Source organism: Zingiber officinale, chromosome 5A (assembly GCF_018446385.1).
Source record: "Zingiber officinale cultivar Zhangliang chromosome 5A, Zo_v1.1, whole genome shotgun sequence".
Taxonomy (NCBI): domain Eukaryota; kingdom Viridiplantae; phylum Streptophyta; class Magnoliopsida; order Zingiberales; family Zingiberaceae; genus Zingiber; species Zingiber officinale.
In genome coordinates, this window is record NC_055994.1 from 107,458,133 (window position 1) to 107,575,157 (window position 117,025).

At 37.7% G+C, this 117,025-nt stretch overlaps 4 protein-coding genes and 2 long non-coding RNA genes across 7 annotated transcripts; 3 read left to right on the forward strand and 3 right to left on the reverse strand.

Annotated features, from left to right (window-relative positions):
• Positions 1-20,859: 20,859 nt before the first annotated feature.
• LOC121981344 (NDR1/HIN1-like protein 6) lies at positions 20,860-21,950 on the forward strand. Its single transcript, XM_042533810.1, has one exon. It carries the CDS (start codon positions 21,015-21,017, stop codon positions 21,765-21,767), a length of 753 nt encoding a protein of 250 aa, XP_042389744.1. The 5' UTR covers positions 20,860-21,014; the 3' UTR covers positions 21,768-21,950.
• Positions 21,951-25,490: 3,540 nt separating this feature from the next.
• On the reverse strand, positions 25,491-42,397 carry LOC121981346 (serine/threonine protein phosphatase 2A 55 kDa regulatory subunit B beta isoform-like). The gene is made up of 14 exons (XM_042533811.1): positions 42,096-42,397; positions 37,641-37,744; positions 37,460-37,555; positions 37,267-37,386; positions 34,872-35,072; positions 34,420-34,511; positions 33,769-33,887; positions 29,521-29,644; positions 29,268-29,391; positions 27,409-27,477; positions 27,216-27,307; positions 27,012-27,089; positions 26,134-26,201; positions 25,491-26,037 (listed from the first exon to the last, which is right to left on the reverse strand). The coding sequence occupies exons 1-14, from the start codon at positions 42,223-42,225 to the stop codon at positions 25,901-25,903; spliced, it is 1,554 nt and encodes a 517-aa protein (XP_042389745.1). The 5' UTR covers positions 42,226-42,397; the 3' UTR covers positions 25,491-25,900.
• Positions 42,398-43,414: 1,017 nt separating this feature from the next.
• Positions 43,415-44,543, forward strand: LOC121983113. Of its 2 annotated transcripts, none has more exons than XR_006112388.1 (3): positions 43,415-43,663; positions 43,830-43,963; positions 44,183-44,543. It is a non-coding gene; the product is annotated as an uncharacterized LOC121983113 (long non-coding RNA). The 2 variants fall into 2 exon arrangements; XR_006112389.1 differs by having other exon boundaries at positions 43,844-43,963; positions 44,183-44,542.
• A 10,318-nt stretch (positions 44,544-54,861) lies between these two features.
• On the reverse strand, positions 54,862-66,499 carry LOC121981347 (T-complex protein 1 subunit alpha-like). Its single transcript, XM_042533812.1, has 17 exons — positions 66,330-66,499; positions 66,154-66,218; positions 65,593-65,682; positions 65,413-65,499; positions 65,267-65,326; positions 65,057-65,107; positions 64,856-64,951; positions 62,784-62,849; positions 62,230-62,447; positions 60,304-60,400; positions 59,051-59,137; positions 57,568-57,702; positions 57,380-57,484; positions 55,985-56,113; positions 55,799-55,902; positions 55,337-55,427; positions 54,862-55,149 (listed from the first exon to the last, which is right to left on the reverse strand). The coding sequence occupies exons 1-17, from the start codon at positions 66,400-66,402 to the stop codon at positions 55,063-55,065; spliced, it is 1,641 nt and encodes a 546-aa protein (XP_042389746.1). The 5' UTR covers positions 66,403-66,499; the 3' UTR covers positions 54,862-55,062.
• Positions 66,500-97,231: 30,732 nt separating this feature from the next.
• Positions 97,232-98,737, reverse strand: LOC121981348 (inorganic pyrophosphatase 2-like). The gene is made up of 4 exons (XM_042533813.1): positions 98,410-98,737; positions 98,203-98,324; positions 97,922-98,123; positions 97,232-97,823 (listed from the first exon to the last, which is right to left on the reverse strand). The coding sequence occupies exons 1-4, from the start codon at positions 98,548-98,550 to the stop codon at positions 97,467-97,469; spliced, it is 822 nt and encodes a 273-aa protein (XP_042389747.1). The 5' UTR covers positions 98,551-98,737; the 3' UTR covers positions 97,232-97,466.
• On the forward strand, positions 97,615-98,366 carry LOC121981349. Its single transcript, XR_006111803.1, has 2 exons — positions 97,615-97,757; positions 97,858-98,366. It is a non-coding gene; the product is annotated as an uncharacterized LOC121981349 (long non-coding RNA).
• Positions 98,738-117,025: the final 18,288 nt, after the last annotated feature.

Genomic DNA, 117,025 nt, shown 5'->3' on the forward strand with positions numbered 1-117,025 from the left:
TCTCCTCGCTCCAACACGTTCTTCTCGCGGAGGGGAACGTTCTGGTGTTGGAATCGCTGCCGGAAGATGCTCTTAGGGCCCTAGGGAGGGAACCCTAGGGTTGGCTTTGGCTTGTTTGGGCGCCGAGAGAAGGAAGAGGAGAAGGAGAGGGTGTTCGGCGGTGAGGGTTTTTGAGAAAGAGATGTTGCCGAACCAAACTAAAAATAACCCAAACAAACTTAAGTTTTTAATTTATATTAAGTGGGTAACTAGGCCCAACTCAAATATAAATATAAATGTTTCCCTTCTCTTTCAGCACGGCCCTGCTGGGTTCACCGGTTACTAAGGCTAACTAAAGGTTTAGCGGACCCGAGAGGTCCCGGGTTCGATTCCCGCTTAAACCATTTTACTTTTCTATTTACTTTTGCTACTTCCGATACTCCAAAAATTCCAGAAAAATATCTAATAATTCCAGAAAAATCATAGAATATTCCTAAAATAGTTTTGAGAATTTTTGGGAGTTACACCAGGTGTCTTTTATGAGGATTTGGGGTTGTGAGGCTTACGTTCGACGTCAAGTCTCGGACAAACTGGGACCCAAATTCGATAAGTGCTATTTTATAGGATATCTCAAGGAAACGAAGGGATGTTATTTCTACATTCCCAGTCGACACAAAGTAGTTGTGGCTAAGACTGGAGTATTTCTAGAAAAGGACTTTGTTTCTAGAAAAACTAGTGGGAGTACGTTCAATCTTGAAGAAGTTCAAGATTTGGACCATAGCACTGAAGTTTTGATGGAAGTTGAACTGGAATCACAAAGTGTTGTGGATGATGAGATTGTTCCACAAGGAGTTGAGGAACAACAACCAATTTAAGTAGACCTACCTCTTCACAGGTCTGATAGGGTATGTCGTCAGCCTAAGAGATACTCATTTCTCTCGTCTGACAATGATGACATTATGTTCGTTGAGAATGAGCCTACCTCCTATCAAGAAGCTGTGATGAGACCAGATTCTGAGAAGTAGCTAGAGGCCATGTGTAGCGCCCAGAAAATTCTCAAAATACTTTTATAAATATCCTAGTATTTTTCCGTAATTTTAGGATATTTTAATGGAATTTTTAGAGTAGCGGAAGTAGCAAAAATAAATAGAAACGTAAAATAGCTTAAGCGGGAATTGAACCCGAGACCTAGCAAACTCTACGACTTATGGTGAACTCTAGTAACCAAGTGAACCCAGCAGAGTCGTGTTGAAAGGAAAGAGAATCAATTATATTTATATTTAAGTTGGGTGAATTACCCACTTAATATAAATAGGAAAATTATTAAGTGGAGAATTGTTTTAACGACAATTCTTCTCCCTCAAACCCTCACGCCGCCCCCTCCTCTTCTCCTCTCGGCGCACTAAGCCCCAAGGGCTAGGGTTCCGTCCCAAAGGATCCAAGAACACCTTCCGGCGACGACTCCGGCACGAGGACGCTCCTCTCCGCGAAAAGAGCACGTAGACGCAAGAGGATCGTCGAGGGAATCGTCTCCACCAGAAAACTAGCGACTAGAATCATAAGAAATCTAGTGCAGGAGGTAAGAAACCCCTCACCTGCAGTATAAGTAGTTCTCGTGTGATTTCATACTTTAGTTTAGTACCATATGAATTTGTGACACATAGGTTGCGCAATAGCGCACACCAAGTGTTCGTGAATATGTTCAGCGCAGGAAAAAGGGCAACTTAGACGCTTTAATAGCTTAGCTAAATGCAATAGAGGCATTTATTTAGTGTATACAGTTTATTACAGCTTATATGGGACTACTGTCCAATGGGTGGGCTCCCACAGTCGCCTCTAGGTTCAGACAACCTAGCTCTAGGTTCAGATAACCTAGAAATAGCAAGATAAAAAAATTCAGTTATAACCAGTATTTTATTTTCAGCAGTGGCACTGTACTGGACTAGATGTCCATTGGGTTGGACTCCCATAGTCGTCCCTAGGTTTAGATAACCTAATAACTCTACTAAATTCGGGACTTGCAACCCCGGGTCTAGTTAGATATGCGCGCATAGCAAGTACAGTTGTCGGACCCATCAACAACATAATTATGTATTTTAATCTATACGATAAATAGCTTTCAAAAACTCACAAATCAGTTGTGTGTACAATTTAATTTCAGTTCTAGCTTAGTTTTAGTGTAGCTCCGTTCATGCTTTAGCTTAGCTCTTTCTTATTGATACATGTGATAGTTCTATGATCAGTTTTGATTCTATGTTTTGTATGATAGTATGCAATGCCATGTTTTAGCATGTTCAGCACACGTTTCAAAGATCATGTTTTTTTTCAAAGCATAAATTGCATCGTATGCATGTTTTGTGAGGTAGATGGTTTCTTACTAAGCGTAAGCTTACAGATACTTCTTTTCCTTATACTGCAGATAAAGGTAAAGGAAGGATGGACTAGCGGAGGCTGGAGGACAATGCGATGAAGATGTGTGTGGACAGGAACTTGAAATAAAGATCCTTGGAGAAACTAACAACCTTTAGAACTTAGTACTTTCTTATAGTATTACTTTTCTGCATTTCTAGATATTTAAGTGTCTGAATTATGCAAGATATGCTTAGATGGTTAGTGGACATGCTTAGAACACTATTTGTTGCTATTAGAATGTTTTCCAGTTATTTTAGAACTTATGTATGTGATCTTGGCACGAAACAGTGCTGAAATCATAGCTTAACTGCGAAATCAGAAACCCCAATCGATCCACCGATCGATTGGAGGCCCTCAATCGATCAGTTGATTGATTAGGGAGTTTTCCTCGCGAACAGTAAGCTCCTGGATCGATCTGGTCGCGTTCTGTCGCGAACAGAGAGCCTTGGAATCGATCACTGGATCGATCAACAAACTTCTGTCGTGAACAGAGAGTTCTGGAATCGATCCTTGGATCGATCAACAAGTCGGGATCGATCAGTCGATCGATCCAGAATATTACCCCGTGCACAGTAGCGCGCTGAATCGATCAAGGGATCGATTAGTCAGGATGGATCGATCAGCCGATCGATCCAAAATCTCGTCCGTGCACAGTAGCACTCTGAATCGATCAGTGGATCCATCAAACGACTCCAATTGATCCACCGATCGATTGGAAGGCTTGATAACAGCTGGAAACCCCTCATCTCAGCCCTTGATCATATGAGAAGCCTAGATTATCTCCCTTAGCATAGGAACAGTATTCAAGATGTAGTTTAAACATGAATTCCAGATCGAATAGCAATTAACAGGAAAAAAATTGTATTAGTTAGCAAAATTCTTAAATCAGATCAGTTTTCCGCATATTAAGAATAGTTAGCAATAGTATAATGTGACGATCCGGCCTTACAGCTTAGCCAGTAGAAGGTGGGTCGTTACAGAGTGGTATCAGAGCAAAAGTTCCATACTTCCTACACACACATCAGCATTGAACCTGTAGCTTCCAAGTAAGAAACGTCTCTCACTTTATTATGTTCTTTCTTTCATGTTTATAGATACTGTAGCATGTTAATTGATGATAGTACCTAACATGATAGTAGTAGTGGTTATATAAACATGATTGCCTTAGTCATGTATGTAAAATACCGAAAATATACGAATATTAATAAGGGAATTTTCCAGAATTTTTGGAAATTTTTCGGGAATTTTTCGGAGCTCGTATGGACGAGTTAACGGGGACAAGAACGGGGCCAGGAAAAAACCTGTTTAGGCTACCCCATTTAAGCGAGGAAAAGATTATATTTATATATCCTTTTCCTTTTATTTTCTTTATTTCTTTTCATTTTCTTTTGTCGCTGTTTCTTCCTTGCCAAGCCACCCCGCGCGCCCCTCTTCTCTGCCCGTCGCAACCTGTGCCCTAACTGCCGCCCTCTCCGCCGCGATTAAAGCCTCTCCTCTCCCTCTACTGATCTCTTTCTTCTCCTCCTCCTTCTTTTCCCCCTTCCTCCGCCGGTTTTTATTTTCCTCATCTTGAGCCCCTCTTCTGCGATTTCTCCTCTTGTGTTGCTGTTGATCACCGCCGTTGTTTTCTCGTCGTCGGCACTTGAGCGCCGACATCCGAGCCCTAACCGGCCGACCCATGACTCTATCTCCTCTTCCGAGCGCCGACAGCCGACCAAGTTCCTTTGCCCTAAATCTGCCGACCCAGCACCGCCATTTCTTGACCTAGCCGGTTATCAGAAAACTTGCTGCCATTGTCGACGAAGCCTCAGCCTTAGCACTGGTTATCGTGAGCTCTAGTGGAGGTCACAGAATTCTGTCGAGCCGAGGTTCTCCCTTTTCTTCTTTTCGCCAGCGCTGACCTAGGGCTTCTGTGTGGTTTGAGACTTCAGTGTTGCTGTTCGTTGGTACAGGCTGCCGGAATTTTGTGTTTTGCTGAGAGTCAATAGTAGCCACTTACGGGTAAGCATAGATTCGATCTCTTGTCTGATCACTTTTAGCTCCACCAGAATCTTTATGCTTGTTAGAATGTTTGCAGGTGTTGGTGATACGGATTGAACCAAGAGATCAGTGAAAGGTAAGGTTTTTGGGTTTAATGTTTATGGATTTAGGTCTTGATGTTGATAAGTTAATCGATGATTAGTTAAGGTTGATCAATAATTAGGGTTTTCCTAATTGAATTAGGAGTTTGATTTAGTTATTTGATACATGTTGAGTAACTAAATTATACGTGTTTAATTAGGTAGGTTAATGATTATGACTTAGGGTTTTGCCCTAAATTATGTTGGGAATTTTATTTAGCAATTCATTTGAATTTTTAGCTAAATAAAATATCTGTGTATTGGTATTACAGTAATTTGACGCGAGACGAGTATCTCGACGTCCGAGTTGGACCGGACCGATCTTATTTTCCTATTGGAGGCGGGTACTTTGACTTATGTCTTTGATATGCATAATAATATGTTTAACATATAGCAGTGATCGTGTAATCATTTTGTTCGGTTGGTCACTACATGATAGTTACATGGTTGCTTGTTTATTTATTCTGCACTGCATATTATTTACCTGATCATATATGCTTTAGGTAGTGACCCAACCACATGCTATGTTATCTTCTGGATCTAGGGTTTATTTGATGCCCTATCTGATTTGTGTACCTTCTATCTGATACATCTTCCAGTGGTACACACTTTGTATTATTTATATGGTCATTACTATGTTATTCATGAGATTGTCATGCTTAGTGTCATGCATCATGATTGCATGCTGTGCGATTGTCGGCTCCACTATGGTTGAGCCCATCGCCAGTTACATGTACTGCACACACCACCACCACCCATGGGTTAGTGGTATATCAGGCAGGTGTGTGGCGGTTCTGCTGTTTGGTAGCCGGCAGTCAGTTCCGCTCTGTTTGGCTCCGTTGGCATTTAGTGTAGCAGCGTGGTAGCCGGCAGATGGTGGACTCTGTTTGGCTCCGTTGGTCAGATGATTCAGCGTGGTAGCCGGCAGAGATATCCTCCCCGTCATCGTGTACCGGGAGATGAGAGCATTGAGCTCCCCCATTTATGATTTGGGGTCAGAGGACAAGAGTACTCCAACCGGCTCGTTCATAGCCCTAGTGAGCAGGTGATGTCAGTGGCATCATATGCATTATGCATTTATTGTTTGTGATTGCTGCATTTACTTGCTGCATTTTATGGATGCATATGATTGACATGCATACAGGATTATGATTTCCTCGGTCTGATGACCATGCTTTTCCTTATATTCAGGTCCTGGTTACTACAGGTTTCAGTTGCATTTATCCTTCTCGTATTCAGGAGACTGTACGCATGATTAGTGTTGTCTGTTATTTGTTTTATTATGCATATCAGTTGTACCTGCTGAGTGTTGGACTCACCCCGCTTCCATTGTTGATATATTTTTCAGGTTGAGGCTGTCAGGAGCAGTTCCAGTCGCTGGTTCCCACAGCACGTAGTGCTAGTCCTCTGCTAGCTTTGAGTTGTTATTTTATTTTAGCTTTTCTCTATCAGACTTTGTTTTAGTCTTGTTTTGGATTTTACATATGGATATTGTATGGAATCCTTCCGTTTAATGGACTTTTGGTATGATTTGGATTTTATTCTACTACATGCCTGCCTGGACGGCAAAAGAGGTGAGTTCGTCGGATTTGAGCTTTACGAGTGTAGTTGAGTAGGGTGGATTTCGAGTCAGAGTACTATTGTTTGTAATTACTATTATTAACTGCGTGGTTGTGACAGCCAGAGGCTGAATATCTATATAAACTGCGTGGTGATTGTTTTTATTTATTGTTATAATTCCAGCCGCCTGTGGCTGAGGTATATGTGTTATGTAGAAGTTTCAGATTGTCCGCCGTACAGGGGAGATGCTGCCGAAATTTCTTTGGACAGGGACTCCTCTGGGGCGTGACAATGTATGTCCTCTACCTCTTTAGAAAATGGTACGAGGACGTCCAGCTAGAAAGATACCAGCTACTGAGCCCCAGCATGAGGCAGGCAGCTCAGTGCCTCCCCTAGACCTTACCGCAGTAGTGGCTCAGTTACAGAAGCAGCTAGCTGAACAACAGCAGGAGATAGCCACCTTAAGGGCTAGTCAGCAGAACACTCCCACTGTCACTCCGGAACCTAACCTGGCAACCCCAGCAGTAATAACGGTTCCACCAGTCTAACCTACAGCACCAGTAGCCCCAGCAGCAGGGGCAAGGAGGGAAGCTTATCTGATCCAGTGGCAGAAAATTAAGCCAGAAAATTTCTCAGGCACTAGTGAACCATGGGATGCTCAAGCCTGGTTCAAAACACTGGAAAGTATGATGGAGCTTCTGGACTAGCCAGAGCATGAGAAAGTGAAATGTGCCTCTTTCTGCCTGTCAGGGGACGCACGTATGTGGTGGGAGAGAATTAAAGCGAAGCGCCCAGTGAACCAGATGACATGGGCTGACTTCGAGAGAGAATTCTTTGAAGAGTTCTTTCACATGCAGGTTACAAACCGCCACTACGACGAGTTCACTGAATTTCGCCAGGCAACCTTTCAGTGGAGGAAGTCGTGAAGAAATTCAACAGATTGGCTCGTCTATGCCCTGAGTTAGTCAGCACTGAAAAAGAACGAGTCCAGTTGATGCTCAAGATGCTAAGACCTGAAATAGCAATGAACGTGACCAGCGGCGTCCATAGGCCGCAAACCACTGAAGAACTAGTAAGCAGTGCTTTGACCACCGAGCACTACCAGAACAATATCAAACAGCAAAAGCAAGTCCTCTCAGAGTCCAAAGGTCAGGGAGGCTCAGGTACTCAGAAACACCAGGGCCACAGCTCCCATGGCTCTAACTGGAAAGGGAACTCCAGCAACAAGCGCAAACTAGGGAATTACCCAAAAGGAGGACCAGCTAATAAGCAGCCCAGCTATCCCAAGTGTTCTACTTGTGGAAAATTTCACCCAGGAGTTTGTCGCAAGGGCACACGAGGATGCTTTGAATGTGGCCAGGAAGGGCATATGGCTAAACAATGCCCAAACAAGACCAGCTTTCCTCCACCACAGCCGATCCAGTACGAGGTCAAGCCAGCACAGTTGCACCAGATGCAGGCTGCTTTAGATGGTCCACACATCAGCCAAGGCAGACTAGAAGCCCCCTCAGTCGCGACAAATGTAAGGATCTACTCACTGACCAAAGAAGATGTAGTGAATGCCTCGACAGTTGTTACAGGTCAGATCAATATTTTTCAGCAAAGTACAACTGTCTTATTCGATACTGGGGAAACCCATTCATATATATCCAGGGCATTCACCGAAAAGTTGGCAATACCTCCAGAGGTACTCAGTAGCCAATTTTTGACGACGCTACCTTCGGGAGAGATTATGGCGTCCACGCACTGGCTCCGAGCAGTGTCGATCATCATAGCAGACAGAGAGCTTTTTGGTGATCTGATAATATTAGATATGGTCGACTACGACGTTATCTTGGGAATGGACTTTCTGACGAAGTACGGCGCCTCCATAGAGTGCCGTAAACAGAAAGTTATATTCCAATCTGAAGCAGGAGTACAATTTGAGTACAGCGGAGAATCAAAGAGAAGAGCTAAGAAATTTCTCTCAGCTCTGAAAGCACAAAAATTGCTAGATTCAGGATGTACGGGATTTTTAGCGCATGTAGTCAATACCAGTCAGGATAAGGACCAAAAGCTAGAAGGGGTCCGAGTTGTATGTGACTACCCAACAGTCTTCCCTGAAGAGTTACCAGGCTTAGCACTAGACAGGGAGATAGAATTTGAGATATAACTCATTCCCAGTACAAATCCCATCTCCAAAGCACCCTATCGCATGGCTCCGGCCGAACTGAAAGAACTTCATGAGCAATTGCAGGAGCTGCTTGACAAGGGCTTCATACGTCCTAGTCACTCACCCTGGGGAGCGCCTGTATTGTTCGTGAAGAAGAAGGACGGGAGCATGCGCTTGTGTATAGATTACAGAGCACTAAACCAAGTCACGATTAAGAACAGATATCCTCTTCCCATAATAGATGACCTGTTTGATCAGCTAAAGGGAGCAGCAGTGTTCTCTAAGATAGATCTCAGATCGGGATATCACCAGGTTAAAGTCAAAGAAGGTGATATGCCTAAGACGGCTTTCAGGACCAGATACGGACACTATGAGTTCGTAGTCATGCCCTTTGGTGTGACGAATGCTCCAGCTACTTTCATGGACCTCATGAACAGGGTATTCAGAGAATACTTAGATATGTTTGTTATCGTGTTCATCGATGATATTCTTATCTATTCCAGAACTCAGGAAGAACACGCAGAGCACCTTAAGATAGTATTGCAGACTCTTCAGCAGAATCAGTTGTATGCCAAGTTTACAAAGTGTGAATTCTGGCTAGATCAGGTAGCCTTTTTGGGTCACATCATCTCCAAGGATGGTGTTATGGTAGACCCCAGTAAGATAAAAGCTGTGAGTAACTGGAAAAGACCCAAGAACGCTAGTGAAATCAGAAGCTTTCTGGGATTAGCAGGTTATTACCGAAAATTTGTAGAGGACTTCTCCAGGATAGCCTCCCCACTGACAGCTCTTACCAGAAAGAATAGAAAATTTCAATGGACAGAGGACTGTGAGAACAGCTTCAGCGAGTTAAAGAGGAGATTGACCAGTGCACCCATTTTGACTCTGTCGGAAAACACAGATAACTTTGATATTTATAGTGACGCCTCTAAATTGGGACTAGGAGCAGTACTGATGCAGGGAGGTAAGGTAATCGCCTACGCCTCTAGACAACTCAAAGACTATGAGAGGAACTATCCTACTCATGATCTTGAGCTTGCAGCAGTCGTGTTCGCCCTCAAAATTTGGAGACATTACTTGTATGGAGCTCAGTGTAGAGTGTATACAGATCATCAGAGTCTGAAGTACTTCTTCACTCAGAAGGATCTGAATATGCGACAGCGCAGGTGGCTCGAACTGGTCAAGGACTACGATATAGATATCCTCTACCATCCAGGAAAAGCCAATAAGGTGGCAGATGCACTTAGCAGGAAGTCCAGCGCCACCTTACTATCCCTAGCAGCCATATCACCGCCCCTACAAAAAGAGATCACGGATTTCAGTCTCGAACTTATAGTGGGATAGCTCTCTACTATGACGTTAGAATGCACCTTGTTTGGTGACATCCAGACAGCTCAGGAGCAGGACCCTGAAATTCAGAAAATCAAGCAAGGGTTAACAGAATCAGAAAGTGGAGGGTTTAGAGTGTCTGAAAGTGGGGTACTACATTTTGGAGACAGACTTTGTGTTCCAGATCAGGAGGAACTACGAAGGAAGATCCTAGACGAGGCTCACAGGACTCCTTACGCGATGCATCCTGGCTCCACCAAGATGTACCAAGACCTAAAGAAACATTTTTGGTGGCCGGGGATGAAAAGAGACATCGCTAGATATGTCAGTACCTGTCTGACCTGCCAGAGGGTCAAGGCAGAACACCAGAGACCAGGAGGAGTTCTGCAGCCTATTCAGATCCCAGAATGGAAGTGGGAGGATATTTCTATGGATTTCATAGTGGGACTACCCAGAACCACGAATGGTTTTGATGTCATCTGGGTAATAGTTGACAGATTGACTAAATCAGCCCACTTCTTAGCTATCAGGATATCCTACTCCATGGAACAGCTAGCTCAGTTGTATCTCAAGGAGATTGTTAAATTACATGGAGTCCCACGGACCATCATTTCAGACAGAGACAGCAGATTCACATCACACTTCTGGGAGTGTGTACAGTCAGCATTGGGCACCAAGTTAAAGTTTAGCACAGCCTTCCATCCTCAGACAGATGGTCAGACGGAGCGGGTGAATCAGATACTCGAAGATATGCTCCGAGTGTGTGCCCTAGACTTCAAAGGAAGTTTGTGCAAATATCTGAGTTTAGCAGAATTTGCATACAACAACAGTTATCAGGCCACTATCGGTATGGCACCTTACGAGGCTCTTTACGGGCGGAGGTGTAGATCTCCAATCTGCTGGTATGAGAGTGGTGAACAGAAAGAACTAGAGCTTCAGGTAGATCTAGTAGCAGATACCATAACAGCTATACAGCAGATCCGCCAGAGGATAGAGATAGCTCAGAGCCGCCAGAAAAGCTATGCTGATACACGGCGCAGACCCTTAGAGTTTTCAGTTGGGGATACGGTATTCCTCAGAGTGGCTCCCATGAAGAGAGTAATGCGTTTTGGGAAGAAGGGTAAGTTAAGTCCCAGATATGTGGGACCATACCTTATCACTAGGAGAGTTGGCAAAGTAGCATATGAACTAGAGTTACCCCAGGAGATGTCAGCTATCCATAATGTATTTCATGTCTCTATGCTGAAGAAGCATATCCCAGATGCCACCCAGGTGATTGAGCCCCAGTCGGTACAAGTCCGCGAAGACCTCAGCTATGATAATCGGCCTATTCAGATAATAGACCGAGCAGTTAAGAAATTGCAGAACAAGGAAGTACCATTAGTAAAAGTCCTTTGGCAAAATCACACAGCAGAAGAGGCAACTTGGGAGACGGAAGCTAGTATGAGATAGAAGTACCCAGAGTTATTCTAAGTTCGAGGATGAACTTTTTATAAGGTATGGGGGATTGTAGCGCCCAAAAAATTCTCAAAATACTTTTATAAATATCCTAGTATTTTTTCGAAATTTTAGGATATTTTTATGAAATTTTTAGAGTAGCGGAAGTAGTAAAAATAAATAGAAACGTAAAATAGCTTAAGCGAGAATTGAACCCGAGACCTAGCAAACTCTATGACTTATGGTGAACTCTAGTAACCAAGTGAACCCAGCAAGGCCGTGCTGAAAGTAAAGAGAATCAATTATATTTATATTTAAGTTGGGTGAATTACCCACTTAATATAAATAGGAAAATTATTAAGTGGAGAATTGTTTTAACGACAATTCTTCTCCCTCAAACCCTCACGCCGCCCCCTCCTCTTCTCCTCTCGGCGCACCAAGCCCCAAGGGCTAGGGTTCCGTCCCAAAGGCTCCAAGAACACCTTCCGGCAACGACTCCGGCACGAGGACGCTCCTCTCCGCGAAAAGAGCACGTAGACGCAAGAGGATCGTCGAGGGAATCGTCTCCACCAGAAAACTAGCGACTAGAATCGTAAGAAATCTAGTGCAGGAGGTAAGAAACCCCTCACCTGCAGTATAAGTAGTTCTCGTGTGATTTCATACTTTAGTTTAGTAGCATATGAATTTGTGACATATAGGTTGCGCAATAGCGCACACCAAGTGTTCATGAATATGTTCAGCGCAGGAAAAAGGGCAACTTAGACGCTTTAATAGCTTAGCTAAATGCAATAGAGGCATTTATTTAGTGTATACAATTTATTACAGCTTATATGGGACTACGGTCCAATGGGTGGGCTCTTACAGTCGCCTCTAGGTTCAGACAACCTAGCTCTAGATTCAGATAACCTAGAAATAGCAAGATAAGAAAATTCAATTATAACCAGTATTTTATTTTCAGCAGTGGCACTGTACTAGACTAGATGTCCATTTGGTTGGGCTCTCATAGTCGTCCCTAGGTTTAGATAACCTAATAACTCTACTAAATTCGGGACTTGCAACCCCGGGTCTAGTTAGAGATGCGCGCATAGCAAGTACAGTTGTCGGGCCCATCAACAGCATGATTATGTATTTTAATCTATACGATAAATAGCTTTCAAAAACTCACAAATCAGTTGTGTGTACAGTTTAATTTCAGTTCTAGCTTAGTTTTAGTGTAGCTCCGTTCATGCTTTAGCTTAGCTCTTTCTTATTGATACATGTGATAGTTCTATGATCAGTTTTGATTCTATGTTTTGTATGATAGTATGCAATGCCATGTTTTAGCATGATCAGCACACGTTTCAAAGATCATGTTTTTTTTCAAAGCATAAATTACATCGTATGCATGTTTTGTGAGGTAGATGGTTTCTTACTAAGCGTAAGCTTACAGATATTTCTTTTCCTTATACTGCAGATAAAGGTAAAGGAAGGATGGACTAGCGGAGGCTGGAGGACAATGCGATGAAGATGTGTGTGGATAGGAACTTGGAATAAAGATCCTTGGAGAAACTAACAACCTTTAGAACTTAGTACTTTCTTATAGTATTACTTTTCTGCATTTCTAGATATTTAAGTGTCCGAATTATGCAAGATATGCTTAGATGGTTAGTGGACATGCTTAGAACACTAGTTGTTGCTATTAGAATGTTTTCCAGTTATTTTAGAACTTATGTATGTGATCTTGGCACGAAACAGTGCTGAAATCATAGCTTAACTGCGAAATCAGAAACCCCAATCGATCCACCGATCGATTGGAGGCCCTCAATCGATCAGCTGATCGATTGGGGAGTTTTCCTCGCGAACAGTGAGCTCCTGGATCGATCAGCTGATCGATCTGGTCACGTTCTGTCGCGAACAGAGAGCCTTGGAATCGATCACTGGATCGATCAACAAACTTCTGTCGCGAACAGAGAGCTCTGGAATCGATCCTTGGATCGATCAACAAGTCGGGATCGATCAGTCGATCGATCCAGAATATTACCCCGCGCACAGTAGCGCGCTGAATCGATCAAGGGATCGATTAGTCAGGATGGATCGATCAGCCGACCAATCCAGAATCTCATCCGTGCACAGTAGCACGCTGAATCGATCAATGGATCGATCAAACGACTCCAATCGATCCACCGATCGATTGGAAGGCCTAATAACAACTGGAAACCCCTCATCTCAACCCTTGATCATATGGGAAGCCTAGATTATCTCCCTTAGCATAGGAACAGTATTCAAGATGTAGTTTAAACATGAATTCCTTATCGAATAGCAATTAACAGGAAAAAAATTGTATTAGTTAGCAAAATTCTTAAATCAGATTAGTTTTTCGCACATTAAGAATAGTTAGCAATAGTATAATGTGACGATCCGTCCTTACAGCTTAGCCAGTAGAAGGTGGGTCATTACACCATGAGATCCGAGATGGAATCCATGTACACCAACCAAGTATGGACTTTGGTTGATCCACCTGAAGGCGTCAAACTCATTGGGTGTAAGTGGGTCTTTAAGAGAAAGACTGACATGGATGGACTTATATATAAGGGTCGTCTGGTAGCTAAAGGTTTCAAGCAAATTCATGATATTGACTATGATGAAACTTTTTCTCCAGTAGCGATGTTTAAGTCCATTCGGATCATGCTTGCTATTTCAGCATACCATGATTATGAGATCTGACAGATGGATGCCAAAACCGTGTTTCTGAATGGAAACTTGTTCGAGGATGTGTACATGACACAAGCTGAGGGTTTTGTAGATCTACAGCATACTGGCAGAGTATGCAAGTTGCATAAGTACATTTATGGACTAAAGCAAGCTTCTCGGAGCTGGAATCTTCGATTCGATGATGCAATCAAACAGTTTGATTTCATCAAGAATGAAGATGAACCCTGTGTCTATAAGAAGGTTGTTGGGAATACAGTTACCTTCCTTGTATTGTATGTAGATGACATACTACTCATTAGGAATGACATCCCTTTGTTGTAGTCTGTAAAGACTTGGCTGGGGAATTGTTTCTCGATGAAGGATTTAGGTGAAGCAGCCTGTATTCTAGGCATAAAGATCTATAGAGATAGATCTAAGAGATTGTTTGACCTAAGTCAGAGTACATACATTGATAAGGTATTACTACGGTTTGCCATGTAGAATTCCAAGAAAGGTTTTCTGCCAATGTCACATGGTGTGAGTCTTTCGAAGACTCAAAGTCCCTCTTCTAGAGTGGAGAGAGACCGCATGGATAAGATCCCTTATGCTTCAGCCATAGGATCTATCATGTACGACATGCTATTTACTCATCTTGATATTTCGTATGCTTTGAGCATGACGAGCAGATACCAGTCAGATCCAGATGAGTGTCATTGGATAGCGGTCAAGAATATTCTTAAGTACTTGAGAAGGACTAAAGAATATTTCTTGATATATGGAGGTGATGATGAGCTAGCTGTAAAGGGTTACATTGATGTCAGCTTCCAAACTGACCAGGATGACTATAGATTGCAGTCTGGGTTCGTGTTTTGTTTGAATGGTGGTATTGTGAGCTGGAAGAGTTCGAAGTAGGACACAGTTGCTGATTCTACAACAGAGGCCGAGTATATTGCTGCATCAGAAGCAGCAAAGGAGGCAGTTTGGATCCGCAAGTTCATTACTGAGCTTGGGGTGGTTCCTAGCATAGCAGATCCTATAAAGCTCTATTGTGACAACCATGGAGCAATTGCGCGGGCTAAAGAACCTCGCTCACACCAGCAGACCAAACACATACTACGGTGCTTCCATCTTATTCGAGAGATCATCGATAGAGGAGATGTGAAGATTTGCAGAATACCCACAGAGGCTAACGTCGCTAATCCCTTGACCAAGGCTTTGGCACAGAGAAAGCATGATGATCACACTAGGTCATTGGGGCTTAGAGCCTACACTGATTGGCACTGGTGCTAGTGGGAGATTGTTAGTTAGAGCCCTAGAGTCAATCATGTGATGATTGTTGTATGTGTTGGGATCGATGGACACGGCTAGAGAGGGGGGTGTGAATAGCCGCCCCAAATTCTCGCGTTTCTTTCTACAAACTAAGGTTAGCACAGCGGAAATAACTAAATAGAAACGCAAAAGAAGAAGCAAACCTCAACACGAAGATGTAACGAGGTTCGGAGATGATACTCCTACTCCTCGGCGTGTCCGTAAGGTGGACGAAGCCTATCAATCCGTCGGTGGATGAGTCCCCGGATAACCGGCTAATAAATACTCCTTGTGGGTGAAGAAACCTCGCCACAAACTTTGCAACAGCAATACAGGAGTAGAAAGCAGCAAGAAGCAAAGTACAATACAAATATATGAAACACCTTCGCTTACTTGCCTTCTCTTCGACTGGATGAAGCAACAGCTTCAAGCGACGCTTACAACAGCAGGAACCCAGCAAGACGGGAAGCTCAGGTCAGCCCTAATCCGGTTAGCCGAAATCACCCAAGCATACTGAACCAGAGCAAGAACCGGAAGTTGACTTGACAAGTGTTCGGTCGACCGAACGCCATGATCAGTCGACCGAACCCCTATATTCAGTAGCCAGCCATTGCAGCCACGTCAGCAACCAGCCGTTGGCTGATCGATCGATCAGAACCTCTGATCGGTCGATCAAACTGGAGATAAATCCAAGACTCAGTCAAGCATTTTGATCGGGCCAACTCAGGGAAGGACCGTTGGCTGATCGGTCGATCAAACAATGGGATTGGTCAACCGAACGCAGGCTCATCAGACCGATCAGGGCAACCGCAGTATCACTGGATCGGTCACCAGACCGATCCAAACTTCTCAGCCCTAAACCTAAGGCTTCCACACCAACATCCAGTCAACCTTGACCTATTGGTACATCATCCCTAGCATCTGGTCACTCCCTTGACCTGCTAGCACTCCCCGCTAAGTGTCCGGTCAATCCTTTTGACCCACTTAGACTTTTCCCTTGCCCGGCTTCACTCACCAGGACTTGCACCTAGCTTCACTCACTAGGGTTTTCACCTGCCTTCACTCACCAGGACTTGCACCTAGCTTCACTCACTAGGGTTTTCACCTGGCTTCACTCACCAGGACTTGCACCTAGCTTCACTCACTAGGGTTTTCACCTGGCTTCACTCACCAGGATTTCCCGACTACCTAACATCCCAGTTAGGACTTTCTCACTGCCTGGCTTCACTCACCAGGACTTTCCAACTGCCTAACATCCCAGTTAGGACTTTCCCACTGCCTGGCTTCACTCACCAGGACTTTCCACGTGCCAAGCTACCTACTTGGACTTTTCCCCGTGCCAAGTCTCCGTACTTGGACTTTTCCAGTGCCAAGTCTCCATACTTGGACTTTTCGCGTGCCAAGCTCTCTGCTTGGACTTTTCCCGAATCAGGTCAACCAGGTTGCACCTACAATCTCCCAAACACCTATTCTTGTCAAACATCAAGAATACAACTCTCTTCTCGTCAAACATCGTCAAACATCAAAACATAACTCGAGTCAAGTCAACTCGAGTCAGGTCAACCAGGTCAACCTTGACCTAAAGTTGCACCAACAGTATGGACTTGATGTATCATATTCCTATATGTTCATAAAGACATTTCTTTATGGTTATTATACTTACTTGTATTGATGTCAAATAACTAAGTATAATATCGTCTTTGAGTAGAAGGTTCTTATCTATGTCAATCGATTGGTTGAATCGATAGTGAGATGATATAGAGAACACTACTCTTAATCATTTCTAGTCAAGTATTAACATTCAGGGACAATGTTAATGCGCTGAGACTAGCATGTAGGTCAACTCGATGACTTGATCTCACAAGTCATGGATATAGAGATATCAAGTTGACACATGGCTATGTATTGGAGAATGTATATTGAATGACCCGCCATGAGAAAGTATCATGGATCGTTATATGAGTGTCATATACTTTTTCATGTGACTATTAGTATGACTAACAGTTCTTGGACCTGAAGTCACCATGGTTCCCTACATAAGGAGTTACATACTTTGGCTTCGTCAAACGTCACCCGTAACTTGGTAGACTATAAAGGCGATTACTGGGTATGTAACAAATTATGCGAAGGGATGTGAGTGATATAGATGGGATCTATCCCTCCTATATAATAGGAGTGACATCATCATTCTTGATAGAGTGAGACCACTAAGTGCAAGGTCATGCCCAAATGAGCCAATATGAGATATTAAGCTCATTTGATTAGAGTGAGTCTATTTGGAGTTCAAGATATAGATTGATTAGAGGATGACACGGTCTATGCCTCATTTGATCAATCTAGATGTCAAGGATAGAAGGACATTGTCATATATTGTGAGAGTCACAATTAGTAGTCACAAGATGATGTTGGATCTCAACATTCTTGTAACTTGGATAGTAATGATGTGTTGCTAGATACCGCTCATTACTTATGTTTCTAAATGGGTTTAGGAACATTGCCAACGTTACAAGAACCTATAGGGTCACACACAAAGGGTAATTAGATGGAGATTAGGTTCATTTGATGAACCTAGAAGATTAGGTTCATTTGATGAACCTAGAAGATTAGGTTCATATGATGAACCAAGAAGATTAGGTTCATGTGATGAACCAAATTGGATCAAGAGTAATCCAAATTAAACTAATTGAGTTAGACTTAATTTGATTCATGTGTCCAATGAGTTTAATTTAGATTATGACTTATTAAATCAATTTAGTTTAATGAATAGAGATTGATTAAATCAAATTGGCTTGAATCAATGGTTAGATTTGATCAACCATGGGAGAATTTAAGTTAAGTTCAACTTGACTTGAGAGGGAAGATGAAGAGTCAAGTTTGACTTGACCTTGACTTGACCAAATGCCATGTCATTGTGACTTGGCATAGGGCCGGCCAATGATGATGTGTCACATCATCAAGGTTACTTCATGGTATGCCACCTCATGAGGAATACGAAGAGCCTTGACTCTTGGTATTACATGGAGATAAAACCCCCTTCATTAAGTGGTCGGCCACTTTTAGTGCATTGTGTGTGCTTGGTGTAACTCCATCTTCTTCCTCCTTTCTTCTTCTCTACTCTCCCTCTCCTCCTTGGCCGAAACACCTTAAGAGTGCTAGCACACTCTTAAGTATTTTTCTCTCCGCCCTTTTTGTCCGTGTGGATACTTCTAGAGGTGTGTACGCTTGAACACACTTGAGATCCGAAGAACCTTGGACGAGCGGGATTTGCGAAGGTCTTCACTTCAAAGGTATACTTACTTTCTTGTAGATCTAGTGTAGATCTAGGATAGGAAACATGTACATGTAAATTTTTATATCTTCGCACGGATCCGTGGCAATACTTCGGGGTTTCCGCAACGCAAAAAGCGGTTTTTGCGGCCCGAAAGTCCCAACACTGGATTTTAGCCTAGTGTCAGGTCCTTCAGACCAATCAACTCTTGCACACTCGGTAGAAAGGTTTGACAAATAACACATCTAACTTTAACCTATTTGTCATACACCAAAACTAGATTATTAGTGCAACCTGCACCAACAGTACTTACACATAGTGTTTCACCATGGTGGCCTTCAATGACTAGTAAAATTGTCTTATGTTTTTTATTTTTAGCTGGCACCATGTATCCAACTTAAGTCGACTAATCCTGGGGATGATCGGCTCAATCACACTAAAGTTTTTCATTAACCACATGGGTAAATCGAGAAGCGCCTATAGCAGACAACCCATTAGTCCAGCACTCTTAGGTTAACTGTCCATCAAGGGAAATTCATCTATTAATTTTTTGAAGATAGGATTCGATCCTTAGATACCTAGGAAACTGATCAGATACCCTGCCACTCTGCCACTATGTCATTGCCTTAGGGGCATCAAAATTATCTTCAACCACGATCAAAGTTGATATTAGAGTAACAATACAACTCTCTTATGTTTCTAGTTGCTTTTTTTTTAGGCAACCTTCATCACATTAGCTATCATCTATACCTCTCCACCACCTTCATCACCCCCATATACCACTATCAGCTTCAGCATTATCATGATCACCACCACCATCTCTATCACCTCCATCATCCCCACAATCACTAAAAAAAAGATCAAGCAGTTTTAACACTACTCTTAAAAATTGAACAATAGAATTAGTGTAAACTAAATTATTTTTATTGTCTTATTTTTTCATAGTGCTTTTGTAACGACTCTTATGGAATAGCTTTAGTATCAATTTAAATAAACTGCTATTGTAAATCATTCTTAATGATTCAACCATTAAAAATAATCTTGAAATTACTTATATTAAATACTTTTAGTAGTGGTTCTGTGTAAAACGCTGCTACTAATTATTTCTATTACTCTAACTTCTAAAAACAGTTATCAAACTACTTTTAACATTGTTTCCTATAAAATACTGCTATAAATCATTTTTATTGCTCTAATATTTTAGAATTGATTTTCAAACTATATCTATTTATAGTTTTAGCACCGATTTGATTAAAGTACTATTGTAAATATCTGTTAATGATAAAATTATTAGAAGCAAACTAGAAAATGTTGATATTGGGTATTTTTTACAATAGTTCTATGTCAAATATTGCTACTAATAGTTTTTATTGCTCTCATATTCTCATTGTAATGATAATAAGTTTTGGAAATGTTAATGATAATAAGTTTTATCGTTGGACTTATTAATAATAAATATATATGTAAAAGAAAACTATTAATTAGTTATTAAATAATTAACTAACATATGAAATTATTTATCGGCCAATGATTATGAATTAATAAATAAATAAATAAATATCTCTTTTACTCTTTTCCCAACTTTAATAGTTATAGTCTAGTTGGTTAGAATATTAAATTCTAATTTAGAAGACCTGGGTTCGAGTCCCGGTACTAACAAATTAGCCTGGGGTCAGTCGTTCGTGAATAATGTTTACGGACAAAGTTTGTAAATAATGTTCATGAACCACGAACGAAATTCATAGAATATGTTCATCAATAAAATTCACATCAGCATCATAAATAAAAAAACCAAAATGAACGAACAATTTTATATTATCAAGCTTAATAATCAATTAAATAAGTTTAAAATTGTAAAATTTTTAAACAATAAAATAAGTTTGAATTGAGAATTCGATAACTTCTAAACGTGATGAAATAAGTTTGAATTGAGAATTCGATAGTATCTAAACGAACCAAACTCAAGCTCGTAAAAAAAATTCAAGTCAAGTTTAAATAATTATTTCAACATATTGATTCATTTTAGACTTAACTTACCTCAATTACCTTATTAAATAAACTTAAATACTATAAAACTTAACTCCACTTCACTCGTTACCGTCCTAATCTTTCCCTAAATCTCCTCCTTTTGGCCTAAGTTATCCCCACCATGTGCATCCTCTCCCCTTTTTTGTTCCAATGCACGGTCAGTAAAATTTACTAAAAAACAAAAACTTAAAATATAATTAAAATGACCCTGATAATAAGAAGAATTCCAGAGATATCTCTCTAGCGAAAGCCTTTTTCTTTTTCTCCTTCTTTTAACGAATCAGATTCGGTCCCAATTTGGGTCACCAAGTGGCCAATCATTTCCAACTAGGCATGATTTTGATATCTTAAAAACAAAACAAGTGAGGTAGTACACATCTTTCATATACATACATCATTTCCCACTTTATACTGTGCCTTCCTCTATTTTATTATAAATACAATTTATTATTTTAATTTCTATCTTTTTTCTAATTACTTTTGCACCGTTCAATGGCGATTGGACGGCTACTGATTTTTGAAAAAGGCAAAAAAAAAGAAAATTATTTTAGCCAAAATTAGGTGAGTTGGCGCCATCTGCCGTGGCCGGGCGGTGGAGTGTTCTTTTCTTCTCCTCTCACTCCTCTCTTCTTCCTCTTCCTCTTCCTCTTCTTCCTGTCTCTTTATTGGCTTGTAGATCTCCCTCCTTGCTAGCTCTCGCTCGCGGGCAGAGAAGGCGGTGCCGTTGAGGAATTCAGGAGAAGCGGCGGCGATGTCAGACGGCGTCTACCTTCCTCCGTCCAAGCCCACCGCCCGGCCCGGAGGCCCCCCGGCCTTCCCGCCCACCAAGGCCCAGTCGACCGGCGCCACCCGCCTCGCCTACCGCCCCTATCCCGCCAAGGCAGCCCCTCGTCGGCGCCGAGGGCTCTGCTGCTCGTGCTGCCTCTGCTTCGTCATGCTCCTGGCCGTGCTCGTCATCCTCGCCGCTCTCGCCGGCGGCATTTTCTACGCCATTTACCGCCCGCGCCGCCCGGCTTTCTCCGTCTCCACGCTCCGCGTGGTTTCCTTCAATGTCTCCTCCTCCGGCCACCTCGCATCCCGGCTCGACATCAACGTCACCTCCCGCAACCCCAACAAGAAGCTCGCCTACCTCTACGACCCCATCACCTTCTCCATCCTCTCCGGCGGCGCCGACATCGGCGACGGATCCTTCAGCGCGTTCGTCCAGGACGCGGGGAGCGTGACCCCGCTCTCCGCTCCGGCTTCCATCTCCGGCCAATCGCTGGACGCCGCGACGGCATCGGGCCTGCGGAGGAACCGCGGCGGGGTGCCGGCGGAGGTGGAGATGGAGACGAAGGCCGGCGTGAAGATTGGCGGGCTGAAGACGAAGCGGATCGGCATGAAGGTGCGGTGCGAGGGGCTCAGCGTGGCGCTGCCCGCGGGGAAGAAGGCGGCCGCCGCCTCGCCGGGCGGCGACTGCACCGTCAAGCTCCGCCTCAAGATCTGGAAGTGGAGCATCCAGTGACCACAAAAAGAAAAAGAAAAAACAGAGCAGAGCAGAGCAGAGCGAGCGGATAATCCGACGATGGTTTCTAAAATTAGGAATGGATTTTTCTTCTACGATTGCAAGTATTATCGTGATGTTGCATTTTCTTATCGATTGTAAAATGATCGGATTGGTTCTTCTTCAATTATTATTATTTATTTATTTTGGCGTGATATTGTTCGAGGGAGAAATTAAAAATCCGTTGAATGTGGTTGAAATTTCAGCGTGGCTGATTGACGAGTGGATTCGAGGAGTGTCGGTGGGAGAAGGTTGGCACGTGCTCGCATCCCCCCGATGATGGAGGGCATCGCCTGCAGACACATGTCGACACGGACGGCTCACCGCCACCGTGAGGGAGTGGTGGGGCCATGTCACAGCCATTTTTTTACAGCACACTTCTATTCTGCCAAAGAGTTAATGTGTAAATTAATTTATACATTATTAACGGACATTTCATCTTTTATTAAAAACAAAGTTAAAGTGTAAATTAATTTATGCATTATAAATTTTAATAATAATAATTTTTAAATTATAATTTGTGTTAAAGCCAAGAACTTAGAAAATTCGTTGCGTTTTAATTTTAATTTTTAAGGTCGGCTGATTTATAAATTAACTCGAGAGCTGTTCAAGTTTAGGGTATAAGATATTTTACAAAGCAATTTTATCCTATCAATTAAGATTAAAGACATATAACTTATATTAAGTGCATTTTTGACTTTCTAGCTTTTAACTCGAACTATGAAACTAAAAATAGCAAATCAAAACCAAGAAGGGTAAAACGGTAATTCAAAATTTAGGAGTATTTTTTTAAAAAAAAATGATAGACTATGGGTGCAAAATGGACATTTTCAATTATTTTGTTAATTCAAGATTTTCAAATCATCTCAGCTGGTGACTAAAAATTTATGGACAATTTATCAAACAGCACATCTAAATTTTTAAATTTACTAAAAGATACATGCTACTTTAATATTTATCAAAAGATGTACTTTTTCAAATGTACTTCCCATTTTACCCTTCTGACAATTTGACTTTTTATATCAATTTTCTTTTCTCTACCATTTTTCTTTCTCTCTTCTCTTTCTTCTTATTTTTTTAAGACATACATAACATATGAATAACATTATATAAGATTTAATTAATTTTTTAATAACATTTTAATACATTTGAAAAAGTCAAAATAATCAATGGATAGTATATTCGAACTCATTGTAACCTCAGAAATCCACTATAACTAAAATGAGTGTAATCAGAGCTCTCTAGGTCCATTAGTAAATTTTAGTCAAAATTCACTAATGAACTTAGAGAGCTCTGATTGCATCCATTTCAGTTCTTATAGATTTATGGGGTTGCAAGAAATTTAAATATGATATTCATTATTTATTTTGGCTTTTCAGAAATATTAACATGTAAAAAGGAAGAATAATCAAAATCAGGCCCAACGTGGAGATTTCTTATGATTCTTCCTTTTTATATGTTAACATCTTGAAAAGTTAAAATAAATAATGGATATCATATTTAAACTCCTTGCAACCCCATAAATTTATAGGAACTGAAATGAGTGTAATCAGAGCTTTATAAGTCCATCAATGGAGACCTAGAGAGTTCTGATTACATCTATTTTAGTTCTTATGGATTTCTAAGGTTGCACGGAGTTCAAATACACTATCCATTATCTATGTCAACTTTTTGAAAGTTTTAAAATGTAATAAAAATCGTTAAAAATATCCATATTAGACCCATATTAGACCTGATATCATTCCATATCAGGCTCACATTGGGCAATATAATTTTCTATTGTCATGCATGAAAAAAAAATAAAGATAAATAGACCGGACTTGCTTGCTAACAATTGCTCCAAGTTCACTTCCTCGAGGACGACTATGGAAATATTGCTCAAACTCCTCTCTAGAAACCTTTAATTTTCAACCGTTCTTTCAACTCTAACCTGCAAATATGATAAACAACTTGTGAAATGAATCCAACCAAATGACTCCTTTTCAATAAAAAAAAGTTTTTTTCTTGCAAAACATCATATTTTCAAATTACATATAGATAATATTTGAATTTATAATTGACTATGTCTATGTTCTAATTATGTAGTAACTAAATGTCAAGTTTAAAAAGCAAGAATCACATCAGCAAAAAATAATGACTAAAAAAATCCCTTCTCCAGAGCAATATATAGGAGTCTACCTTATGTAATTACAGTTTAGAGTCACATGGGCTTGATATATCAGGCCCACGTTGGACCTGATATGGAATATATCAGGCCCAATGTGGGCCTGATATTAAATCATATCAGACCCAACGTGGGCTTGACATGAATTAGTTTATATTTTAACTGGGTTTTCCGATAACATTTTAACACATTTGTAGATGTCGAAATATGTAATGAACAGCATCGTTGGACTCCTTGCAAGTTCAGAAATCCATAGGAACTGAAATGGGTGCAATCGAAACTCTCTAGATCCATCAGTGGGTTTCAGTCAAAATTCGCTGATGGACTTAAAGAGCTCCGATTGCATCTATTTTTGACGAGTCTTCCTTTTTACATGTTAACTTCTCTGAAAAACCAAAATAAATAATGGATATCATATTTAAACTTCTTACAATCTCATATATCTATAGGAACTGAAATAGATGCAATCGGAGCTCTTTAAGTCCATCAGTGGATTTTGACCGAACCCCACTAATAGGAAGTTTAAATATGATATCCATTATTTATTTTGGTTTTTCAGAGAAGTTAACATGTAAAAAGGAAGAATCGTCAAAAATAGATGCAATCGGAGCTCTTTAAGTTCATCAGTGGATTTTGACCGAACCCCACTAATAGATCTAGAGAACTTTGATTACACTCATTTCAGTTCCAGTAGATTTCTGAGGTTACAAGGAGTTCGAATATACTATTCATTGATTATTTTGACTTCTTCAAATGTATTAAAATGTTATTAAAAATTAACTAAATCGTATATAATATTATTCATATATTATGCATGTCTGTAAAAAAAAGAAAAGAAAGAAAAAAGAGTGAGAAAAATGATTGAGAAAAAAACCGGTTCGAAAAGTCAGATTATCAATAGAGTAAAATGAGAAATATATTTTTTAATAAATATCAAAGTAACATACGTCTTTTAATAAATTTAAAAATTTAGATGCGTTGTTTGATAAATTACCGAAAAAATTAAGACATAGTAACAAAAAAAACCATAATCATAAACTAATTTAGAAATCAAATTCACAATTAGACTTTAAGGTAAAAGATATTGTTAAAATGCAAACTGATTTTTTAATCTTACAATCAGATTGAGTTGAAAAATTTTAAGTAATGAAATGTCATTATGTCAATATGTAAATTATTAGACTAAAAGAGATTTTCAGACCAATAAAAAGTTGACGTATACGAATCCAAAATTTGTAAGGTATTAAGTGATTTTTTTAATTAAAAAATAATGGCACTTGCAAAACAACGAAATATTAAAGGCACGTTTTGTGAAAATGGCCAATTTCTAAGTTTACCTGCTACAACGCACAATCAAACACAAAACCATCCATGGCGCTAGATCCGACACTGGAATCTTCTAGATTTGGAGCGAACCAGAGCAGTTGGCAATTCTCCAATACAAAGTTCACATGAAGTAGTATGTTTGACTAGAAAGACGCATGAATAATGGTAACTTGTCAGAAGGTGGACAACAATCATAATAGGAACTATTGCAAGATTATGAGCTATGCCTTTTACAGACAAACTGTAGAATTAAGTGAAGAACAGTCCCTCCAGAGACACTATCCACACCCATCAAACTGCCCCCTAGATTAGTTGTAAGAGAGCTAAAGTTAACTGGGATCCTGATGCTCAACAAAGTAAAACAGATGTGCGATCTCTCCCCGAAATAAAAGAATATGAATACAGATTCCCCATATTCAGAGGCTGACAAAGTAAACAACAATTTAGTTGTCTTGTGGGTTTCATAGTCTCTTGGGGGCTCCGAAGTCGATATCATGTGAGATTAATCCACTGTCCCTTGTTGGTTGCAGCTGAAAGACCACGTAGCCTTCACAAATAGCAACCCAAATTAAAGGTGCTGCCTTAAGGTACTTCAAGAAAATCTTCATGCGTAGTACATGTACAAGCTGTTTGCAGCAGCACAAGCTATCAAGTTTTCAGTTGGATGCCAGGCTAGATGAAGTAATTTGATTGTGGAGTCAAATGAGTTTCCATTGGCATCGACATTTGGATTTTCTGCTCCTATCAATCCACAATGAGATATTATAAATCAAAGGTTCTTTTTAAATGGCATTAGTTAATGCTTGGATGCCGAGCAACAATGGCTAACTAACTGACCTCGTCTCACGCCATGTGTGAAGCTGCCAAGAGATCTGGAAGTTCTTGTAGGATCTTGCACTTGTTGCCTATATATATATATATATATGCAAATGCAAAGGAAGATTAACAATCAGCAGGAAGAGAAGACCAGGATAGAAGCAAGTCTTAAGAGGTATGCATCTGTTTTGACAGTACAGTTAAGATGATAGATGACTTGATGAACCCCCTAAACACTAGCCTCTTTTTTTAAAAAAAAAAAAAAAAGGAACATAAAAAAGGCTTCTGATGCTTAGGCCAAGGCATAAGTTAGAGGGGCAGTAATGTCACAAGCCTAGTTATCTGCTTAGCAGAAATTTAGACAGAAGTTTCTTAGGTTCAGGAGCTATAATACCAACATGTCAAAGGATATTATTAGTTGAAAATTCTAACCGTAACTCGTTATGCACCTCTTATTATACGAGTTAAATTGTCTATAGCATGACGGTTTAAACATCAAGCTCAAAGAACATTTCACAGATTATGTATCATTTGTTACAAGCGTTTGACACCAAAGTTTCTAGAATTTTTTTAAACCTGATGCAGCCCTTGATATGGAACAGCTAAGAGGCTCATTAGGCTAGAGGTTCAACCAAAGTAGAAACTTGATGGACCAATTTTTCCTCTCCATCAATCAGTCTGGTCAGACTAACATTTTGACTTGTAGACATCATTTTAAGCAACCTTTCTATGGGTAAAGGGATAACTTCGTGCATGAAATACTCCCATTCTCAATTCTTTTTAGCTGAAGCATGTAATCTTTTTCTCTCGCATCTAAAAACTAGCGTTTGTATCAGAACCTTAATCTTGTAGACACTTGAAAAAGATAATAAATCTAATGAGAAGCACTGAGACCATACCTCATTGGATTTTTACTAGCTTCCAAAATTGTCGCTTCATCACTCCCAGGATCACAGCCAAATACACGAAAAAGATTACTGCAGATGAAAGCTGAAACATTATTAGCATATCCTAGTCTGGTCAATCATCAGGCATCGGAAGGATCAAATAAGAGCAACAATACCTGGCATAAAAAAAATTAATAATAAAATAAAATAAATAACCTGTATGAACCAGTTGCCACACGGAACCCGTCTCCACTAAGACAACACTCAAATTTGTCAAAAATTGAGTCATTCTCATACAAATCACATAACTGCATATCAATAAAAGTATTTGAAGAAAAATTTCATCCGCAAGTATTACAATGTACATGATGCAATTTAACTTCTAATTTACTTAAAAGAGACAATTCACCTTAGGCCTCAAGTACTCATGAACCTGAAAGGTTGCAACTGGAGCTGAATCCATATTTATATCCCAAAGCTGTAAAAAGCAAATTCGAGGAAAGAGTAAAAGGTTTGGGAAAAAACAAATATTTTATTTCCAACTATGGCATTTCAGTTAAAAGAAACATTAGCGATGGATAATTCACAATCTGTGACAATCTAATAGGTGGAATACTGAACAGATGACAAACAACTAAGTCAAGAAAAATGACAGAAAATGCACAAATCTCTGGACATATTACCATTGCTAGAAATATCCGACACTACCACAATAAAATAAGTTGCCTTACTATCTTTAACATTTTTTCCTATCTTCTACTTATCATACTAGGGAGAAGGAACTGACACGATAGTTACCTTTTTCAGTTGAGGAATTTCCAAATTCCATGAAAGGTCGTATATTTGGCAATGTATAAATTCTTTTTTACTTAGGAAAAATCAAATCTACATTACCAAATAATACAAAGCACAAATAACAATCATTCAATTGAAAGAAAATGCATGTGAAAGTTGACTAAAAAAGATTACCATACTGAAGATAAGGAACAATAAAACTACATTTTAGTTCACAAAGTCAGAAGATTGGCATTTTATTGAGCACAAGAAAGCAAGCAAATAAATATCTTCAGACACCCAACTATAGTACAAGAAAAAAATCCAAGAGATTAAGGAACCTGTAGCTCTAGGATTCCAGAGCATGAGTGTCAGCAAACTTGGAAAAAAAAACTATAGGCACATTGATGACTAAGTTAATTCATGCTTGATCTGATCATTCTGAAATTGGAATGTTAAGCTTACGCTAATACAGATCAATTTATATGAATCCACATGATGCCTTCTGCATGCTCCTCAAATGAATCATAGATCCATAACAACCTTATCAAATAGCAACCCCATCATAAATTTGTTATTTCCATTCCTTTTTGGCATTATACTGTTTGATTTATAACAATTCTTGAAATGCATTATATTGAAGACAATATGAAACTTTAATTCATATTGGTATATATTTAGAGAATGGCCATTAGCCAAACTAGAAGATGGATGATGAAAATACAAGATTTTGAATATCTCATATGAACATGATTTTGTATATTCTTGAATCTCTAACAAAGTTCATTCTAGGACAAAGTAGCCACATAGAAGTGTTATCGTAAAGGACTAGGTAATCATCCAGATGCGCTGCCATATCAGCAGATAAATATTACCCAAACAATAAGGTAAAAGAATTATAGAGTTGACCCAAATAACTGCAGATCTGATTGTTTGACTGTAAAAAAACTCAATCTATGTTTATCTTAATATCTTGACTTCACAGGAAGGAGAGTTTCTCTTCATCTTTTAGAAAGATTTGTAGGCATGAACTCTGCTCTAGTGTTGTGTCAAATTAGTTAGGATGGCATCTTAAATGGCCACTTGCCTCATATAATATATAGAAAATGTGTTTAATTTATACTTTATATTATTAGTAAACACCTTATAACTCATGATTGCCATTGTTTATGTTTCTAAAAACTATCACATTGCACCAGAAGGTATAGATCAGTGCTGCTGGTATGAGCACTGCATTGATAAAGAAATTGTTCTGATGTCTTCCAGTAAAAATAGCCTCATGCTAACACGTTTAACATCAGCTACAGAAAAATATCTAATATGAAGATTATGTACTTCGTTTCCAAACAGATGCCCCTCTCATGTATGATTTATCAGTGTATTATGCTAATACAACAACTGGACTACCCTAAGGTGACGAAATACATTTCTTGCAGTAGCAAATTTCCAGTAAAAAAATGAAAAGTGAAGAAACAAGAATCAGCAGAGATCAACCTTGAGAGTCATATAATCCCGACTTAAGATGTGTCTTCCATCCTTAGCAAATTTGACATCTGAAATTGAGGCAATGATCTCAGTGAAAAAAGACCTTGAAGCTGGTGCTTCATGATTCTCAAACCTGTGGAGGAGAATGTCTCATCAACTATAACTAAAATGAATGGAACTTGAGAATATATCTAGACTCGTGCTATATCTTAGCTTCCTTAAAGGCACATTAAACTTGAAAGAAGAGGTCACATTGGCTTACAACTTAGAATGATTATCACATAGTGCTGATTGGCGCAAGTCTATAAGACGAATTGAACCCTTTGAGCTACTATATACCAGCATATTACACTGGATTGGATGAAATTCAGCAGAAGTTATAACCTCTGAAATATATGAAGGTAGCCATTTAGCATTGCAAACACAATGGGGGCATTTAACAAATAGAAATGGTACACAGAATAATGCAAGAAATGCTATCAGAACCTATAAATGTGAGAGCTGTCCAAAGACCATAAGTTCATTAAAGCATCACCACAACAAAAACCAGAAACTAGATCGACAAAGGTTGATAATATTGGAAAATTGGTGTAGAGTTATTTGACAAATTTTTAAACTACAATGACAATCAACCTGAATACATCAAAAATTCAGTAACTAAAGAATTTTCAGAACTTTATATAACCATCTTTATACTATTCAAGACATGCAAACATCTATCAGACACATTTTCAAAAGTGAATCTTCTATGCAAGTAAGGATTATTAAAATCTCAGTAGGGAAAAGCTACTCTCGTTCAATCTGATGACCAGATAGATGAAGTGAAATTGGGTTAACTTCCAGCTGAAGTCCAACAATGATGCATAAAATGTCCATAGAGGTGAATTTCAAATCTTCAAATATGATGTCCAAATGTGATAAGAGGACTAGTTTATGTTAAACAATCTTTTGCTGGGATACAGCTTCAACAGCTCAGCTGATCAACTACCAATTCAACCAACCATAGCCTCAACATACGCTTAGCAATTCCAGATGACCCTATAACAAATTGATGTCACAGATGTTTGCTAATCCAATTACATAGACAAAATGCTTAATAAAAGTTTGAAGCCCTTATTAGTGATCCCATGCTGACATCATCATCATTGTCATCCTCATTGCTATCATCCTCGTTCACCCATGTTAGCCCAACTATTTGTGAAGCCTCAATGATGGCAATGCTAAAAAGAGGAAGAGGAAGAAACTTTTCCCTTAAATCCTACATTGCTGAGTGAGGCACTATTGGGCATGCTCACATATCAAAGGGATCTTCACTTCCGTCCACATTTTGGATTGAATTGAGCTTCCTTTTAGGCTTTCACAAGGTATCAAAATGCCAGCTCCCCACCTCTAGTCCTACACCCTAAAAATGTTAGTACTAAAAGAGCATACTTAAAAGAGGAAGAGCAAGGAGCTCCTTTACTCACATGCTAAGTGAGTCCCTCTTGGGCATGCTCCAGTATCAAAAGGACTTTCACTAACTGCCTTGGTATATTGGGTTGAATTGAGGTTCTGAGCGCGATGCAGATCACAATCATATAAATACAAAGTTAATAACAAAAATGCATACCATGAAAGGTATTTTCTGATAGGTGTTCTGTCAGGAATGTATATATATATAAATGAGTGAGTTCTCTCTTTTAATCAATAAAAAGCTTTACTTACTTTAACTTGGTCTTCAGGGTGACTTTTCCCTCAACTTTGTATTAGAATTAGGACTTTAATCTTCCACCCCCAAAAGTAAGAAGTAGGTTTGATGAAGCAGCATAACCTCCCCTCACCTTCACATCTTCCCCTTCTTTCCTTGACTTTCATTTTTCATGCTTATTTTTCCTCCCTCTCATTTGACTCTGTAACTCCACCATTGCACAAGATGTGTGCTACTTACCATCTCTAACAGCTGCAAAAGTTTCCATGTTAATTGTTATGATGATATCCTCCTCCTGCGATGTATGTAGCAATATTATCAAATATCTCTTAATAAAGTCTATTCATTTAGTGTGATTCTTTCGGATTGCCCGCAACTAATAGATAATGCGGCCTTCTCATTGATAAAAACTCATTTCCCTTAAATATGAAAACCTCTGTATCCCAATATCACCTAATATCTCTGAAAAAAGTTTATTCATTTAGTGTAATTCTTTCGCACAGCCGACACCTAAAAGATAGTGGCCTTCTCATTGATAAAGACTCATCTCCTTTAAAGATGAAAAATTTGCATCCCCTCCATTATGTCGCTGCTTCTTCAGCCTAATCAACTTGCTCATTGTCGACAGTTTGTCCAACTCACTATCAAAGCCACCATTTAGATGAGAAAGATACATTATGATGCCAACCTGCAACTACCCATCAAGGTTCTTCTCAGTCAAGTGTGCACTAATCCACACCTGCATGCTCCTTTTTGTTGTCTTGGTTCCATACAATTTCCTTGTGGTTACCAGGGAAACATGGGTAGGCATGAATTTGAAGTTGAAAAATGAGATCCAGTGGGATGGCTAAAGTCTTCCTAGCTTCTGTGTAAGGAAAAAAAAAAGGTGCTGAAGATAAATAAAAGGGTGACTGACACATTAAAAGGCATCTATGAGACTTATGATGAGCAAAAGCATCTTAGACAGAGGTGGAGAAGGTGATCAAGAACATCCCTACAGCTGTCTCGAGGTACAATTACAAGGAATACCCGCAGGGAAAGGTGAAAAAGCATCCTGAAGTCAACTTTTCCATTAGAATTTCGTAAGGAACAAAACCGAAAGATCTTTTCAATATGGGCTCTACTAAGTAGAGTACATATCCCCAGAGCATCTCCATGCATCTAGATCCTAAATGTCTCTATACGGGACCTCAAATGCAATGATGTCTCAAATCTCAATGACTCTGTCGGAAGTGGCACATAAATGATTTGCTCGATTACCACTCAGAGAGAGTGCCAATTTTAATGCATTTGTTAAAGTTTTGATGCATATTTTGTGGGTAGTAATTGAAGTATTCAAAGTGCAGATAGCCGGAATTCAAGCAAAATTGAGACATAACACTCAAAGTTTATGAAGATATCCATTGAAGGGCGAGATAACTGAATGACTCTTATAGTAAATGGTTTGCTAACATCTTTCAAATATGCACTGAAATCATCCAAGTTTCTACACAGTATATGAGAATCACCCTCATGACTATGCTGAGATCTTGGAGAGATAAAATGATTGTGCAACTGTGGATGATGCGTGAAGATTAGAGAATTGAACCGAAGAAGGGTTAAAGAGAAAAGGAGAATTCGAGCAGAAGAGGAAAGAACCCAAGCGAGTTTAATTGGCAGTTCCAGTCATGAGGACAGAAGCTTGGAATAGGATGGCATTGAATCTCACATAATACAAGGTGTTTATGAAACTCAAGGAACAAATTTGTCACCTGAACCTCAGATCATCCAGTCTGGGAAGCACAAAAGAGCTAACACTAAGAATATTATGTATCAAAATAGGTTGGCCACTAAACCTCTTCAAGGATTAATGTTCACCTCTCTTGAATAGATATCAAAACATTGTGCAATCTACTCTGTGATATCATCTCCTAATCACTAAATGAAATATCAGACAGTCCCTATCAAATAGATGTTAACACATTATGTAATCCCCATTCAGATACGGTCTCCAAGTTTATTGATAAAATGTTAGACTTTACTCAAATCTGTCTAGATATTAATTCTTGATCACAGAGGAAGATACTAGATCCTAATCTATCTTTTTCTCTCAATCGCCACTGATAATTTGTCACTTGATCTTTCAAACTTCAGTATCCCATGATATCTTCAATATTCATGAGAGTAAAGTGAAAAAAATAATATCAACTCTTTTGAAGATGAACATCTAGTTCATAGATTTGTATCTTTGACGTTTCTCAACCTCTGCACTAATATTATTTCTTCATCATCTTCATAGTGTCTTATAAGATTTATTTTTCTATTTATGGGAATCTTTTTCTACGTGACAAGCTGAATGGTCAACAACACCAGATATCTATAATCCATCCTGACAAAGAGTGTTTATATATATATCTCGGACAGGGCTAAGCAATCACTAATAATAACTAAAAACATTAATCAATTCCCCAATAAATAATGTATTGTGGATTTGTGGTCACTAAATCCTCTTTCATTACTTAAAGCGTTGCAAACTTCATGCCATAAGTGGTTCCAAGGGGTCAGAATTGTTTTGATTTACAATCCTACAGACTTAATTTTCCTTAGCAAGATCTTTCTAAATGACAAACTACAGAATCAGGATACCTATATTTGGATAATACAACGCCAACTTTACAGGATAAGCAATGTTGAGGATGCTAAACTGATAATAGAGTTCTCTAAGAGGAACATAGTTCAGTTTGTCACCTAGGTAAGCAAACCTGTATTTCAACATGTTAAAGCATGGGGAACTTTGAAGCTCCAACTATACTGTAAAAACAACTACATAAATAGAGAAAATACCAGTCAAGTCCTCCATATTTGTGGGTTTCACATCAACAATATTAAAGCTCTGGCTGCTAATTTCCAAATTCCATAGATTGATTCGAAGATCATCTGCTGATATAAATGTCTCACCATCACTGTGGAGCAAAATAGCCAATAAGTTCAGAAAAAGAAATAATATCTAAACTAACATAGGCAATAGATAATAATAATAATGCTAATATGACCAAGAGGCTCAAACATCAGGGTATGCATGTGGTATCATTGTAAATGGCAGAACACTAGGATCACAGGAAGAGAACAATGACGAGGTCAAATCTTTGGTCCAAGCTTTGGGATGGGCGATGTGGATTTTATCCTACCCTTGAGTCTAGAGTTAAGTTGTAAGTTTAACATGATTGGTCTCTTTTGTTTATTTATGTTTTTTTGTTACCCAATTACTACTTACACTTCTTTGATCCAATTCATTCAATTTATCTAACTATAAATTCTATAAGTGGAGCTTATGCCAGTATATCAATCTTGATAAGACAAATGAAATGAAATATATAAAATACTAAAGACAAATTAGATTGTAAAATATATTGAAATTGCAACAGAAATTGCAATATAAAGCAAAAAGGAAATAGCTTAAGCAACTGGCACACTAAGAACAGTATATAAATAAACCTGTTATTTGAAATGGAGTTTATGTGGTAATCATGAGCATGAGCATATACCCTTCTACATCTCGCAACAAGGCTCTTCTCTTGGCTAGTTACCTATACATAAGAAATAAGCATTCGTAGAGAATAAGCCATCTCCATCAAATACAGCAGCTCATTCAAATTCCATGACTTCAAAATTATACTGATGAAAAAAGATCCTGTTGAAACAGGTCATGATAAATAAAACAACTGGAAAGAAATCAAAGTGCAAAATGTACGCACATATGTACCTACATGCAGGCCCACATGCATACATACAGTTATGTACATACATATATACATATGTAACGTCTATGGCTATATACATATATGTACATAAGACTGAGTACAGAAAGATATTTATTGAGGGCATGTCTATTATATTATGATTTTGATCCATGTGAAAAGATATAATCAATGTCTGAGTGCAACTACCACTGGCAAGCGTAGTGATGGAAATCCTCCCGGTGGGAAAGACAAATCAGTGTTCAGATAGTTGAAAGTGCTTCTGGAACATCCATTAGGAAATCTCGGTCTAACATTACTTGTGGTTGAGGTATCAGAGCAACCATTTCCCACAACCATGGTAGCATCCAAATTCATCTCAGAAACTTGTTTGACCTTCTTTTCTTGTACCTGTTGGAATTGAACTCAAGAAATGACATAATGTAGCAGCCAGAGGTGAAGGTTCTGAATTGGTAATAATTGAAATAAAAAGCACCCATGACATAATTAAGAATTTTGAAGAGTGGGAATGAGAAATTAAGGTAACGTCACTAGCAAGAGATTATCAGTAAGCATTTGAATGATTTGTTTTATCTATCTGCTATGCGAGTAACCCTACAAGCTATATAGAAGGACAAAAATTCTGATCAAAATAATAGCAAAATGTTTAACATTGCAAAAAAATCAAAGTTATGACACATGAAAACTTATCATATGTATGTAACAAAAGTCTCACACAGATTCCTAATGATCAACAGGCATAATAAAATTGCACCAACAGTTCACAAAAATATCATTATTGATTAAATTATGGTAGAAGACTAGGCAAATATCATTACTAAGGGTCGTGTAAGTACCATAATATAAATTGAATCATAATTTCTTTGTGAACTCATAAAAGTTTGGAAAGCTTGGTCATCTATTCCAGAATAAAATAAAGTGTGCCATGTATGACTACACAATATACCAACAGGTTAAGTAAACTTACTAAGTTGCTCTTCATAAGTTACAAAAGTTCTATAGCATGGAATCGTTTTCCACTCAGAACTAATGGTCAGTGACAGTGTGATATGTGCAATGAAGGAACACAAAAAATTAATTAATCAATATCAATAATGTGGAAAATATTCCAATGTGGCGATAATTTTATGATCCATGGTTCACAAAAGAGAAACTTGTTGATGATTCAAGAATTTAGAATGCAGTCGACTATGGGGAGACCATTTAGATGGTACATGAGGAACATCCAACAGGTGTAAAAATATGCATATAGAGGAGCATCAATGGAAATTTTCTCACCTATCAAAATATTGAATAACTCACTTGGAACGGGTAAAAGCGGTGTTCTAAAAATCAACCTAGGTGGCCGCCTAGGTGCTAGGCGCCCATCAGCCGCACCAAAACATGCTAGTCTGCCCGCCTAGGCGACCTTAGCACCTAAGCGGGATTAGGCGGCCCTATGCATCGACTAATCGGTTGAATTGTCTAGACGCCGCAGAAATAGTGCAGGGTTTTCATGATTTTTTTTATTTTGGGTTTTTAAATTTAAAGCTCAATTTAAAAAAAAAAACTAAAATGTAACCCTTTTGTGTTGGGCTTACGTTTTATAAGCCCTAAACTTTGGTCCAATAAGAAAATCGATTTGTTGACTTACCCTAGTAGCTAGCACCAAACTTCATCTTCATCGTATTGAGTAACCAGAATTGGAGAAATCAGAGCAAATGAAGAAGTCCACATTTTGGAGAAATCAGAGAGTTAAAAGGCTAGAGAAATTGATTTGAAGAAAAATTTGTTGTCTGATCTTTCCTAGACTGAGCGACTAGGAAGCGATTGAATTGAAGGTTGGCTAAAGCCTCATTCTTTGGAAACATCATTTCATTAAGCACTCGCAATATTCAGTGAAGTTGAAAGATAATTTGTTTTAATTTTGATACTTGCAAATTAAAAAATAATTTGTTTTAATTTTATTTTCCCTTCTCTCGATTTCTACATGAGTTTGCCATTTCTGTTTTTTTTTCTTAATGAAAAGAAAATATGTTTCTACGTAAGCATCTTATTCTATTATTTTTTTTGGCAGATAATATTGGAGCTTGAGACAAAAACACATTACAAAGTGACTTATAAATTCAATTAATATCGGAGCTTGAGACAAAAACACATTTCAAAGTGATTTATGAATTCAATTGAAGTTTGAGCAGTGATCTTTTACTTGTTAAATATCAAAGGTTCAATAAAATTGTGAGAAAAATGATAGATAAGATGAATCAGATGATTAAATCACATAGCTTCCAAAGTTATGATTTTATTCTTAAATCTCATTTTGGGTTATTACAATTAACTGATGAAGTGTGATTAATTATGTAATTTATGCTGATACCGTGGAATCCACCTAGCGGTGCCTAGTTTCCGCATAGGTGGCTCAAGCACCCGACTAGCACCTAGCAAATATTAGAACCTTGGGTAAAAGACAACTAAATTCAATGGCATGATAAATTCTCTCTATATAGCTAGCTTCTATTCAGCATGTATTTAAGATAGTAAGCAAAAAGTAAATTTAAGATAAAAAAATCACTTTTCCAAGGAAAAAAAGAGGCACAAATTTTACCTTCCAGTATTTGATTGTTTTGTCATTAGTTGAGAGAAGGAATAGAGCACCATTAGCTGTTTGACACCATCTGACTTTATTGATCTTCTCCTCTATTTCCAAGCTTTTAAGATAGTCAAACTGAAACATGCAATTCAAGAAGTTAGCACCAGATAGCTATTAATTTTGGTTGATGATTGAGATCAGAGGGTACCTCTGGTTCATGGCTCTGAAATTCAGTTTTGTAGCGAAACTCAGCATGCCTGCTAAATGGATAATCTTCCCTCTCCAAATCCTTCCGAGAGCCATGCTAAAATTAAATAATCACATCACATGAATATCATAGTGAAAAGTATTTTAGCCACAAAGAAAAAAAGCAGTGGCAAGCAACATACGTTTTTAGCATCTGTTCTCTCAAATAAAACAACACGACCTCCTCTATCTCCAGTTGCAAGATGATCTCCAGATTTATCAAATTCTATTGCTGAGATGATATCCACTTCAAGAAAAAAAAGTTCATATCAACTGGCAATTTTGTCAACTGGCATAGAAAAGACCTTGTTAACCAAAAAGATACATCTGCATCTAGATAATTAGAAGACAATTTTGGTATGGACAGCCAAATCAAATACTACACAAAATAGACCCCAAAAAAATGTGGTTCAACATGACCAACAAACTATTAATATGAGTTTTTAACTGAATCTAAGTCCCCAAAACTCCTAATGTTCCTCGTAAGACGTATACAGTATACTTGTCATGAACCTTAATTTAGTTGACATAGAAGATGATCTTCAAGGTCTAATTACAAACCAAAATGAGTACTGAATCTATGCTTAACTGTAGAGGAACTAATCTAACCAATCAATGAAGAACAAAAAGGTCAACACAGAAGTTGGAAAATAGATCATGTAAGAAACAAACACTATTCATTATTTTTGCAACAGCAACAAGCTTAACCTCATTATCTACTATGACTACAAAGATTCTTTAACCTGTATATTCAATTATGTTGTAATTAGTAACTAAGGTTTCATTGTCATCCACAATGCTACTAGAACAACACTTTGGAGATTTGTTCTTTGATGTTAAAGAAACCAAGGTGTGATGAACAATGAAAATATCTTAAAATTAGAAATAGAAGGGCAAAAAAATATCTGATGCTTTACAAGGGCTAAATGCCAAAGTATGCCTATTGATCTATATGAATTGGAAAGGGAGAAGGTCATGATTAAGAACTCGAATTAACCATCATGGTATGTATAAAAATCAATCTTGAGCTTTTAAATTAACATAATGGGCCAAATTTATGAAGTAAAAATGTCGCTATTAACTAAAGGAGTATCACATGAATGATTAAAAGAACTTGTTTATGTTTCATGCTTCGTGACAAACTCGATTGTTGTACTAATAGAGTAGGAAAACATGGAGAAAATCACATGAACGGAAAAGCTACAAAAGGAACTGATATAATGTGAGGCGGCTTATACCTAGATGGGGTAAGAGAAGAAAAGCTAAAAGCGAGTGTTGCTTAGGTTGATTAGCATGGAAGAAACGAGAATTAGATCGAATAAAATGTAATCAATTAGACCCATAATCAAACCTATAAAAGAATGGGTGAGGCTGAAATGATATATCATCAAAGAATATACAATTTGTTCTCTATTTCTTCTCAAACTCTCTTCTTCTATATCTCTCCCTAGCTCATCTCCTCGTTGTAGCACTACCGACAACCACCACATACACTTCTTCCTCCAAGTAGCTCTAGTGTTGCTATTCCATGAAATTGCATTGCAAGTCCTTCTAGCCGCTCTGATGGCAGCCATGCTATGTGCTTCCCTCCTATACACTCCTGTCAATTGGCTTATGTGGCGAGCACCCGTGAGCCATATCAAGGCAGAACCCGTGAAGGAATCACCTTACAACCTAGTCTAGTTCATGGCACCACACCTCCCCCTCCCAATTGACTAATAGATATCTCTCAAGATATCAGAGTATCACCATAGGGGAAAAAACAAGGTGGCTACCAAAGGATAACAATACTCCTCACATCACTAACAAACTAATGCCAAAACTTTATTATTTTACATTGTGCCCTAAACCAACATGCATAACACATTAGTATCAAAGTCAACTACAGGCGGCCATTTGCAACAATAGATATTGGATCTTTCAAAGCAAATGGGAGAAGTAATATAGACAAAAGTCATGTCAAACAATCCTATGTTTGCACTAAAAGAGACAAGATGAATATCCACACTAACTAAGGAGGTAGAAACCATGTGAACCACGTCACTCATTTTTAAGCTACCCTATATGATGCAAGACCAAATGGAGGTAGTCCATATCGAGCTCCAAAATTCAACTTCATAAGGTATGATGAGATCAATGACCTACTCACATGGTTATTATGGTGTGAACTGTGAACATTACTTTAACCATCAAAGAATCAATGAATAAGAAAAGGTTGAGATCAAGTCAAACCACAAAAAGGAGGCTCTCAAATATATTTCCTAAAAAATGAGAGGGGCATGGGAAGACTTCAAGGAGCGTTACATACTTTTTACAACCCCAAAAAAATGGGGGGAATTGGCAAAACTCCATTGAACATGTTTATTTAATGAGTGACTAGTGAGTTCAAGAGACTTCTAGCCTGTGCAGAAAGTTTTACATTGCCGAAGAGGTAGATTACTTCATCATTAAACCACTTCGACACTTGCCAATAGAAGTAAAGATGCATTTCCTTAGAGATCTCTCAAGTGCAATATAATTAGGATGTGAGCAAAAGAAGAAGGGCCCTCATACATAACAATCACAACAATAGTCATGCAAGACCCTCAACCAGAAGTGCATACACAACTTCTTCAACAAGAGCCTAGTGACTAAGCTAAAGGTAAAACAAGAAGTGGTTTTGCTAAAGGAGAATGGCTCCAAGGCTCCAGACAGACATGCTCAAACTTCCCCCCTGTTGCTAGGCAATGAAGCTTTCATGACAAAATTCTTTATTATTCCAGTAATGAAATTTATTGCTATACTAGAAAACTAAATGGTTGTGTATGTTGGATTCCATCCTTTGAGATTTCCACACCATGAGCATGGAATTCATCAAAAATAAACCAATTAAGTTGTGGATGACTGATGGTGAATGACAACAACCACAGTTTTCACCTTTAGAAGAAAAATAGGGCTCAGCTCACCAAATGATAGCTTCGTTGGAAGAGTTGGATACCTACTCTGAGAGCCAGCAAGACTATTTCCAACAAAAGAATCATAGTAACACAAAGCTAAATAGAGGCACAAGTACTCAGATTTAGTGCTCGATGGTAACCACAGTTTCAGTGGGGCGGTAAATGATACAATGTGAGGAGGCTTAACCCTCGGTCTAGCAAAATAAGAAGCATTCAAAGCGAAGCGCAAATAGGTTGGTGAGCAAGGAAGAAACTAAAAACTATTAGATTGACCTATAAAAGAAGGGCCTATGCTTAAACAATGAATAATCAAAGAAGGGCCTATGCTTAAACAATGCTTAAACTCTCTCTCTCTCTCTCTCTCTCTCTCTACATCATCATCATCATCATTCTGCCAATAGCAGGTATGTTCACTATCTTCCTCCTAGTTGCTCCAATGGTGTTGTTTGATGCAAAACGATACAATGTGAGGAGGCTTAACCCTCAGTCTGCCAGAATAAGCATTCATAGCAAATCGCATAATAAGCATTCATAGCAAATCGCAGAATAAGTCGATGAATAAGGAAGAAGCTATAAACAATTATATTTCATATCATATAACCTATTAGATTTAGTTGCAATCAGTCGTATAGAAGAAGAGCCAAAGCTTTAACAATGCATCATCAAGCATACAATCTATCCATTATTTCTTCTCTCTATATCTATATATCAACAAAGAATATACAATGTATCTAGTTATCTATGTTCCGAAACAATTGCAGCACAGAGTTAGTACTTGATGACAACCACAGTCACAGGGCCACTAAGAAACGATGCAATGCAAGGAGGCACAATGTATCATCAAAGAATATACAATCTCTCCATTGTTTCCCCTCTCTCCCTCTCTCTAAGAATAAAGACCTATCAATCTACTTGTTGTCCCTCATTACCATGCTCACAATAGCAAATATGTTGCACATCTCCGTCCAAGCTGCTCCACTGGTGTTGTTCAACACAGCTGCAACACACCTGTCTCCCAGTTTCTAAGCCATCATTACCACTGAAAGACTTAACGTTAATAGCATTAGAGAACCCACTCCAAGAAAAACTAGTGAAAGAATCCCCCTCCCAAGCAGGACCCGTGGAATCCTCTTCTGACCAAGACCAAATAGCCCGGCTCAACATGCTAAACACACAAAACATCCGTCTTGTGGAATGTCACCAACACTCAACCGACAACATACTGGAGCCAAACTTTCTCATCGCCTTTGAGGGTGGTTCTGTACCCAAGCACGCAACAGAAACTCATACAGCATCGAACCCGGAGGAACCATAAGTGTGCTTGTAGAGGAGCTAATGAAATGATTAGCGAGTAACCAGGACGTTGTGAAACAAATAAGCACTATATTTCCTTGGATAATCACTATTAAACCAAGGAAATCATCTGTTTGTGGTTCCAAACGTCCAAATTCGACATTTCTATTGTGAACACGTAACAATACGTTAGCTAACAGAAATTTACTGCATTTATTAGATGAATCAGAAGTTAACATGAGACACAAATCTAACCATAAAAAAAAAACGCGCAATCTTCAATTTGTATGGAAACCCGAAACCTCGGCCCAGAAAACCGAGCACAGAGAGGCAAAGGACCAAATCAAAGTGGCATAGCAAAGATCGCACCTTCCTGAACATCCTCCCCGACCATGCGCTCCCCGAAGACCTGCGAGAACTTCCAATCGAGGGGCGGCGGAATGGAAGACGACGCCACCTCCTGCCCGCCATCATCGGCACCGTCCCCGTTCATCTCCATACAAGACTTCCAAGGAGATCGGGATCGGGTTCCAGCGGCATCAATGATTCCGCGCCGGGATCAGCGGTCGGTGCAGCTCGATTCGGACACGAGGGTTTTCGGCAAATGGGTCGGTGGCGATGGAGACCAAGGCGACACGACGAGGGGGCAAAGGAAAATCGGCTTTCAAATAAGCAACGAAAAGAAAATAATAACTTGCTTTTGTTTTTTTTTTTAGCTTATTTGGCGTTAAGAATTTTTCCCACTCACATGAAAAAAAATAGCAAGTATTGAACTATTGATTTTATTTGGGTGATGTATACGATTTTGTTTTTGTGTCTGTTGGAAACCAAATAAATGAAAAAAAATTTAAGTTTTTTTTTATTTTATTTCTTCTAATTAAGTTTGATCCATACTTGATAGTTTAGCTATTATCATAGGAACTTTTAAAAATATTTTCAATATCCTTTTATTAGTTAAAATTTAATCTCATTGTCATTTAATTGATGTTTATACCTCTATGAGTTAATTAGAGCACCTTTTTAGGTACTGTCATCATTGATTTAATATCACTCCATGGATGATCATTGATGATTCATACAATAGTGTTGCAATAAATAAAGTTAGAATTAATTTTCAAAACTCCTCATTCCTATTTTTTATTTCAATGAATCTCATTCCTATTCTTATTCCCTTTCATAAATCAAGCGCCCCCCTAGGATAATGAATCCATGGAATCCACCATCAATCCCCAAACCAAACCCCCATTTTCAATTTCTTTTCCATTCTCCACTCTCATTCCATCCAACCAAGCCCCTAAGTTACGTGTTTGATTCAAAATTATTATCGATAACTTTAATTATCAATCTAAGAATATCAATAAAAATCTTATTTAATTTAGGTAATCGGTGATTCTTGAATAATAATTCATGCCCTATATGCTAGAAAATATATATATAATCCGGAATTAAAAACTTTAGAAAATAAGTGTTTGGTTTGTCGTGAAAAATACAAACCAAATATATTTTTTATTTTTTCATAAAATAAAAATAAAAAATAATATAGAAAATACCAATCAAAACACTCAAATTTTTTTAATTCCAAAATTAACAAAAAAAAATCAAAAATTAACAAATTTTTTTCAAAAATATCTTTCGATATTTACCCTTTGAAAAAAAAATACCCATTAAATGACAATCCGCCCGCTCAAGCTATTACACCCACTTTCTCGATCACGAAAACCGTTGACTCCTGAACTCGCGAAACCGTAGCAGCGATTTGAAGTCGACCGTGAAACCCTAACGACGTTCAAAGGCGTCCCGACTCACGATCTTGTGTGAATTTCTCTTGATGCTTTCTCGTGTAGCTGCAGATTCAGCCGTAGTAAATGTAATTATGATGATATCTTTGTGAGAAATACGATATAGAAACTCTTCTGCCTTCAAGTGACAAGTGGAAGGTGAGACACTGCTCTTTGAATTCTATTGATTTTGTCCGTTCATTTCTAAGTGTCTACAAGGCGACCTGTGTCTTTGAAAGTTTGCCAAATTTCAAATGCTTTGTAGCTTTCCTGTGAATTTTCAGCTGACAGAATTGGTATTTTAATTTTCGTCAAAATCCCTCAGATTCATTTATGCAGGAATGAATAGGGGAGTTGGATGCTAATGGCCGAATATGGGGAGTACCATATCGGTGGGGAACTATGGTTATAGCACACAAGGAAAACAAATTTAGAAAGCACAATTTAAAGCCAATTGAGGTAATTCATGTTTTAAGTACACGAACACCACTATTTCCATTCATTTTTCATAATGAGAAGTGAATTCTTTGTGCTATACATTTCTGTTTTTGTTCTGCTTCATTCGATTCTTTGCATCTAGATTAGGAATAAAAATGTTTTCTCTTTGAAGGAAATTAAATTTGCATGCATCCGATTTCACTTCTCATATGATGATCTAGGATACTTGAATTATCGCAGGATTGGAGTGATTTATGGAGAGATGAGCTTGCTGGGAAGATTGGAGGCTTCATACAACACCAAAGACATTGAAAAACAAGCTTCTGGAGGGAGGAAAGAAGTGCTACGTCATTTTGGATTGAACTTGGATGATATATTATTTTATGTTTATCAAAATTGCTAGTTGAATTAGGTGTGACATCTTATATCGAACAAACATTTCAATTTACTATGAAGTTGTAATAAGAGAAGTAACAAACTCTTTTACTGGGAGATCAGGATTAGCTTTACCCAGCTTTTTGAAATTTCTGTCTGGTGACGAGATACAACTATGTTTCTGTAGTTTTGTTTGTCGGGTGATGAGAGAACAACTATGTTTGTGTAGTTTTGTTTGTCTGGTGATGAGATACAACTATGTTTCACTCCTGGAATCATCTCTTATGTTTTCTTCACAGGATTTCATCTCTTACAAACAGGATTTCATTCCTTACCCCGCTTTTAAGTATTTATATGTGATATTTTATTTTAAAAATAAAGTTGTATTTTTGAAAATTATATATATCTTATTAGGAAATCAATTGGTAAATGTGAAACTAATGAGAGATGTTTCGCAAATTGTATCACTAAAATATAATAATTTTATATTATTTTTCATATTTATTATAATATTGATAATATTGAAATCGTAATATTTAGGTTTGGTTGTAGAATGTATTGTTCATAATAAAAAATAAATATTAAAAAAATATAAAGTTTAAAAAGAAAAAAAGAATAATAATATAGATTTTTGATTTTGTCATCAATAAATTTTTGTTACATTGCTTAAGTTGAACTAAAAATTATATTTTATTCTATCTAATACTTACATAACTAAAATTATATATGGTAATTTGAATTAAACATACCTTAAAAGATTATTTGCATCCGGATTAACAAAAATCATTATTGAAAAGTAAAAAATCATCAACATAGAATGAGAAAATAAACGTGGTGTCAATCTTATCATATTTTAAGTATGATTGTTTTGATGTTTGTTTAAGACTATAATGAATTCCTTCAATTTATATGTTATAGGTTCTTGTCAAGTTCCTTAAAGTCATCATTTACATTGCCTCTCCTAAATATCTATGAAGGAATGGAGAGGTTATTCAAGAAAAATTAAAAGTAATCAAATTCATATATTAAATGGCTTTGGAGTTTTTTTAACGCAAAGAGGGTGGGGGCAGTTAGGGTTAGCCATGTGTAGTCAACAAAATCTACTGCAAACAATTTTCATTAAGCATGAGTTAAGACTCTATTCGTGAGGTTAGGGATGTAAGTGTTTGAGAATGAGCTATAAACATGCTAAGAGATCTTTAGCTGATATGGAGCAATAAAACTTCGAGATAAGTTAGTAAACCTATCCAAGGGGTTTGAGTTTGGAGAAGTCTTGAGGGGAATGTGGACATAGTGTCCCAACTAAATAAGCAATTGTCAAAAAAAAAAAAAAAAAAAAAAAAAAAAAACGTTTTTTTATATGTCGGAGATTCCTAGAGAAATTGAAATTGCTCAAGTCTTTAAATACACATTTTATCAAGAAGCTTGAGATTTGGATAAGGAGAGGAGAGAAGTTGCAAATGACCAAATGATGTGTTTATGGTGAAAAAAAAATAATGGAAGATGACAAATGTCTAGATTTAAATAAGTTAAATATGTTGGTGCAATCGGCTTCTAGTTATGATTGATCAAGTTCAAGTTGATTTGAGTTATGTTTCGATGTTTGATCAATATATTAGACATCAAGTAGGTCAAGATTGATCAGATATTTAACAATCGATCAATACGTTAGTCAGAGATGACTGAAAATCAATAGGGAGTTAACAAGAGAAAAGTCCAAATGGATTATGGTTGACCAAGCAATTGGTGGTTAAAAGTCCAATAGGGAGTTGGCAAGAGAAAAGTCCAAGTAAATCACAGATAATCGAGCACTTGGCGGTCAGAAGTTCAATAGGGAGTTGACAAAGGTGAAGTTTAAGTGGATCATGAAAAACTGGACATTTAGCATAAGTACGGAAGTTCAAATAAGTCAAGGAAAATTGGATGTTGACAAATGGCAAAGTCTCGACAAGTCAAAGTTGATCGGAAGTTGATCAATAGAAAGTCTCGGTAGGTCAAAGTTAACCAGATGTTAGGTAAAGAAAATTCTAATAGGTTCAGGTCAACAAAATACTATGCAAGGCGATGATTCAGTTTTGGTAAGACTAAAACAGGAATATCAATTGATTGATAGGATGTATCAATCGACTAATGAACACTAAACTCTGAAATTAGGATTTGCTATAGTAATCTGCTAAGTATTGTGAACAATAGTATGCTATAGAAACTATTAACAATAATTGCTACATTAATAGTCTACTGATGGGTTTAGGAGTGAGAAAAATATCAAAATATATCGTACATACAATACAGATATATATCATTCATACTGAAAACTTCGACAAACTGAAAATTTTAGTACGGTCTTATACCGTACCATACTTTTCGATATTGATACAAGATTTACCAAAATATTGAATAAATTCTTTTCGTAAATGTGCTGGATTTTAAAATCCAACACCACCTTTGGTATTGGTTTTTGAAATATAATATCGCTATGATTTATGATAAACTTGATACCAAACAATTATGATGGATAATTGGGCAAATATATATTTTTTTTCTTTTATAATTTTGGTATATCAAAAATACTGAAATACCGAATAATTTTGGGATGAACAGTATGGAATTTAACTATATTGAAAATTCGATATACCGAAGTTTTGGTATACTAAACATTTGACATATCGAAGTTTTGCTATACTAAAATTTTGATATGGTATTAATATATATGTTTCAAATACTGAAATTTTTTGTACAATATACCGTATGATATAAAAATTTTGGCATGGTATGATATATCATCCCTAGATAAGTTTGATCAGTCGATTGATGACGTTATAGCAACGAACAGAGGCTTCATAAATTGCTTGAAAAACTCAACTGATCGTAATCAGTCAATTGATAGAGTGCATTATTTGACTGATGTCATTGTTCAAGGGAGCAGAGGTTTAGAACTCAACTGGCTAGTTCGATTGATGGCTCAAAGTTGATTGATAAGGTTTGAAAATCAACTAGTGATTGTTAAACTGAGTGGAAAGAGCCACTCTGCAGGTTTAAATGGTCGAATTCTCTACAACAATCGACTTGTGAAGGCTAGCAGTTGATTACAAGGCAGAACTCAACCCAAACAACAACCCTATAAAAGAGAATTTCGAGTTGATTTGAAGAGCAGATTCTTAGAGTATTTGGAGATGAAGTGTTGTGTTGGTTCAAGAAACATCATATGATCAAACCTAAATTTTGATGTTGGCAAATGATTAAAAGTTAAGTCTGTTTGAAGTTTGATATGTTTATTAAGCTTACAAAAAAGTCCTAGTTGATGCTAGACAAGGTAGACTTGGTCGGAGGAACTAGCCAGGAAGTCTTGGCAGATGAAGGACATCAGGTATGAAATCCTGAGGTCGAGGATACCAGACAGAAAGCCTTGGGGGTTGAGAACACTAAGCAGAAAGTGTAGAAGGATCGAAAACCAGAGGTCTAGCGGAAAGTCGTGAGAGTCCAAATCAAGCTGAGAAAAAGTCTAAACAGATATAGTGTACCAAGGTACCAAATAAACTCTCCCAAGCGAAGTTGTGAGGACGCACTCTCAGAAAGAGAGCAGTAGGCATTAATCCACTATGATGCAGGGTCAATAACTAGAAAATGACTAGAATCAGAGACTCCAAGCGCCAGGAGACTGAAGGTCCAAGCGCCCTAATGGCTCAGAATCCAACCTTGCATCAAGATGAGGTGGCATGCCCTGATTGGGCGGTGCATGTCAGCAACCAGGCACCCGGAAGGGATCCCGACATCTGAAAAGGATCTAAGCACCTGAAGAAGGATAAGTCACACCTGGATAGAGCTTCGTCTTATTCACGTCACGTCAGTAGTCCAAGCACCAGAAAGGGTTCCAAGCGCCCGGAGATGGATAATTTGTGACAATGTCGAATTGTATGAGGCCGAGCTGTGGGTGACCAGGGCTAGTCCAGGCACCTAGAATCAACTTTAAAAGGGGCTTCTATTGGCATAGCGGGGCCAACAAGAGGATGGTGAATTGCCTAAAAAAATAAATCTCTTTCTCGATCCTTCGATTAAATTAGACTCGCACAATAATAATAATAATAAATTAAGTGAACAACTAAATAAAAGAAAGTAAGAGGACAATCCTATTTACTTCGTTACAACCTGGGTGGTTGTTAATCCAAAGCGTTGAAAAAAGCTCCACTAAAATTTTCCTTTGTTGCAGGCGGAGAAACCTCTTATAAAAGTTCATAGCGCAAAAGAAAGACTAAGAAAGTGTACAATATTTGTTGTTCAAGTTGTGTGGTATTTCCTAACTCCAGAGGTCTTTTTATAGCCCCTAAAAAATGTTGGAGCAATCACAATGGTCCGTGCGACCATGTGTTTTGGTGTTTGGGCAAAGGGTTTAAGTTAGGTTCACCCTTATTATTTGATATGTGTACTTGAGTTGTGCAGGACTGCAGGATACACATGTGACTCAGGTTGACGGCTTCAGGTCTAGTGAAGGATGGAGCATCCGAGGGACTGTGGACAAGGCAGCAAGGACAAGAGCCGATGGAAGCGACTTCGAGGCATACGCGAAGGACACTGTAGCAGTCAACTGATGCACTGTAGCAGTCGACTGGTGCACTGTAGCGTCGATTGGTAGAGAACCGTTGAGAGAGCCGTTGGGTTGGCACCAGTCGACTGGTAACGGCCAAATCAGCTTATTGATTTCTTCCAAGCTCTATAAGAAAGAGCTTGGGATAACCGACCAAGGTGACGAAATTAGACTTGGTTAAAACCTAATTAGTAGTCACCAAAGTGCTCAAGGTCTCTTGTGTCCAAGTGTTCTTGGTTGGTGTTGTGGTGAGGTTTCTCCACCCACAAGGAGTTGCTTGAGTAGCCGGAGTTTGCCGGAGGCTAATCCACCAAAGGATCGGGATCGTCCACCTTACGGACAGCCGTGGAGTAGGAGCATCATCTCCGAACCACGTTACATCGACGTGCATTGGTTTGCTTGTTCTTTTCTTTGTCATTAGTTTTTGTATTCATAATTAGTATTTGTATTTCCGCTTGCGCACTAACGAATATGTAGGAAGCAAGTAATTGGGGGCGCAGTTCATTCAACCCCCCTTCTAGCCGGCCGCAAGATCCCCTACAAAAAATTCTATCTAAGGCTAAAAGGCACCTTCAATAGGCTGAAAGGCGCCTCCAACGTGGCAAGCTTTATCCGTGTGAAGATAAAACTTTATCTTCGCCAACGGTCATTGGAAGGTGCCTTCAATAGCTTGGAAGGCACCTTCGATAAAAAGTACGAAGGCGGCGCTTCCAAGCCATGGAAGGCGCCTTCTATATGATAGATCAACTCCTTTGCTGATCTCTTCGCACGGGTGATGCTCCGATTAACCGGAGTTGAGCTCACCTGAACCCAACTCTGACCTTCTCCTCGAACAGCTTTCCTCCCTAGCTTCTCGTCCCTCAGACCGCCGTACGTGTCCTTTTCATCCGTCGGTATACTTTTTCGCAGCACCTCGTCTTTTGGATGCACCGAGCCGGTCGACTCCCTTCCTGTGTCATCCTTCTCGCTGGCTGCATTTTTCGTTCGATTTCTTGTGTTCCTAAGCTCCTGTACATTTAGACACAAGGATCAAATACACAGGACCTACCTTAACTTGCTGACCACACAAAAACTACCACAGAATACTTATAATCTCCCCCTTTTTGATATACATCAACCCAAGTTAAGTTAGGGTTAAATAGCAATAAAATAATATAGTAAAGTAATGCATTAAACAAGTTAATTATAAAATAAATACAAGAATAAAAATTATGAAAATTATTTTAACTCTCTCTTAACTTTTACTTATTTTTTCTCCTTTGATCACATCAAAAAAATAGAAAAAAAAATACTCTAATAGTTAAAAAAAATGGAAAAATAAAGTAAACTATCAGAAAATTTTTAAAATTTTTTTGAGGGGTACATTACAATGATTAACAATAAGATGATATTTTTCAGAAATAATTTTTTAAAAAATATTCTATTTTTTCTAATTAATCTCCTATTTTGAAAAAATAATGTTAAAATTTACTTATCGATTTTGAAAAATCCTAAAAAGTTTTGTCAATCTTAACCAGACAATGTTAGATTAGTATAAAAATTCACACGAAGAAATAGTTTGTATTTGAAAAGAAATAAATTATTTCAGTACAGAAGCTAATTTTTGTAAATAAATCTTAAAAAATATTTTTTAACAATAAAAAATTCTACTATTTTTCTTGGATGTGTAAAACGCATTGTTAAACAGTAGAAAAATAAAATTTTCAAAATTTCTATTTTTTTTACATTTTTAATATTAATAATTATTTTTTATAAAATAATTTAGAATAATTCAAACATTATTCACAAAATTCAAACATATTTGTAATGATAGAGAATATCATGTTTCATCACAGAAAAATAAGATTTTCAAAATTTAAGTTTGTGAAATAATTTTAGATTTTAAAGTATGATTTTCATCAATATTTTTTTTAAAAAATAACTCAACAGTAGAAAAAAATTGAAAAAAAAATCTGTTTATAAATTAAATCATCAGATAGTATAGGAAAAAAATTTTATCTTGAAACATGAACAGAAAAAAAGATATTTTTCTAATTAAGACAATTTCTATCCTAATAATTAAAAAAAATTAAAGTTTAATCTAAAAAAGATTTTGGAACTCAATATAAGTTCCTTCGGATTTACTAAAAATTTGGGAGGTACATAATTTTTAAAAATTTTCTTAATTTACCCCTAGTGGTTTCTAATGTACTAGTTGATTCTACCACAATTTCTAAATTTTGATTTTTTAAAATCATTTAAACATGCATGGCCATTTTTTAACTTTTTGATTTCTATTTCAATTTTTTGTTTTCTATGTTTAAATTATCAAACATATCTAAGAGGTATGAATTTACTAAATTTAATTTTAACATAGCATTCTCTCTTTCTAATTATACTATATTCTTAGATAACATTTTGATAAATTCAAAAGATTACTTGAGAGATAGTGCACGTACCTCACTCACCTCGTGTTCTGATGCTATCCCTTTATCGCAGCTTTCTTTTGAAGATCCTCCCCTTTCGTTGATGCTCATCTCTGAGGAACTTTCGACGTTCCTCTGGTGATTTGCCATTAGGGCTAGTCTAGCATAAGCTTTAATCTCGGACTCGGACTCGGACGATGACGTTTCATCCCAATTGGCTTTTAAGATCTTGTGCTTTGATTTTGTTGGTATGTTGCCCTTGTCTTTCTCCTTCTTCTTTAGTTTAGGGCAATTGTTCTCGATGCGTCCTTCTTCTTAGCATTTGTAGCATCGAACCTTCCTTTTGCTCCAAAAGTATTTTTTTCACCTACGACTTATTAAATTTATTAGATCTAATGAACTTACTAAAATTTTTTACCAATAATGTTATTTCATCTTCGTTGATTGATTCTTCGGAGTTTAGATCTGTTTCGCCTTTCTAGTTGGCCTTTAGAGCTATGTTGTGGGCTGTCTTTTCTTCTTTATTTCGTAAGCCTACACATCTTGATTTGTAAAGTTCAAAAGTGGAAAACAGATATTTTAATGAACTAACTTCGAGGTCTTTAGATATATAAAATAAGTCAACTCTAGATGTCTACTCGGGTGTCCTAGGAAATACATTTAAAGCGTACCTTAATGAATCTCGGTTCGTTACCTTTTCTCCGAGATTCGTGAGTCCGGTGATAAGTTCTTTGATCCTCGAGTGCAAATGTACGACTGTTTTGTCTTCTTCCATCCGAAGGTTTGTTAGTTGGTTCCGGAGTAGGTCCCGTCTCAAGAGCTTTGCTTCGGAAGTTCCTTCGTGTAGCTCTAGGAACTTCTCTCAAAGTTCCTTTGCTGATTCGTAATATCCGATCCGATTGACTTCCTGGGGTGGAAGTACACTGAGTAGGTGGAATTTGGCTCGTCCGTTCGCTACAAAGTCGGCTTGATCTTTTTTGGTCCACTGGTACTCTTCTTTTTCGACTCCTTGTTGATCCTTGGAAGCTACAAAACCATATTTAATAAGTAAGAGCAATTCAAAGTCTATTTTGAAAAATACTTCCATGCATTTTTTCTATGTCACAAAATCCCCCTCAAACTTTGGCAGGTATATTGTTAGTCCGGCCATCGTCTCGGTATTTCAGTCGATGGTCAATCCTTCTAAGGCGTTCTGACTTTGATATCCCTTATTGGCGCAGCGGGGCTGACAAGAGAAGGGCGAATTGCCTAAAAAAAAAAAACCCCCCCCTTTCTCGATCCTTTGATTATATTAGACTCGCACCATAACAATAATGAATTAAGTGAACAACTAAATTAAAGAAAGTAAAAGGACAATTCTATTTACTTGGTTACAACTTGAGTAGTTGTTAATCCAAAGCATTGAAGAAAGCTCTACTAAAATTCTCCTTTGTTGCAGGTGGAGAAGTCTTTTATAGAAGTTGATAGCTCAAAAGAAAGACTAGGAAAGTGTACAATACTTGTTCTTCAAGTTGTGTTATATTTCTTAGCTCCAGGAGTCTTTTTATAACCCTTGAAAAATTCTATCCGAGGCTGGAAAGCGTCTTCAATAGGCTGGAAGATGCCTCCAACATGACAAACTTTATTCGTGCAAAGATAAAACTTTATTTTCGCAAACGGTCACTGGAAGGCGCCTTTAATAGCTTGAAAGGCGCCTTCGTACTGTTCATGGAAGGCGCCTTCCAAGCCATGAAAGGTGCCTTCCATACGGCAGATCAGCTCCGTTGCTGATCTTTTTGCGTGGGTGATACTCCGACTAACCGGAGTTGAGCTCACTCAAACCCAACTCCGACTTTCTCCTTGAGCAGTCTTCCCCCCGATTTCTCGTCCCTCGGACCGCCGCACGCGTCTTTCTCATCCGTCGGTGTACTCTTTCGCAATACCTTGTCTTTCAAATGCACCGAGTCCGTCGACTCCCTTCCTGTGTCATCCTTTTTACTGACTGCGTCTTCCGCTCGACTTCTTATGTTTCTAAATTCCTGCACACTTAGACACGAGGATCAAATACACGAGATCTACTTTAACTTGATTGATCACATCAAAATTACTATAAAGTACTTACAGCTTCAAACAACAGTTTTAGATCATCCCTTTGACGCCTTTCCGCTTCCATTCCATGCCAAAGCTCGTTGTTTTAGATCGTCCCTTCGATGACTTTCTACTTCCATTCCATGCCAAAGCACCAACACTACACACCATACTGCAGAGAGACATCAAAGTGCTCATCTATGTTGGATCGAAAAGAATTTAGATATCTCTACAATTACATGATATTGTCCACTTTGGGCCTAAGCCCTCATGGTTTTGCTCTTGGACTCTCCCCAAAAGGCCTCATGCCAATGGAGATATTTTTTCTCTTATAAACCCATGATCTTTCCCATGTGTTTGCAACCTTGCAACCCCAACAATCCCTCCCCCCCCCCCTCAAACAAAGGACCATAGGCTTCCCACGTCCGATCCTCGACCCACCAGGTCTCCTTGCCCCTCGGTCCACCCGACCTACTAGGACTTCCTGCCTGATGTCTGGTTCTCTTGATCTGAACATAGGAGCCCCCACTTTCTTTGTTCGAGGTCAATATTGTACCCACATGACTCAATCAGACCATAGCTCTTGTGCACAGTCAGCGGTTAAACCTTCTGACAGTCCGGGCTCTGATACCAATTGTTGGATCGAAAAGAATTTAGATATCTCTACAATTGCATGATATTGTCCACTTTGGGACTAAACCCTTATGATTTTACTCTTGGGCTCTCCCCAAAAGGCCTCATGCCAATGGAGATATCTTTTCTCTTATAAACCCATGATCTTTCTCATGTGTTTCCAATATGAGACTATGTTTGCAACCTTACAACCCCAACCATCTACGCTTCGATGACTCAAAAACGCTATCGTGCTTAAGCTTCAACAACACAACTGTGACACCACCATAAGCTTAAACGAGTCAAGCATTTGATAACATTTAGTAGTTGCAACTTTGTAATCTTTTCTTTTATACGAATCTACTCTAAGGGTCAATTTGGTTGTTGCACCTCTAGATATCTAACCTCTCCCATGGAATGAGCCACTAGACTAAGACAAATGCACTCATAATTTATCCTTTCCAAATAATATGGACAGTTAAAACGACGACGTCACTTTTGCCCCAAAAAAATACCATCCAAAGGTGGACTATTCGTAAGTAACAGATGATTCCCATACAAGTTCAAATTTCACATTGAAAATTTTCGAACGGCCACGAAACTCGTACCGCTAGTCATGTTGACTTGTCATGCCAAGATCTTCCCAGATTATCTGTGAAATCGAGCCATCCCCCGACCGCCTGACTAGTTGGACCCAAAGCACAAGTACCTAAATTAATTTTTAAAAAAGTGACCATTCAAAACAATTCATTTCAGCTTAAAATCATGTTCACATACTAAGTCGACTTATCCAAAATACACTTCTTTATCCAAACCGTTAAAACTAATATAAGAAAAAAAAAACAGGGTAAGTACTTGTACGGAGTTTTCAATTGCGATGCGACTTGCAGAACTTTTCCTCATTAGCCATGATAACGAAGTTTGAGTAACCATCCTGAAGGAATAGGAAATGAAAACATACTACAGAATGGCGTTTAATGTAAACAATTTATAAAATAAAACTGCAACAAAAGCTACGAGATGATTGGAAAAAAAAGGGGGGCAAAATGCAGCAAACTTGCTTCCACCATCGCAATGATCTAATCATCTTCGTTCGCCAGCTCATCTTTGACAAGCTTAATCATATCGTCAATGCGCAGAATTGTTATAGCTGCCTCGGTTGCGAACTGCAATGAAAACAAGACAAATAATATTCTTATTTACTCTAGTTTAGTTTTTTGCATACTTGCTGAATCACATAAAAGTGAAGCACTGTTCAATTACCAATTAAAGATGTTTTACCTATAGACATGTTGGATCAACCATTGACACTCCCAATAATAAAAGCATTTATAAGTCGCATATGTTCATTACCTGTATGATCTTGACTTTGCTCATCGCTGGCTCAATGACTCCAGCTTCAAGATTGTTTCGTATTGTACCCTTGGACAGGTCCAGTCCCATGCTGTATACAAAGAACACACAAGAATACAGTGAGCTGTAAACAAATTTTCACAACTTATAACCACCAAACAATTGGAATAAACAAAGTGAAGAATAATTTTTTAAAAAAATCATGATATTGAACTGAAAAATACTCTTCCACCCATTTTCTAAATATTAATGATGAAGTGACCACAAACGTCATTTGTGAAATTACAAGAAAAAGGAAGATAAACAATCAACACCAACTGCTACAAGTGGGTAGAAGAAAGGGCTTTACATTATCAATGGAATTTCGTATCAAATATGTTCTTAAACAAAAATAGGCAAGCAACAATTGTTTCATTAGCATCTCAATGTGTAAAAAACACACCAAAAAAAATCCTCTGATACCTTGATAGGTGCTGCTTATCAGCTTTGGTTTGAGCAGTGTGGTGATAAGCTCGAAGTTTTGCAACTAGCTCCGTCGCATCTTTTGCAGCATTAACAGCTAACACCTGCTGCACAAACTTAAGATTAGTATAAAGGCTATATATAAATATTTAATATATAATGTATATAATTATATAAAAACACAACCTTTGGTATAATTAGAAGAGATTCTGCAAACTCTGCAATTGCCAGCTGTTCTCTAGATCCCAAGGTTGTAGCGAGGTATTCCAAATAAACAGACAGAGCAGACTCAACAGCACCACCACCGGCTACAACCTATATCGGATTAAAATACAAAGCTTGTGTGAAACCCAAATCAAGCATGATTTCAAGTGGTCTGTATCCAACACAATTTAAATTTCTGTTCTAGTAACAGATCAATCACCTGTGCCAGCATAGTTATAATAGATACCAACTGAGACAGAGCATGTGTTAACTGATATTGTCTTGGTGCAATAAAGACAAGAAAATTCTCTTCCAATGGTTTATCCTTCAATTTCATTTGAGGGGGATAAAACACTAGAAAAAATGGGAGGTAAAGTGAGGAAACACCAATTTAAGTAGTAGCAGCAATGAAGAAGTGTGATGGCGGAGTCAGAGAAACCAACGTGAATCCATATATTGCGCCTTATGATTAACTCAGAAATCTTTATGGGCATGTGAACAATATACTTCTAAATGTGAATGTTCTAGAAGCAGTATTTAATCTAAGACTTGGAAAATTAAAAATATGATGCTGGCATCCTACGCATGAAACTCCTTTTGAAACAAATAGAAAAGGATTGTAGGATTATAGATTATGAATTGACCTCAGCACAAGTTGAAGTGTGCTGATGCAAATCAAGTGTCGACATGGCATGGTACTGAAATTACACAACTCCAGCTAGAGATCCAAACTCAGGCTTAAAAAAAATATTTTAAGCCTCAATTAATAGGTTACTAATGTAGTAGGTTTAATGGAGTATATGCACGTGGGATTGACCTGATCCCGACACAACCTATTTGATTTATCTACATAAGTTGAATTAAGATACATCTAAGACATGTAAGTGTGCACCAGGGCTCAGCAGGATAGCAGACAGTGGCATAGAATGCACTTTCTGAAAGACTGAGTTGGCAATGGTTAATGGCATGCCCTACACAAACAATAGGTCGTGTAGGATGGTGCTAAAATGTTGGAATACATAGCGAAAACAAACTTCGAAAACCAGACCTGGAAAATAGAAGTGTTCCTCAAAAATGCAACAGAGTATCAGAGTCACCACTCTTTCAGGAAATATGAAGATCAAATTAGAGATTTGGAGTGGGAGCCATAAAATTATTCCAGACTCTAGCTATAGATGAAAAAGAATGACAAATCCTTACATAACAAAAAAAAAAAAAAGAGGAGATGAAAAAAATAAGGCCAAATGTAAAGCTCAAATGATTTTCTTTTCTAATCTCTTTTCTAATAATAGGCTTTAATCAAAACTAGTCAAACAATTAACTTTTAGGTAACAAAGAAGCAATAGTCATCTGTAAGATTTTGATGGTATGGCTTACCGTATTTGACTCAAGGGTCCTCTTAACAATGCACAATGCATCATGTAAAGCCCGATCCATCTCATCAAGCATGTGGTCATTAGCACCTCTAAGAATCAAGGAGACCTGGTGCAGAATTTCCATGGTTAATATACAACATACAAGATGCTGAAAGTCACAAGAAACATGAGCAAGAAGAAACCGCTTACAGCACTGGAGTTCTTTGTGCCCTTAATCAAAATTACATCATCATCAGCAATGCGCTCCTCTACAACCTCATCAGCATGGCCAAGAAATGTTGCGTCGAATGTTTCTTCTCCTTCCATGTCAGCAAATGTGGTAACCTGCAACATCCAACATAAAGATCAACAAACAAAACCCTGAATTGCCTACAGATTCAAGTAATTGAAGATTAGAAGAGCGCAGTGAGTATGCACTAGATAAAGACTTTAAAATGTAAGAAATGCAGTGTCTTCCCTAAATAAGTCCAAGATATATATTTAGCAATCAGCATAAAACTAACAAAGTTGGATCACAAAAGTTTGCAAGATCAAAACCTGATAGAGATCCACAAGATTGAAACTAACACAATTAGATTCAACGGAGTCCATTGGGATTTTTTTTGCTAATAGTAGAATCCAAGGAACCTTTTCCATTTCATCTTTGAACAAACTTTCACTATATAAACAGGAGCTTATTTCCTTTGTTTCCTCCCTATCTCCTTGCACCGAAGGAATTCTTCCTTTACAATGAAAGACAATGGCATATCAGCTCAGCTAGATTTTTCCTAGACAACTTCCAACAAGATAGCCCATCATGCTAAATTACCTACACAGTAGATAACAATTTTAAAGAACCAGAAGGTGTCACTGCACTTTGCAGGGATATACAATGTAAACTGTCTTGAGTGGACCTATATGGACTATGCCAATGCAATACAAATAAAATAGCAAAGTCTCAGTGAAGAGAAACTAAACTCTTCCATATATTCACATCCATCTTTATATCAGTCAAGAATAAATCGTGAAAGTGACCTTTATCATTCTCAGTGGCAAACACTAGGTTATAACATATAATATAATGCAGTGTTTGATGCTCCTTTGTTATCCCCCTTGAACTGGCGCTGCACCATTTACATGGGTGATAAATGGTGCTCAACTTGATGGTGAGTTAGTTGCTATCAATATTTTGAGCCATAACATACTGTCTCATATGAAGCCAGAAAAATCTTGAATAGATAAGGCAACAATTAACTTAATGAAATTAAGTTGGCATCTGCAGTTGTCTCAATATTGAATTCCCACAAGTCCATATCCATAGTTGTCTAATAGTACTCTGATGCAAGAAAAAAAATATTACAAAAAAGATAAGTTAAAAAAGAGCGGACAGGAACCACATCGGTTGTCATTCTCATTAGTTCTTTCACATTTTACACTGTACCAAGTAAACTAGACACATACCCATGGATGAGTATAATTCAATTAAATAATTTATTACAGAAGACAAATAAAATTCTGAATGCTAAAGATTGCATGTATTTATACAAAAATTGTAAATAAAACAGCATTGAAATATGACATAAAAATTTTAAAATAAAATAAAATTTGTTAAAAACATTTTATGAATACAAGTTTATTGCTTTCCTAAAAAGCTATAAAAAAAACATTAGGAAAAAAACAATTAAGATCTTACCACAGTTGCACCAGTTGCTTTTGCAACATGGCGTAGATCCTCTTTCCGAACACGTCTCACAGCAATAGCTCCAGCTTCAACAAAATACTGCAATTAAATTCAATTCAGATGGTCAATCTCTGAAGGAGAAAAGCAGAAACCATAAGTTGAGATCTTATCTTCCACAAGATCCAGAAAAAAACAGCATAACACTTGTACATGAGGAGAATGCCACAATCATAATAGAATCCAGAAATGTTGTCAGACTTATAGTAGCAGATAAGTTTATGTTGACAGTGGATGAAATCAAAACAAGAATCAAAAAAGAAAAGGCCAATCTGAATATGTAGAGGGAAAAAAATCAGTAAACAAATGCTAAAATATGCGTGATACCCCATTATTGATGGTGAATGTATAAACACCTAATGATGATATCTTCTCATTTAAGAGTTTAAATATAGAGCAGCACAAAGTTTTCGGAACACTACACTACAGTATCAATACCATATCGTACAATAGATATTAGTAAATTATATTAATTATACTATATATTAATTAATTAATTACATAAAAAATAATTAATATGCAGCATGAGTGATCAATTAAATAAAATGATACATTAGATAGATAATATCAATTAATTACATTATAATTAGTACATAAATAATCAATACATATAAATAATATAAAAATATTAAAAAAGGGTCAAGGACTCTTGTCTTCCTTGTGCTTAGTCCACTGCCGCTCCGTGGTTGCTAAATCTGGCTGCTGGTAAGGCTCACAATATCCGAAAATCTCCCCCTCTAGTGACCTTACTGATTTCTCCTTCGCCAACATCACTAGATTTCTTTATTGATCAGCAATTCCTGTTCCTTCTTTTACAATATACATTCTCTTCCATGCTTTGAAGCCATTTATAGCTTCTCATATCTCATCTTCCCCTCCTCATGACCAGCAACATGATTCCAATCTTCCAGCACGGGTGTGCTACCTATTGTGTTTTGGTCAAACAACAGAATGAAAGTTTTCTGCCAAGCCACACAACATGGCTTAAAATTTCAATCCTTTGCTCTAATTTCAGAAGCTAGTATAGATTGTCGACCTAGGCTATGCTACTAAGCCATTTACCACATGATACTCCACCATGCCATTATCTGAAATGCAATGTAAACAAGAGCCTTTCTGACAAAGGTCATTCAAGCATAAAATTTACCTTCAAGAATTGAGTGAATACACATTAGCAAAAAAATATACTTAGCATAAGAAATACATGCCTTCAGTGACATATCATCAATTCCCTTGGTTGTCAGTACAACATTAGCACCAGATTTTAGAAGCTTCTGGATTCGCTCTTTTGTTATATCAGCTTCCCTGGGCAGTTTATATGATGCCATCAGTGCCTAGTGGGCTTCATATATATGCAAACTAGTGAACATGTATGATTCCAACAACCACAGCCCAAACAAGAAAAGACTGGAGTTCATAATTAAGGTAGAAAAATAAAGCACAAAGAAGAGACTAGCAGAGTACTGAAATTAAAGGGCTAACTGCCACAAAATTAATCACAAAAAAATCAAATTAATTAGAATAATCCTCAGTCAGTTAACCGAAATTAAAGGCAACAAACATTAAACCTGATGTGGATGTAGTACATGACTAGATTGCATAAAACTAAAAGGGAATAATCTGACATCTTATTTGGCAGATGTAACTCATGAATTCGGGTACAGTCTAGCATAAATACATAATGGCAAAGAACATGCACTTTCACAATATTAATACACAGTGTGGGAAAGTAAAGGTAACACAAAGTAAACTGATGTGAATGTAGTGCAAAAAGTGATTGTAAAACTAAAGTGATAATCAAATGTATCATTGAGCATGAATTACACATGAACTCTGGTACGGTTTGGCTAGAATTAGATGTGGAAGAGAATCAAACCCATTTGTTACTATATACACCAATGGAACAATTGATTATACTGAACTGATCATGAATGATGCAATCCATTGTTCATGAAGACTAATGATTTATAGACCACAAATTTTATGTGATCATATCCCTAGTCATGAAAAACAAAGGTACATGAAAGTGAGGTCTCAACTATTGTTCCATTCCAAAATTTCATTATTTAATCAGAATGGTATGATTTCAGTTCCATACCGTGAGTATATTCATTTGTTAAACATGGCTAATTCTAACAAAATTCAAAGCATTCCAATGTCAATTAAAATAAATGCTAGTCTTATGGTGCCCTTCTAATTAGCTTATTTGCCTATGAGTATAAGCATATAATTATAAAGCCAATTAAACGATACCAAACATCTCAACTATACCTTCACAATATCAAATTATTTTTTTTGCATTAAATTAAAGCATTGTTTCTTATAGCATTCTACTAAAATAAATCATATAAATTTCGAGCACTCCTATTAAATAATATTCAGTAAAACTGGTATTGAAATTGATTTGCAGGATGCTGCAAAAATGTAACTTAATTATTCAATGGGAACTATACTTAGATGACAAGGTACAAGATATTGATACATCTTTTCTTTAACTTTTTCTTTTGATAATCCTGGACACGGGTGGCTTGGGCTCAACTAATCCTGGAGGCGGGCGGCTTGGGCTCAACTAATCCTAAAGGCGAGCGCTGCCCCCTCCTGGATACATCTTTTCTTTAACTTTGATGTCACTAATCTTTGCTATTGTTGGTATCAAATAGGTTAATCTCCTCTTCACCTACTCTCATTTGAGTATTTCATCTCCTCTCCATAACCGGCCGGAAAAATTGCTATTGTTGATATTAAATTGGTTAATGTCCTCTTCACCAACTCTCATTTGAGTGTTTCATCTCCTCTCCATAATTGACAGAAAAATCGAATAAAGAGGAAGAGAATCTTTTGCCATAACCGTTCGGTCCTTTTCCTCTTTCCCTTCTCTTTTTTTAGTGTTTAATTATCTCCTCATGATCAGGAGACAAAATCAATGGATTAATAAATAGAACAAAATCTTCCTTACTATAAGAAGGGTACGGTTTAGTTGACCGTCACTAATTGGCTTGAAAGCATACACATAAGTACAAAAATCAGCAATGTAGGTGAAAGAAATTCAACCCATTACAATCAGGAAAATTATGTGTGTATGTGTAACAAGTCCAACAACAATGCACAGAATTCAAAATCCACATGTAAAATACCTTTCGCGAATTTTTTCAAGCTCTCTTGGATCAGTGACCAAGACTTGAATACCCATCTGCATTTTTGTCTTCTGAAGATTAAAATCAAGACAGACAATTTTTGCAGGAGAAACCCTAGTTGGCATTCCTTGAGCTGCACGGCCAGTATTTAAAGCATATCCATTTAGCAAGTAGCTATCTTTTGCACTTTTTCCATGGGCTTTCAAAATGTTTATGCTCTGGAGAACAAAGAAGGCACTTTTATTTTTATAGTAAAATGGAATGATGAAATGAAATAAACAAGCTAACACATATATAGATAAAAAAGAAATTAATTCCTTTCTAAATCTCAGTCTTGTCAAACTAAGTTTTCTTCAAAATTAAAACACTAGATGTAAATAAAATAGTTGGGATAAAGAAATTTTGCAAGTAATGAAAGTGAAAAAAAAAACCTCCAATGTACTCTTGAACATATCTGTCATATCAGATTATGCAAGTCGGTCGGGTTAACCATTGCAAAATAAGTTCAAACGGTTCTGCGGCAAAAGAAAGGTGGAACTCAAGTAGTTTCTAACCTTAATTGGGTATTTAACTTCTCCTCTTGCATTGGTCATCTTAACTGCTTGAACTGCATCAACAACCTAGAAAACAAACAGGGAAAAAGAATAGAGTGTAAAAATGCTTATTGCACAGAAAGCAAAAGACAAGAATCAACCTTCATGTTCATCTCTAGAGGAATTTTAGGTGGCTCCTAATTTCATGGGTATAAATAGGTTAATGTATTAATAGAATAACATATAGATAAATCGAATTGTGCAAGGTTACATAATTATTGGAAAGATTTCACAAATTGCCCATGTTGCACAAAACAATGAACCATGAAGACCATGAGACCAGCATTTGGAATTGGCTACACTTTAAAGACTAGATAGCTACTTGCATCCACATCTTCCAACTCACTTTTAATTGCATTAAATAAACTTCTTGCCTCCCTCTACCATCACAGCGTCAGCTCCAATCAATTCGCCCCCGGGGCTATGGCGGTAAGGGCGCTCAATTGTCTCCCAAACACCCATGGTTCAATTCCCAGCTACGGTGTATTTATTAGGAATTTTCTTCCAAATGGGACTTGTAACTAAGGGATGCTAGGCTTCTAGGCTGCCCGCCGCAAATGCTTCCCGATTTACCCTGGCGGCGGATGGAAAAATTCCGTGGGGTCGAGCCGGTCACCAAGCTCGATGTTACCCAACCTAGATAATCATTTTTTTTCAGCTCCAATCAATTCAACTTGGAATCTATTGACCTAAATTGGATAGGTTTGTCCATTTCCATCTTTTTTCTCTTATTTGAGCATTTATTTATGCTACACATAATTGCTCCCAGATAAATAGATGATATTTATTTGCTACAGACAATTGTATTTTCTTCATTTGTCTTTAATAAGTTGTGGTTCTCATCTTTATTATCATATTTTTATGCACATGTTATTCCCAATTACCCAACCATCCTACAATACCTTTTTACTCTCTACAGTGTTGCTTATCATATCATAATCAAATAAATCTCACCTGTTAAACAAAGAGACGCACGACAATCACATAATTAAGTTCATTTCCATTTTACTATCCGCTACTTATCCTATTAACAATATCTTCAGTAAGACAATTGAATACCAGATATAATATAACTAAAACCTTAATTGCAAAGGATCTTGTTTGTTTACTTGAACTAGCCCCTCAATTTTTTTTCTTACTAGTCAAGCTATATTTCAGTAATCAGTATGAGTTTTACTAAAGTCCTTTGGTTTCATAAAAAAAATTGTTTCCTCAAACTATAAAAAATATCAAGCAAATGAAGGTCACAAGTCAACCACATTATATCATAATATATACTATGATATGGTTACACATAGAAGCAAAAACAGGTAGCAAAGAACTATATTAGCCTAGAAACTTAGGTAAAGAGGAACCAAAAAATTCAAGTTTTATAATGTGTCACTAAGATAGCCCTATGCTGCAAGTTGTATCATGCCATACATAAACAGGGGCACTCAAAAAATTGATTGGCCAAGCAGATTCACACATCTCTTACAACCTGCACAATCCTCAGTTCTTAGTAAGGAAGCAGTTTGCTTAGCTTTACATCCGCCCAACAGTTTCTTTTCCATTACATCCGTAGGGCAAGCACGTATCAGATCGTAAGTCATTAGTACTTTAAGCTGATTATCAATAGTGATGTCAGTATGGAGGCTACTATCTGATGCATTCTCTTATTTAACCTTGCAGTGGATGCACTCAATCTTTACATAAACTTAATATACAGCCTTAAGCAATACCAATGTTCAATGATTTGTATTTTGAATGGTAAACCATATTAAATTGTGCACTGCTATACCATACTGGTTACATATGCTGCTTCTTGTATGCCATATAAATAGGTTTCTGCTTGACGGATCAAGAAGTTCAAGCTATCTAGGACCTTAGAAACTGGACAGAAATAGCACTTGGATCATTGCCTGTAATCAAAAGCCTAATCTTTTGGTGGTAGTGACGAGCACCAAACAATAACTGATATATCCACATACAGTCAGGTCAAAGGTAAGAGACAAGTTAAACAGAAAGACAAGAAGTAATTGTGTTGATCTTACCAAATTAGCAAAAAAGTCACTGTCAATTGCAATTAATTTCGAGGACATGCTTGTCTTTGCACAGTTTGTAAGAGATTCTTTGCCAAGTTTTTCAACCTGAATGTGGACATGACATCCTTACTAAACGAGCAGAGGAAATTGAAAATTGTACTATTACTTTGAAAGTATACAATATCGACAAACTAATTAACGGGTTCATACCTTTACAGAAAGCTTTTCTTCAACATATTTGCAAGCTTCTCTCATTGCAAGCTATCAAGAGATATTGAGAAACATTAATTGGCATATTTTATAAACCATATACTTTGATATATATAAAAACTGAAATGCTTACAGAAAATAATTCTGCTATACGTGGGCTACTATTGAAGAAAAAGACACAAATATTTTAAAATGTTAGTTGTTCATTACCCTGAAGCCACTAATTATAGAAGTTGGATGAATCCTATCTCTCACAAGATCATTTGCTCTCTGTAACAAAGGATAGCAACCCATCAACAATTCACATTATAATGTAAACTGCGAAAGGAACTCAATAGGCACAATCTCTAAGCCACCTTAAGTAACTCAGCAGCAAGGATAACCACTGATGTTGTCCCATCTCCAACCTCTCGATCTTGAAGTTCAGCAAGTTCAACAAGTACCTAGAATCATTGTTATAGTGTTAATAAACAATCGCCAAAATTTAAACCAACACAACTGAAATATGTGAATCACAACCAGGACCAGGTGTGGACCTTGGCAGCAGGATGCTCAACTTCTAACATCTTCAATATAGTTGCACCATCATTAGTAATTGTGACATCGCCAATGTCATCAACCAGCATCTAGTAGTTCACCATTAAATGCAAGCTTTATAAGAAATCAAATTATGAAAATCGCAGGCACTTGAAAATGCATGATATGCCAGGTACTAAAAACAAAAATAACCTAAAAGAAAAAAAAAAATAATCTAACTTCAGAACACCTTAGCAAGACATGATAGAGTTCCAAGATCTATTAAGTTGATGTTGGCATATCTTCTCTATAATTGATCAGATGCAAGTATTGAGCTTGTATTGTTTGCTAGGCACAGACATAATAATTGAACATTAAACAGGGCAATAAAGAACATTATGAGGCATCAATAAAACGGATTAGCTTCACAGTGTATAATTTCATAGTCCACTTGTATTTGAATTTGTTCCTTGTGTTTAATTTAGCCTAAATTTATAGGATTTACATTTACACAAAATAAATTTAGCCTAAACAATACATGATGGAGAAAAGACGAGTTGAGATTTAAGATCGGGCTTCACCTTATCGAGACCAACTGGTCCAAGAGAAGACTTCACGATGTTAGCAACAGCTTGGCACGCCACAACTATATCACCAGAGACATGGAAAAACAGGGAGTCAAGAAATGGAGCTAGAAACACACTCGTACAGTTAAAGCTGAGAGATGCCGAGACGAGCGAAGAATGAGAGAGCGAACCATTCTGGGTGCGGACGTCTTGGCCAGATTGACGCTCGCCCAGAATGTCGGGAGTCTGAGCAGCGATCGCCATTGCCGAAGCCGGGCGGCGGCAGTGGAGGAAAGCGAGATCTCTGGTCCGGAAACTTCTACCGGGAACGGGCAGGGTTTTAGGGTTCGACGCAAAGAACGTGCGAAGGAGACTTATAGGCTCACACAGACAGACACGTGGCTGAGTCATTGGATCTTGGTTAATTCGATTGGTCTTAAATCGTGTAGATGATGGTTGAAGAATCCGGCGCCGCGTGGTAAGAGGCACGGTCCATTTCTCAGATAGACGGGGTTTGGTAAATTATCCAAATTCGCCTTTCGTCAGAAAAAAATTATTCTCACTCTCTTAACTCGGTGGTTAATTCAATTGATCTTGAATCATGTAGATAACGTTGACAGTAAGAAGATTTTGAATTGAAAGTAGAAGATATCGAGTGATCCTGTGTATAAAAAAATAAAAAAATAAGGAGAAAAAGAAATTTAACAATCGAATCAGGGAGGAGTCTTCGACACAAACACTCTGACACTCAAGTCAAACAGGTGGCCGAGAGGAAAAATAATACATTGACTAGTGGAAAGGAATGGTCGGCTCTGAGTACATAATATTATATATCTATACCTTTATGAGGAGACGTCTTATATAGCATTAATTTTCTTTTGTGCACGAATATCAATATATTTCTAAAAAAATGGCCGACCATTCTGACACCCTAACGCCTTTCCAAAAATAAACTCACCTTCTCTGCGCTTTGCCAAGTAGAAGCTTCCAACGTAAAAACTTTCCAAAGAATATTCCCCTAATTCTCTGATAATCATTACGTAAAATGTTTAAAAAATATATTAGGTTGTTGGGTTGATGGATTCTTAATATGTTTTGCTAGTAAGTCAATTGAGTCCCCTTTGTCGTCCGATCGGACTTCGCTCATGGATGGGATTGGGTCGGCTAAAGAATGGTGACCCTCTCGAAGACTCGGCTTCCACTCGGCCTCTTCGCTTGGCCAAAGAATCCAGTCGAGTTGTATGCCTATCACATCCGATTGGATGATCCCATCGGTCAGACCACTTAGTCGAGACACATAACTTAACTTTGGAAGACATTCATATAACTCAAGATTTTCTCGATCCTAAGGGACTTGGGATCTGATCAGACCAGCAATCCGATCAGTTAGACAACTTGGCCAAGACATGTAACCGTGTTAACCCTGAGTATTGACCTCTTCTTGACTTTGAGCGCCACGTCAGTCAACTCTTTGACCCCAACTTCGAGGGTCGCCATTATTCTCCATGTCATAAGCCCCCCACCCTTCAAGTTTAGTCAAAGGAAGTTGCAAGTCCGACTAATTAGACACTTATGTTTCTTGTGTCTCTCATTCTCCAATCGGATGATCGATCCTTGTTCCATAGCTCGGCTCAAGTTGATGTCATACTGGCATCTTGAAAATTGGGCACGTCACTTACCATTAATCCTTAGTATAATGAACACACCTTTTTATCATAAGCATGCTTACCGTCTCTCATCTCTAATAGATGCGGCCTATATCTTTCCGCCACGTGGCACACGCTTGTGAAAAGAATCTCTAAAATGACAAGATACTGTTGAGATTTGATGTGACCTTTGTCGATTCAACTTCAATGATCCAGATTAATCCTCTCTCCTTTAACATCAAGATTGGGCGGTTGTAGGAGGTCACCCCTAGGGTTTTTAAGCTTTACAACATTTGATACAACTCTTATCATTTTTACATTCTCATCTTTGTCTTCTTCTTCGCCTTCTTCCTCACCTTCCTTTGCTATTGCCAATTATTGTTCCCGTTGCATCTTCCCATCGTAAATTTATTTTCCTTCCCTTCTTCGTTCACTCTTCCTTTTCCCCATGGGCAATGTTCCTCCCACCGTCATCCATGGTCTCTAGTACACTTCCACGACCTCTGACTTCAACGGCGGGGAAGTGGATCAAATGTGACTCACCTGTAATCTCCCCCACGACCACCACATTTTCATCTTGTCTGGCTATGATAGCCCCAACCTTCCCCCTGCTAGCTACCTAAATTTTTTCAAGTATCAATTCTTGGTCGGCCTTCATTTTCTCTTATATCCCTTCTTCACTGAAATTTGCAGCTACTTTCACATTCCACTCCAATAGTTAACGCCCAACTCCATTAGGCTACTATGTGGAGTCATCATCCTATTTCTCTTGTACTAAGTCTCCCTAAGCCCCCGAGTGTTTTATTATGTTTATTATCCCAAAAAAATCTAACTCAGGTGTGTTTATCCTCCAAGATCGAACGAGCGCTATTTTCTTTGATAAGATATCCACTTCCATCAAAGGTTGGAAGTCTCATTACTTTTATATCTGACTAGTCCCTCTAATAGTCTTCTCGATCGGCTGGCAAATGGACTTGCCCTTAGCTCCCGAGCTATGTGTATTCCAATAGGAGTCGGCCTACCTCACTACCTCTATTTAGTTGTCCGGTCTGAAGTTCAACATTCACAAACTGCTCATGGTGGGTGTTATGTATATCTTCGGGCTTAACCCCATCCGAGTCCGACGCTTTGGTGAGAAATTCTACCTCCCTTTACTGTTTTATTTAACTATTTTTTTTTCTATTTTGCGGCCAAAATCATATGGAAAGCTTGCCTTAGAGATTCCACCAAATTGGATGATGAGGAAATAAATGGCCATGGTGAAGCCGAGTTAGCAAGCCACGGGCTTATGCCGATCGGCTCGACCGAGGAGTCAACTGATGAAGAGGGTGCCAATCAAGTCACAGGAAGTGACGCGGTAGCAAACACCGACGAAATATAACCCCCTGCCCTGCGACCTTCTCTGCTACCTATGAAGGTTCCCTCTGAATCTACCACCTCCGGAGAACCCCTGCTTCAACATCAATGATGCAAGAAGCGTTGATCAGCTACACCCGCACAACAAATTTCCTCTGAAACACCAGCTCCGCGTCCACCGTTCGAGCAGGGAGAGAGCTACTTCTCCATTCCTCAGGCACTCAAAGCTAACCCTCCAAATCTTGTTTCATCCGAGAGGACACCACCAATGTCCGCCCTGTCGATCGGAGTGATTGTGGCATAGCCTATCTCTTTTTTATCACCCCCTCTGATAAAACCATCGCAACCCCGCTCCCAAATATACTCTACCCCTAAATCAAAGTCCAAGTCCAGCTCACAAGGGTTAAGCGAACAACACAAGCCCAAGAAGATTAGCGCCACGCTCAAGCTACCTTCTCATGAGTGGCTCTGCACCAACCCTGCCGAGTCACTCGCCCCCCAGCATCTAATAAAAATACAAGGCCCATAGCTAAGACTTGGACGGACTCTTGGGCATGCACGGATGAGTAATCACCCGAGGAGTTGGTCAACTGTTTTTCCCAAGATGTCACAGGGGTAAACTCTTTCCACTGTCACATATTCATTTCTTTGTTATGTGTCGCACTAATCATTCATTGGTTCATTAGTTCTGTGTGGCTAGTTTATCACTTTGCTAAAAGATGGCGGAGTTAAGTCACTGCTGCCAGACTCTGCAAGGCTCGGCAAGAGGAGCAAGAACCTATCAAGGCTCTGTCGATCCTCTCTAAGTTAAAATGGCTCAATTGAAGAGCGAACTTGAGAGTCAATCCGAGTTATTGCTAAGAGGCGAGTAGACTCTTATAGAAGAAAAAGATAAAGGACACAACTAGACTGCCCATGTTGAGAGGCTCCAAAAGCAACTACAAACTTTCGAGTCTTGCCTCCGATTGGAGAACACTCAAAAACTTTGAGCCATAGCTGACTTGGACCTGAAAAACACTGAAGCCCGAGTCCTCTCCAAGAAGCTAAAAGAAATAGAGACCACTTTTACCTCCAAGCTGGCCGACAAAATAGTTGAACTGATGGTCAAGGACCTTCAGCTTGAAAAGAAGCAACATGCCCTAGACTCCAAGGATGTCGACTTGGAGGCCTTAAAGGTCGAGTTGGTGAGTTACAAAGTAGGGGATGTTGGGGTTGCAAGGTTGTAAACATAGTCCCACATTGAAAACACAAGGGAAAGATTATGAGTTTATAAGAAGAAGATATCTCCATTGATATGAGGCTTTTTGGGTAGAGCCCAAGAGCAAAACCATGAGGGTTTAGACCTAGAATGGACAATATCATACCATTGTAGAGATATCTAAAATCTTTTAATTCTAATAATTGGTATTAAAGCGAGGTTACTCTTCACGAGACTAACCGTCGAAAGAAGCATGAGCCAAAGTCATGATCAAAGATCGAACCATGTAGGTGAAACCTTGAACGAAGTAGGGGAGACCCTGAGCAGGTCAGTGACCTAATGCTTGAGGGGAGACCCTGAGAAAGTCAAGAGTGACCCGATCCTTGATGAGAGGCCTTGAGCAGGTCAAGAGTGCCCCTATTCTTAAGGGGAGACCCTGTGGTCCTTTGTTTGAGGAGAGGATTGTTGGGGTTGTAAGGTTGCAAATATAGTCCCACATTAAAAATGCATAGGAAAGATCATAGGTTTATAAGAAAAAGATATCTCCATTTATACGAGACCTTTTAGGTAGAGCCCAAGAGCAAAACTATGAGGGCTTAAGTTCAAAGTGGATAATATCATATTATTATAGAGATATCTGAAATCTTTTGGTCCTAATAGGGGAGCCCAATCAACTCAAGGCCTTCCGAGTGGAATATTTGCACTCTCGAGACTTCAACATGATGCTTATCCGTCGAACCTCCAAAATGTTTGGCTATGACGCAGAAGGAGTCACAAAGCAACTTAGGGAAGTAGGTCATCTAACAGTGGACATTCCTAAGAATTTTATCCGCCGCCATAAAGTTTTAGAGGACATTCTAGAGGACCTCTTCCCAAACTTTGCTTAATGTACCCAAAAGAAACTTTTCCTGTCGGGTTTTATCCCCTTGGTCTAGTGAAAAACTTAAAAACTTGTGATGTTCTAATGCATATATTTTTCCACTGCTTTTTTTACCTTTGAGGTTTTTTCCTTAGCATTGTGTCATGTCTTTTTTCCTTAGCATGATGCCAATTTATTTGCTCAAATTTGTGTGAGTATTACTTGAACCGTTGCCAACTCACGTAAGTATCACTTCAATCGTTATGAAAGTTTTGAACACACAGCTGAATGGCTGAGGGGATTAGGGAAACCCGCTTATAACTTGGAGTCAAGGCTTGAGTGTCTGGAATTGAACCTCAACCCAGGTGGCCGATCGGAGGGCATGGGAAAACCCATTGATAACTCAACGCTAAGGCTCGAGAGTCTAAAATTGAACCTCTGACTGGAGGGTCGATCGGAGGGCACGGGGAACCCCGCTTATAACTCGACACTAAGGCTCGAGAGTCTAGGATTGAACCTTCAACTGGGTGGTCGATCAGTGGGTATGGGGAAATATGCTTATAACTCGGTACTAAGGCTCGAGATCTGGAATTAAACCTCTAATTGAGTGGGCAATCAGAGGGCATAGGGGAACCCGCTTATAATTCGGTACTAAGGCTCAAAAGTCTAGAATTGAACTTTCAACCAAGTAGCCGATCGGAGGGCACGAGGAAACCCGCTTATAACTCAGCGTTAAGGCTCAAGAGTCTGGAAGTCATAACCCCTGAGATAAGTTTACCTACATTTTTCATTAAGGGTGAATATTCAACAAGAAATACAAACACACTACAGGCATACTCTGAGTTTTAATAAGGTTGCAAGTAGTTTGTACTCCATGGCCCCTCCAAGTTTCTTCCTTCAGCATCTTGAAAATAATAGGATCCTGAGGCGAGTCTCTGCAGCACCTTGTATGGTCCACCCCATTACGACTCTAACTTATTGACATCCCTAACCAACTTGAGCTACTTCCAAACGATGTCGCCTACTTGAAAGGACTTTGGGATGACTCTCTGATTGTAATTTTGTTTCATTTGTTGACAATATGACACTAGTCGAGCGGTAACTTTATCTCTAATCTCGTCTATTAGATCAAGCTCCTTAAGGCACCGACTGACATTGTCATAGTCATACAACTATCTTCGATCAGACTCCAAGCCGACTTCCACAAGGACGACTGCTTCTCCATCATAAACAAGCTGAAAAGGAGTTATAACTATGACTTTACGAGGCATAGTGAAATAGGCCCATAACACACTGGCAATTCATCAACCCAACTTCCTCTAACATAATCTAGCTTAGTTCTGAGTTCTCTAATGATTTTCCAATTGGTGACCTCCGTTTGACCGTTACTTTGAGGATAAACCACAGAGGTAAAATCCTGTAAGATGTCATAACTTGAGCACCACTCTCAAATTTTTTGACCCTAGAACTATCTTCCATTATCCAAGATGAGTTTACAAGGAATTCTAATATGATATACTATGTTCTGCCACAAGAACTTGATGACCATCCGCTCAGTATCTTTGTAAGTGTCTCTGTTTCTGCCCATTTGGAGAAATAATCAACGACTACTAAAAATAATATTTTTCTGATCGGATGCCATCAAGAAGGGTCCTACAATATTCATCCCCTATTTATAGAATGGACATGAAACAATTGAAGTCTTTAACAATTCTGTGGGGTGGTGTGAGATGTTCTGGTGCTTTTGATATGATAAACAATTGGCTATAGCCAAACTGAGTTGGCATGCAGAGTGGACCAAAAATACCTAGCTAGCAAAATCTTTCGAGCGAGCGATCAGCCGCCCGAGTGGTTTCCACGGGAACCCTGATGAACTTCTTGTAAAATGTACTATACATCATCCGACCTAATGCACTTGAGCAAAGGTCGAAAGAAAGCCCTCTTATGCAAGTGGTGTAATGACCCGGCCCCTCGGCCCCATTGGACATCCCAAGACGGCCCCTCGGCCGTGCCGTTACTCACTAGTGATAGATCGGATGAGTACGATAGAGGGGGGGTGAATATCGTACTCTTTTAAAAACTTTTCTTTTCATATTTCAAAACAATTCAAGTAAGCAGCGGAAAATATAAAGGGACAAGTTCGTTTACTTCGTTCGGAGCCTAGCTCGACTCCTACTCGAAGGCCCGCGATCCTTGATCGCATCGATGGGCAAATCACTATAGCTCTTCTTTCCGAGATCCTCGGAAAGAAGCAGATCGTACAAATGAGCAAGATAGTAACAACCCTACTACCTTGCTTAAGTGAATTACAATGCAAGTTTATATAAAAATATACCGACAAGTAAATGCAGTTAAACCTTTGGTCGGCACTTCCGGATAGTGTTGCTTGCTGAGCTGATGAAGGCTTGTAGCACGGTTTGCTTGCAGAACAGAACTTGAGTCGATCAGAGAAGAGTTGCTGAGCCTCAGACCTCGAGCTCCTTTTATAAGTGTCATTGTTGTTCGGTCGACCGATCCCTCTGTTCGGTCGATCGAACCCGCTCCCTTCCTTCCTGGCTGGAGTCTAACGTTGGCTCGATCTTTTGCATTAACTGATCTTTAATGGTTCGGTCGACCGATAACCTTGTTCGGTCGACCGAACGGTGAATTTCCCTTCTCGCCGAGATTCGCACTTAATGCTCCATTAATGTTTTTATTGGTTCGGTCAACCGAACCTCATTTTCGGTCAACCGATCATGCTGTGATGCCATATTTGCGATCATGATCTGCTTTGCCATTTTTGCCTGTTCGGTCGACCGAACCTTTTTTCGATCGACTGATAAAAAGCCTTTTTCGGTTGACCGAACCCCCTGTTCAGTTGACCGAACCCTTGGTTAAATGAAGCTTTCTGAGTGCTGGTCGCATGGCCACTGACAGAGCCTGATTCTGAGTTCTGAATCAAAAGTTATGACCATTTGAAGTCCAAGGGGTCATATGATTCTGCAACACAAAGTTAGTTCGATATAACAATAATATTCGTGCAAAACAAAGTTAGCACAGTTATAATACATGAATAGAAATATGCATGAGTATAACAGTTAGGACTGTCTTGATCTCAACTTGGAAACCTTCCCGGTTTCTTCAGTTGGATCAGTGACCTTAGGTTGTTCCCTTCAGGAACCCGACCTCACTGTCGCTCCTCCAGTTATTTACCTCAACCTACCTGCCAAACGTTAGGTCCTCCAGACCTGTTTAGACTTTACTGTCTGGCCATGACTAGGGATTTCTTGATTGAGTAAATAGCCTGCACACTTAGCCAAATCATCAGATCATAACAAGACTTAACTTGAACCTTTGACAACATCAAAACTCAGGTTTGATTCTGGTGCACCTTGCACCAACAACTAGATCTTCCCACTCTTGGCCAGTAGATTTTTGCCTTCCCCAAGATTTTAACTCTAGACCTCCAGGATAAGTACTAGAGTTTATGAATCCTGGTAGCCAAGTGAGCGCGCCCCTCGGCCCCTTGGGCGGCCCAACTGGTGGTCCCTTGGGCGGCCCAATTGGCGGCCCAAATTGACGACCCCTTATGTCGTCGACCGATGACCCTCGGCAGTGTCGTTACTCACTAGGTCTTCCTACCCCTGGCCAGTGGATTTTTGCCTTCCGCAGGATTCGAGCTCTAGACCTTCAAGCTAAGTACTAGAGTTTATGAATCCTAGTAGCCAAGTGAGCGCCGTCCACTTGGCTACCAGGATTCATAAACTCTAGTACTTAGCCTGGAGGTCTAGAGTTCGAATCTTGTGGAAGGCAAAAATCCACTGGTCAGGGGTGGGAAGACCTAGTGAGTAAAGACACGGCCGAGGGTCGTCGGTCGATGACATAAGGAGTCGCCAATTTGGGTCGCCAGTTGGGTCGCCCAAGGGGTCGAGGGCCCGGGTCGTTACATCTTCATCTTATAAACCCATGATCTTTTTCATGTATTTATAATGTGGGACTTTGATTGTATTCCTAACAGGAATTCCTTGAAGCTATTGATTTAGCCGATCGGAAGTCTTTTGAACCATTTTTGCACTGAGCCGAATAGAGTGGTGAGGAACACTTGACATTTGACTCCATCGGTGTATTAGTAGAGTGAAGCTATATTATCAAGCTTGAGTAAATGACCCTCAAGGTCAGTCAACTCTCCATGTAATCCGATCGACAGAGGTCGAAAATGAGCTGGCAGCGGGTCCTCTAGGATTTCTTGGATAAACTACCTATTTACCCACTCTAGAGATTCGTTAGTTCGGGGTACTTTGCCTTTACGAAAATCTCAGGTGGGTGTATTTTCGGAGGATGATCCTTGTGTCTTTTCCGCTCAGCCATGTTCCTCATAGGGCGTTCGGAATAATGCCCTATGCTATGGGATTGGTGCGTTTGGGATTCTGAAGCCTTTGAGATTCTGATAATGTTGTCTACTGAGTATGTCTCGGCCAACCCTTAAAGTCATATGCTTTTATGCTCTGATCATGTTGTCTACTGAGTATGTCTCGGCCAACCCTTAAGGTCAGATGCTTTTATGCTCATCCTTGCATTAAGCTCTTTAGTTATGTACTGAATATTATCAATCTGTTCGGAAAATAATATAATGCATCGAACGCGCTAGAAATCCGTCTGAGAAGAAATATGATGAATTGTGCATGTTGAAAATCTGTTTGGTAGACTATATGCTGAACTGTGCTTTGGTCCCGGTCAGCCTTATTTTTGGCCGGATGTTAATTTTAAATCTATAAGTTAATTTTAAATCAATAATTATATTATGAAATCTTAATTATAGTTATATCATTTTATTATTTTTATTTTCGTTAAAAAAATCCTTAATTCCATTTATTTAATTTTCTTTCTTTTCTAATTTATATTTTCCCCCATAACTCCTCAGCGCTTAATCGTAACCTCCGCACAAAAGCAAAAAACCTTTTTCCCTCCAAAAACCCTTTCTCTTCTTTAATTCACGCCGGGAAAATATAAATCTCTGCTCATGTTCATCCTCCGTGGACTCGATCCGGAGCCAAACGACTGTGGGAGCCGCGGGATGCGGCAGGGATCTCTGGCAACGGCGTGTTAGGATTTAGAATTTAAAATTAAATTTAGCCGTTAAATATATTTTAATTAATTCTACGTGTATAACATAAACAAAGCCGAAGGAACATTAGGCCCGTAGAAAGCGTAGAAAACAAATGAATGCATGGCAATGCATCAAAGAGATTATATTCCTCCGAGAGCAGGTCGCCGCCTAGTAGTTGCGTAGGCCATGAAAGGAGGTAAGATTTCTTGGACTATTTTTTATGGTCTAGGGGATGTGTCATTCGTATTTGTGGTCGGATCGTGATTGTGATCTGATCGTAAATGGTTGCGATCCCTTCTTGGGTTCATCGCCCCCATCATATTATAGTTTTTGTTCGGAACGGATGGCCGGAGTCACTCGGAGGACACTCTCGCTCGGCGCCCAGTAATTTGACCAGTACTTATCCACTACCGGAGGCCTCCGGGCGACCTCCGCCCGCCTGCTTCGAACAAAAACTATAACCTGATGGGGACGGTGAATCCAGAAAGAGATCGCAACCATTTACGACCGGATCACGACCACGATTCGATCGTAAATATAAGTGACACATCCTCTGGATCACAAAAAAATGGTCCAGAAGATCTGTACTCCCATGAAAATAGGTAAATACGAACCTGTACTCGTCGTTAGCCTCGTTAGATCTCTCTACCTGAACGAGTAAACGCATGCCTCATCTTTGACGTTAAACACCAACACCATCCCTTTTTCCTTCCCGCCGCTACATACCAACATCGTCCCTACGCTATCTATCTTTTCCAAGCTATAAACAAATTCATCATTCAGCTGCACCCATGAATCAGCAGACCATCTCCACACTGTGAACGTGCTGGAATATCGACGGTAATGCACTAGGCACAACCATGATCCCTCCCAAACTGTCACACTAATGTTGTCCACCGATTCCACAGCGCCGACATCGTCGGGCATCGCAAGAAACTCAATGGCCCCTGTGCCGATCTCGTATGACAATAGGTAGGGATCATCTGTGGCATACCGTAGCATGCAGTCGGAAGCCCAAAAGACAGCCCCTCAGTGCATCACAGGGTTGTCAAACTTCAAGTTGCGGCAGCTGTGACGAATCTTCTCGTCCCTCGTCCAAACCTGGGTCTTCGAGTCGTACACGCGACAGCCGTAGAAGCTGGACCAATCCTGGTCGGCTTCCAAGTAGACGATCTTATACTCGTCCGTCGCCGTTGTTGATGAACTCGACGGCCAAGTTGGAGTGAAGTTGGATGCTGCCATCGGGAGGAATACGGATGACCTAGGACTACACACGACCTCGTTTTTTGTCTACCCCTTCTCCACATTCCTACATTGTATAAAATATCAGTATACCCAATTTGTCAGAAAAGTTAAGAGGGGATGTTTGATTTGCGTTTTCTACGTTGTTTTCTGTTTTTGTTTTCTGAGAAAATGGAAAACGCGTTTGGTTTGCGTTTTTCACGTTCATTTTTAAGAAAATGAGAAAGCGTTTTCTAAGAAAACGAAAAACGCAGAAAAGTCATTTTCTAAAAAATGAAAAATGCGCGTTTTTCAGAAAATGAAAATAAAAATGGGACAAACCAAACGCACCTTAAATGTCACATGTCATTACAATTCATCAAAAAACATTATAATATATGCAAACAAATAATCTAAACTAATCCAAAAATATATATTTGATAAGATAACTAGTTGATTAGGTTGATAAGATAATTATTTCATTGTAAGTATATATATATATATATATATATATATATATATATATGTATATATATATATATATATATGTATATATATATATATATATATATGGATTCAAGTGTGTCTCTTCGGAACGGTCTAGTGGCTAACATATGAGGTATTGTCATCATGAGATCTGAGATTCATCTCGACAAAGTCAAGGTAAATACTTCCCTTATGTGCTAGTCACTATTCCAAATACTAGTACCTATCCGTGATTATTTCCTCCGTGTTTTATCTCCTCCGTGTTAATCCTGGGACGGAGTGACGGGGGCGTTGGGAGCGAACGTATTCACCTTTTATCACTATATATGATCTCAAGAGCAAGCCTTCAATTTCAACTAGTCACATGAGGTATTCAAGTCACGAATCCCATCCTGTAATCCGTTATGTTTGACCGGTTTAAACCTATCCCGAACGGAATAGATTTAATAGGGTCGGCCCAGTCATCCCTAATCACGAGGCTTATAATTTGATTTAGCAAACTATCTCCTTTATACCTACAGGTGTTTGGAAACGACAGAGGATTCACCAGGATTGTTAATTCAAGTCTTTTTAAAGTTTCACACCAGGATTGTTACTCAAGTCAAGTTTTATAAAGTATCACATGTGAAGATTAAGAATACACATGTAGGAAATTTGAATCGACCAAGAACGGAAGTGATTTTGTTAGACAAATAGTAATGATTTAGTTTAAATCATATTTGTTTATCAATCAAATGGGCCAAATTTGTTAAAAGGAATGGATGTTGAGATTAAGGGTTTAGTAGGTGCAGAGAGAAAGGAACGTGTTTTGTGCTAGAGGGTGAACAGTGCACACAAAAGAAGAATAAGCAGTAAGAAACAAAGATCGAATTCGGAGTCTTGGTTTGGAACCCAAGGCCCGCTGCTACAATCGCTTTAGGTGAACCACTAATCACTTTTACGTTCTCGTTGGGTAATCACTATCGTTTATGAGTGGTTGAGCATTGACGTTGAAAATCACCGGTCATCAAAAGGTGAAGGTGAATCAGGAGCATTTATGAAAGATAATCGACGGGTGATAGTGATGTCGTCAGTAGCAAACGTTATAAGAGGATGGGTATCGTGGGCGGTGGTTAGGATATGAGTAGAAAAAAAATTATTGTTACTCAAACACATAAAAGGAAACAAATAAATATTTTATAATAATTATTATTAATAGATATGTTGGGGAATGAATTAACTTTTTGACCAAACTTCAGTGAAATAAAAAACCCGGCCTGGTTCGCATTCAAGGTGATCTCATTTCTTACTATGGACATGATTATGAAAAGGTTTATTGTCACAAACCCTTTAATTGAAAGTTGCTAGGGCTCGTTTAATGGAAAGAAAGAACAATAATTAGGACTTGTCAAAGAGCAATAATTTTTCAACAACTAAAATTAGTTCAAGTCGAACAAAACAATTCGAATGCTCAACCAAACAAAGCAACAACTAAAGATGAACAAAGTTCAGCTGGCACTAAGTACACTAAATGAGCAGCGAACTGCCAAACTATGTCTAATTACCATTACAGACGATGTGATAGCTTATAGGAATCTTCCAACATCAAATAAAAACAATGATAAAGAAAATGGACGAGGACAACATCACATAGATAAATTGCGTCTCCTCACTCGTTCATCCTGTTACAAACAGAATATTAAAGGGAAATTGTCAAATATAAAGTCTTTTTTTTTGAAGTCATTACAGTTCTACAAACCACTTCCTCTTCATCATGCATCTTCGTCATCGTTCACCTCATACTTGGATTTGTCAGCAGCATGATAGGTGCAGGATGACTTCGTCCGCCAAACTATTTTCTGGACAAAAAACAAAGATTTAGGTGGTCCAGCTAGCGCTGGAATAAATAAAAAGATTTAAAACTATAGGTCACTATATACCAGACACTTATTGTAGGCCCCACAAGAGGGGATGTTTTTTGGGGTAGGTTTCTTCGACGAGCTTTCGCTTCTAGACTGGATCATCGACGTACGGAGCTTTCTCATACTTCGGTTGGTGGATGAAGAGATTAGTTTTGTTATTCCTCACTTCCAAGTCATGCAAGTGATGATTTTTAACGTCCATTAGGTATGCAAGATTGGCAATAAGCTAACCATTTTTTCTTTTTCTCCTTTTCCGTGACCAGTTTTATGGTCTTTAGTTCGCCATGTTTCCTTGGGTACCAACCAATGACGTCGTCTTCGTTGTAGTCATCAGAGAGGGCTATCCATCAATGCAATGTGCTGGAGACGTCACCCAGTAACTCAATCCATTCTTTCCTACCTTGTCAGCTTGTCTTAAAGTCACTCTCAAAATACGTTTCATTCTTAAACCCGACCCAGTTGGGTTGGAACTTAACAATCACGATTGTGCCGGTAGATCATCCTCCTTTCTCATCCTCTAAATGCAAATGCAAGAATACGGTGTCGGTGGGATGGAAGTCCGCCAACTCATCAGCGACTGAGTTAGCTTCCCCCTCTATATCGGACGGATTGGCATTAACAAGGACAACCATCCAAGGCCATACGAATAGCTCCTCATCTTCTGGGGGAGGCTCCGAGTTGTCGGTGGTGGCGATAACTGTAGATTTGAGATCCGCTCGAGGGAGGGGATATGTGAGGTCGTGCTGGAGGAAGCGAGCGAAGGCACAGTGTCAGGCCTTGCGGGACCCTTTGCGGGAGTTGGAGATGCTGATGCCGGTGGCATGCTGGAAGAGATCCTTGAACTGGTAGCATTGCTTCTTCTTGCCGAGGAAGAAGGGGCAGCGGAAGGTGTCGTCTATGTTGAGGATCCTGTAGTTCCCAGTCCTCAATGTCGTGTAGTTGTTCTCTGCGTAGTCATCCACCTCCGACTCACTCATATCCTAGTCCTCGTTCGACGAAAATCCGTTCTCCAAGGCATATTCCCACAGATCGAGAGGAGAAGCGATAGGGAGGAAGCACTTTGATCAAGAGAAGAAAAAAGTAGAAGAAAAAACCACAAGTCTCATTCAGTAATGGTGCTCCACCAACCCCGCTTAAAGCTGGACTCGGTGAGTAGCGATGAATAGGATAAGCAATCAATTCTCTATCTATTTCCTTATCCCCTACAAAAATAAACCCTATTTCCACCAGTCCTAGTGCGGAGGAAAGCTAGAGTCGATGAGTAACTGGATTCACAACGATAGCATTGAGATAAGGAAATGCATCCTCTCTTACCACTTATATACAGCTCATATATAGGTACGCATTTTACGCACCAACAAAGCATTTATTTTTATTTATTGCATTGATATGATTCTACAAAGCTTAAATAAGAAATACAAGATAGAACCTTGTGTCCAACATATCATCATGACTGCTCTATTGTCTGAAATGATGATACACTGCCGAGGTGGTCTGCATGCGAATCAGTGGAGCTCGTTTAGTTAAACTTTTATTCTAGTTTTTTTTAAAAAAAAAAGAATGTTGATTCATGGTGGCATGATATCATGATTTACCGATTTATACTTAATATTTTGCTGGGTTGTGAGCATATGATATACTATGTTGATTCATATTGGTTGTTGACAAATCGGTGGCCTTAGGTAAATTGGTTTAAGACTCAGTCAATTTTGTCTTTTGTGTGAATGTCGATTCACATGATTTGTTGAGTCATACTTGTTTAATATTACTCTGCGAGCATATACCCAGCCTCGTGCCTTTGTAACTTTATAATCATAAATAGGAAGATCAAAATAAATAAAGTAATGAACTTCAGTAACAAAATAAGGTTTAGCAGTGTCTTTGTCTTTGACAAGGATAAGAAGGAGATATGACAAAGTCCACACGAAACCCTTGCTTTTTTTCAGCGAGCATTTGTGATTTATATTACTTTTGGATCTTGCATAACGAACATATGGCCTTTTTGCGAATGTTGATTCATGGTGACATAATAATACTATGATTTATTGACTCATTGAGTGACAATTTATACTTAATTTTTTGCCCGGCTACGAGCATATGATATACTATGCCGATTCATATTACTTGTTGGCAAATTGGGACTCTTTGTTCGCCTAAGTAAATTGGTTTAGGGACTCGATCAATTTGGCCGAATGTCCATTTATATGACTTGCTGAGTTATACTTGCTTTATATTACTTTGTGCCCTTTTGCAACGAGCATATACCCAACCTTGTTTCACTGCACCTTTATAACTTTATAACCATAAATAGATCAAAATAATGAACTTCACTAACGGTTTTAGCAGTATCTTTTGTCTTTGACAAGGATAAAAAGGAGATATTCCAAACCAAGCCCTTGGCTTTTTTCAATTCATATTACTTTTGGATCTCGCATAACAAACACATGGCCTTTTTATGTGAATGTCAATTAATGGTGGCATTGTTGAAGTCATTACAGTTCTACAAACCTCTTCCTCTTCATCATGCATCTTCGTCGTCGTTCACCTCATACTTGGATTTCTCAACGGCAATGGTAGGTGCAGGATGACTTCGTCCGCTAAACAATTTCTAGGGCAAAAACCAAAGATTTAGATGGTCCAACTAGCGTTGAAGTAAACAAAAGATTTAAAATTGGAGGTAGGGTGAGCAAAAGTTCGGTTAAACCGAATAAACCGATCAAACTGACCGAATTTAAAAATTCAGTTTGGTTTATTTGGAAATTCATTTTTTTTCTTCAAAAAATCGATTAATTCGGTTCATGTTCGATTTTGATTTTTTTTTTATTCAGTTAAATCGAATTGACCAAATTGACCGAATTTTTGAACCAAATCGGTTTTTTACACCATAAATTTTAGACCGAACCAAATTTTTATTAAGTCGAACCAAATTTTTAGAAAAAAAATTGGTTTATTCGGTTTGTTCGGTTCGGTTTGTTCGATTTTATTGAAAATTCAGTTCGGTTAAATTTTTATCAAAAATCGGTTTGGTTCTGTTTGTTTAAAAAAAATCGGTTCGGTTCGATTCGATTAAGTTTGGTTTTAACTGAATACTCACCCCTAACTGGAGGTCACTACATACCGGACCCTTATTGTAGGCCCCACATGAAGGGGATGTTTTTTGGGGTGAGTTTCTTCAACGAGCTTTCGCTTCCCGACTAGATCAGTGACATACGAAGCTTTCTCATACTTCGGTTGGTGGATGAAGAGATTAGTTTTGTTGTTCCTCACCTCCAAGTCATGCTAGTGCTATTTTTTAATGTCTAGTAGGCATGCTAGATTGGCGACAAGCTGACCATTTTTCTTTTTCTCCTCTTCAGTGACCTATTTTATGGTCTTTAATTCGCCATGTTTCCTCAGGTACCGACCAATGTCGCTGTCTTCGTTGTAGTCATCAGAGAGGGCTATCCATCAATGCAATGTGCTGGAGGCATCACCCTACAGCTGAATCCATCCTTTCCTACCTCATTCGCTCACCTTAAAGTGACTCTCAAAATATGTAGCATTCTCAAACCTGACCCAGTTGGGTTGGAACTTAGCAAGCTCGTCAGCGAATGAGTTAGCTTCACCCTCTATGTCGAACGGATCAACATTGACAAGGACAACCATCCAAAGCCATATGAACAACTCCTCATCTTCGGGGGGAGTCTCCGAGTCATCGGCGGCGGCGGTGACCGCAACTTTGAGTTCCGCCCGGTGGGATATGCGAGGTCGTGCTGGATGAAGCGGGTGAAGGCACGGTGTTGGGCCTTAAGGGAGCCCTTGCGGGAGTTGGAGGCGTCGATGTCGATTGCATGCTGGAAGAGATCCTTGAACTGGTAGCACTGCTTCTTCTTGTCGGGGCAGAAGGGGCAGCGGAAGGTGTCGTCAAGGTTGCAGATCTGACGGTTCCCGATCCTCAACGCCATGTAGCTCTTCTATGCATAATCATTGACCTCCGAGTTGCTCACATCCATGTCCATGTCTGATGAAAACCCGTTCTCCATGGCCTATTCCAACGGATCGGAAGGAGAAGTGATAGCGAGTAAACACTTTGATCAAGAGAAGAGAATAGTAAAAGAAAGACCACAAGTCTCGTTCAGTAATGGTGCTCCACCAGTCCCGCTCTAAAAGCCGGACTTGGTGAGTAGCAGTGAGTAGGATAAGCAGTCAAGAGGTGAGTACCGAGGATGCACTCAAAGGTGCCTTCCCAGCATAATAATTCGATTGTCACCACTCCATCATAAATGTCCATTTATGGGCACGTGGCTACACTCCATATTTTTTGAAACGACTTCTGACACACGCCTCCTTGTACGGCTCAATGACTTCCTTCGCTCTACACATCAATTATCCTCTGTGTGTCTACCGTTTTGATCGAACGCTCGCCATTAAGTTATACTTGATAAAATCCCTAAACGACATATGCTCTCAACACTTTGTTCGCAACACTTTGCCTTTGATCTTCCTTAATCTTTTCTCCAATGACTCTCCTTCTATACATTCCCTTTTCTCTCAAGAATCAGTAAGTTCTTCCATTGTTCTTTGTTTTCTCTATATCCTCCCATGGCTCAAGAATCTTTCGTCTCCTGGCACACTTTTACTCATTCAGACTTTAATACCTCTGGCAGAGCTATCACCCGCCTTCGTTATGAAATCTCTAAGAATTCTCGTATTGTTATTCCTAACCCAAACACTCATCTCCATTGTCGTCCTTCTAACCATCACTTTCTATAACGACGAGTTAATGGCCGGTCTACGTTTTCCTGTCTCTCTATTTTTGTCAAAAATAATTCAATATTTCAATATCCCTTTACAATAATTTACCCCAAATACAGTCCACGCTATGTGCAGTATGTTTCTTCCACATCAGCACATAGGTCGATCGCCCAGAGGAATTTGATAAGGATGTCATCCACATAAACTTTCATATTTTGCTTGATCTATTTTCATAACATTTTGTTCATAAATCGTTGGTAAGTAGCACTTGCATTCTTTAGTCCGAAAGACATAACATTATAGTAGTAAGTGCCTTCAATGGTTATAAAGTTAACCTTCTCTTGGTCGTCCTTGGCGAGCGATATTAATTCACAGCCAGAATTTGAATCTACTACCTGGACAATTCTCGGTAAGGGGCAATAATCCTTGGGGCATTCTATATTGAGATCCCCGAAGTTGATGCAGACCCTTTATTTATTTCCCGGCTTGGATACCAGGACTAGATGGTTAATCAGCTCAGGAACTGCACCTCTCAGATGTAGCCAGCTTTCAATAACTAAATGTTTTATAATTATTATTATTAATAGATATCTTGGGGAATAAATTAACTTTTTGACCAAACTTCAGTGAAATAAAAAACCCGGCCTGGTTCGCATTCAAGGTGATCTCATTTCTTACTATGGACATCATTATGAAAAGGTTTATTGCACAAGTCCTTTAGTAGAGAGTTGCTTGGGCTCGTTTAACAGGAAAGAAACACCAATAATTAGGACTTGTCAAAGAGCAATAATTTTTCAACAACTAAAATTAGTTCAAGTCAAACAAAACAATTCGAATGCTCAACCAAACAAAGCAACAACTAAAGATGAACAAGGTTCAGCTGGCACTAATTACACTAAATGAGCAGCGAACTGCTAAACTATGGCTAATTACCATTACAGGCAATGATGATAACTTATAGGAATCTTCCAACATCAAATAAAAACAAGGACAAAGAAAATAGACGAGGACAACACCACATAGATAAATTGTGTTTCCTCACTCGTCCATCCTGTAACAAACAGAATATTTAAGGTAATTGTCAAATATAAAGCCTATGTTTATTTTAAGTCATTACTGTTGGGTTGTAAGGTTGCAAACATAGTCCCACATTGAAAATACATGGAAAAGATCATGAGTTTATAAAAGAAAAGATATCTTCATTGGTGTGAAACCTTTTGATTAGAGCCCAAGAGCAAAAACATTAGGGCTTAGGCCCAAAGTGAACAATATCATGACAGGAAGACCTGGTGGGTCGAGGATCGTATGTGAAGCCTGTGATCCTTTGTTTGAGGGGGGATTGTTGGGCTTGCAAGATTGCAAGCATAGTCCCACATTGAAAACACATGGAAAAGATTATGGGTTTATAAGAGAAAAGATATCTTCATTAGCGTGAGACCTTTTGGATATCTTCATTAGCGTGAAACCTTTTGGGTAGAACCCAAGAGCAAAACCATTAGGGCTTAGGCCCAAAGTGGATAATATCATACCATTGTGGAGATATCTAAATTCTTTTCGATCCTGCAATTACAATTCTACAAACCTCTACCTCTTCATCATGCGTCTTCATCATCGTTCACCTCATACTTGGATTTGTCAGCAGCAAAAAATGAAGATTTAGATGGTCCAACTAGCGTTGGAGTAAATAAAAGATTTAAAAATGGAGGTCATTATATACCGAACACTTATTGTAGGCCCCACAGGAAGGGGATTTTTTTGGGGTGGGTTTCTTCGACGAGCTTTCGCTTCTAGACTGGATCATCGATGTACAGAGCTTTCTCATACTTCGGTTGGTGGATGAAGAGATTGCTTTTGTTGTTCCTCACCTCCATGTCATGTAAGTGCTGATTTTTAACATCCAATAAGTATTCTAGATTGGCAATAAGCTGACCATTTTTCTTTTTCTCCTCTTTAGTGACCTACTTTATGGTCTTTAGTTCGCCATGTTTCCTCGGGTACCAACCAATGCCGCCGTCTTCGTTGTAGTCATCAGAGAGGGATATCCATCAATGCAATGTGCTGGAGACGTCACCCAACAACTCAATCCATTCTTTCCTACCTCGTCGACTTGTCTTAAAGTGACTCTCAAAATACGTATCATTCTTAAACTCGACCCAGCTGGGTTGGAACTTAACGATCATAGTTGTGACGATAGATCTTCCTCCTTTCTCATCGTCTAAATGCAAATGCAAGAAGACGGTGGCAGTGTTGGAATGTATACTAAAAGACTAGTTTTTTTGTATAAATATTTACTTAGAAATAAGAATCATATTGGTCAATATCTACATTTATATGCTAAATGTAGTTGTTCATTTAATTTATATTGTAAATAATATGGTATGTGGTGTCACACACAGAAGATCATGTTATCAGTTCTTTATAAATTATAAACAGTTGTTCACGACAAGATGGAAAGGAACAAACCATTGGAATAGTCGTAGTGTAATTAGGTATTAGTTTATCTTGACTGATAAATTACACTAGTACACTCTGAGTGTATTGAGTAGGACAATTTAAGGTAAATTCTTTTTATACTGACTTAATAAAAGAACAAGACCTTAGTTATTATGGAAGTGTGTGCTCTTAATCCTAATATAATAACAAGCACATATATTTAGTATTTATTTCTTTGACTTATCAAAGGGTGAGATTTAACTCGATAAATCAATAGACCCGATAAGTTGGGAAATGATATTACTTATAGTATGTGTTGTTGATTATAGAAGGAAACTGTGTCCTAGTAATCTAGGTTGATAATGTCCCCAATAGGAGCTCATAAGGATTATCATGTTAAACCCTGCAGGTGGACTTAGTCCGACACGACAATAAGGTTGAGTGGTACTACTCTTAGACTAAGAAATTAATTAAAGTGGGTTGTCAGTAACTCATTTAATTAGTGGACATTTGACATCTTAAACATAGGGAGATTAACACACTCATAATAAGAAGGAGCCCAAAACGTAATTTGGGATTGGTGCAGTAGTTCAATAACAATTCTTTAGTGGTATGAATTATTATTGATGAAATTAAGTTGGGTGTTCGGGGCGAACACGGGAAGCTTAATTTCATCGGGAGACCAAAATCAGTTTCTCCTCTCGGTCCCTATCGTAGCCTTTTATTTATAAAGTATTATACCCACCTATATCCACCTTTATACCCATCCTAAGGTGGTCGACCAAGCCTTGCTTGGAGCTCAAGCAAGGGGCCGACCAAGTTAATCCTTGGATGAACCAAGTGGTGGCCGACCCTAGCTTGAGTCCAAGCTTAGGTGGCCGACCACAATAAAATTAAAAGGATCTTATGTGGATTCCATAGTTTTAAAAGAGAGTTTAAAATTTAAATCTTTCATTTTATAGCTTTCTACAAAAGATTAAGAAAAGATTTGATATCTTTCCTTATTTGTGGATTGAAAGGAAGATTTTAATTTTGATAAAACTTTACTTTTTTGTAGCCATGTTCATGATTTAAAAAGAGAGTTTTAAAATTAAATATTTCCTTTTATAAGTTTCTACAAAAAATTAAGAAAAGATTTGATATCTTTCCTTATTTGTAGATTGTAAGGAGATTTTAATTTTAAAGATAACTTTCCTTTTTGAAAATCATCCACATGTTTTAATAGAGAAATTTTAATTTATATATTTCCTTTTATAACCAACCATGAAGGGATAAATTATTAGAGAAATTTTATTTTTAAAATTTCCGGAAACAAATAAGGAAGTTTTAATTTTTATTTAAAACTTGCCTATTTTGGAAGCTCTTAAGGTGGTCGGCCATATGATTTACGAAAAGGAATTTGGTTTTAATTAATTAAATTTTCCTTTTCAAGGTAAAGGAATTAAGGAAGTTTTTATTTAAATTTCCTTATTTGCCAAGACCAAGGATTATAAAAGAGGGGGTAGAGGTATCTTCATGGGTGACAACTCTATCCTATTTTCCTCCCTCTCTTCCTTGGTGGTGGCCGGCCCTAGAGCTTCTTCTTCTCCTCTTCTCTTCTTCTTTAGTGTATAGTTTCATCCCTCTCTTGAAGCTCTTGTTGGTGGTCGGTTCTAGCTAGGAGAAAAGGAGAGAAAGGAGACTTTATTTCTTGCATCCCTTGGAGCTTGGTGGTGGTGGCCAAACCTCTACATCCTTGAAGGAGTCTTGGTGGCCGAAACTTGGTGAGGGAGAAGAAGGGCTTGGGTGGTTCTTATCTCGGTACATCGTTGCCTACACAATGTCCAAGATAAGAAGAGGAATACGGTAGAAGATCAAGAGATCGTTGTATACAAAGAAAGGTATAACTAGTAATTTTTTTTCCCGAAGCATGCTAGTTCTTCTTTGTATGAATTCCAAACACAAGAGGCATATGATTCTAGAGTTTCGGATTTGTTTCGAAGTTGTGTTTCTTTTGTTTTGTTTTTCGGATTTGTGATTCGATTGTTCTTTTCGGTTAAACCTAATGTTATTTTAGTAAATTAAATATTGAATTTCTATTAAAGGCTTTGTCGAGACAGTGGTGGATGATCTCATACCCAAGAAGGCCTAGTGCCTCGCTATGTTTGACCTGAGAGCCGATTTTAGAAATAAATATTTAATCAACTTTATAACATAGGTGGATTTGGATCAATAGTATTAAGTTCCGCTTGCGATTCAAATCTAAACCATTAAGTACAGATAAGTTAAATTTGGAATCAATAATATTAAGTTTCGTTTGTGATTCTAATTTAATTTCTAAAGAACACAATAGGTTGTTTAGGAAAGGTTTGACACTTGTACAAAATTTTTGTGCAGTGGAACCGATACGATCTTCCTAGGACCAACCAACAGTCGGTGGGATGGAAGTCCGCGAACTCGTCAGCGACTGAGTCAGCTTCCCCTCTACATCGGACAGATCGACATTGACAAGGGCAACCATCCAAGACCATATGAACAACTCCTCATCTTCGAGGGGAGGCTCCGAGTCATCGGATGTGGTGGTGACCGTAGCTTTGAGATCCGCCCGAGTGAGGGCATATGCGAGGTCGTGCAGGAGGATGCGGGTGAAAGCGTGGTGTTGGGCCTTGAGGGAGCCCTTGTGGGAATTGGAGGCGCCGATGCCGGTGGCATGCTTGAAGAGATCCTTGAACTTGTAGCACTGCTTCTTCTTGCCAAGGCAAAAGGGGCAGTGGAAGGTGTCGTCTGGGTTGAGGATTCAGTGGTTCCCGGTCCTCAACGTTGGATCCTTAATGCCATGTAGCTCTTCTTTGTGTAGTCATCCACCTCCGAGTCGCTCATATCCGTGTCCTAGTTCGACGAAAATTCATTCTCCAAGGCCGATTCCAGCGGATTGGGAGGAGAAGCAATATATAAGGAGGAAGCACTTTGATCAAGAGAAGAAAAAAGTAGAAGAAATACCACAAGTCTCGTTCAATAATAGCGCTCCACCAGTCCCTCTGAAAGTTAGACTCGGTGAGTAGTGGTAAATAGGATAAGCAATCAATTCCCATTCTATTTCCTTATCCCCTGCAAAAATGAACCCTATTTCCACCAGTCCTAGTGCGGAGGAATCTAGAGCTGGTGAGTAGTTAGATTCACACCAAGAGCATTGAGATAAGGAAATACCTCCGCTCTTACCACTTATATACAGCTTATATATAGGTACCCATTTTACGAACCAACAAAACATTTATTTTTATTTATTGCATTGATATGATTCTACAAAGCATAAATAAGAAATACAAGATAGAACCTTGCGTCCAGCATATCATCATGACTGCTCTATTATCTGAAATGATGATAAATTGCTGAGGTGGTCTGCATGTGAATCAGTGGAGCTTGTTTTAGTTAAACTTTTATTCTATTTTTTTAAAAACGAATGTCGATTCATGGTGGCATAATATTATGATTTGCCCGATTTATACTTAATATTTTGCTAGGCCGATATACTATGCTGATTCATATTACTTGTTGACAAATCGGTGGCCTTAGGTAAATTGGTTTAAGACTCAGTCAATTTTGTCTTTTGCGTGAATATCGATTCATATGACTTGTTGACTCATACTTATTTAATATTACACTACGAGCACAAACCTAGCCTTGTGCCTTTACTTTGTAATCATAAATAGGAAGATCAAAACGAATAAAGTAATGAACTTCGCTAACAAAGTAAGGTTTAGTAGTGTCTTTGTCATTGACAAGGTTAAAAAGGAGATTTAACAAAGTCCAACCCAAGCCCTTACTTTTTTTTTCAGTGAGCATTTGTCGATTTATATTACTTTTGGATCTTGCATAACGAGCACATGGCCTTTTTGCGCGAATATCGATTTATGGTGGCATAATAATATTATGATTTGCTAACTCATTGAGTGCCGATTTATACTTAATATTTTGCTAGGCTACGAGCACATGATATACTATGTCGATTCATATTACTTGTTGGCAAATCGGTGGCCCTTGTTCGCCTAAGTAAATTGGTTTCGGAACTCAGTCAATTTGGCTGAATGCCCATTCATATGACTTGCTGACTCATACTTGCTTTATATTACTCTGTGCCCTTTTGCAGTGAGCATATACCCAGTTTTGTTTCACTGCACCTTTATAACTTTATAACCATAAATAGATCAAAGTAATGAACTTCGCTAATGGTTTTTAGCAGTATTTTTTTTGTCTTTGACAAGGATAAAAAGGAGATATTCCAAACCAAACCCTTGGCTTTTTTCAATACATATTGCTTTTGGATCTCACATAACGAACACATAGCCTTTTTACGCGAATGTCAATTCATGGTGGCATTGTTGACTTTATGAATCATTGGGTGTCGATTCACACCGCATAGATAGATGGAAGTCATTACAGTTCTACAAACCTCTTTGTCTTCATCATGCATCTTCGTCATCGTTCACCTCATACTTGGATTTGTCAGTGACAGTGGCAGCGACAGGTGTAGGATGACTTCGTCCGCCAAACTATTTCCCGGGAAAAAAATAAAGATTTAGATGGTCCAGCTAGCGCTTGTAGCTGTTCTCTGCGTAATCATGGTGTCATAATATTATGATTTGCCTTGTAGCTCTTCTCTACGTAGTCATCCACCTTAGAGTCTCTCACATCCGTGTCCTCGTCCAACGAAAATCTGTTCTCCATGGCATATTCCGACGAATCGGGAGAAGTGATAGGGAGGAAACACTTTGATCAAGAGAAGAAAAAAGTAGAAGAAAAATCACAAGTCTCATTCGGTAATGGTGCTCCACCAGTCCCGCTCTAAAAGCCAGACTCAATGAGTATCGGTGAGTAGGATAAGCAATCAATTCCCTCTCTATTTCCTAATCCCCTAAAAAATAAACCATATTTCCACTAATCTTAGTGCGGAGGAAAGCCAGAGTCAGTGAATAGCTGGATTCACACCGTGAGCATTGAGATAAGGAAATGTTTCCTCTCTTGCCACTTATATATAGCTCATATATAGGCATGTATTTTACACACTAACGAAGCATTTATTTTTATCTATTACATTGATATGATACTACAAAGAATAAATAAGAAGTCCGAGATAGAGCCTTGCGTTCAACATATCATCATGATTGTTCTGTTATCTGAAATGAAGATATACTGTTGAGGTGGTCTACATGAGAATGAATGGAGCTCGTTTTAGTTAAACTTCTATTCTATTTTTTTTTTAAAATGAATACTGATTCATGGTGGCATAATATTATGATTTATCCAATTTATACTTAATATTTTGTTGGGTCGCGAGCTTGTGATATACTATGCCGATTCATATTCCTTGTTGGTAAATCAGTGGCCCTATGTAAATTGGTTTAGGACTCGGTCAATTTTGTCTTTTGCGTGAATGTCGATTCATATGACTTGCTGACTCATACTTGTTTAATATTACTCTGCGAGCATATATATACTCAGCCTTGTGCATCTTTATAACTTTATAACTATAAATAGGAAGATCAAAACGAATAAAGTAATGAACCTCGCTAACAAAGTAAAGTTTAGCAATGTCTTTGTCTTTGACAAGGATAAGAAGGAGATATGACAAAGTCCAAACCAAACTCTTACTTTTTATTCAGTGAGCATTAGCCGATTTATATTACTTTTGGATCTTGCATAATGAACATACGGTCTTTTTGCATGAATGTCGATTTATGGTGGCATAATAATATTATGGTTTGCTGACTCATTGAGTGCCGATTTATACTTAATATTTTGCTGGGCCGCAAGCATATGATATTATACTATGCTAATTCATATTACTTGTTGGCAAATCGATGGCCCTTGTTTCCCTAAGTAAATTGGTTTAGGGACTCGGTCAATTGCCCGAATACCCATTCATATGACTTGCTGACTCTTACTTGCTTAATATTACTCTATGCCCTTTTGCAGCGAGCATATATCCAAACTTGTTTCACTGCACCTTTATAACTTTATAACCATAAATGGATCAAAGTAATAAACTTCGCTAACGGTTTTAGTAGTATCTTTTGTCTTTGACAAGGATAAGGAGATATTCCAAACCTAACCCTTGGCTTTTTTCAGTTCATATTACTTTTGGATCTCGTATAATGAACACATGGCCTTTTTACGCGAATGTTGATTCATGGTGCTATTGCTAACTTGCTGATTCATTGGGTGTCGATTCATACTTAATGTTGATTCATATGACTAGCTAATTTATATCTTGCTTAATATTACTCCAGGCCCTTTTGCATGAGCATATACTATGAATTTTAACTTCTCTCAATTGTCGTGTGCATGACAACAATTCTATAACAATTCTCTTCGAGTCTCTACCATTTCCTCATTCCCGTAAAGTTCTTAATACCTGCTAAAATCATCAATAGTATAAAATATCAACTCCCACTTACGAACCACTTACGAACCACTTACGAACGAAGGTATAAACGAAGATATATTCAAAAGACGAAAAACATCACTGTACCTCTCCAGACTTGATGTCTCTGAAATCACAGGCGTCTTCTTTCTTCATCCCCTTGTCTTCTAGTTTGGATTGAGATTTACTTCTGTAATTTCTACAATGTTAGACTTGCTTCTGTCCTAGTCCCTTCCTATTACATTTGGAATACAACAAATTTGATTGGAAGTGTAAGTACATAGGTTTGGTAGTTTTGATGTGATTGTTTGTGTTTGGAGGGGTGAGGAAAACTAAGTCAGTGAGTAGCTGGATTCATACTGGGAGCATTGAGATAAGGAAATGTCTCCTCTTTTACCACTTATATACAGCTCATATATAGGCATGCATTAAACAAAACATTTATTTTTATTTATTGCATTGATATGATACTACTAACAAAAAAATAAGAAGTGCAAGATAGAGCCTTGCATCCAACATATCATCATGATTGTTCTGTTGTCTGAAATGAAGATATACCACTGAGGTGATATGCATGTGAATCAATAGAGCTTATTTTAGTTAAACTTTTATTCTATTTTTTTTAAATGAATACCGATTCATGGTGGCATAATATTATGATTTGTCGTGTAGCTCTTCTCTACGTAGTCATCCACCTTCGAGTCGCTCACATTCGTGTCCTCATCTGACAAAAATCCATTCTCCATGGCCTATTCCGACGGATCAGGAGAAGCGATAGGGAGGAAGAACTTTGATTAAGAGAAGAAAAGAGTAGAAGAAAGACCACATGGCTCGTTCAGTAATGGTGCTCCACCAGTCCCGCTCTAAAAGTCGGACCCGATGAGTAGCGATGAGTAGGATAAGCAATCAATTCCCTTTCTATTTCCTTATCCCCTAAAAATGGACCCTATTTCCACCAGTCCTAGTGTAGAGGAAAGCCAGAGTCGGTGAGTAGCTGGATTCACACCAAGAGCATTGAGATAAGGAAATGCCTCATCTCTTACCACTTACATACAGCTCATATATAGGCACGCATTTTACGCACTAACAAAACATTTATTTTTATCTATTGCATTGATATGATACTACAAAGAATAAATAAGAAGTCCAAGATAAAGCCTTGCATCCAACATATCATCATGACTATTCTGTTGTCTGAAATGAAGATATACTGCTGAGGTGGTCTTCATGTGAATGAATAGAGCTCGTTTTAGTTAAACTTCTATTCTATTTTTTTTTAAAAAAAAATGAATAACGATTCATGGTGGCATAATATTATGATTTGTCGTGTAGCTCTTCTCTGTGTAGTCATCCACCTCCGAGTCGTTCACATCCATGTCCTCGTTCGATTAAAATTCATTCTCCGTGGCCTATTCCGGCGGATCAGGAGGAGAAGTGATAGAGAGGAAGAACTTTAATTAAGAGAAGAAAAGCGTAGAAGAAAGACCACAAGTCTCGTTCAGTAATGGTGCTCCACCAGCCCCGCGCTAAAAGCCAGACTCGGTGAGTATCGGTGAGTAGGATAAGCAATCAATTCTCTTTCTATTTCCTTATCCCCTACAAAAATGGACCCTATTTCCACCAGTCCTAGTGCGTAGGAAAGCCAGAGTCGGTGGGTAGCTGGATTCATATCGGGAGCATTGAGATAAGGAAATGCATCCTCTCTTACCATTTATATACAACTCATATCTAGGCACGCATTTTATGTACTAACGAAGTATTTATTTTTATTTATTGCATTGATATGATACTACAAGCATAAATAAGAAGTGTAAGATAGAACCTTGCGTCCAACATATCATCATGACTGTTCTGCTGTTTGAAATAAAGATATACTGCTGAAGTGCTTTGCATGCAAATCAATGGAACTTGTTTTTGTTAAACTTTTATTCTATTTTTTTTTTTTGAAAAAAATGAATGTCGATTCATGGTGGTATAATATTATGATTTGCCTGATTTATACTTAATATTTTACTAGACCGTGAGCATAGGATATATACTATGCTGATTCATATTATTTGTTGGCAAATCGGTAGCCCTAAGTAATTGGTTTAGGACTTGGTCAATTTGCCTTTTGCGCGAATGCCGATTCATATGACTTGCTAACTCATACTTGTTTACTAGTACTCTGCGAGCATATACCTTGCCTTGCGCATCTTTATAAATTTATAACCATAAATAGGAAGATCAAAATGAATAAAGCAATCAACCTCGCTAACAATGTAAGATTTAGTAGTGTCTTTGTCTTTAAGAAGGAGATATGACAAAGTCCAAACCAAACCCTTACTTTTTGTTTCAGTGAACATTTACCGATTTATATTTTTTTGGATATTGCATAATGAACACATGACCTTTTTGCAAAATATCGATTCATGGTGGCATAATAATATTATGATTTGCTAATTCATTGAGTGTCAATTTATACTTAAATTTTGCTCGGCCGCGAGTATATGATATACTTGTCGATTCATATTACTTGTTGGCAAATCGGTAGCCCTTGTTCGCCTAAGTAAATTGGTTTAGGGATTCGGTCAATTTGGCCGAATGCACATTCATATGACTTGTTGACACTTACTTGCTTAATATTACTATGTGCCCTTTTGCAATGAGTATATACCCAGTTTTGTTTCACTGCACCTTTTTAACTTTATAACCATAAATAGATCAAAGTAATGAACTTTGCTAACGGTTTTAGCGGTATCTTTTGTTTTTGATAAGGATAAGAAGGAGATATTTCAAACCAACCCCTTGGGTTTTTTCAGTTCATATTACTTTTGGATCTCACATAATGAACACATGGCCTTTTTACACGAATGTCGATTCATGGTGGCATTGCTGACTTGCTAACTCATTGGTTGTCGATTCATACTTAATGTTGATTCATATGACTTGTTAACTTATATCTTGCTTAATATTACTCCAAGCCCTTTTGCACGAGCATATACTATGAATTTAAGCTTCTCTCAATTGTTGTGCGCGTGACAACATTTCTGTAGCAATTCTCTTCGAGTCTACCATTTCCTCATTTTCTTAAAGCTCCTGATACCTGCTAAAATCTTCAATAATATAAAATATCAACTTTCACTTATGAACCATTTATGAACTAAGGTATAAACGAAGATATATTCAAAAGACTAAAAACATCACTATACCTCTCCTGACTTAATCATTTATTGTCATAACAAAACTAAACTAAAATCTAACAAAATTATCCTAACTAATAACATCACCCAAACTTAATTATTTATTGTCCCAATAAAAATAAAAATTTAATATGGAGGAGTAGAAAGAAAATTAGGTAACTGAGGAAAATTACCTTAATTTCATGGTAGTCGTGTATGTTGTCAATTTGCTAGCTAGTCCTTGACATAAAGCCACGATGCTCCATTCTCTGCCACTGTTGCTCTTGGCGTTACCGATGTGTCATCTCAGTTGGGAAATAATCAGTGGTCTACATATGGAACTCATCTGTTATCTGAAAATATCGCTGTACAGTTTGGTACTACTCATGTGAGATGTGCATATACTCTTCCAAGAGGAATCTGTTTGCCCTATTTGGATGGAGTCGATGGAAGTGCAGACCGGAATCTCGTCAAAAGTAAAATAGTGCCTCACATATTCGCATGTAGTGGACGACGGAGATCTAGGAAACTCCACGGGAACGCAGAGCGTGCGACATCAGCCAAGAGCCAATCGATTTCGTTTTTGACTGTGATACGTTCGAGATATAACAATTTAGGGGAAATAAAAGTATTTATTTAGTTTCTACTCCACTTTCTCAGTCGAAATCTTGTCAATGTAATCTTATCGAACAAACATGTTCATTTGAGTTCCACAGTCGATTGACTGAAATATATAAAAACGAAAGAAAAAACAAATATGCTGCACCATGTGCAGCAGCGAGCCCAGCCCAGTTATGTTCTTTCGTCTTTTTTTTTTCTCTAGCTTTCTTCAATATCTACGCATGCCCTAGTTGGGGACGCGAAGAACCGGCGAAGCCAATGGCGGCAGACTCTGCAACTTGCAGTCCTCCGAAACCAAGTGGCCAGCGTTTCGGCGCTCGGCCGACACCAGCCCATCGACGATCCTGAGCAACACCCTCTCCTGCTCCTCCGCATCGTTCCACTCGTGGATCTCTGCTCTGAGAGCGTGAGGGTTCTCGGCGACGAGCTCCCACAGCGGGAAGTTCTTCCTCGGCATCACAAAATCCTGCGCGCCGAGCCGGAGCGAAGGACAGTAATCCCCCTTCCCGTCTCCCAGGTAGACGATGCGCTTCTTCCCCTCCGCAAGAGCCGTCGACGCTTGAATTCTCTCGACTATTTTACTCTGTATATATAATTTTAACACGGCTCCAATTCAGATCCTGCAGCCTACAGATCGACAATGGCGGAAAGCTTGCGAATAGTAGGAAGAACATGAATCACCTTGCACATGTTGGGAGGGCAGAGACTGCAGCCATGGGAAGAGCTACTGAAGTCGTGATAAGGGAAGATTCTCAGCCTCCCTTCCTCGTCCACGTACCCAGGGTTCGTGTTGATCTCCGAGAAGTAGCCCGTCAGACCGTGGTGCTTCAGAATGGTCTCGATGAAGAATCTATTGGCATCGCTCACTATCCTCAAATCGCATCTGAAAATCGGACCAGGAACGATTCGGACGACGGCGGAGGGAAGAAAACACAAAACGAACAAAAGATGAATTAACATACCCGAAAGAGTAAGCTGATTTGATAGCGGCGACGGTCTCGGCCGGCAGAGGAGCATTCTTCAATGTCTCTGCGATTTCCTCGATTGTTCTTCCTTGTGCATGGAACTCCCTCATGATTGTGTCCTGAAATATATAGATCGGAAGAAATCAGCATTGCAATCGATACATTTCGCTCTGTATCAGAAAAACAAAAAAAAAAAAACAATACCATCGCAGTGTTCCATGGCAGGGTCTCGAGAAGCTGGTCGAAGCGCTGCGTGCCGCCGAGCTCGTCGATGACCCAGTTGTCGCTGTCGCAGTCGATGATGGTCTTGTCGAAGTCGAACACTACGACGACGGCGGCGGCCATGGGAGAGAAAATGCAGCTGGATTGGGGTTGCAGAAGGGCTGGGGGCGCTTGCTACACGGGGAAGGCATGGTTGGCTAACGGAATTTATAGGGAGGCGGGGAAGGAGAAGATGCCGAGGGAATATTACAAGGTGCTGGCTGCGATCGGAAGGTGGCTTAGATTTTGTTGCCGCGAGCTTTCTGGCAGGAGATCGCTCCGTGTCGTGTGCAGATTTTTGCGGAATAAGCTTTGGAATATTCCCTACTGGAGATTTGGAGTGCGACTCAGCGAAGCCGCCCGCGGTAGACCAAAAACGAATGGAGCCAGCCACCATGAGGACGCGTGGCAACTTTTTAATAGTTTATTTGAAAATAATTCATTTGAATGATCAATAAAAAAATTAAATTGCGATGGTATCATATTCAATATTACCTAATTCGATATTTTTTTTAAAAGATGCAAATATAAAAACAACAGCGCATATATAAAATTTGTTAGTACTTCACAAAAATATAATGAACAATTATCTTTTGTCTATAAATGTTAGTACATAAAAATATAAACAAAAAAATATAAATATATAATAACATAAATTAATTTCCGAGAAACCGTAATTCCATTAAGTATAGTCGGTTAATAGATCACTTATTTATTCTCAAAACGTCTTTATATTTATCCTTAGGATAGCTTGCAAAGTTAAAGAAATATCTTACCACCTTCAACTCGTTCACTAAAAAAAAAATACAAATGATAAGTAAAAATATATATAATACAGAAGAACTTTAATTGAGCTTACTTTGGCTTCCTTTCTTTTACTTTGACTGTTTAAAAAAGATTTGGAAATTCAAAAATGCTCTCTCAAGAACTGAACTAATAATTAGTCGACTAATTGTTACAGCTAAATTGACTGATCCTTCATATAATTGACTGCTCTGCTTCGTAATGGCTACTTGAGTTGATTGCACTACTCTATTTTGCATTTAACTTGGCAATAAAGATAAAATTTAAATTGATGAATAGATCTATCTTAATTATGTTGTCAAACATCAAAAAAAAAATAGAGATTATTAGTACCATCAAACTTAATTTTATTCTCATAGGCTAAGGGTCACGTTTCGTCACTTCCTTCACTACCAAACATTTAGTCACCCTTCAACTTCCGTGCTAAATCCTATTGAATCTTTGTCTTGCCAACTCTATATTGAACTCTTTACTTGCTAACTTTCTCTTTTCTTTTTGATAAGTCGAAGTGTTCATGTGTTTAGATTTAGATGGATGTCATGTTAAGATTCAACACTCCCATCAAAATTACAATGATTTCTAGATTAGTAAATAAGATATACCATACAAGACATGACCATGGTTCTCATCTTTGTAATATGCCTAGAGTCTCTAATCTCCCTTTCGAAGACTCATAACATTTGTATTTTGGTGCTCATCTCCTAACGAATACCTAGCCAAGTGTGCAATTTGGTCTACAAGGCCTTGCTAACTGAGCAGCTGAAGAAAAGATACTCCTCACACTACAACAAATTTGGTTTTTTGCAGCGTGTTATTATACTATCCGCATCGCACATCACATATTGCACAACTGTAAACCATTGAAAGCCCACAGATATTGATAGCATGTAGTCTACATTGCAATTTAGATTATTCCCAACGTATAAAATGTGTTATTAACATTGTGTATTAATATCATGAACCAAAATTGAAAAAAAAAATCAAAACTCAAACAATTATCATACCATATTTAACCATGAATAAGATATATAAAATTTGTTAGTACTTCACAAAAATATAATGAACAATTATCTTTTGTCTATAAATGTTAGTACATAAAAATATAAGACAATATAAACAAAAAAAATATAAATATATTATAACATAAATTAATGTATATGGCCGAGAAACCGTAATTCCATTAAGTATAGTATGTTAATAGATCACTTATTTATTCTCAAAACGTCTTTATATTTATCCTTAGGAATCCTTAGGATAGCTTACAAAGTTAAAGAAATATCTTACCACTTCAACTCGTTCAGTAAAAAAAACAAAAGATAGAAATGATAAGTAAAAATATATATAATACAGAAGAACTTTAATTGACCTTACTTTGGCTTCCTTTCTTTTACTTTGACTGTTTAAGAAAGATTTGGAAATTCAAAAATGCTCTCTCAAGAACTGAACTAATAATTAGTCGACTAATTGTTACAGCTAAATTGACTGATCCTTCATATAATTGACTGCTCTGCTTCGTAATGGCTACTTACGTTGATTGCACTACTCTATTTTGCATTTAACTTGGCAATAAAGATAAAATTTAAATTGATGAATATATCTACCTTAATTATGTTGTCAAACATTAAAAAAAAAATAGAGATTATTAGTACAATCAAACTTAATTTTATTCTCATAGACTAAGGGTCACGTTTTAATATTTGGACAAATATAAAAAAAAAGACAGTCTGATGCACGAAGCTCTCGCAATGCGGGATTCTAGAAAAGGATCCATTGTACACAGCCTTACCCTGCTTTTGCAAGAAGCTAACATAATTTTTTTTGCATAATCCAGATATGCAGCATAATTCTATTGTGGACAATATAGTTGAGGTTAATTTAAGTTAGGTTAATATTCAAGTATCCGAAGTTGATTAGATGTTTGATATTGAATGAAGTTGAAATGGATTGAGGTGGAATAGATATTTGACAAAAGTGGAACACCCAACATATGTTAGCATTGTCGAAAGATAGGAATATAATAAGCGTTGGTATATAAAAAAGTTCAATAGGAAATTGACAAATAAAAAGTCCAACAAAGAATTAATAAAAGAAAAGTTCTACATGAAGTTGATAAGAGGAATGCCCAATATATGTTGGTTGTGGAAGTTCATGCAAATTAAGTGGGACTAAGTGTTTGACAATGGAAGTCTTGATAGGTGAAGGGTAATCATATGTTTTCTAGTGAGTCGAGGAAGATTAGATGTTTAGAAGATGATGAAGTCTTAACATGTCAAAGTTAATTGGACACACAAGGATAAAGTATTGAAGAAGTGACCTCTAAGCATAAATGAGTGTTCACGATTTGAGGCTGGACAAGTGAAAGTTTTAGTAGATTAAGGATGATCTGGGACTAAATAAGTGAAGGTCATGGTGAGTCGAGGTTAACTGGCATTAGACAATGGATGAAGTTTTGAAGGTTAGGCCTATAGATAATAAAAGTCTTGGTAGATCTAGGTTAATTGACATTAGGCAATAGATGAAGTTTTGAAGGTTAGGTAGATTGACTCATGCTGTGTAATGGATGAAGTCTCTGTTGCCGAGAAGTCTAACCTCTAAGACTTCATTTTTCAATGGTAATCAACTTTGACCCACTAGAACTTCTGCTTAACATATTATGACTTCCACTTGTTTAACCTTGATCAACCTTAACATATTAAGACTTCCACATACCCAAAGATCACTCCTTTAGGATTTTCACTCGCTTGGCATCTAATAATCATCTTTAACATGACCCCCTGAGATTTCCACATGACTAGAAGCCACTCCTTTGGGATTTCACTTGCTTGACATCTAGTCAAACTTGAAATTATTGGGACTTCCTTCACTACCAAACATTTAGTCACCCTTCAACTTTCCGAGCTAAATCCTATTGGATCTTTGTCTTGCCAACTCTATTTTGAACTCTTTACTTGCTAACTTTCTCTTTTCTTTTTGATAAGTCTAAGTGTTCATGTGTTTAGATTTAGATGCATGTCATGTTAAGATTCAACACTCCCATCAAAATTACAATGATTTCTAGATTAGCAAATAAGATATACCATACAAGACATGACCATGGTTCTCATCTTTGTAATATGCCTAGAGTCTCTAATCTCCCTTTGAAGACTCATAACATTTGTATTGTGGTGCTCATCTCCTGACGAATACCTAGCCAAGTGTGCAATTTGGTCTACAAGGCCTTGCTAATTGAGCAGCTGAAGAAGAGATACTCCTCACACTACAACAAATTTGGTTTTTTAGCAACGTGTTATTATGCTATCCGCAGTGCACATCAGATGTTACACAACTGTAAATTGTTGAAAGTCAGAAGATATTGATAGCATGCAATGCGCATTGCAATGTAGATTATTCATAGCGCACGGTGCGTAATGTAGTTAAAGTTAATCACAGTGCTGCGTTGTAGTTAAGATTAATCATAACGCACGGTGCAACTACAATTTAGATTATTCTCAACGTATAAAATGTGTTATTAACACTGTGTGTTAATATCATGAACCAAAATTGAAACAAAAACAAAATCAAAACTTAAACAATTATCATACCATATTTAACCATCAATACCACACTTAAGCAAAACAATAAGATATCACATAAAAACTAATTCATGTCAATTCTCCATTATCTAATAAGAGATATTTTTAATAAAGTAACAAGAAATTAACTTAGTAACATGCTTTCTTTTCCTAAAAAATTTAAATATGACTTTAAAACCAGTAGAAATTATATCAGTCACACAAAACTATATATTTAGATAAACAAGAGACAGTACTTCCTATTGCATCCTCGAGAAAAACATTTCATCATATGGTCGAATTAGGTCCACCTCCACAAAAACTTTATCAACCCAAGCTTTCCAACAATATCCACCAAGAAGAATGTGATGCACTTTTAGTTTTGGATTTGTGAATGTAATTCAACCTTCTGTAACAATTCCATCAACATAAACATACATTAGTATTATCATCGATGTCTCCACTACTCATATTTTTTAATTTTGATTGTATGACAATATAAAGTTATTAATTCTACCATGACTTTTGTTATAATAAATTTGTAGTTTAGAAAAAACATAATTTTAAGATAGTTACCTGAGTTGTGGCTAGATGTTGGTTAACATTATCAACATTACCATTTTTTTTTTGCACCATTGATATCACTACCACCATCAACATCATTCCCAATACTGCTACCAATGCAATTACTAGCAACCTAATTTTACAAACAAATCGTGTCAAGTAATGTCATCATAAGATAATTTTATGAACAAGAACACAAAAAATCAAGGTAATTAAGACAAATTGTGTCAAGTAATGTCACTATAATATAATTTTACTAACAAGAACAAAAAAAAATCACTCTTCCATGTTTTATATTATGTTATTTAATTACTAAATGCTATTGCTTATTTTATTGCCTTCTATATTGAGAAAATATGGACCTCATTTCTTGCATTTCTTGTTGAAGGTTATGCTCCATACTTTGAAGTTGTTTAATAGTTTTATTTTGTTGCATAGAAGCTCTAATGTTCAATGGTATAACTCTAAAGCTCATTTCGTACACTCTACCTTGTGCTTCCTTGCCAGATATAAGGTCAATTTCATCATTATAGCAATGTTAGTTGTGTTTTGAGATTAAGGTGGACATTCTTCTATTTCTTTATGCAAAAAATAATAGATAAGTTTTGAAAAAATTAAGCAATTTAGGTTGTCCTTGTTGGACACAAATAATCTAATGCCGGAGATTTATGAGTATTAGTTGAATTTAAGCTACACTGAATTAAATTCAACTTACAGTCGAAATGACCTGAACGGATAATCTCAGGCTGCCAGTAGGGGTTGGTTTTTGCTACGTGCCAAAGAGTGGCTGGGCAGGTCTATAGAGCGGTAGAGCAGGTCTACAAAGCGGCAGACCAGAGCGTTAGAGCAGGTCTGGAGAGCGGTTGACCAGATCTGCAGAGCGAAAGACCAAGTCTACAGAGCAGAAGACCAAGTCTGCAGAGCGGAGCGACAGGGCTGGTCTGCAGAGCAGAAGACCAGAGAGGTAGAGCAGATCTGTATAGCGCCAGACCAGATCTGTAAAGCGGAAGACCAGGTCTGCAGTACGGAACGACAGGGCTGGTCTGCAGAGCGGAAGACCAGGTCTGCAGAACGGAACAACAGGGTTGGTCTGCAGAGCGGAGCGACAGGGGCTGGCCTGTAGAGCGGAGCGACAGGGCTGGGCTGTAGAGCGAAAGACCAGATCTGTAGAGCGGAACGACAGGGCTGATCTGCAGAGTGAAGACTAGAGCAGTAGGGCAGGTCTACAGAGCGGCAGACCAGAGCGACACTTGATCTGGCGAAAGACAAATCGGGCGAGGAGACTAGCCGACCGGGAAAACTGACCGAGGCCTGTGAGAGTCGCAGTTTCCTTGAAACAAATTCGCCCACCTCCCGCTGTGCTTCGAGGCTTACAAGGGACGCCTGTTTCCCAGGATACAACGACCGACCGTGAATCCGACCAAGCACTGGTGGTTACGACGAACTGAGTGGCACTGAATTGCTATCACGAGCACTCTGCCAAGCAAGAGTTGAACGACAGAGGAGTAAACTATCTCTTCGCTATCACGGGCACTCTGCAGAGCGGAAGATCAGTGGCCAGAGTTAATGACCTTAATGGTCATTATTACCGAGCAGTGAAACGATCACCGTTTCACTCATTATTACTCGGTCGGTTTTATTCTGCATTAATCTGTCCGTTTCATAGCAACAAAAAGATCTACGTGGCAAAATGTTGGTTGTTCCACTTGGGCAAATTATTGCCCCCACCGGTTTGACATTCGTGTGCGCAGGTCGCACTCGAGTCAACTTGATTCAGTGTAAATTCGGGCCCTAGATTTGCACCCCCCTACGCACTCACGCGTGAGAGAGAGTCTCTCGCCATGCATTTGTTCACAACCTCAATGTATGTGAATCAATATAAACCAACAAAATTGCCTTGAAACTTCCAATGTGGGACTAAAGTCTCATTCATAATGGAGTCCCTTTCCTCTTCCATTTCTTCTCCATTCACTTATTCAACAGTCCTTTTTTACTTGTGATCTTCTATAAATAACAAAGAGATAGTTTTACTACCATTTTCTCTCCAATAGTTTGACTATTAGGTTGTCAAATTTTTTTCCTTGTGGCCTTCAATCCAAACTTTCATGACAAACCCAGCTAGCCATAGAGGTGACCAATTTGGCCCCACAACATTTTTCCGCCAGCCACCAGGGCAAATCAGGAAGCGCTCGTGGCAAGTGACCTAGAACCCCAGCATCCATTAGTTGTGCGCTCCATTTGGAAGAAAAATTTCTGCAAATACGTTATAGTTTGGGATCAAACTATGAGTGTCTGGATGACAACTTGAATATTCTACCGCTGCATCATAACCCCGGGGACCCTTTAATTCAAACTTTTGATCTTGTAATAAGTGTATCTGCATAACTTGTTTTTTCCTTAATTATGAGACATATAGAAATATAAAAATTATTAGGAGCAAATAATAATGTTATTAAGTGTATCAGTAGAATTTTTTATAAAAAGTTTTATAAATAATAATATTTATCATCATACAAGCTAAATTGGTATAACCTCTCCTGCTCATTATGTGAATGTGATATTACTTTACTTTTATTGCTCTAAATTTTACACTCTTTTCTTGAGAATCAAAATATGTCTAAAATATTCATATATAATTGATTATTTTGTATTTAAACCCACAAAATATATCCAATATGACAATCCTTTTATTTAAAAATTTAAAAATAATATAAAATATTTTAATAAATCATAATTAATTTTAGAGTATTACTAATATATATAATCCATTAAAAGCATGACTTATTAATTAATACTTACTTTAAAGATAGGTGATAATGTTTCTTTACAAATAAGCCCTGTTAATTTTGATTCATAAATTTAGACTTCAAAAGACTAATATTTTGTGTAGTCACTTGACCAGCATTAACTTCTCATATAAGTATTTGTAATTTAGATTTTCTATCATGCAACAATTTAATTATCTTTGAAAGATTGAAATTCAGTAACTTAAGACATTACCTGAAGATAATTCTACATCATATTCTTCAATTCTTCGTGTATATCATTCCTTTTATCTAATGTATATGATACAAATTCTTTTATTATGTAAAAGAAGCGCACTTCACTCTCCAATATGCTGTCCGAGCTCATTACACTTTAACTTTTGGGGCTTTCGTTGACCATTAACCAAATTCAACTTAATGATAGACCTAGTCCCTCTCTCTCTCTCTCTCTCTCTCTCTCTCTCTTTTGCACAATTTTGTCATCATTAATTCACTCTTTAGCATGCAAATCTTGTGATGAATTAGGTAAATTGTTAGAGTTCACTCTTGATAGCCTTGTAGCTATACTTTTCTATAAAATAGCATAAAGAGATTGAAATGTACAAATGTAATTTATTAAAATAAATTAAGATTTTAAAAAAGAATACAATATGACTTGAATTTCACCTACATATGTTTTGCTATATTTTTTTGTTCATTTTGCTCACTTAAATTTAACCCTTAAAAAAAAGTAGTTCCCTAATCATATGAATAAAAAAAATCCAGACAATGATTTTCTACTATATCAAGGCAAGTAACGGTTATAATTACACCGTTTCAAGGTAGGAATAGAGCAGAGATCCAAAATCCATTCCTACAACTCAGGCATACAAAGGTTTAGTGGCAAAACATCCATGATCTCATAATTTCGTAGTTTAAAATAGAGTTTATTTAATATCTTAGAATTTAAAAATGTTAAGAAAGAAGAAGGTCACTTACAAGTTACAATTCATTGTTAAAACATAGAGAAAAGCAACAACAATTTCTATGAAAGAAAACTAGGAACAATATCAGTTAAGCATAATTAGGAAAAATATATATATATATAACCTTCTCTAAACATAAAAAATTATTTTTAGATTTTTTCATAAAAAAAATTCATAAATAAAACATAACAACATTTGCTCGTATCATTAGATTGAGGTTAATCAATTTCTTTTCCATTAATCATAAAAGAGAAGCCATGAAATCCAAAAACTCCACTAACCACTCTAAAGATGATCCCAAGTGCAAATATCATGTAGGTCCTAGTACGCTGATTAGAAAGAGGTGAATAACTTGCAATTAGAATTAATACTTTCTCTTGCTATCAAACTTAGGTAGGATAAACAAACGTTAATTAAATAAAAATAAATGCATAAAAGTAAAGTAAAAGAAGATTCCGAGTTTACTTGGTTTAAAATCAGAGAGGTTACTAATCCAAGGTAATGAAAGCTCTAATAGAATGCTCTTCTTTGTCAAAAGTGGAGAAGCCTCTTACAACGTTGAGAGTACAAAAGTTTAAAACTAAAACTAGAAATATTACAGAGTGTGTTCTATTTAAACTTCCAGGACCAAAGCTCTATTTATAACTCACTAGTCGAAGTTAGCTGACATGGCGCCTCCCGACGCCTGGACCTAGTCAAGGAGTCTAGATTGGGTCAATCCGATCCACTTCGTAATTACTTCATTTCTAGAGGTTATCGCTTCCCGGGCACCTGGACTCGGTCCGAGCACTTGGAGTTTGTTGAAGTGGACTTCAGTATTGATCCTCGCTACAACGTCTCGCTTATCTGGCCAAGATTGCTCCGGGTGCATGGACCTGGTCCGAGCACCTGGGGTTCATGTGCTTGGACCTGGTTCAGATGCCTGGACTTGGTCAACTTCTAGGTTGACTGATTTTCCATCTAGTTTCTTAGATGATACTCCGGCCGTTCAGAGTTGAGCTCATCTAAACCCAACTTCGACATTCTCCTCGCGCAATCTTCATCCCCGGCTTCTCGTTCGTTAGAAATGTCGCGTGCGTCATTCTCATTCGTTGGTGTACTTTTTCACAGTTTCTCATCTCTCAGATGTATCAAGCCCATCGACTCGCTTCCCATGTCATCCTTCTCGCTAGCTACGTTTTCCGCTTGACTTCTTATGTTCCTAAGTTCCCGTAGACTTAGACACAAGGGATCAAACCGCAGAGTCTAACTTAACTCTGTTGATCACATCAAAACTCACACAAAGTACTTACAATCTCTCTGTTTTTGATATGCATCAACCCAAGCTAAGTTAGAGTTAAAACAAACAATAAAATAACTTTGATATTTGCAATTACCACAAGTAAAGAAAATTACAATCAATTAAAGAAAAAAAATATTAAATATACCTTCCCTTAACTTAATCTCTAATCTCTTTCCTTTGATTGCATAAAAAGATGTTAGGAAAAATATGAAAAAATTAGAAAAATATTGAAACTTTTTCTAGAGTTTTAAATGAAATTTTCAATTATATGTCTTTATATTGAAATTAATTTTCAAAAGGAATAATTTTTATCAATTAATCCACATTTTTAGTAAAAATAATTTAAAAATACTTTAAAGTTTTGAAAAATCCTAAATTTTTTATCAATAATAATCATAAGCATTCAAAACATAATAAAAAATTTCATACACATAATATTTTTATTTTAACCGTAATAAATATTTTGAATATAACTAATTTAAATTATTAAAAATAGTTTTTTTATTAAAAATCTTTTTGATTTTTCTAAGAATTAAAAATATAACGATCTTTAGCCAAAAAAAATTAGATTTTTTAAAATTAATATCTGAAAATTTTAAATTTTTAAAATAAATTTTTTTATCAAAAAATTATAAAAATTAATTAATTGTTGAAAAATCTTAAAATTTTTCAATATTGCAAAAAACATAGTTCATTATCAGAAAAACATTTAGTTTTTTAAAAAATAATTTTAAAAATATTTTTAATTGTTAAAATTCATTTTTTGAGAGATATTTTTATAAAATAATATAATTGTAAAAACATTTTTAAAAAATTTTCTTTTAGCAAATAATGTCTTTAGTTTTCAAAAAAAAAATCAATAGAAAACATAAACAAAAAATTTACAAAGTATTTAAATTTGCAAACAACATTAAAATAAACTAAATTAAATTTGAGCATGTATATAAAAATTAATTTAACAAACTAAGCATGATTTAGGAACCCAAAATAAATTTCTATCTATATTAATTAAATATTTTCTAGAAATATAATTTATAGGAACTTTTGTTATTTGCCACTATGATTTTTAACATATCAATTAAGTGCTCTATAATTTTCAAAATTTAAAAATAATGAGAAATTCATGTTTAAGCATGCAGCATCCCTTTTCAATAATTCTATTTGCTTTTTTAGTTTTTCATTTTCATTCTTAAGTTTGTCAAAAATTTAAACTAGGCATGCATAGTTTTTCTTTAAATCTAAATATTTTGATCTAGTTTTATATATCTAGACAACATTTTGATGCATTCATATAGTTGATTGGAAGGAAGATTACATACTTCACTTATCATATCGAGCTCATAGGTAGACGCTCCCCCTTCATCGTTGCTCGCTTCTGAAGTGGCTTCATCATCTTCAGGTAGGTGTTCACTATTAGTGTTGTTCCTACAACCTCTTCTGTCTCGAAGTCTTCTAAAGATGAATAAAATATCCACTGAAGAGTCAAATTCTGCTTCTTTTGGTTCTTCGTGGAGTTCCAAGAGTTTTTTCCAAAGTTCTTTGGTACAATTATAGTTGTTAATTTTTTTGAGTTCTTGAGTAGGCAACACACTCAGAAGATGAAACTCGATCTTACCATTTGCCATAAAGTCATTGTGCTGCTTTTTAGTCCAATAATACTCTTCAAGTTCTTTTCCATATTTACTTTTGGGCACTTCAAAATCATATTTAATTGTTAATAAAATATCAAAAATTGATTTTGAAAAATACCTTCATACATCGTTTCCAAAACTCAAACTCCCCTCAAACACAGGTGGATAGATGCTAGATTCAGCAATCTTTCTTTTGCTTTAGCTGGTAGTTAGTTCTTATAAAATGGTTGGGCTCTGATACCACTTGTAGGTCCTGGTAGGTTGACTAGAAGGGGGTAAATATCCTACAATTAGAAGTAATACTTTTTCTTGCTGTCGAACTTAGTAAGGAGAAATACAAGTTAATTAAATAAAAATAAATGCATAAAAGTAAACTAAGAGAAGACTCCGAGTTTACTTGATTTGCATTTGGGAGTTTACTAATCTAAGGTAGTGAAAGCTTCAATAGAAATATCTCCTTTGTTGAAGGCGGAGAAGCCTCTTACAACATTAAGAGTAGATAAGTTCAAAACCAAAACTATAAAGATTACATAGTGTATTCTATTTAAAATTCGAGGGCTAGGACTCTATTTATAACTCACTGGTCGAAGTTAGCCATTGGCTAATGTGGCACCTCCCGAGCGGCTGGACTGGATTGATCTGATTCACTCCTCAACGATTCTTTTCTAGAGGTTATCACTTCTTGAGCACTTAGACTTGGTCTAAGCGCTCGGAGTCTACTAATCTGGATTCCAGTGTCGTTCCTCACTACAACGTCTCGCTTATCTGGCTAAGATTGCTCCAGGTGCTTGGACTTGGTTAGGGGCATTTGGACCTGGTCAGGACGCCTGGACTAGGTCAACTTCAAGGTTGACCAATTTTTCGTCTGGTCACTTGGGTGATACTCCGACTGTCCATAGTTGAGCTCACCCAAGTCCAACTCCTATCTTCTCCTTGAGTAGTTTCCTCCCTAGCTTCTTGTCCCGCGGAAGTACATGCACATTCTTCTTGTCCGCTAGTGTATTCTTCTGCAACTCCTCATCCCTCGGATACACCGACCCCGTCGACTTTCTTCCCGTGTTATCCTTCTCGTTAACTGCATCTTCCGTTCGATTTCTTGTGTTCCTAAGTCCTTGCACACTTAGACAAAAGGGATCAAACTACAAAGTCTAATTTAATTTAGTTGATTATATCAAAACTCATTCGGGATATTTACATATATATATATATCCCACTTTAGATTTGGAAATGAAAAGGGAAAAGAAAAAAATAAATTCAAATAAAGTAATTGAGAAAGGAAAAATACCTTTACAATTTGGCGAGTTGTTGAAGGACCAAGAACATCGATCGAGGGTTACGAACAGTGATCGAGGATTTAGTGAGGGTTCGACCAAAGAGAAAAGTGAAAGGGCATGATGAGATTTAGGATAGTTCACGATGAAAATCAATAAATTTTATTATAAGACTATTAACAGCGTGCATAATGAGCTGTTAATATTAAGTTTTAACAATAATAATATTAGTAGCGCATATGAATGGGTGCACTGGAAATAATAATATAAATGAAGTGCTTTTAATATACATCATTCATGGCGTACTGTAAAAAATCAAAGTTATTATAGTGTTAGTCTCATTCTCCCCATGGCATGGGGTAAGTCTTGCATGTCACATTAGGAAGTCTATCTTTAATAAGCAAGTGTCCACGTGCGTAGTTGCAACATAGAATTATGCTTGAGCATAATGGTAGACCACCAAACTCCCATAGTCTAAGCAGCTGTTGTCCCTCCGGCCAAAAGAAGTCATGTGCATCTACAGTGCCTCGTTAGGTCGAGTACTCGAGTTACACCAAGAGCTGAGTATAGATGTTGATGCTGCCTAGTGCATTGTCCCTGCATGATTCAAAGATGATATCTATAATCTAGAGTAGTCGCTTTACAAGCAAAGAGTTTGGGAAACTTTTATAAAAAAAATTCATAATATTTTAAAAGAGCTATGATATTCATTTAGAAAATTCATCTAGAAAATTCTTAAGGATAAATACATAAATAATGGAATCCATCATTTCATTTTTTGTGGGTCACATCATTTATGTGTTTATCCTTAAGAATTTTCTAGATGAATATCATTTCTCATTTTAAAATTTATAATTATATATTTTTTAATTTATTTTTTTAACACGACATTTACTTTAAAAAATATATAACTTTTTTTAAAAAAAAGTGGATCCCACCTTTTTTATTTTATTTTTTGCAATTAACAGTTTTGTTAACATCTACTTTATTTATATATATATATATATATATATATATATATATATATATATATATATATATATATATATATATATATATATATAGTTTTAAATAAAAAAACCCTAGGCTCTGCTGGAGGTGGGCACTGTGCGCCCTGACCCCATCTCGACCTTCGAGGCCGGCTGTGCATTGATATATTATCCAAACATATTTCCAAATATTAGGTTTTATTGTATTACTCATAATTTAAGATTTGCATTTATGTATTTTATTTTTTTTTTATTTTTTTCACAATTAAAACGAAAATTGCTTATAAGTGGAAGGTGTGCCCTTTGATAATTTCCATCTACCATTCTCCACGCCCACCAAAAAATTAAAGTACCAACAGTTGCAAAGAAATCTAAAAATAAATAAATTGGAATTATTAAATAAATAAATTAAAAAATTCATATGAAGAACAATTTAGATGTTGGTTTCCTTATACAAAACTTTATAATTTAGAAAAAATAAATAACATTAAATAAAAAAATTGTATGGAAGAAAGTCGAACTTGAATGATTTTAGCTAGCGGTATAATCGAATCGAGCCGAGCCGAGTCGAGTCGAATTCTTGAATGTTTAAATTTAACTCGTTTATAATCGAGCCGAACTTTATTTAACGAATATATTCATACCTCACGAGTTTATTCGAACTTTTATCGAACCTAAATAAACTTAATAATTATAAATTATAAATTTAAATATTTATTAAAAATTAAATTATATATGTAGAAAAAATTATAATATTTTCATTAAAATTTATAATTTTATTTTAATAAATAAATTTAACATATTTATCTATAGTGAAAAATATATAAATTTAATATCAAAATTATTATTTTTTTATTAAAAATTTATTCATGAACATATCCAGCTAATGAACCGAAAATTATAAAACTTCAATTTAATTTATTTATTCGTTAATCTCATTACACAAGCTCAAATAAATTTATAACTAAGAGCACCTGCATTGGTGCGTTCATGGACTGTTATAACGTTCAATGAACGTTCAAACCAGTGTAGCGCAAGAATTAATTGGGTTGGACCCACACAAAGGCATGAACGCGTTCAATTCATTGAACGCGTTCAATGTCTTTTTTTTTTAAATTTTTTTTAATACCTATGGCCCACCACAAGCATTTTAGAGAGAGGAAATAACATTGAGGAAAATAAAAAAAATCCCTATGGCCCACCACAAACTTATTATCTCAATGGCCACCATAAACTTATTCTACAATATATATAATCTATTAAAAAAATTTAAAAAATCAATTAGACGTTGGGAAACAACGGCCAACGGATAGTTTTTTATTATCAACGGCTATTTCAAATTTCAACGGATATTTTTTTAAAAAAATATAAAATTTCATCTATAAATACTCATCACCTTATTTCAATCTTTCAACACCTAAATCTCTCTAAAATTCTTCTCTTATTTTCCTTCGAAATGGATGAAAATAATCGAGAATTTTTTAGAAATTTTGTGAATTACCAAAATTTGCCAGAAAAAATCCTTCTCCTCAAAATTCACAAATTCCACCAAATTACCCATTTTTTTCATATCCACCAAATTATCCACATAATCCATATCTACCAAATCCATACGGTTCATATCCACCAAATTATCTGTATAATCCATATCCACAAAATTATCCATCTATTCCACATGCAACCGGTATGCCTTTTACATCTCCGATGGAAAATGAGCCGTTTAGTTCGACTTTTGTTCCAGAGACTCAACTGTCTGACCGTGAATCCCCAATTGAGCTCGTAAATTTGGAGAAGGTGGATTCCGACGCTGCAGGTAGAAGAAAGCGGTCAACATGGAGTAAGGTTGAAGATGAGGTTTTAGCAAGATCGTTTGTTACTATCAGTGATGATCCAATCATCCGCAATGATCAGAATGTGGATGCTTTTTGGGGGCGTATTGCAAGCTACTACAATGAGAATCGTCCTCCAGGTACACCTAATAGAATTGCTAGTGTCATACGATCGCACTGACACAATACCATACAAAAAAAGGTATATCGCTTCAACGCAAATTACAATAGTGTTTATAGTGTGTATCGTAGCGGTCACAGTGATGAGGACATATTACGGCTTGCATATGAAAAGTATTGCGAGGAAAATAATGGTATTGCATTTAATCTCGAGCATGTATGGAGAATCATAAAAGATCGTCCAAGCTTTACTCCACAGTCCGTTGATCACCTTGTTGGCACGAAGAAGGCAAGGACCTTGGAGTCGGGGGCAAGCAATACCTCATCTAACCAAGATGCGAGTCTACATGTAAACCTAGATGAAGAAGAAACTCGTCCAATGGGTCAGCATGTAGACCTAAATGAAGAAGAAACTCGTCCAATGGGTCAGAAGGCAGCAAAAAGAAAGGGGAAAGGCAAAATGAAATCAGACATTGAAGGTATGACAACAAATTTGGATAATATGTTTGCAAAGTTTACTGAGTATACAAGCATAAAAATGGCTGAAGTTGAAATGAAAAAACAACAACTCAAAGTTGAGGAGATGAAAGCAAACGCTGCCGAGATGAAAGCAAAAGCTGCCTTAGCCAAAGCTCAATTAAAAGAATATGCAATCATTTCAAATGACACTTTGCAAATGACAGAGGAGCAATTAATCATCCATGAACATCTATGCCAAGAGATTAAGGGGAGATGGAATATGTAATTTTCATTTATTGTATTTTCAATTAAGGTAATTTTCGATTATTGTACTTTTCAATTAATGTAACTTTCAATTATTGTACTGATCACTAAGTCTAATTTTTTATTATCGCAATTTTTAATGAACCAAATATTTTAGTCATCCATGAATAAATAAATAAATTGGGTGACCCACCCAAACAAGTATCAGTTGAATATTTTTTTAATTAATTAATTAATGAGAATTATTTTAGTAAGATAGCCGTTGGAATATGTGTACAATTAGATTAATAGAAAATAGTCGTTGGAATATATCCGTTGACAAGAAAAAAATAAATACACACCTTGTGCTCTACAATTCTTATTCTAAACATAGACTTGCATTAGTTTCCTCCAAAATGTCTCAATCTTCAAGTTGCATCAGCTCTGACTCGACAAGTGAAAACGAAGTCCAAGTTGAAGTTGGCGACGAAGGTTATGATCCGGGGAATGAGCTAATGTCATTGATACTTCAACAAAGTCAACAAATAGTTGAAGCATATCAAAGTAATAACGAGATGCGGCGAAGAAGAAGGCTCATCCAAAGAAATCGTGAAGCCGGACATGTGAGGCTCTTCAATAATTATTTCTCCACAAACCCGGTGTATCCAGATCAAATATTTTGAAGACAATTTCGCATGCGAAGAGATTTATTTTGTCGCATAGTTAATGCACTTAAAAGTCATTTTTCCTATTTTCAGCAAAGGGATGATGCTGCGAGAAGAAAAGGCTTGTCACCACTAAAAAAATGTACAGCTGCGATTCGCCAATTGTCTTATGGAGTTCCAGCCGACCATCTTGATGAGTACCTACGCATGGGCGAATCAACCGCCATCAAGTGTCTGTTCAAGTTCTGTGGTTATGTGGTTGAACTATTTGGTGATCGATACTTGAGAAGACCGAATGCTGATGATGTTCAACGTCTTCTTCAAATGCATAATGAGAGACACGACTTCCCTGGAATGTTGGGCAGCCTTGATTGCATGCATTGGGAATGGAAAAATTGTCCAGTTGCTTGGAAATGTCAATTTACAAGAGGTCATGGATCACCATCAATCGTGCTTGAAGCGGTCGCGTCTCAAGACTTGTGGATATGACATGCATTCTTTGGTGTAGCAGGTTCACGTAATGATATTAATGTGTTGTACGAATCTCCCATATTCAATAACGTCTTGCAAGGAAATGCTCCGGAGATTAATTTCACGGTCAACGGGACTCAATATACAAAGGGGTATTATCTAACAGATGGAATATATCCGGAATGGGCTACTTTCGTGAAGGCTTTTCCTTGTCCAGAAGATCCCAAGAGGAGGTTGTTTAAGGAAAGACAAGAGGCTGCAAGAAAAGATGTTGAACGAGCATTTGGGGTGCTCCAAGCTCGATGGGCAATTGTCAGAGGTCCAGCTCGTTATTGGTACAGAAAAAAGTTAAAACATATTATGTTAACATGCATTATTTTGCACAATATGATTGTTGAAGATGAGGGGGAGCAGGTGACAAATTGGTACAACAATGATGAAGGTGATGAACCCGCACAACATATCCAAGGTTCAAATCGAGGATTTCATGATTAGCTGCGGACAAATTTCGAACTACGTGACAGTCATGTGCATCACCAACTTCGTGCAGATTTAGTTGAACATATTTGGTCACAATACAACAATAATCCTTAAAAGTATTGTATTTTAAGTTTATGCAAGTGTAATTTTTTTTTATGTTGTACTCCTTCATTTCAATTTTATATTAATATTTTAATTTTAAATAAAATTATTAATATTATTATTTATTTTAATTTTAAATAAATATATTTTAATTTTACATAAATAATATATTTTAAAATAATATTATTAATTATTTTAAATAATAATTATTTAAATTGTGTAAATATAATTGAAATTATAATAAAAATAAAGATGAATGGACAATGGATCCAACAAATAATGAAGGTGGTTGTTAAAATGAATGTGAGAGAATAAATGTGTTAATATGATGTATATGTGGCATGTGAGTCTCACACTTTTTGATAAGA

What these genes read in the sequence shown, in the direction of transcription:
- LOC121981348 (XM_042533813.1), bottom strand. Translation starts at nt 98,550, where the DNA reads ATGGCCGCCGCCGTCGTCGTAGTGTTCGACTTCGACAAGACCATCATC. An exon ending in TGCCATGGAACACTGCGATG is followed by an intron (nt 98,325 to 98,409) that starts GTATTGTTTTTT and finishes TATATATTTCAG; the next exon opens with GACACAATCATGAGGGAGTT. An exon ending in AAATCAGCTTACTCTTTCGG is followed by an intron (nt 98,124 to 98,202) that starts GTATGTTAATTC and finishes TCCGATTTTCAG; the next exon opens with ATGCGATTTGAGGATAGTGA.
- LOC121981346 (XM_042533811.1), bottom strand. Translation starts at nt 42,225, where the DNA reads ATGGAGATGAACGGGGACGGTGCCGATGATGGCGGGCAGGAGGTGGCG. An exon ending in CATCACTACGCTTGCCAGTG is followed by an intron (nt 34,512 to 34,871) that starts GTAGTTGCACTC and finishes TCTTATGTATAG; the next exon opens with GTAACTAGCCAAGAGAAGAG. An exon ending in CACACATGGCGTGAGACGAG is followed by an intron (nt 26,038 to 26,133) that starts GTCAGTTAGTTA and finishes GTGGATTGATAG; the next exon opens with GAGCAGAAAATCCAAATGTC.
- LOC121981347 (XM_042533812.1), bottom strand. Translation starts at nt 66,402, where the DNA reads ATGGCGATCGCTGCTCAGACTCCCGACATTCTGGGCGAGCGTCAATCT. An exon ending in AAGAAAAGCTTTCTGTAAAG is followed by an intron (nt 64,952 to 65,056) that starts GTATGAACCCGT and finishes GTCCACATTCAG; the next exon opens with GTTGAAAAACTTGGCAAAGA. An exon ending in GATAAGCAGCACCTATCAAG is followed by an intron (nt 55,428 to 55,798) that starts GTATCAGAGGAT and finishes CTTTGTATACAG; the next exon opens with CATGGGACTGGACCTGTCCA.
- LOC121981344 (XM_042533810.1), top strand. Translation starts at nt 21,015, where the DNA reads ATGTCAGACGGCGTCTACCTTCCTCCGTCCAAGCCCACCGCCCGGCCC.